At 47.2% G+C, this 144,179-nt stretch overlaps 1 long non-coding RNA gene and 1 gene segment (V, D, J or C); one reads left to right on the top strand and one right to left on the bottom strand.

The window, feature by feature from the left end:
* Positions 1-37,114: 37,114 nt before the first annotated feature.
* Positions 37,115-139,600, bottom strand: LOC137543845 (Ig mu chain C region-like). The segment is given in 6 exon segments: positions 37,115-37,583; positions 70,146-70,487; positions 116,066-116,356; positions 135,086-135,427; positions 137,830-138,135; positions 139,555-139,600. Coding segments are annotated over 6 exon segments (1,680 nt in total).
* On the top strand, positions 101,375-105,482 carry LOC137543846 (uncharacterized). Its single transcript, XR_011025648.1, has 2 exons — positions 101,375-102,303; positions 104,444-105,482. It is a non-coding gene; the product is annotated as an uncharacterized lncRNA (long non-coding RNA).
* Positions 139,601-144,179: the final 4,579 nt, after the last annotated feature.

The raw sequence follows: 144,179 nt of genomic DNA, 5'->3' as shown, positions 1-144,179 counted from the left end.
CAGTCAAGAACCTGGAAGGCTTCCCAACAACCACCCTTTGCATCAACTTAATCTTATCCTACAGGATGGTATAATAAGAGTAGGAGGAAGGTTGGAAAATGCATCTTTGCCTTTCAGAGTCAAGCATCCAGTGATTCTTCCAAAGGATTCTACTCTTACAAGCCTGATAATTGATCATCATCACACAAGGTCCTCACATCAAGGCTGAGGTCTAACATTGAGCTATTTGAGAGATGGTGGTTACTGGATTGTGAATGGCAGTAAAACTGTAGCTAAACACATAAAACAGTGTGTAGTGTGTCGGAAGACTCGAAGACCGACAGAAGACCAAAGAATGGCAAATTTACCCATTGATCGTGTGGAACCATCGCCACCCTTCTCTTATTGTGGCATGGATTGTTTTGGTCCCTTCTACACCAAGCAAGACCGTAAGGAGCACAAAAGATATGGTTTACTTTTCACGTGTCTAAGCTCCAGAGCAATCCACATAGAAATGTTAGAGAATATGTCAACTGATGTGTTCATCAACGCCCTTCGATGCTTCATAGCCATAAGAGGTGCCGTAAGAGAAATCAGATCTGACCAAGGTTCTAACTTCGTTGGAGCTAAGAATGAGTTGAGAAAAGCTTTAGAAGAAGTAGACGAAGAAAGGATAGCCATATTTCTGGCAGAGAGACAATGTGACTTTTGCATGAATGTTCCAGATGCAAGCCATACAGGAGGTGGTTGGGAGCGTCAGATAAGAACTGTAAGGAATGTTCTGAGTTCAGTACTGAAGCAGAGTGCTGGAAGAATTGATGATGCCTCTCTGAGGACTGTATTCTATGAGGCTATGTCAATCGTGAACAGTCGTCCACTGACAGTTGATAATATCAATGACCCAACAACTTTGGATCCCTTGACTCCAAATCATCTGCTTCACCTAAAGTCCACCCCCATACAGCCACCGCCTGGCAAGTTCCTGGAGGAAGATTTGTATGCCAGAAAGAGATGGAGACGTGTACAATATCTGACCGAACAGTTTTGGAACAGATGGAAAAAGGAGTACCTAGCTAATCTCACACTCAGACAAAAATGGCATACTCCTAGGAGAAATGTTCAAATAAATGACATAGTGATGATCAAAGAAGAGGACATACCCAGAAATCGATGGAGAATTGCTAAAATTCTTGAAGTCCAGAAAGACAAAGATGGAATGGTGAGAAGAGTGAAATTACAGATGGGAGATTCCAAATTAAGTAAGAGAGGAGAACGTCTCACCACTCCACTCATACTGGAACGTCCTATCCAAAAATTGGTTGTCCTTATCGAGAATAACAAAGGCCATTCTAAAATGCCAAGCAAGAAGGAAGAAGTAAAATTCCCTTAATTTATGCAACCCAACTCAACAATTGAAGCATAAATTAGAGGTAATTTGGTGGGAGTGTAGCTGCCCGCCCAAGCCAATCAAACATCTGAACAGCATAATTCATAGTCACTGCTAATAAGAGAGGTTTATAGCAATTTAGTGCTAGTTTTCTGTACAGAACAATATATATCTATATATATAAAATCGGATGTATGTATGTATGTATGTATGTATGTATGTATGTATGTGTGTGTGTATGTGCCGCGATCACTCGAAAATGGCTTGACCGATTTGAACGAAACTTGGTACACAGATCCCTCACTACCTGGGATGATACGTTCTGGGGGTCTCGCGGCCCCCCTGCACACCTGGGCGGAGCTACAAACAGCAAATCAGATTTCACCCATTCAAGTCAATGGAAAAAATGGAAAAGGCTGCCATTCTGCCAGTAATCAAGCCAGAGTCCCCACACTTGGCACAGTTGGTCACTTGGTGACCGAGGTTACGAATCCAGGAAAAATGGGAGGAGCATAACACAGCCAATCAAATTTCAGCCATTCATTTTAAATGGGAAAATGTAAACTGCAGCCATTAGACTCTTAATCGCAGGGTTCTCAAACTTGCCACAGTTGGTCACTGGGTGAATGCGATTAAGATTCAAGAAAATGGGTGGAGCCTACAGCAGCCAATCAAAATTCACCTATTGATTTTCAAGGGGAATATTTAAACTGCTGCCATTCTTACACTGTTAATGGCAGAGGCTTCAAACTTGCTACAGTTGGTCATTGGATGACTGGGGTCCAAATGCACTAAAGGGGCGGGGCCACCTACAGCCAATCAGATTTCCTTGGTGGATAAACTGCTTCCATTCACACATTTTTGATGCCAGGAACCTGAAAGCTCACAAACTTGGTCACTGGGTGATTGTGTGTCAAGGTTACAAAAAGTGGGCGGAGCTAAAAACAACTTTTACTGGAAAATATAAACTGCAGCCATTCTTACACCGTTAATGGCAGGGCTCTCAAACTTTGCACAGTTGGTCACTGGGTGACTGAGATTAAGATTTTGGAAGGTGGGTGGAGCCTACAACAGCCAATAAAAATTCACCTTTTGATTTTCAAAGGGAATATTATACTGTTAATAGCAAATGCCTCAAACCTGATACAGTCAGTCATTGGGTGATTAGGGTTCAAATTCAGAAAGGGGCGGAGCCACAAACAGCCATATTTGTTTATTTTTCAATGGGAATATACAAAGTATTGATACCAAGGACCCCAAAGCTGATAAACTTGATAACTGTGTGACTGTATGTCAAGGTTAGAAAAAGTGGCCGGTGCCAACAACTAAATTTTTAACATGGCAGGGTTCCCAAACTTTACACAATTAGCCACTGGGATGAATATTCAGAAATGTGGGTGGAGCCTACAACAGCCAATCAAAATTGGCCTATTGATTTTCAAGGGGAATATTTACATTGCTACCATTCTTACACTGTCAATGGCAGAGGCCTCAAACCTGATACAGTCAGTCATTGGGTGACTGGGGTCCAAATTCACTAAAGGGGTGGAGCCACAAACAGCCAATCATTTTTTTTTTTTTTGCAGGGGGGCCCAGGGATTTCTAGGTAGGCCCCTGCAAGGACCCCAAAGCTCATAAACTTGGTCATTGAGTGACTGTATGTTAAGGTTAGAAATAGTGGGCGGAGCCAAAAACAACTAACTTTTTACATTGGAAAATATAAACTGCAGCTTTTCTTACACTGTTAATGGCAGGGTTCTAAAACTTCACACAGTTGGTCACTGGGTGACTGGGATTAATATTTGGAAAAGTAGGTGGAGCCTACAAGAGCCAGTAAAAATTTGCCTATTGATTTTCAAGGGGAATATTGAAACTGCAGCCATTCTTACACTGTTAATGGCAGAGGCCTCAAACCTGCTACAGTCGGTCGTTAAGTGTCTGGGGTTCAAATTCAGTAAAGGGGTGGAGCCAAACACAGCCAATCAGATTTCTTTGCTGGATAAACTGCTTCCATTAGCAGAATTTTGATGCCAGGAACCCAAAAGCTCACAAACTTGATCATTGAGTGACTGTGTGCAGGGCCGGAGCTACCATAGGAAAAAATGGGCAATTGCCCCAGGGCCCCAGAGCCTGTAGGGGCCCCCAAGGTGTCCCTCCCCATCTTAACTGTTGCTCCCCAGGGACTCTGCAGAGTCTGTTAAGTTGGGAGGTGATTGGGGGAGGGTCAGCAGCCAGCTCAGGGGCCCAGGAGGGAAATTTGGCTGCAACAAAGGGCCTCTAATGACACTTTTTGGTCGGGGGGTGTCTGTTGGGAGGCCCCCAGGCTAATTTTGCCCTAGGGCCCCATTGTTACTTGAACCGGCCCTGACTGTGTGTCAAGGTTACAAAAACTGAGTGGATTCAAAAACAGATTTTTCTGGGAAATTGTAAACTGCAGCCTTTCTTCACTGTTAATGACAGGGTTCTCATACTTTGCACAGCTGGTTACTGGGTGACTGGGATTAATATTCAGAAAAGTGGGTGGAGCCTAAAAATGCCAATCAAAAATCACATATCGCTTTTCAAGGAGAATATTAAAATTGCTGCCATTCTTGCACGGTTAATGGCACAAGCCTCAAACCTGGTACAGTTGGTCATTGGGTCACTGGGGTTCAAATTCAGAAAAGGGGACAGAGCCACAAACAGTCAATGAGATTTGTTTCATTTCATGGGAAAGTACAAATTATCGATGCCAAGTACCCCAAAGCTCACAAACTTGGGCATTGAGTAGTGACTTTGTGTCCAGGTTACAAAAAGTGGGCGGAGCCAAAACCAAATTTCACTGGGAAAATATAAACTGCAGTCCTCCTTACACTGTTAATGGCAGGGTTCCCAAACTTTGCCCAGATGGTCACTGGGTGACTGAGATTCATATTCAGGGAAGTGGGTGGAGCCTATAATAGCCAATCAAAATTCACCTGTTGATTTTAAAGGGGAATATTTAAATTGCTGCCATTTTTACACTGCTAATAGCAGATGCTTCAAACCTGCTACAGTTGGTCATTGGGTGACTGGGGTTCAAATGCTGGAGAGGGGTGGAGCCACAAACAGCCAATCTGATTTGTTTCATTTTATGGGAATATACAAATTATTGATGCCAAGGACCCCAAAGCTCACAAACTTGGTCATTGAGTGTTTGTGCGTTTGGGTTAGAAAGTGGGCGGAGCCAACACCAGTCAAATACATACACAGGCAATGCCGGGTCATCAGTGGGTGGAGACAAATACAAATTTCCCTGGGAAAATGTAAACTGCAGCCATTCTTACACTGTTAATGGCAGGGTTCCCAAACTTTTCACAGTTGGTCACTGGATGACTGGGATTAATATTCAGAAAAGTGGTTGGAGCCTACAAACATGAATCAAACTTCACCTATTGCTTTTCAAGGGGAATATTTAATTGCTGCCATTCTTGCACTGTTAATGGCACAGGCCTCAAACCTGGTACAGTTGGCCATTGGGTGACTGGGGTTCAAATTCAGAAAAGGGGGTGGAGCCACAAACGGCCAATCAGATTTTTTAATTTTAATGCAAATTATTGATACCAAAAATCGCAAAGCTCACAAACTTGATCATTGAGTAATTGTGTGTTAGGGTTAGGAAAAATGGGCGGAGCCAACACCAGCCAAATACATAACCGGGCAACGCCGGGCAATCAGCTAGTATACCTATATAGGTCTGTTGTATGATAAGCAGAAAAGTTAGCCTGCTGTTAAAGTTTATTTGTGTGTAGAGTAACAGCCTGCAGCATCAGCTATAATATAGCTAGCTAAGCACAGGACATTACAGGGTTAATCTGAGTACTCCAGTCACCTGACACTCTAGTCCAATCAGAACCCAGCCTCACTCTGAGATCTTCTAGAATCTTCTATCCAGACATGCCAGCAGCCATCTTACAGACAGAATCTTCAGAGCTTATGAGAGAGACAGAGCAGAGAAACTGCCCTTAAGATCCTATGAGGCCAAAATAGGAGAGCTATCTTGGTTTATGTATACTGATTCATGCTGCTAATGACAATGTTAGTGGTTATATGTTAGAATCTATACTGAATACTGTTTTTGTATGTTTGCCCCTAGTTCTACCGCTTTCTATGCTTGAAATCGCTTTCTACCACTTGAAACTGCTAAGATCACATTCTACCATGTTCAGCCACCAATATTACTAAAACTGTGATCATCTTTATTCCTGATTCCCTACCCTGATGATGTTACCAATAAAGAAAGTTATTTTTGTACCAGCGGTATGTTCTTAAAGTCTTTCAAGGATCCGAGGACAGTTACAGTAGAACTATTGACCTCTGAGGAGGCGAGAAGACGCACCTCATCAGAGCTAGAGCAGAAGCCATACCAAGTGTGCCTCAGAGTGTCATTGCAAAGCCCTTAAAGTGACAGCGCAAATAAGGTCAAAAAGCACTTTAAAGCTAACCTGCCTTCGCTGTGGCCACAGAGTTCACAAAACACAAAACACCACAGTAGAAGCAGAAATAGAGCCAAGTATTGCACCCAAGTAGATGTATGCCTTTCCTGCGGCCTTCAGAGTCACAACATTGCCACAGTGAGAGTGCACATATCGACGGGCGCGCCACCACACAGAGTGAAACAACTACATGCTGCAATTCACCTCGAGCAACCGCACACAATCAGAGCAACAATCCTCACTGCTGCATCTCTGTAAGTAAAGACACAGACACTCACAGCTGCATCTCTGCAAGTAAAGACACAGACACTCACAGCTGCATCTCTGCAAGTGAAGACACAGACACTCACAGCTGCATCTCTGCAAGTGAAGACACAGACACTCACTGCTGCATCTCTGCAAGTAAAGACACAGACACTCACAGCTGCATCTATGCAAGTAAAGACACAGACACTCACAGCTGCATCTCTGCAAGTAAAGACACAGACACTCACAGCTGCATCTCTGCAAGTGAAGACACAGACACTCACAGCTGCATCTCTGCAAGTGAAGACACAGACACTCACTGCTGCATCTCTGCAAGTAAAGACACAGACACTCACAGCTGCATCTATGCAAGTAAAGACACAGACACTCACAGCTGCATCTCTGCAAGTAAAGACACAGACACTCACAGCTGCATCTCTGCAAGTAAAGACACAGACACTCACAGCTGCATCTCTGCAAGTAAAGACACAGACACTCACAGCTGCATCTCTGCAAGTAAAGACACAGACAGTCTGCATCCTGTAAGCAACTACAAGCAAGTCAAAGTCCCTCACCTTGCATCTACATCTGCAAAGACTGATCCTGAGTGATTCCTAACTTCTGTTTCAAAAGACACTAATATTAAATCAGCAGTCAAGTCACTGTATCCTGCTCTTCATAATAAGGTCAGAGTTTCCTGTTTATTCTTTATTGATGATTATTTGCTGAATTTGGCACATCAAGAGACATTTGCATTATAAGGACTTTATGTGTATTTGAACAAAGTTATTATTCCTTTGTGTTTAACTGCTATTTAACTATTTTAGGTCAAAATGTCTGTTTATAGTATTTCAATGCCATTGTTAGAGGGTGAAGAGTTAAATAGTGAGAGATATTCCTTACAGCAGAAGGTATTAGAGTTGAGGGAAACCTTAGAGGCAGAGACAGATCCTGAAGAGATAGAAAGGATAAATTGTGACCTAAAAGAGTACCTGTCTAAGATAGAGAATTTAGAAGTTGAGCTTAGGGAGTCTCAGGCAGTCTCAGAACAGATAGGCCAGTTGAGACAGTCATCTCGTGAGAGAAGACCTACCCCAAAAATGCTAGAATATATGCAACAAGAGGCTGCACAAAGAGAAAGGAAATTCAACCAAATGTACATAAAATGGAAGACGCACACCAATGAGGTTCGCATGAAGCTAAAAGAAGAGTGTGCAGAGGATGAATTATCCAACATGATGGATGCTGTACAGAAGCATGAGTTAGATATGAAGACAATATATGATGAGCTAAGGTCACACACAGCACCCTCCCAGGACATTAAGAGGAAGATCGACACCTGCACTGCAATAACAGCAGATTTATTAGAGCTTATGAGAATACGATCAATTGAAACCGACTTTGATGCAGAGACAGAGAGGACAAGGCTACTACAGCTTTATAAAAGGGATTATGCCAAGTCTGTATATGGATCAACAGTTTCAAGAGCAACCTCTTCTAGCAAACATTCTAGCCACTTATCTAAGTGCACAAGTACCTCAGCCAAAAGGGTAGAAGCATCTGCACAACTTGCCGCTAAAAAGGCTGAGATTGAGATGGAAGCTGCAATTGATGCACAACGTCTACAATTAAAAAAGTTGAAAAACCAAAGAGACATTGAGGTCATGGAAGCTAAACGTAGAGTATATGCTGAGGAGGAAATAAAGGAGAATTGTGATAGATCCAGAGCAGCACTACATGAGAGAACAGATCCCTGTCCTTCTGTCCTCACTGAGGAAAATAGAAAGACATCTAAATCCGTGTGCAGTGAGAGAACAGATTCCTGTCGTTCTATCCCCACAAGTCATCATAGTGACCAAGAAAATGTTGCAGCTATTGCTCAAGCAATACATGAGACAATGGTTCTTACAAGACTTCCAACTCCTGAACCTACTGTATTCTCAGGAGATCCATTGAAGTTCATAGAGTGGAGTACAAGCTTTGAAGCACTTATTGCACGTCGCTGCCCCAATTCAGCAGACAAGTTGTTCTACCTACAGAAGTATGTTAGTGGAGAAGTAAAGAGTGCTCTTGAAGGTAGCTTCTACAGGAAAGATGAAGAAGCCTACAAACAAGCATGGGAAAAACTGAATGCAAGGTATGGTCATCCCTCTGTAGTACAGCGAGCCTTCAGAGAAAGACTTAACAGTTGGCCAAAGATAGGCGCTAAAGAGTATGTTAAGCTTAGAGAGTATGGTGACTTCCTGCAAGCATGTAGCAACGCCATTCCACACGTAAAGGGTTTGCAAGTACTGAATGACTGTGAAGAAAATCAGAAAATGTTACTTAAGCTACCTGACTGGGTGACCTCAAGATGGAATCGTCATGTAACTAAACAGTTAGACCAAGGCAAGGAGTATCCCAGCTTTGAAGAGTTCTCTTCATTTATCAATACAGAAGCACGTATAGCATGCAATCCAGTGTCATCCCTCCACATTCTGAAACCTTTGGAAGGAAAGCCAACGAGAGGGGTAAAGCGTGCAAAGGCAACTTCATTTGCAGTCAATGCAGTGGATAAAGGCAATGATACCAATGAGAGTAAGCCTAAGGTCACTAATGTAAAGAACAGAGAGAAAATACTGACAGATAGTCACACACCTCTTCAATGCATGTTCTGTGGAGAGAACCACTCCATCTACAAATGTCAACAAATGAAGGAAAGGTCTGTAGAGGAGAAGAAAAGATTCATACTGAATAACCAGCTCTGTTTTGGGTGCCTACGAAAGGGACACAGTTCTAAGGACTGTAAGAGAAGAGCCACCTGTGGCATCTGTAAAGGACGTCACCCAACGCCATTACATGAGGAGCGCCCAAAGAAGGATAAAGCGTCAACACCCAGTGCTCTCATTGAGGGAGAAAGCGTATCCACACTATCCTGCTGCATGGTTGAAAGTGAGAGCAAGAATACTTCAATGATCATCCCAGTGTGTATCTCATCTCCAGGAACAGGAAGTAAGGAGGTACTTGCTTATGCACTACTAGACACACAAAGCAGTAACACTTTCATTGACCAAGAGGTCTGTCAGAAATTGCAAGTAGCCATGGAGCCAGTGAAGCTTAAGCTCTCAACAATTATGGGAAAAGACTCATTGGAAGATAGTCAAAGAGTCACAGGACTAAAAGTCAAGGGACTTTGCTCAGATGTCAGAATAGATATACCTCCGGTCTATACAAGAGACTTCATACCCCTTGATCGTGAACACATACCTACCTGTGAAACAGCTAAAAAGTGGAAGCACCTATCAGTAATCTCTCATAAAATACCCCCTCTGAAGGAGTATGGTGTTGGGCTCCTGATAGGTTATGACTGTTCTAAAGCACTGATGCCACGACAAATAATCGCAGGAGGGGATAATGAACCATATGCCATCAAAACTGATTTAGGATGGAGCATTGTTGGAGGGCCACAACTAGTGTTGGGCGAACACCTAGATGTTCGGGTTCAAAATTTTGGAGGACTTGGCAGAGGTCCAACATGTTGGCCCAATCGGATCCACAGAAGCTTGGCAGCTGTCCGGATGCGCCTCGGTACTGCGCCGTCATGTACTGGACCACTGCACTCTTCTGCTCGCAAAAGCGGGCTAGCATGTGCAGCGTAGACTTCCAGCACGTAGGGACATCACACAGCAAGCGATGGTGGGGGAGATTGAAGCGCTCCTGCATCTTGGCGAGTGCCCCCGAAGCAGTACTGGAATTTCTACAATGTTTGGCCACTCGACGCACCTTCAACAGAAGATCGGGCACGCCTGGGTACGTCCTCAGGAACCGCTGTACTACTAGGTTCATCACGTGCGCCAGGCAAGGGATGTGTGTCAGCTTAGCCAACCTTAAAGCGCGAATGAGATTACTCCCATTATCACACACAACCATGCCCGGTTTCAGGTCCAGCGGTGCCAGCCACAAATCCGTCTGTTCCTTTATTCCCCTCTAAATTTCCTCCCCTGTGTGCTGCTTATCCCCAAGGCAGATCAGCTTCAGCAACGCTTGCTGACGCATGCCAACAGCTGTGCTGCACTGCTTCCATGATCCTACTGCTGCTGTTGCTGGGTTAGCGTTTCCGGATGAGGTACAGCTTTGAGATGCGTTGGATCCTACTGCTGCTGTTGCTGGGTTAGCGTTTCCGGATGAGGTACAGCTTTGAGATGCGTTGGAGGAGAAGGAGTCAGAGAGGTAGGTGCTGCTGTTATCCAGTGGGAGGGACGGCGGTGCAGCTGTTTGCGGCGTGGGCAACACCCGCGCCGTAGCAGGTGAGGAATCGCTGCCAGGCTCCACAAGGTTCACCCAGTGCGCGGTAAGGGAGATGTATCGACCCTGGCCGAACGCACTCGTCCAGGTGTCAGTGGTGAGGTGAACCTTTCAGGCAACGGCATTCTTCAAGCTTCGGGTTATTTTGCTGACCACGTGCTCATGCAACTCAGGCACTGCAGAGCGCGCAAAGTGGTAGCGGCTGGGAACCACGTAACGTGGGATGGCCACTGACATCATGCCCTTGAAGCTGTTTGTCTCCACCACTCGATATGGCAGCATTTCGCAGGCCAGAAGCTTGGCTATGCTGGCTGTTACTGCCACGGCCCGGGGGTCATTTGCTGGCAATTTCCTCTTGCGCTCAAACATCTCCGACACAGACAACTGAACCGTAGGGCTGCACACTGAAGGGCTGTTGGTTGTTGTGTTTGATGAACACTGGGAGACCTCAAGAGCACTACTCCGGAAAGTGACAGTGTCAGCGTCATCTGATGTTTGCGAATGTTGTGAACCATGCAATGGCTGGGCTACTGCTGCTGCTGAGGCGGGTCTGGTGGTGAGACTGGTGAACCCAAGGGAGGCAGTGTTGCTGGTGGTACCCTGTCCTGTCGCGTTTGCCCACAGAGTGGGATGTTTGGATAGCATGTGGCGGCTCATGCTGGTGGTGGAGAGGTTGTCAATACTTTTCCCCCTGCTCAGGCGGGTCTTGCACACCTTGCAAATCGCCATGGTAACATCCTCAGTGCAGTCTTCAAAGAAAGCCCAGACTTTGGAGCACCTGCCTTGCTGGCGATTTCTGTTTGCGCCTCTTTTGCCTCTCACTTGAACTTCCACGCTTGTGGTGCCTGAAATTGCGCGCCGCCTACCTTGTGGCACAAGGCGATCTCGTGCAGCAGTGGGTTCTTCAGCAGACTCATCTGTGCTGCTGCTACGACGGCGATGTTCTCGTTCACAAACAAAATCTGGGTCTATGTCCACATTGTCCATACCCTCCTCTTCCATCTCCTCAAACTCGTCATATGTCATTGTGGGGGGCCGCCGCCGTGGAGTAGAGCTCCCCAGAACAACCTCTGCGCAGCTCACTCCAACGTCGTCTTCCAGAGCTTCTCGGCCGACCTCCTGCAATTGCAACCCCTCCTGCCCAACTTGCTCTGGGATTTGGGTTACAAAGTCCTCGGACTCGCCTTGTATTTCAGTGCCCGGTGCATTTGCCACAGTTAATGGTTGTGAATCCGGGCACAACATTTCTGGCTGTTCCTCCATTGACCTTTCAAAGGTGGAAGTTTGTTGGCCTGGGAATAGCTCCTGCGAATACCCCATTGTGTCCTGAGGTAATTCATCGGACTGGTTATCTGGCAGTTGTGTGCGTGGTGTCGCTGCCGGTTGTGTCAGCTTTGTGCCCACTGGCTCCTTGTAACTGGCTGAGGACTCGGACCTCGTGCGTGATGTGCTGGTGCTGCTTAACCCACTGCTGGACGCTTGAGAGGTCATCCAAGTAATTATCTGGTCCTGTTCTTTTGGATCTGTGAGGGTGGTTGTCCTGGACAACATGGGCGGTATTGAGTGGGTTTTCTTGGGTGCTCCCCTGTGGCCTGTACGTGAACCGTCAGGGGAAACACCTCTTCCCTTGCCCCTCCCTCTTTCAACGGATTTCTTCCTCATTTCACTTATCCTTAAAGTACACGCTGACTGGCAGCAGTACAGTGGCAGTACAGAAATGCTATACAGTGGTGGGTGAGCGGTGTACCACTATTGCCAGCAGCAACACAGAGCACAATGCTATACAGTGGCGGGTGAGCGGTGTACTACTGTTCCCAGGCCCAGCAGACACAGAGTGGAAGTAAACACAATGCTATATAGTCTGGCTGAGCCGTGTACACAGAGTGGCAGTACACACAATGCTATATAGTCTGGCTGAGCGGTGTACACAGAGTGGCAATACACACAATGCTATATAGTCTGGCTGAGCGGTGTACACAGAGTGGCAGTACACACAATGCTATATAGTCTGGCTGAGCGGTGTACACAGAGTGGCAGTACACACAATGCTATATAGTCTGGCTGAGCGGTGTACACAGAGTGGCAGTACACACAATGCTATATAGTCTGGCTGAGCGGTGTACACAGAGTGGCAGTACACACAATGCTATATAGTCTGGCTGAGCGGTGTACACAGAGTGGCAGTACACACAATGATATATAGTCTGGCTGAGCCGTGTACACAGAGTGGCAGTACACACAATGCTATATAGTCTGGCTGAGCCGTGTACACAGAGTGTCAGTAAACAATGCTATATATAGCGTGGCTGAGCGAGGTACACAGTGGCAGTACACACAATGCTATATAGTCTGGCTGAGCGGTGTACACAGAGTGGAAGTACACACAATGCTATATAGTCTGGCTGAGCCGTGTACACAGAGTGTCAGTAAACAATGCTATATATAGCGTGGCTGAGCGAGGTACACAGTGGCAGTACACACAATGCTATATAGTCTGGCTGAGCGGTGTACACAGAGTGGAAGTACACACAATGCTATATAGACTGGCTGAGCCGTATACACAGAGTGTCAGTAAACAATGCTATATATAGCGTGGCTGAGCGAGGTACACAGTGGCAGTACACACAATGCTATATAGTCAGGCTGAGCCGTGTACACAGAGTGTCAGTAAACAATGGTATATAGTCTGGCTGAGCGGTGTACACAGAGTGTCAGTAAACAATGGTATATAGTCTGGCTGAGCGGTGTACACAGAGTGGCAGTAAACACAATGCTATATATAGCGTGGCTGAGCGAGGTGCACAGTGGCAGTACACACAATGCTATATAGTCAGGCTAAGCCGTGTACACAGAGTGTCAGAAAACACAATGCTATATATAGCGTGGCTGAGCGAGGTGCACAGTGGCAGTACACACAATGCTATATAGTCAGGCTAAGCCGTGTACACAGAGTGTCAGAAAACACAATGCTATATATAGCGTGGCTGAGCGAGGTGCACAGTGGCAGTACACACAATGCTATATAGCCAGGCTAAGCCGTGTACACAGAGTGTCAGAAAACACAATGCTATATATAGCGTGGCTGAGCGAGGTGCACAGTGGCAGTAAACAATGCTATATATAGTGTGGCTGAGCGAGCGGTGTACTACTGTTCCCAGCAGCGACACACAATGACTGGGGGGGACCCTGGCTAGCGTGGCTGGAGAGCGAACTACCCTGCCTGCCTACCCAAAGCTAAACCCACAGAGAAATGGCGGAGATATGACGTGGTTCGGGTATTTATATACCCGAACCACGTGACCGTTCGGCCAATCAGAGCGCGTTCGGGCCCGAACCACGTGACCCGTTCGGCCAATCACAGCGCTAGCCGAACGTTCGAGGAACGTTCGGCCATGCGCTCTTAGTTCGGCCATGCGGCCGAACGGTTTGGCCGAGCACCGTCAGGTGTTCGGCCGAACTCGAACATCACCCGAACAGGGTGATGTTCTGCAGAACCCGAACAGTGGCGAACACTGTTCGCCCAACACTAGCCACAACAGGCAGCAAACTCAACACAAGTAACCGGGTTATGTCATCGCATATCTGTCAAGATGTCACTAACTCCAAGTCCTGCTACAGTAATCAAGATCCTTGAGTCTGACTTTGCAGACACCAGCTCAAAGGAAAAGAGCATATCTCAAGAAGATATAAAATTCCTACACATCTTGGAAGATGGCATTCGGCAAAATCAACCTGGCAATCTAGAGATGCCCTTACCTTTCAAAAAATGCCCTCATCTTCCAGACAATAGGAATCTTGCCTTAGTACGACTAAGACGTTTGGAGAGGAAGCTGGGAAGAGAGCCAAAATTCAAAAGCGACTATCTGAAGTTTATGGAAGGCATCATCCAAGACGGAGATGCAGAAAGAGCTGACAATCAACCAGACCTGGGAAAAGTTTGGTACATTCCACATCAAGGTGTCTATCACTCGAAGAAACCAGACAAGATCAGAGTGGTATTTGACTGCTCAGCAAGGTATGATGGTGTTGCATTGAACGATTATCTGCTAACGGGACCAGACCTCATGAATATGCTGTCTGGAGTTCTCTGTAGATTTCGGAAATATCCTATTGCTGTCATGTGTGACATTGAAAGGATGTTCCATAGGTTTCACGTGAAAGAAGAAGATAGAGATTTCCTGAGGTTCCTATGGTGGGAGAATGGAAATACTAATACAGAGCCTGTAGAATATCACATGAAAGTTAATCTGTTTGGAGCAGCATCATCCCCAGGTTGTGCCAATTATGGTATGAAACACCTTGCCAGTCAAAATGAAAGAAGTTATCCATCTGCAGCAAACTTCATTAAGAAAAACTTTTATGTCGATGATGGACTTATAAGCCTGGAATCTGCTGACTCAGCAATCAAATTAGTGAAAGAAACCCAAGAGTTGTGTGCAAAGGGAAATCTGCACCTTCACAAATTCATCTCAAACAACAGAGAAGTGTTGGAATCCATTTGCGAATCTGAACGTGCATCAGCAATGGAAAATGTAGACCTCAACTATGATGATCTTCCAGTCCAGAATGCACTTGGCCGGAGGTGGGATGTTGAAAAGGATGAGTTCTTCTTTAAGGTCTCAATTGAAGAGAAACCAGCAACAAGACGTAATATTCTCTCCATGGTAGCTTCTGTGTATGATCCATTGGGATTCTTAGCCCCAGTGATCCTCAGAGGAAAAGGAATACTCCAAGAGCTGTGCAGGCAGAAGCTAGGTTGGGATGACTCTATAACAGAAGAACTGAGGCCAAGGTGGGAGAGTTGGATTAAGGATTTGCAAGATCTTGAAGGTGTCAGAATACCGAGGTGCTTCGCACCCTACAACTTTGGAAAGTATGACAGAATTGAACTGCATCACTTCTCAGATGCTAGTACTTACGGTTATGGCCAATGTTCCTACATCAGGGTGATAAGAGATGAAAAGGTACATTGCTCCCTTGTCATGGCCAAGACCAGAGTTGCACCTACCAATGTTCTCACAATACCAAGACTGGAACTAGCAGCTGCTGTAGTTTCTGCTTCAATGAGCAAGTTCCTGAGAGATGAATTAGAGTTCAAGATAGATGAAGAGTACTTTTGGACAGACTCACAGGTGGTTCTAGGCTACATAAATAATGAAGCTCGAAGATTTCATGTCTTTGTGGCGAACAGAGTTCAAAGAATTAGAGAAATTACTAATCCAGACCAGTTGTACTACATTGAGTCAGAAAAGAACCCAGCTGATCATGCTTCAAGAGGTCTTAAAGGGGAACTGAAGAGAGAGGTATATGGAGGCTGTCATGTTTATTTCCTTTTAGACAATACCAGTTGCCTGGCAGCCCTGCTGATCCACTGCTTCTAATACTATTAGCCATAGCCCCTGAACAAGCATGCAGCAGATCAGGTGTTTCAGTGGTTCAGACTTATAAGTCTGATCTGACAAGACTAGCTGCATGCTTGTTTCTGGTTTTAATCAGATACTACTGCAGAGAAATAGACCAGCAGGGCTGCCAGGCAACTGGTATTGATTAAAAGGAAATAAACATGACAGCCTCCATATACCTCTCTCTTCAGTTCCCCTTTAAAGTTTCAGAAATGAAGGACTCAAACTGGTTCACAGGCCCAAAGTTCCTATGGGAAAGGAAAATAGTACCCAAGAAAGGTTTCCTAGAGCTATCAATGTGTGATCCTGAAGTGAAAGTCATTCAAGCCTTAAACACAACAGCCAAGTGCCAAGATGACATGCTCAAAAGACTATCCCGATTCTCTAAATGGACTACAGTAGTAAATGTAGTTGCACAAATTCAGCGTCTGGCAAGACGAACTAAGAAGGTCGAACCCTTGAACGTTGAAGAGAGAATGAGAGCTGAGGATACAGTGATAAAACTCATTCATAAGAGATTTTACAAGGAAGAATTGAAGATGCTCAGTCAAGAACCTGGAAGGCTTCCCAACAACCACCCTTTGCATCAACTTAATCTTATCCTACAGGATGGTATAATAAGAGTAGGAGGAAGGTTGGAAAATGCATCTTTGCCTTTCAGAGTCAAGCATCCAGTGATTCTTCCAAAGGATTCTACTCTTACAAGCCTGATAATTGATCATCATCACACAAGGTCCTCACATCAAGGCTGAGGTCTAACATTGAGCTATTTGAGAGATGGTGGTTACTGGATTGTGAATGGCAGTAAAACTGTAGCTAAACACATAAAACAGTGTGTAGTGTGTCGGAAGACTCGAAGACCGACAGAAGACCAAAGAATGGCAAATTTACCCATTGATCGTGTGGAACCATCGCCACCCTTCTCTTATTGTGGCATGGATTGTTTTGGTCCCTTCTACACCAAGCAAGACCGTAAGGAGCACAAAAGATATGGTTTACTTTTCACGTGTCTAAGCTCCAGAGCAATCCACATAGAAATGTTAGAGAATATGTCAACTGATGTGTTCATCAACGCCCTTCGATGCTTCATAGCCATAAGAGGTGCCGTAAGAGAAATCAGATCTGACCAAGGTTCTAACTTCGTTGGAGCTAAGAATGAGTTGAGAAAAGCTTTAGAAGAAGTAGACGAAGAAAGGATAGCCATATTTCTGGCAGAGAGACAATGTGACTTTTGCATGAATGTTCCAGATGCAAGCCATACAGGAGGTGTTTGGGAGCGTCAGATAAGAACTGTAAGGAATGTTCTGAGTTCAGTACTGAAGCAGAGTGCTGGAAGAATTGATGATGCCTCTCTGAGGACTGTATTCTATGAGGCTATGTCAATCGTGAACAGTCGTCCACTGACAGTTGATAATATCAATGACCCAACAACTTTGGATCCCTTGACTCCAAATCATCTGCTTCACCTAAAGTCCACCCCCATACAGCCACCGCCTGGCAAGTTCCTGGAGGAAGATTTGTATGCCAGAAAGAGATGGAGACGTGTACAATATCTGACCGAACAGTTTTGGAACAGATGGAAAAAGGAGTACCTAGCTAATCTCACACTCAGACAAAAATGGCATACTCCTAGGAGAAATGTTCAAATAAATGACATAGTGATGATCAAAGAAGAGGACATACCCAGAAATCGATGGAGAATTGCTAAAATTCTTGAAGTCCAGAAAGACAAAGATGGAATGGTGAGAAGAGTGAAATTACAGATGGGAGATTCCAAATTAAGTAAGAGAGGAGAACGTCTCACCACTCCACTCATACTGGAACGTCCTATCCAAAAATTGGTTGTCCTTATCGAGAATAACAAAGGCCATTCTAAAATGCCAAGCAAGAAGGAAGAAGTAAAATTCCCTTAATTTATGCAACCCAACTCAACAATTGAAGCATAAATTAGAGGTAATTTGGTGGGAGTGTAGCTGCCCGCCCAAGCCAATCAAACATCTGAACAGCATAATTCATAGTCACTGCTAATAAGAGAGGTTTATAGCAATTTAGTGCTAGTTTTCTGTACAGAACAATATATATCTATATATATAAAATCGGATGTATGTATGTATGTATGTATGTATGTATGTATGTATGTGTGTGTGTATGTGCCGCGATCACTCGAAAATGGCTTGACCGATTTGAACGAAACTTGGTACACAGATCCCTCACTACCTGGGATGATACGTTCTGGGGGTCTCGCGGCCCCCCTGCACACCTGGGCGGAGCTACAAACAGCAAATCAGATTTCACCCATTCAAGTCAATGGAAAAAATGGAAAAGGCTGCCATTCTGCCAGTAATCAAGCCAGAGTCCCCACACTTGGCACAGTTGGTCACTTGGTGACCGAGGTTACGAATCCAGGAAAAATGGGAGGAGCATAACACAGCCAATCAAATTTCAGCCATTCATTTTAAATGGGAAAATGTAAACTGCAGCCATTAGACTCTTAATCGCAGGGTTCTCAAACTTGCCACAGTTGGTCACTGGGTGAATGCGATTAAGATTCAAGAAAATGGGTGGAGCCTACAGCAGCCAATCAAAATTCACCTATTGATTTTCAAGGGGAATATTTAAACTGCTGCCATTCTTACACTGTTAATGGCAGAGGCTTCAAACTTGCTACAGTTGGTCATTGGATGACTGGGGTCCAAATGCACTAAAGGGGCGGGGCCACCTACAGCCAATCAGATTTCCTTGGTGGATAAACTGCTTCCATTCACACATTTTTGATGCCAGGAACCTGAAAGCTCACAAACTTGGTCACTGGGTGATTGTGTGTCAAGGTTACAAAAAGTGGGCGGAGCTAAAAACAACTTTTACTGGAAAATATAAACTGCAGCCATTCTTACACCGTTAATGGCAGGGCTCTCAAACTTTGCACAGTTGGTCACTGGGTGACTGAGATTAAGATTTTGGAAGGTGGGTGGAGCCTACAACAGCCAATAAAAATTCACCTTTTGATTTTCAAAGGGAATATTATACTGTTAATAGCAAATGCCTCAAACCTGATACAGTCAGTCATTGGGTGATTAGGGTTCAAATTCAGAAAGGGGCGGAGCCACAAACAGCCATATTTGTTTATTTTTCAATGGGAATATACAAAGTATTGATACCAAGGACCCCAAAGCTGATAAACTTGATAACTGTGTGACTGTATGTCAAGGTTAGAAAAAGTGGCCGGTGCCAACAACTAAATTTTTAACATGGCAGGGTTCCCAAACTTTACACAATTAGCCACTGGGATGAATATTCAGAAATGTGGGTGGAGCCTACAACAGCCAATCAAAATTGGCCTATTGATTTTCAAGGGGAATATTTACATTGCTACCATTCTTACACTGTCAATGGCAGAGGCCTCAAACCTGATACAGTCAGTCATTGGGTGACTGGGGTCCAAATTCACTAAAGGGGTGGAGCCACAAACAGCCAATCATTTTTTTTTTTTTGCAGGGGGGCCCAGGGATTTCTAGGTAGGCCCCTGCAAGGACCCCAAAGCTCATAAACTTGGTCATTGAGTGACTGTATGTTAAGGTTAGAAATAGTGGGCGGAGCCAAAAACAACTAACTTTTTACATTGGAAAATATAAACTGCAGCTTTTCTTACACTGTTAATGGCAGGGTTCTAAAACTTCACACAGTTGGTCACTGGGTGACTGGGATTAATATTTGGAAAAGTAGGTGGAGCCTACAAGAGCCAGTAAAAATTTGCCTATTGATTTTCAAGGGGAATATTGAAACTGCAGCCATTCTTACACTGTTAATGGCAGAGGCCTCAAACCTGCTACAGTCGGTCGTTAAGTGTCTGGGGTTCAAATTCAGTAAAGGGGTGGAGCCAAACACAGCCAATCAGATTTCTTTGCTGGATAAACTGCTTCCATTAGCAGAATTTTGATGCCAGGAACCCAAAAGCTCACAAACTTGATCATTGAGTGACTGTGTGCAGGGCCGGAGCTACCATAGGAAAAAATGGGCAATTGCCCCAGGGCCCCAGAGCCTGTAGGGGCCCCCAAGGTGTCCCTCCCCATCTTAACTGTTGCTCCCCAGGGACTCTGCAGAGTCTGTTAAGTTGGGAGGTGATTGGGGGAGGGTCAGCAGCCAGCTCAGGGGCCCAGGAGGGAAATTTGGCTGCAACAAAGGGCCTCTAATGACACTTTTTGGTCGGGGGGTGTCTGTTGGGAGGCCCCCAGGCTAATTTTGCCCTAGGGCCCCATTGTTACTTGAACCGGCCCTGACTGTGTGTCAAGGTTACAAAAACTGAGTGGATTCAAAAACAGATTTTTCTGGGAAATTGTAAACTGCAGCCTTTCTTCACTGTTAATGACAGGGTTCTCATACTTTGCACAGCTGGTTACTGGGTGACTGGGATTAATATTCAGAAAAGTGGGTGGAGCCTAAAAATGCCAATCAAAAATCACATATCGCTTTTCAAGGAGAATATTAAAATTGCTGCCATTCTTGCACGGTTAATGGCACAAGCCTCAAACCTGGTACAGTTGGTCATTGGGTCACTGGGGTTCAAATTCAGAAAAGGGGACAGAGCCACAAACAGTCAATGAGATTTGTTTCATTTCATGGGAAAGTACAAATTATCGATGCCAAGTACCCCAAAGCTCACAAACTTGGGCATTGAGTAGTGACTTTGTGTCCAGGTTACAAAAAGTGGGCGGAGCCAAAACCAAATTTCACTGGGAAAATATAAACTGCAGTCCTCCTTACACTGTTAATGGCAGGGTTCCCAAACTTTGCCCAGATGGTCACTGGGTGACTGAGATTCATATTCAGGGAAGTGGGTGGAGCCTATAATAGCCAATCAAAATTCACCTGTTGATTTTAAAGGGGAATATTTAAATTGCTGCCATTTTTACACTGCTAATAGCAGATGCTTCAAACCTGCTACAGTTGGTCATTGGGTGACTGGGGTTCAAATGCTGGAGAGGGGTGGAGCCACAAACAGCCAATCTGATTTGTTTCATTTTATGGGAATATACAAATTATTGATGCCAAGGACCCCAAAGCTCACAAACTTGGTCATTGAGTGTTTGTGCGTTTGGGTTAGAAAGTGGGCGGAGCCAACACCAGTCAAATACATACACAGGCAATGCCGGGTCATCAGTGGGTGGAGACAAATACAAATTTCCCTGGGAAAATGTAAACTGCAGCCATTCTTACACTGTTAATGGCAGGGTTCCCAAACTTTTCACAGTTGGTCACTGGATGACTGGGATTAATATTCAGAAAAGTGGTTGGAGCCTACAAACATGAATCAAACTTGACCTATTGCTTTTCAAGGGGAATATTTAATTGCTGCCATTCTTGCACTGTTAATGGCACAGGCCTCAAACCTGGTACAGTTGGCCATTGGGTGACTGGGGTTCAAATTCAGAAAAGGGGGTGGAGCCACAAACGGCCAATCAGATTTTTTAATTTTAATGCAAATTATTGATACCAAAAATCGCAAAGCTCACAAACTTGATCATTGAGTAATTGTGTGTTAGGGTTAGGAAAAATGGGCGGAGCCAACACCAGCCAAATACATAACCGGGCAACGCCGGGCAATCAGCTAGTATACCTATATAGGTCTGTTGTATGATAAGCAGAAAAGTTAGCCTGCTGTTAAAGTTTATTTGTGTGTAGAGTAACAGCCTGCAGCATCAGCTATAATATAGCTAGCTAAGCACAGGACATTACAGGGTTAATCTGAGTACTCCAGTCACCTGACACTCTAGTCCAATCAGAACCCAGCCTCACTCTGAGATCTTCTAGAATCTTCTATCCAGACATGCCAGCAGCCATCTTACAGACAGAATCTTCAGAGCTTATGAGAGAGACAGAGCAGAGAAACTGCCCTTAAGATCCTATGAGGCCAAAATAGGTGAGCTATCTTGGTTTATGTGTACGGATCAGTGGTGCTCAGCAGAGCTCGAATATTCGAGTAGCTCGAATATTCGAGCTCTTTTTCAGCTATTCGAGCTCGGTATTCGAGCTCCGAATAGCTGCGGCTATTCGAATGGGCTATTCGAGTAAACGCGAATAGCCCATTCACTATTCGAGCTATTCGAGCAAACGGCGCTATTCGAGCTCGAATACCGAGCTCGAATAGCGTCATAGCCCAGATTGATGTCCTTAGAGCCAATCAGAGGGCTCCCAGGCCCTCTGACGGCAGCCAATCACAGAGGGGGACCCTGGCCAGCCCCTACCCTATAAATAGCGGCCGCCATGTTCCGTTTCTCCGTCCTTGCCTGAGACTTGCATAGAGAGAGAGTTGCTCCTTTGTGCTTTGGCTTAGCAAGAGCTTTATTGTGGTCATTTACCTAGCGTTTTTGCTCACATACACCTCCTATACACACCTATATTGTTGTTAGTTAGATAGACATTGTATTTTAGTTAGTAGCTTTTGTGTTACATAGAGACAGGCCAGCTGCTGCAGGCTTACAGCCTTAGGCCTCAGGGCCTGCCTGTGTGGGTAGCTGTCCTCCTGTCCTCTGTTAGTTTATTTCTCATTAGTATTAGACAGTATTAGACAGTATTAGTATTAGATAGTATTAGACAGTATTTCTGCTGTCCCTTTACTACTTAGTGATTGTTATATACTACTGTAACTGTACTAGGACACTCACTGTCACTGTTCATACTAGGCTACTAGCTCGGACTCCTGCGTGTGTGTGTGCACTCACTGTCTGTGTACTGTACACACACTCTATTTCCTTCTGATTACTGATTGATTATTGTAAATTCTACTTCCTGACAGTTACTACTTACTTACTGTAGTAGGGACACTCACTCAGTCACTGTTCATAGGCCAGCTCCTGCGCGTGTTTGCGCGTGCGTGCTCTCACTGTCTGTAGTGTACACACACTCTATTTCCTTGTGATTACTACTGATTATTGTAACTGCTGCTAGTTGTACTTCCTGACTGTTACTACTTACTTACTGTACTAGGGACACTCACTCACTCTCTGTTCATAGGCCAGCTCCTGCGCGTGTTTGCGCGTGCGTGCACTCACTGTCTGTAGTGTACACACACTCTATTTCCTTGTGATTACTACTGATAGTGATTATTGTAACTGCTGCTAGTTGTACTTCCTGACTGTTAGTACTTACTTACTGTACTAGGGACACTCACTCACTCTCTGTTCATAGGCCAGCTCCTGCGCGTGTTTGCGCGTGCGTGCACTCACTGTCTGTAGTGTACACACACTCTATTTCCGTGTGATTACTACTGATAGTGATTATTGTAACTGCTGCTAGTTGTACTTCCTGACTGTTAGTACTTACTTACTGTACTAGGGACACTCACTCACTCTCTGTTCATACGCCAGCTCCTGCGCGTGTTTGCGCGTGCGTGCACTCACTGTCTGTAGTGTACACACACTCTATTTACTTGTGATTACTACTGATTATTGTAACTGCTGCTAGTTGTACTTCCTGACTGTTACTACTTACTTACTGTACTAGGGACACTCACTCACTCTCTGTTCATAGGCCAGCTCCTGCGCGTGTTTGCGCGGGTGTGCACTCACTGTCTGTAGTGTACACACACTCTATTTCCTTGTGATTACTACTGATTATTGTAACTGCTGCTAGTTGTACTTCCTGACTGTTACTACTTACTTACTGTACTAGCGAGTCGGGACACTCACTCAGTCACCTCACCCACCAACCCACTCCATTAAAGTACCCCACTTTTCTCCCGCCCTTTTCAAAAACTTTTGTCTTTACGCCCAAAACATCGAAGATGTCTGGAAGTGGCAGCCAGCGCGGTTTGGGCAAGGGGAGGGCAGCAAGGGAATCAGGAGGAGAGGGAGCAGCATTGTGGCAGGCCGCGGCCGCGCCACCATGCACAGTTCCGCAGCAGCAGCGTCAGTGGCTAACATTCCTCCCATAGCCACTGGCCGTGGACGCCTTGGGCGCCGCCCAGCAGGAGCATCTGCAACTCACGCTGCAGAGACACAGCAGCAGCAGTGTGTAGCACCTGCTCCTATTTTCCTCCAGCCGGGTCGGAAACGTCCCATTGAGGAAAAGGATGCATCCACTGTGGTGCAACTGATGACGGAGGATGAGCAGCCCGCCATCAGCTCTGCATCCGAGGCCTCCACCCTCACCACCACCACCACCACCACCCCTGTTCGCAGCAGCCGCCCAGCAGGGTCTGGGGAGGAGGCCAGTTCACCGTCACAAGTTGGCGACCTGTCACTCAGCAGTATTTTTACCCCAGGCACCATCAGGGTATTGTCTGCTGTTGTTGGCGATTTGGAGGAGGAGATGCTGATGGGCACTTTGGGGGATGAGGGATTGGACAGCAAGACTGTGGCGACAGTCAAGCAGCCCATCCATGCATCAGGAGAGGAGTTTAGGGGGTCATCATCCCAGCAGGACATGTTTCAGGAGGGGGAGGATGATGATGACCCGGTGACAGACAGAGACTGGGTGCCACCACCTCCAGGGGATGTCGTCCTCAGCAGCTCTGAGGAGGAGGAGGAGGATGCGCTTGTGGGCCTTGCAAGGAGGCGTATCATTGCAAGCATTGGCAGCAGTAGGCAGGTCCCACAGCCTGCTGGTGTCTCAGGCTCAGCAGCAGCAGCAGCAGCATCTGCCAGTACCACCACCAGCCGCACCCAAGCCCCCCCCCAACCACCACAGGGAGACAGGCAGCAGCGCTTCCATGCCGTAGGGGGATGTTTCTGTCACCAATCTGGCGATATTTCACCATGCCCACTGTGTACAGCAAGTACGCCACTTGCAACCACTGTCAGCGGAAGTTGAGCAGAGGTGCAGACCCCTTAAAGTTCAGCACCAGCTCGCTCATCAACCACCTTGCTGCGAAACATTTCCACCAGCATAAGGAGTTCCAGAGGCTGAAGGCATCTGGTGCTGGCAGTGGCACCACACCCATCACTGCACAGCCTTCAGCAGCAGCAGCAACAGCAGCCACCCGCCCTCCTGCTCCTCCAGCAGCACCAGCAGGAGTGCGGAAACGCACTGCTCCTCCCCCCTCTGCAACTCCTGCCGCCGACACTGAGGCCTGTTCTGGCAGCCAGTCCTCAGTGGCCTCCTCCGCTGTGTCTGCTGATTCCCGTGCCAGCAAAAGGCCACGCCAGAGCCTTTTGAGCGAGTCCTTCCAGGGGGTGGTTAGGGCTCTGCCTCCCAGCAGCCGTCGCGTGCGGCAGCTGAACGGCTTGCTGGCACGGGCCATGTGCTCCCAACTCCTGCCGTACACGCTCGTGCAGGAGGGGAGCGACATTCGTGCGCTGCTTGCTTGCGCAGCCCCAGACTGGCAGCTCCCCAGCAGACACTTCTTTGCCCGCAAGGCCATTCCTGCACTGCACCGCTTTGTGATGGCCAATGTGGAGCGAGGGCTGGAGCACGCGGTTGGTGAAAGGGTCCACGTCACCATGGACTCCTGGAGCAGCCGCTTCGGGACAGGCCGCAACCTGTCCTTCACTGTCCACTGGGTCAGCTTGGTGGAAGGGGGTGAGGATGGGAGAGCAGCAGCGGGCACAGCAGCAGCAGCAACACAGTGGGTGGTGCCACCCCGCAGGGTCAGGTGAACTGCAGCAGGTTCCTCCGATCCTCTGCCATCCTCCGGCACACCTGGCCAAACCCCCCGCCTCAGCAGCAGCGTGAAGGCCCGCCACTGCCAAGCGCTGCTGCACTTGGTCAGCCTTGGGAAGACCAAGCTGACGGCAACCCATGTGTTGGCCAAACTCCAGGAGCAGGAGAGGATTTGGCTGACCCCCAGAGGCCTCAGAGTCGGAGAGGTGGTGGCCGACAATGGGGCCAATCTGGTTGCCGCAATAGACAGGGGAAACCTGACCCACATCCCCTGTCTTGCCCACGTGCTGAACCTGGTGGTGCAGAAGTTCTTGCGCACCTACCAGGGGATGGGCGAACTGCTGGAAACGGCAAGAAACGTTGTGCGTCACTTCCGGCGCTCGGCTGCAGCCTGTGCGAGCCTGGAAGACGTGCAAAAGGAGCTGGATCTGCCACGCCATCGGCTGATCCTTGACGTTCCGACTCGCTGGAACTCCACCCTGGCGATGTTGGAGCGTCTGGTTGAACAGAAGCGCGCTGTCAAACAGTACCTTGCCCTGGCCACTGTTTCCGCCGCTCAGAGAAGGGACAAGACCAGCAACATCCCGTCCATCGTCCCCGATGATGACTGGAGGCACATGCAGCAGGTGTGCTTAGTGCTGGCTCCCTTTCTGCAGGCCACTAACATGGTGAGCAGGGACCATGCTATGGTCTGCGAGTGGGTGCCCCTGGTTTGTCTGCTGAACAGGGCCCTCGATGCTTTGCTGGAACAGGGAGCGGCAGCCTTGGACCAGCAGGAGCGGCAAGCAGCTGCACAGTCCACCTCTGAGGGGGAGGAGGAGGAGGACTTGGTGGAGGTCCCTGACCTTGCTGCTGATGAGGGGGAGCAGCACAGTGCAGCTGAGTTGGTGCGGGGGTGGAGAGAGGATGAGGCTGACGAGGCAGAGGAGGAGGATGAGGACAGCAGCACTGCCGTCGATGTGCCAGCAGACGTGGCCCGCCTCTTCCCAATGGCAGCGCACATGCTGACGTGCCTGCGCAGGGACCCCAGGGTGATCCAGATGAAGCAGAGGGAGGACATCTGGATCAGCATGATGTTGGACCCACGCCTCAAGGGGAAGTTGAGCCAGTTCCTGCTGCCTGCAGGAGGAGACCCAGCGCAACAAATAAGGAGCTTGCAGCAGGCCCTTGTTGAGCGCTTGGAGGAAGCCTTCCCCCAGCCTTCCACCCCCACTGTCCAGCAGCCAGCACAGAGGCAGCAGCAGGTGCCTGCATCCAGCAGCAAGCGCCCCACAGACCTGCTGTCTCTCAGCCACGAGCTCTACAGGACTGTAGAGGCTCCGGCAGCAGTGACTAGAGAGGAGGTTGCATGCAGCAGCATCCTCCACCGGTCACAGCCAGCGCCTGACCCGCATGGTGGCTGACTACATGGGGTCCTACAGCGGGCTTGACAGCGATGCCCCTGTTGATCCCATGGAGTATTGGGTCAAGCGCCTGGAGATCTGGAGCGAGCTGGCGCAGTACGCCCTGGAAGTGCTGTCCTGCCCCCCTTCCAGCGTGCTGTCCGAGCGCTGCTTCAGTGCAGCTGGTGGTGTGGTCACCGAGAAACGCTCACGTCTGTCTCACAAGTCTGTGGACAGACTGACGTTTCTCAAGATGAACCAGGCGTGGGTGGAAGGCGAGTTCCTGGCCCCTGTTGTCGGCGAGAGGGGGACATGAACTGGCTAAGAACCATCGTTAATGTGCCTTACCACCCTTTACCACCTCCTGGCTCCTGCTCACTAAGCCAGCCTGGTTCACTTTGACTATTACGTCGCCTGCAGCCACACATTTTACACCTACAGTGGGCTGCTGTGTACTGCCCTTCTGCTGTTTGTCTGTGTTTCCCACTGCCAGGGTACCTTCTGCTGCCACTCTGCCACCAGCTATTACGTCAAACAATAGCTATATATCTGTGTAATTTGTTTTACAAACAAAACCAAAAAACCATTAAAAAAAAAAAAAAGGTTTAATTTTTCTGAGGTGCCCGGGTTGAAAACTGTGTTGTCCCAGTTGTGTATTGGACACGATGTGGGCTGCACGACCGCTGTCTGGGACCTCCTGTTGTGTTCATTTACGGCCTGGTATCACCGCTAGGTACCAGGGCTATTATGTCACGCTGCCTGCCTGCTGCCACACTCACACTACTCCTCCATTCCTCCTGCTGCTGCTGTCTGTCTGTGTTTCCCACTGCCAGGGTACACAGAATTACCTTCTGCTGCCAGTCTGCCACCAGCTATTACGTCAAACAATAGCTGCACACATAATTACTCCTCCATTCCTCCTGCTGCTGCTGCTGTCTGTCTGTGTTTCCCAACGCCAGGGTACACAGATTTACCTTCTGCTGCCACTCTGCCACCAGCTATTACGTCAAAAAATAGCTATATCTGTGTAATTTGTTGTAAAAACAAAACAAAAAAAAAAGGTTTAATTTTTCTGAGGTGCCCGGGTTGAAAACTGTGTTGTCCCAGTTGTGTATTGGACACGATGTGGGCTGCACGACCGCTGTCTGGGACCTCCTGTTGTGTTTATTTACGGCCTGGTATCACCGCTAGGTACCAGGGCTATTATGTCACGCTGCCTACCTGCTGCCACACACTACTCCTCCATTCCTCCTGCTGATGCTGCTGTCTGTCTGTGTTTCCCACTGCCAGGGTACACAGAATTAGCTTCTGCTGCCACTCTGCCACCAGCTATTACGTCAAACAATAGCTGCTCACATAATTACTCCTCCATTCCTCCTGCTGCTGCTGCTGTTGCTGTCTGTCTGTGTTTCCCACTGCCAGGGTACACAGATTTACCTTCTGCTGCCACTCTGCCACCAGCTATTACGTCAAAAAATAGCTATATCTGTGTAATTTGTTGTAAAAACAAAACAAAAAAAACCAAAAAAAAAAAAAAGGTTTAATTTTTCTGAGGTGCCCGGGTTGAAAACTGTGTTGTCCCAGTTGTGTATTGGACACAATGTGGGCTGCACGACCGCTGTCTGGGACCTCCTGCCTGCTGTGTTTATTTACAGCCCTGGTATCACCGCTAGGTACCAGGGCTATTATGTCACGCTGCCTGCCTCATTGACTGCCTGCTGCCACACACTCATCCTCCTCCTCCTGCTGCTGAATTTACCTCCTGTCTGTGTGTTTCCACTGCCAGGGAGCACATACAATGGCGCTTCCAACATGCGTGCGCCACCAGCTATTTGTTACGCTCAAAAATAGCTGCATTTCTTTAAAAAAAAAAATTGAAAAGAGAAATAAGTGAAGAAGAAGACGATATAGAAGAAGATGAAGAAGATGAAGAAGAAGAAGAAGAAGAAGAAGAAGAAGAAGAAGAAGAAGAAGAAGAAGAAGGAGAAGAAGATGAAGAAGAAGAAGATGAAGAAGATGAAGATGAAGAAGATGATGAAGAAGAAGATGAAGAAGAAGAAGAAGATGAAGAAGAAGAAGAAGATGAAGAAGAAGAAGAAGATGAAGAAGAAGAAGAAGATGAAGAAGAAGAAGAAGATGAAGAAGAAGAAGATGAAGAAGAAGAAGATGAAGAAGAAGAAGATGAAGAAGAAGAAGATGAAGATGAAGAAGATGAAGAAGAAGAAGATGAAGATGAAGATGAAGAAGAAGAAGATGAAGAAGATGAAGAAGAAGATGAAGAAGATGAAGAAGATGAAGAAGATGAAGAAAAAGAAGATGAAGAAGAAGAAGATGATGATGAAGAAGATGATGAAGAAGAAGAAGACAATATAAAAGAAGAAGAAGATATAGAAGAAGATATAGAAGAAGAAGATATAGAAGAAGAAGATATAGAAGAAGAAGAAGATATAGAAGATAAAGAAGAAGAAGAAGTATATACAGTACTGAACAAAATTCTGGACACAACTTCTCTTTTCACCTTTTTTTTTTTTAAAGGAACATCCCCACATAATCACTTGCTGTTGTTACTTGGAAAAAAAGAGGTTTCTTGCATCATTCACCCTCAAAACAAGTGTTGGAAGCTATTTAAGGCCATTTCGAATAGTCAGCTCGAATAATGAGCTCGAATACCGACTCGAATAGTGAGCTCGAATTCCGAGGTCGAATCGAATAGTAAAAATTATTCGACTCGAATATTCGACTGACCTCGAATAATTTACTATTCGAATTCGACCAAACTCGAATTTTAAAAAGGGGTATTTGAGCACCACTAGTACGGATTCATGCTGCTAATAACAATGTCAGTGATGATATGTTAGAATCTATACTGAATACTGTTTTTGTATGTTTGCCCCTAGTTCTACCGCTTTCTATGCTTGAAATCGCTTTCTACCACTTGAAACTGCTAAGATCACATTCTACCATGTTCAGCCACCAATATTACTAAAACTGTGATCATCTTTATTCCTGATTCCCTATCCTGATGATGTTACCAATAAAGAAAGTTATTTTTGTACCAGCGGTATGTTCTTAAAGTCTTTCAAGGATCCGAGGACAGTTACAGGGGGGAAGAAAGAAGGGAGCTACAAGAAGGAAAGAAAAACATGGGGGAGAGGTTGGGAAATTGACAGGGAAAAGGAAAGGGGAGATGGAGAAGAGGTGAAGGGGGGTCGGGGGGGGGGGGGGGGGTAAAGGTGGCCATACATACACCATAAAAGGGTTTTACATTTCTATTAAATCCAAGAATTACAATCAATTTTTCGGATTGATTTTAACATTTAAAATATCTGACCAATGTACCACACATGTTCAATTTTTCCCAATTATGAAAAAAAATGATTGAAAACTGAAAAAAATGCTTGGATCTATACATTAAGAAATTGACAATCTATACTGGTCACTCTTTACGTCAAGTCTTTGTTACTATACAAATCTTTTCAGGTTTCTCTGAGTTGTGTATCAATTGGCAGAAATCAGTTATTCTCCCCCTTGACACCAATAATATACATGAACCCTCCCTGCAATCTCAGTCACAGGTAGTTACCCACTTTAAATACCTGGGTATCTACGTGGTCCCAGGGCGAGCTGAGTTTCTCAAACTGAATGTGGAACCCCTTATACAGGTTTCTTACATGGAGCCAGTTCCCTATTAACATTATTGGCAGAATTAAAGTAGTTAAAATCATTATACAACCTAAAATTCTATATACTCTAGAGCAGGCATGGGCAAACTTGGCTATCCAGCTGTTAAGGAACTACAAGTCCCACAATGCATTGCAGGAGTCTGAAAGCCACAGTCATGACTCATAAAGGCAAATGCATTGTGGGATTTGTAGTTCCGAAACAGCTGGAGGGTCGAGTTTGCCCATGCCTGCTCTAGAGCATGTGCACACGTTTGTCCCCAAGAGATTTTTTTTCTGAACTTAACTCCCTGGTCACTATGTTTCTCTGGTGGAAGGGTAGAGCTAGGGTAAAACTTAAAGGGAAGGTCCATGCTGTAAAAAAAAAAAAAAAAAACTCCACTTACCTGGGGCTTCCTCCAGTCCCTGCCAGTCGTTCTGTGCCCTCGCCGCAGCTGATCTCACTCCCGGTGTCCTGTGCTGAAGATGCCGACCTCGCCAGGTTGGCATCCAGGTCGGCTTCATGTGCGCTCCACGGCGCGGGTCACGTGGTGTATGCGACGTCATCGGGTCTCTACTGCGCAGTACAATGTACTGGATCAAGGCTTGTTCTCATCTTTTGATCAATTTAAACCCCGGTAACATTACTGAGTACTTTTATAAATAGCTTCAGCTCTGGCACTGCTGGCAGACACAGTTTGGGATCCAACCCTATGCAATTCTCTGACTTCCCTTTCATACGTATATAACCCACTCAAGTTATGGGGGTACTCATCACCACGTTATATCTGTCTCTTATAACAGTGTTAGCAACTAACAAACAAAAACACAAACAACAAACACAGAAAATTTATATCGTGCTTTTCTCCTGGCGGACTCAAAGCGCCAGAGCTGCAGCCACTAGGATGCACTCTATATGCAGTAGAAGTGTTAGGGAGACTTGCCTAACGTCTCCTACTGAATAGGTGCTGGCTTACTGAACAGGCAGAGCCAAGATTTGAACCCAGGTCTCCTGTGTCAGAGGCAGAGCCCTTAAAGGGAAGGTCCAAGCAAAAAAAAAAAATGAGTTTAACTTACCTGGGGCTTCTACCAGCCCCATGTAGCCATCCTGTGCCCTCATAGTCACTCACTGCTGCTCCAGTCCCCCGCTGGCAGCTTTCTGACCTCGGAGGTCAGGGCCGCATTGCGTACATTTTTACGCATTCCCGCTAGTGCAGGAACATTAACATATACATTTTTACGCGTTAGTGGTGCAACGCATACATTTTTGTTACTGCACTAGCTGGAATGCGTAAAAATGTATGCAATGCGGCCCTGACCTCCGAGGTCAGAAAGCTGCCAGCGGGGGACTGGAGCAGCAGTGAGTGACTACGAGGGCACAGGATGGCTACATGGGGCTGGTAGAAGCCCCAGGTAAGTGAAACTCATTTTTTTTTTTTTGCTTGGACCTTCCCTTTAACCATTACACTTTCCAGCCACCACTAAAGATTCTGAATGTCTGAAACTCAAATGGCTTTCTCATATCCCAGATATGGATTCTGAAGAGTGGGAGGACACCCTTGAGTGACATGTACATGCGTCAATCTCAGCCAACGACAAGCTTATTCAATTTATCTTACGCCATTTAAACTCTCTAGAATCATAGCGAATTACCCCAACCCCCCCCCCCCCCCCCCCCCCTGTCCAAAGTGTTCAGCCGAGATTGCAGACTTCTGGCACACGATGTGGAGTTGTAGCTATGTGCAGGGATACTGAAAACAAGTTGCTAAGTTGCTAGTAGATGTTATGGGTACACCACTGTCTTCATGCCCCAAGGTGTGGCTCCTTGGTATACTGTCAGAAAATCAATATTCTAAATGTGAAAGTACTTTGCTGAGGGAATCCCTATTGTATGCTCAAGGAGCCATTACAATGTGTTGTATTTACCCCAAGTGTCCCTATGGCGCCTGAGTGGTTGATACAGGTTAATAAGGTATACCGTTTATTAAGTTGGTCTACACTCAGTGGCGTAACTAGAAACCACTGGGCCCCCCTGCAAAACTTTGGATGCCCCCCCTTCTGACCCCCCCAACACACACACAACAGAAAACTTAAAAGGCATCCCCCCCACACTAAACAGAAATCAGACAGCTCCTCCCCCCCCCCAAAAAAAAAATATGCAGGCAATCATACACCATCCCCCCACAAAGTGAAAATCAAGCAGGCACTCCCACCATTCCCAGTACTAACACAAAATATATCAGGTAGGCACCAGACTCAGCTTCCTCCCCCCCCCCTCCCCCCCAAACAATAACCACCACCACCCCTTTCTCCTTAAAAAAAAAAAAAAGTCAGCCATGCAGCGCAGGTATATATATGTATTATATATATATATATATATATATATATATATATATATATATATATATATATATATACGTAAACCTCTGTCTCTGTCTCTGCTCCCCACCTGTCCTGTCCTCGAGTCTCTCTCAAGGTGCCCATACACGTTACAATAAAAACATTCAATTTTCCTGTTTATTTAACCAAAATAATCAAATCAAATAAAAGTTTAAAATAATCTTTTTTTTCGATCAAGAATCAGACATGCTGGAAAATTTTTTATATTATTATGATCTAACTGAATAATCAAACAAAATTATCCAATTGAGAAAAATGGAAAATTGTACCATGTATGGGCACCTTCAGACTGACACAGCCGCAGGGTAGGCTGTGTCACAACTTCACAAGCCAGAACACAGTGACGCTGGCTGCAGGCAGGCTGGGTCTAATGGCAGAAGCATCCAGCCAGCGTCATCCTCTTTTATTCTTCCCAGCCTACACTGCAACAATGCTTGGAGCTGCAGGAAGGACCACGTGGCGGACGTACATGCAACCGTCCTGGGTGATTAAGGCGGCAGAGATGGCGAGGATGGTCCTAGTGCCCGCTGCCGCACGCTATATTCAGCACACAGCATAATCGCAATGGTGGACAGCGGGCCATGTCTCAGGTGACAGGCTTCTCCTCCTCCGGGCCCCCTCTCAGGCTTCTCTTCCTCTGGGCCCCCCTACACCTGCTTCCCAAGCAGGCTCTATAGTTACGCCCCTGTCTATACTCATAGAGGCTGTCCCAGCAAATTTAATAAAGAATGGGGCAAGTGGGTACTTTCACCCCTAACGGAAACTACGTAATGGTTCACCTTGATTTCAGGTCGATGGCAATTGCTCAGGTATGATTGTACTACACTGTTATATTCATGTTTTCATATTCATCTTTTGATAGGTATGTATTTCTACAGTCTTCATTCCATGCACAGTTATTTGAATCAGCTGTTATTGCTTGTTGCAATAGTGTTTTTGAAAACGTATTTCAATTTTATATACTGCACTGAAACCTCTATGACTGGGATGCATGAAACATGCTATTCTGGACACTACTTTAATCAGACAATTGTGGCCCTTTTTGGCAAATTTTCAATAATTTTATGCCATATACAGTGGAATGCGAAAGTTTGAACAACCTTGTTAAGTTTCATGATTTACCTGCATAAAACGTTACGACAAAAAATGTCTGTTAAATATATCATACAGGAGACACACACAGTGATATTTGAGAAGTGAAATGAAGTTTATTGGATTTACAGAAAGTGTGCAATAATTGTTTAAACAAAATTAGGCAGGTGCATACATTTGGGCACCACAAAAAATAAATGAAATCAATATTCAGTAGATCCTCCTTTTGCAGAAAATACAGCCTCTAAACGCTTCCTGTAAGTTCCAATGAGAGTCTGGATTCTGGTTGAAGGTATGTTGGACCATTCCTCTTTACAAAACATCTCTGGCTCATTCAAGTTTGATGGCTTCCGAGCATGGACAGCTCTCTTTAACTACTAGCCGACCGCGTCATGCCGATGGGCGTGGCCGTGGCGGCAGCCCCAGGACCGCCTAACGCTGATTGAAATAAAGTCCTGGGGCTTCTGTTTGCAGGAGATCGCACGCAGGCTGCTTGCAGGAGATCGTCACTCAGAAACCGCCGTCTAATTAGGGTGTACAGCGCTGCGATCTACAGCAGTGCTGTACTGGGGGGGGGGGGGAAATCACTTGTGTGCTGTGTTGTGCTGCCCTGCAGCTTGGCCTTAAAGCTGCAGTGGCCTATTTTAGAAAACATGGCCTGGTCTTTAGGGGCGGTAAAGCCTGTGGTCCTTAAGTGGTTAACTCACACCACAGTTTTTCAATTGTATTCAGGTCTGGGGACTGAGATGGCCATTCCAGAACGTTGTTTTTGTTCCTCTGCATGAATGCCTTAGTGGATTTTGAGCAGTGTTTAGGGTCGTTGTCTTGTTGAAAGATCCAACCCTGGCGCAGCTTCAACTTTGTCACTGATTTCTGGATATTGGTCTCCAGATTCTGCTGATACTGAGTGGAATCCATGCATCCCTCAACTTTGACAAGATTCCCAGTCCCTGCAGTGGCCACACAGCATGATGGAACCACCACCATATTTTACTGTAGGTGGCAGCTGTTTTTCTTGAACTGCTGTGTTTTTCCTCCATGCATAACGCCCCTTGTTATGCCCAAATAACTACATTTTAGTTTCATCAGTCCACAGCACCTTATTCCAAAATGAAGCTGGGTTGTCCAAATGTGGTTTAGCATACCTCCAGCGGCTCTGTTTGTGCTTTGGGTGGAGAAAAGGCTTCCTCTGCATCACTCTCGCATACAGCATCTCCTTGTGTAAAGTGCGCCGAATGGTTGAACGATGCACAGTGACTCCATCTGCAGCAAGATGATGTTGTAGATCTTTGGTGCTGGTCTGTGGGTTGACTCTGACTGTTCTCACCATTCGTTGCGTCTGTTTATCCGGAATATTTCTTGGTCTGCCACTTCAAGCCTTAACTTGAACTGAGCCTGTGGTCTTACATTTCCTAAATATGTTCCTAACTGTGGAAACAGACAGCTGAAATCTCTGAGATAGCTTTCTGTATCCTTCCCCTAAACGAAGACGGTGAACAATCTTTGTCTTCAGGTCATTTGAGAGTTGTTTTGAGACCCCATGTTGCTACTCTTCAGAGAAAATTTAAAAGAGGAGGGAAACTTACAATTGACCCCCTTAAATACTCTCTCTTGTAATTGGATTCACCTGTGTACATAGGTCAGGGGTCACTGAGCTTACCAAGCCAATTTGAGTTCCCATAATTAGTTCTAAAGGTTTTGGAATCAATAACATGATAACAGTGCCCAAATTTATGCACCTGCCTAATTTTATTTAAACAATTATTGCTCACTTTCTGTAAATCCAATAAACTTCATTTCACTTCTCAAATATCACTGTGTGTGTCTCCTGTATGATATATTTATCTGACATTTTTTATCGTAACAACCAACAATTTATACAGAAAAATCATGACGATTAGCAAGGTTGCCCAAACTTTCGCATCCCACTGTAGATCACATTGATGGCAGACATGAATATTGTAGGACATTCGGTTACTGAGAAGTTTAATAACCCAGTTGGTGGGTATGCTAGCTTCATCAATTAAATTTGAGGATACTCAGCGGGACTGATCAAATGATATAATTGTCAAACCTATCATAAGTACAGCATCTCTTAAAAAGTCAAAAAAAAAAATACAATACAGTTAAGGTAGCCATACACTGGTCGATTTGCCATCAGATTCGACCAACAGATAGATCCCTCTCTGATCGAATCTGATCAGAGAGGGATCGTATGGCTGCATTTACTGCAAACAGATTGTGACTCGACTTCAGCATGAAACCGTTCACCATCTGTGGTGGTGGTGCTGCCGCCGCTAGCTAGCCCCCCCCCCCCCCCCGGGCCCCACCACCCCCCCGCATTACCTGCTCCGCCGGCGCGAATCCCCAGGTCTCTGCTGTCTACTCCGCTCTGGTCTGGTCTCCGGGTCTGGCATGCTGCACTTCTTCCTGTCTGGGGGAAGTTTAAACAGTAGAGCGCCGTCTACTGTTTAAACTTCCTGCCGGGCTAGAAGAAGTGAAGCCTGCCGGACCCGGAGACCAGACCAGAGCGGAGAAGAAGACAGCGGAGACCTGGGGAGTCGCGCCGGCGGAGCAGGTAATGTATTGCAGCTGTATTGGGTCGGTCGTCGGGCACTCGAACGCCGCTAGCGACGCGCTCCCTACCCGCTGGCGATCGACGGTAATTTCCCGCACTGAGTGATCGACGGGACCGATCTATTTCGGGACGAAATAGATCGAAATTTAGCGTTTAGCGTGAACGACGTGACAGCAGATTCGATCCCAATGATCGAATCTGCTGTCGATCGGCGGGGAATCGGCCTAGTGTATGGCCAGCTTTATTCTAAATATGCCTACAGTGGTGCCTCTCTGTCCAGCCTCCTGTTATGCTAGGCTTCCTCTGCCATGAAAGGGGACCATTTGGTCCTGTTTGCTGGCAGAGTTCACACTGCTAGTGATCTGCTCAGGGCAAGACTCTTTTGTTTTTGGTAATTAAAGAAAAACATTGTCCTCCCAGGATGACAGCTTGCAACCAAATGGTTTCCTGAACAGAATCTGTTATCTGCTGGAGTAGCCAGACTCCAGGGCCTTTGGGCCCCACACATGCAATATGAACTGAACATAAAACACAATCATAAAACCGATTGATTGTGTTTCATCATGGTTCGGCCATGAAAAGGATGATAACATTTATTTCCCACATTGGAAAGAAAAAAGCATTTTTTTAAAAACACTTCAGGTGTCATTGCAAAACCTCCCTTTGGAATCAATGGCTTTAGTCAGTTAATGGTCTCCCTCATGCTCCAATGTTTTAACTTTAACGCCTCAGAAATTCAGTCTAGTCTATCTAGCACTGTATCACAATAGTCACACACTCATCACTTTTAGAGGTCCTGTGCTCCTCTCTAGGGGGCGCTCCAGGCTGGGGTGCTGCACTCTGCAGATGAACTCTGACCCCTGGTCTGCCACTATTGGGGTAAATTGCAGGCTGGCTGTACAGCTGTATGTGTTATCCTTCTGTCTCCGGTGGGTGATCTGTGGCATCTTGTACTGGTCACCATTAGCAAGTTCCTCCTCTCTGCCTCCTCCCTGTTTCCTGTGCCAGCTCACAGTCAGCTCTTCAGAGATATAGCCGGAGATTTTACATTCTATGCTGGATTCATTTTCCAGGATAAAGCCAGATGAATCTAGTTGTTCAATGTGTGGCCTCCACGGAAGATCTGCAGATCAATCAGAGCTTATTAGTCTCAGTGGAAAATTGTACAACAGATAAGAGTGTGCAACTTTGTATATTACAAAATGCAGTATAATGTTAATTATGATTATGTATCAGCATTACAAACAGCAAATCAGTCCAGATCATGGTATGGCTACCCAAAGTACAAATAATACTGCACTGAAGATTGGAATAATAAAGGAAGCTTTGGAGGGAGGGCCACCTCAGTCAACTACAGTATGTACAATATACAGTATTACCTAACTTCATATATTGTAAAGAGTTGACTGAGGTTTATTATTATTATTATTATTAATATTATTTATTCCAATATTCAGTGCAGTAATACTAAAGGCCCATACACACCAGGTGATATTTGTGGCAATGTTACCCGATGCCGGGCAACATTGTTTAACAAAAGCATATTAAAGGTTACAAACCCCCCTCCGCCGCCATTGGCGATCGTGCGTTGTTAAGTGACTGACATGACAGATCGAATCTTTAAGTACCCCAATGACATTGCTGAAAAGTACTACAATCGCTTACTTCCCTTTTGCACTCGTTGGGTAACGTAAAGTGAGGTCGCGAGCAGGAAGAGGTGCAGTTAACGATCGTCGTCAAGGGGATGTCACTGGACCCGTCGGGTGGTGAGTACGCAGCTTAAGGCTTTGTGGGCAGATTTTATTCTGACTCCTCCAAGCAAAGATTTTCACCTTTTCAGTGTTTGTGTGGTTACACGCACAGCCTGTTCCAAATCTCTGTACAGTATCAACATGGAATTTAGATCTGGCCAGTGAACTAGTTATTCCAGAATCCTCCATGCCTTTAATTTTACTCATTACTAGATGAATTTGGTGGAATCTTCATAAACCTCTCAGCAACCCTGACTATGAACTTAAATGACTAAGGCCCATATGCAATTCACTTCTTCTCCTAAGTTTTCTCTTAACCTCCTGAGTGGTATGCACGACACTGTGTCGGGCAAGGAATTTTTTCTGAAAGCGGTATGCCCGACACAGTGTCAGGCATACCACTCAGGGGGTTTCCCTAGCTACAGGAGGCCCACAGTATAAGTTAACTAACTGCAGGAGCTCCTGTACACTATCTGCAGCATTAGTGATGTAGGGCATAGTGCCCCCTACCCCCTGACCCCCCCCCCCCTAATGCCCCCAATGCAGCCACTGCCTTGCTTGATACATACCGAGCCTCGTTTCAGTGAGTGCCCCATCTGTCTTCACAGCTCCACATAACTTCCGGTATGCGGAGGATGGGGACTGAAGTCATGTGACGTCTGACGTCTATCTTGGGGGGCACCTGCAGCTAACTAGCCTATCTTGGGGGACACTTCCACCTAACTAGCCTATCCTTTGGGACACCTGCACCTTCCTAGCCTATCCTGGGGACACCTGCACCTACCTAGCCTATACTGAGCGGCACTTGTACCTACCTAGCCTATACTGAGCGGCACCTGTACCTACCTAGCCAATACTAAGCAACACCTGTACCTACCTAGCCTATACTGAGCGACACCTGTACCTACCTAGCCTATACTGAGCGACACCTGTACCTACCTAGCCTATACTGAGCGACACCTGTACCTACCTAGCCGATACTAGGGGACACCTGTACCTACCTAGCCTATACTGAGCGGCACCTGTACCTACCTAGCCTATACTAGGGGACACCTGTACCTACCTAGCCTATACTGAGCGACACCTGTACCTACCTAGCCTATACTGAGTGACACCTGTACCTACCTAGCCAATACTGAGCGACACCTGTACCTACCTAGCCTATACTGAGCGGCACCTGTACCTACCTAGCCTATACTGAGCGACACCTGTACCTACCTAGCCTATACTGAGCGGCACCTGTACCTACAAAATATAGGTAAAAGGCTGCGCATCCCTGACCCAATACTGTACAATTGAATGGTTAATCGCTGTGGCGCACACCGCCCCCCCTGGACTAAAATGTACGCCCGCATCCAAACAATGCAATACTGGTCTATGGAGAAATTTTAGCTTCCATCATAGTTTTGCATGCAAAAATATAGATATACTGGACATCTGCACCAACGTTGAGGTAAATCTCCAGAGCAGATGTCCTAACACTAAACTGACCTAAGTTAAAAGCAAATGTCTTTACCCTGGCAGCAGCTACGCTAAAATGTGTAACTTACATTCAATACAGACAGCAGAAAACAAAGCAAGCGCTCACCAATATGGGCCGCAACTGAATGACTCATCACCTCATATGCACCGCATATATAGCTCAAATACACACTCAGCAATCAGATATGTTTTGCATCTGTCTGATTGCTGAGTGTGTATTTGAGCTATTTAAGCGGTGCATATGAGGTGATGAGTCATTCAGATGCGGCCCATGTTGGTGAGCGCTTGCTTTGTTTTCTGCTGGCACCTGTACCTACCTAGCCTATACTGAGCGACACCTGTACCTACCTAGCCTATACTAGGGGACACCTGTACCTACCTAGCCTATACTGAGCGACACCTGTACCTACCTAGCCTATACTAGGGGACACCTGTACCTACCTAGCCTATACTGAGCGGCACCTGTACCTACCTAGCCTATACTGAGCGACACCTGTACCTACCTAGCCTATACTAGGGGACACCTGTACCTACCTAGCCTATACTGGGGGACACCTGTACCTACCTAGCCTATACTGAGCGGCACCTGTACCTACCTAGCCTATACTGAGCGACACCTGTACCTACCTAGCCTATACTAGGGGACACCTGTACCTACCTAGCCTATACTGAGCGGCACCTGTACCTACCTAGCCTATACTGAGCGACACCTGTACCTACCTAGCCTATACTAGGGGACACCTGTACCTACCTAGCCTATACTGAGCGGCACCTGTACCTACCTAGCCTATACTGAGCGACACCTGTACCTACCTAGCCTATACTAGGGGACACCTGTACCTACCTAGCCTATACTGGGGGACACCTGTACCTACCTAGCCTATACTAGGGGCGACCTGTACCTACCTAGCCTATACTGAGCGACACCTGTACCTACCTAGCCTATACTAGGGGACACCTGTACCTACCTAGCCTATACTGGGGGACACCTGTACCTACCTAGCCTATACTAGGGGACACCTGTACCTACCTAGCCTATACTGAGCGACACCTGTACCTACCTAGCCTATCCTGGGGACACCTGCACCTACCTAGCCTATACTGAGCAACACCTATAACTACCTAGCCTATACTAGGGGACACCTGTACCTACCTAGCCTATACTGACCGACACCTGTACCTACCTAGCCTATACTGGGGGACACCTGTACCTACCTAGCCTATACTGGGGGACACCTGTACCTACCTAGCCTATACTAGGGGACACCTGTACCTACCTAGCCTATACTGAGCGACACCTGTACCTACCTAGCCTATACTAGGGGACACCTGTACCTACCTAGCCTATACTAGGGGACACCTGTACCTACCTAGCCTATACTGAGCAACACCTATAACTACCTAGCCTATACTAGGGGACACCTGTACCTACCTAGCCTATCCTGGGGACACCTGTACCTACCTAGCCAATACTGAGCGGCACCTGTACCTACCTAGCCAATACTGAGCGACACCTGTACCTACCTAGCCAATACTGAGCGACACCTGTACCTACCTAGCCTATACTGAGCGACACCTGTACCTACCTAGCCTATACTAGGGGACACCTGTACCTACCTAGCCTATACTGAGCGACACCTGTACCTAACTAGCCTATACTAGGGGACACCTGTACCTACCTAGTCTATACTGAGCAACACCTATAACTACCTAGCCTATACTAGGGGACACCTGTACCTACCTAGCCAATACCGAGCGACACCTGTACCTACCTAGCCTATACTGAGCGACACCTGTACCTACCTAGCCTATACTGGGGGACAACTGTACCTACCTAGCCTATACTGAGCGGCACCTGTACCTACCTAGCCTATACTAGGGGACACCTGTACCTACCTAGCCAATACTGAGCGACACCTGTACCTACCTAGCCTATACTGAGCGACACCTGTACCTACCTAGCCTATACTGGGGGACACCTTTACCTACCTAGCCTATACTAGGGGACACCTGTACCTACCTAGCCTATACTGGGGGACACCTGTACCTACCTAGCCTATACTGAGCGGCACCTGTACCTACCTAGCCAATACTGAGCGACACCTGTACCTACCTAGCCTATACTGAGCGGCACCTGTACCTACCTAGCCTATACTGAGCGACACCTGTACCTACCTAGCCTATACTAGGGGACACCTGTACCTACCTAGCCTATACTGAGCGACACCTGTACCTACCTAGCCTATACTAGGGGACACCTGTACCTACCTAGCCTATACTGGGGGACACCTGTACCTACCTAGCCTATACTAGGGGAGACCTGTACCTACCTAGCCTATACTGAGCGACACCTGTACCTACCTAGCCTATACTAGGGGACACCTGTACCTACCTAGCCTATACTGGGGGACACCTGTACCTACCTAGCCAATACTGAGTGACACCTGTACCTACCTAGCCTATACTGAGCGACACCTGTACCTACCTAGCCTATACTAGGGAACACCTTTACCTACCTAGCCAATACTGAGCGACACCTGTACCTACCTAGCCTATACTGAGCGGCACCTGTACCTACCTAGCCAATACTGAGTGACACCTGTACCTACCTAGCCAATACTGAGCGACACCTGTACCTACCTAGCCTATACTGAGCGACACCTGTACCTACCTAGCCTATACTAGGGGACACCTTTACCTACCTAGCCAATACTGAGCGACACCTGTACCTACCTAGCCTATACTAGGGGACACCTGTACCTACCTAGCCTATACTGAGCGGCACCTGTACCTACCTAGCCTATACTAGGGAACACCTTTACCTACCTAGCCAATACTGAGCGACACCTGTACCTACCTAGCCTATACTAGGGGACACCTTTACCTACCTAGCCAATACTGAGTGACACCTGTACCTACCTAGCCTATACTAGGGGACACCTTTACATACCTAGCCTATACTGGGGGCACCTAGACCTGGCTACCTACCTACAATAATCTGCAGGGGATTCCGAAGACAGATGGGCACCACGCGGTGGGCGACACAGGACAGGTAATGTATAAATGCACACACAGGAATACATTTTTACATTGGGAGGGGGGGGGGGCAGCGATGAGGCAATGGACACGGCCGATTCCTGAGCGATTTCCTGATGAAATTTATCGGGAATCAGCCTGTGGAGTATGGGCAGCCGACCGATCTCTCTCTAATCAAATTTGATTAGATAAAGATCTGTCTCTTGGTCGCATCTGCCCATCATCTCTAGCCACCTTTACATTTGTATTAGAACAGGCTGAGCAGCTGCAGCTTGGAAGTATAAATGACCAGAGATTTTGGGGAGTAATTTCAAAATTTAGTTTATTTTTGTGTTTCAAGCTTTTATTGGACTCAAAATGTACACTACACCCCTGCTTGACACACAGGAAAAAAGGTCATGAAACTGAATTGGATCACTTTTGGCACAGAAATCCAGCAGAAACTGAACGCCAGGGAGGTTAACCTGCTGAGCGGTCTGGACGAGCTCAGCTCGTCCAGTACCGCCGGAGCCTGCCGCTCAGGCCCTGCTGGGCCGATTTGGCTCAAATAAAAAGCAGCACACGCAGCCGGCACTTTGCCAGCCGCGTGTGCTACCTGATCACCGCTGCAGCGCGGCGATCCGCCGCGTGCAGCGGCGAAAGAGGGTCCCCCCAGCCGCCTGAGCCCAGCGTAGCCGGAACAAAAAGTTCCGGCCAGCGCTAAGGGCTGGATCGGAGGCGGCTGACGTCAGGACGTCGGCTGACGTCCATGACGTCACTCCGCTCGTCGCCATGGCGACGAGGTAAGCGAAACACGGAAGGCCGCTCATTGCGGCCTTCCGTGTTACTTCTGGCCGCCGGAGGCGATCGGATGAACGCCTCCGGAGCGCCCTCTAGTGGGCTTTCATGCAGCAAACTTTCAGTTGGCTGCATGAAATAGTTTTTTTTTTATTAAAAAAAAACCCTCCCTGGCGATCTCAATAGAACGCCAGGGAGGTTAAGTGATATTGTTACATCTTGTCATAAAATGCCTTTCAAGCCACCAGTATGCAAGAAAATACTCAAAATATATCTGATAGTACTTTTTCAATTGCAAAGTGCTGAAATATTAGTTTAAAGAGAAGATGAAAATTATCTCCTAGGAGTTAACTGGTGAAAAAGTTAATTGCATATTGGCCTAAGTGTCAAAAACTAGTGTAAGTTACAGGCCTCTGGAAGAAATATATCAATGTAATTGATGGGATTAAAGTTTAGAGTCAGATAAAGTACCTCTGTCGCAAAAGTAAATTTTAAAATATATGTATACACTTACAAATAAGAAGTACATTTCTTCCAGAGTAAAATGAGCCATAAATTACTTTTCTTCTATGTTGCTGTCGCTTACAGTAAGTAGTAGAAATCTGACATGACCAACAGGTTTTGGGCTAGTCCATCTCCTCATGGGGGGTTCTCAGCATGGCCTTTAGTCTTTATAAAGACACTCCCTGAAAAAGATTTATACAAAGATGCTGACCAGACTCCCTGTTCATCGTACATTTTTTTGGAAGTTGGATGGAGCAACTGCCATTCACTAAGTGCTTTTGAAGATAAAGAAAACCCTGAGAACCCCCAATGAGGAGATGGGCTGGTCAAAAACCTGTCAGCTCTGAAAGGGGGATGGTTGGGACCTATGCACACTGCATTAGGTCTCCTTTTCCTCTGGGCATTTGCATGCTGTATGCTGAGATTCTCTGGCTCCCGATGCAGGTTATGTCAATAGGAGCCTCAGGGGGGCAGCATACAGCACTCAGTCACCCAAAATAAAAAGAAAAGCTTATACTAGGTAAATAACAGAGCTTCCTGTGCTTTTATTACTTGGCACAAGGGGGGGGGGGGGGGGGGTGGGGAGCAGAAGAGTAGGGGGCCTCTGTCCATGATGGGGACCTGCCCCAATACTGGTGGGGGGCTGGCCCCTGGGGCCATATGCAATTCACTTTTTCTCCTAGGAGATCATTTTTCATCTTCAATTTAAATTAACTTTTTAGCACTTTGCAATGGAATAAGTACCATAAAGTAGGTGAAAAAGTACTGTCCAACTAATTTTGAGTATTTGTTTGCTTGCTGGTGGCATAAACAACATTTTATTTACAAGTTGAAAAACATCACCTAGGATAAAATTCAGGTGAAAAAAAGGAATTGCATATGGACCCTGGCGTGATACTTAGGAAAGACTATTATGCAATAAACATGCTTCATTACCTGCTATGGTGAGTACGGTATGCTGAGGCTGTGCCACGGGTTGGTGCTCCCAGGTCACATGCACTGGGAAGCAGAGAGGGCGGGGCAGTGTGAACACACTGGTGACATCACATGTTCCATCCTCATGCAGTGTTGGCTTGTTTTCAGGCTGTAGCTGAGTTTGGGGTTCTCCAGAGCTCCATGCAGGGGCCCCAACCATCCCGTTTTCGTCGGGACGGTCATGGGTTGGGGGAGGGGTCCCGCTGTCCCGGGATACCCCCCTTGTGTCCCGGCAGGCAGAGGAAGTGAAAAAAATGATCGAGGCCCCAGCCGGCGGATGCAGTGTGTGGGGCGATGTGTAAGATAATACTGTCCCTCCCTCCGAATGTGCCCCCCAGTGTCCCCCTGTATGTAGAGTATAAAAGCGCAGCATAGCGGGCAGTCTTACCATTCCTTGTCGTGTAGACGCGTACCGGGCTGGCTCTGGGCTTCCATCTACTTCCTGTGACTTCACAGGAAGCGAAGAGCCAGAGATGCCCGTACGCGACGAGGAATGGTAAGACTGCCCGCTATGCTGTGCTTTTATACTCTACATACAGGGGGACACTGACATTATCTTACACATCGCCCCACTCACCGCATCCGCCGGCTGGGGCTTTGATAATTTTTTCATATATATATATATATATATATATATATATATATATATATATATATATATATATATATTTTATTTAACTAGGGGTGTCAGGGGGTGTGGTTGGGGGTGTGGTTGGGGTGTGGCTTAAATGTCCGCATTCTCATCTCAAAAAGTTGGGAGGTATGTCCATGTGATGCTGATTTCTCTGGGGTAGAATCCCTGCAGAGTCAGGGCACACTGCACCTCTCCTGTGTCACTGATGGAGAATCTCACCGGCTCTATCACCCGTGGAGCCACTAGACACAAACACACATCACACTGTCAGTATAACAAACACACAGACCACTGTATCCTGAACTTTACTTGCCAGCAAACAGAGGAAAATCACAACCTTTATGTAACTATCGGTGTAACACAGAGAGGATCTGATTACCGGTGATCTGCAGTATCACCGAGAATGCAAATATATACCCGATTATTGATGATCTGCAGAATCACCGATAATCAGATATATCTCTAAGCTCTTGACACCTGAGTTATATGAGTGTTTGGTGCAACAGTAATACTTTGAGGAAAGCATCCGTAAGAAGGGTGCTAAGCAGTGAGAGATACTGCTAAAGATCAGATTCCTTTCACAGGTCTGTTGCTCCCCAAGGGGCGGAGCCAGGCTGAGAGTGGGAAGGACAGAACGTGAGTGACACCAAAGAGGGAGTGTCACTGACAGATCTGTGAACGATCTCTTAACAGGAGAGATAGTTCTCGAGGTCGGACAGGCCAGGTCGTTAACACACGGACAGATAAAGTACAAAGACAGGAAACAGATGCAGAGTCCTGAGACCAGCAGAGTTTGGCAACAGAGTATCAGAATGACAAAGGTACACAATCAGAGATCAGAAGAATGGTCAGGGAAGCAGAAGGTCATAACAGATAATCAACAATGCCTAGACTTGAGTGTGAGCTCCAAGATTCTCAACACTCCTGGAACTAGACTAGATAATATTAATAATACAGATGGTACAGAAATCCTAGACTAAGGTGTGAGTTCCTTGATCATCAACACCTTGGAAACTGGTCTAGATAATAACACAGATAATAACAGAATTCCTAGACAAGGGGTGACCTCAGTGATCATCAACACCTAAGAAACTGGTCTAATAAACACAGATACTGACAGGGTCTGAGTGCTACCACGTAGTGATCGCAACGCCAGACACCAGAGAAATGACCAGCACCCAGTATATATACACCAGCAATGTGGAGAGGAAAAGACTGGCACTAGATGTGGGCAGGGAACAAAAATTGGGTACACCGGATCCTGTACAATGTGCTAAGACGTGCTCTCAAGCGTACATTTGCATGAGGAGAAAAATAAAATTGAGACACTGTGATAGCAAATGAGGAACCTTTTAATCCACGGTGTGACAGACAGCAGGGTGAATAGTGGGGGTGAGGGGATGCCTGACAGCTGTTTCGCTAAGAAAGCTTCTTCAGAGGCAAATATAAGGAACAAGGAAACCCAAGTGATATCCGGCTTTAAATAATTTCACTCACCGCCATTTCGGCAAGGTACACCGCCCACAAATCGCCGCCGCGACGTTCCAGCGTATAGGCTCCGCCCACCGGAAGTGACATGTGTGCTTACTCTACCCAATAGGTGAGCAGCGGGTCTCCCCGCATATTGCGCGTTGTCACTAACCGGATCTGGCGTCACTGCCCGCCCGTCATTGGCTGCACCAGCGGGGGTTACCATGGTGATCATCCACTATATGCCGGTATACATAAGGGAACACAATCGTACATAATACAACATGGACATTGAGAGGTTATTACAAATTACAATCACATAGAGATAGCTAAGTTACCATTGATAAGTACAGAGAGACAAGTTACATTGGACTAGTATTTAGAGAGAAAACAGTGGAGCTCGTTTCTTTCATTCAATCCTAAGGGGCCACAAGCCCCTGTTTCAGAAATGATTCTAGCTTCCTGTTGAAGTAGGATCTGTTCATGATTTCCTCCCCTATGAGGTATGGGAATCTCCTTTAAGCCTAAAAATTGCAAGGAACCAGGATTTCCATTATGACATTCTCGCATATGTAGGATAAACCTCCCTGCACCCACCCCCGTCTTGATTGAGTTTACATGTTCCTGAAAGCGGGTGCAAATCATACGGGTGGTCTGTCCCACATAGAAACGGTTGCATGAGCAGATAATTGCATACACAGTATTTCTGGAGCGGCAATGCAAGAACTGTTTGAAATGGATAGTCTTTGCGCCAAGTTGTACGCTTTTTCCAGTTCTAAATTGAATACAGTGATTGCAATTTCCGCATCTGAAATTACCAATTGGAATGTGTTTTTGCAACCAATTCCGCTCATCCACCGATCTAAACTCACTATTGGTGATTTTATCTCCAATGGTTGGCGCTCTCCTGAAGGATACCATAGGTTTATGGTTAGCAACCTTACATGTACCAACATTGTTTTGAAATTCACACCAATGTTTCTGAACTATGGATTTAATTCTTCCTGCCATTGGAGAGTAATCAAATACACATGTAAAGGGTTGATTCCTGGATTCATGGCGATTTTTTGCTATCTTTCTATTAGTCATCATATTTTCTCTGCTCAGGGTATCTGCCCTTCGAAAGGCTCTATATCATGGAGGATTTAAATAGAGCCTTTCGAAGGGCAGATACCCTGAGCAGAGAAAATCTGATGACTAATAGAAAGATAGCAAAAAATCGCCTTGAATCCAGGAATCAACCCTTTACATGTGTATTTGATTACTCTCCAATGGCAGGAAGAATTAAATCCATAGTTCAGAAACATTGGTGTGAATTTCAAAACAATATAGTTGATGATCACCATGGTAACCCCCGCTGGTGCAGCCAATGACGGGCGGGCAGTGACGCCAGATCCGGTTAGTGACAACGCGCAATATGCGGGGAGACCCGCTGCTCACCTATTGGGTAGAGTAAGCGCACATGTCACTTCCGGTGGGCGGAGCCTATACGCCGGAACGTCGCGGCGGCGATTTGTGGGCGGTGTACCCTGCCGAAATGGCGGTGAGTGAAATTATTTAAAGGGACTCCGAGCTCAGCGAAAAAAGTAAAGTTGTACTCACCAGGGTCTTTCTCCAGCCCAGTGCTGGTCGGGAGGTCCCACGCCGGCGTCCTGGCTCCTCTCCTTCACCCCGCTCCGGTATGGCTGACAGGCCGCAGCCCGGGCGACACTCGGTGGAGTGTCGGGCTGCAGCTTCCGCGTATGACGCGGATTACGTCACACGCCGGCCGCCTCGCGTCATCACGGCGGCCGGCGTGAAAGTACTGCGCATGCGCGATTAAAGCGCGCATGCGCAGTACTTTCACGCCGGCCGCCGTGATGACGCGAGGCGGCCGGCGTGTGACGTAATCCGCGTCATACGCGGAAGCTGCAGCCCGACACTCCACCGAGTGTCGCCCGGGCTGCGGCCTGTCAGCCATACCGGAGCGGGGTGAAGGAGAGGAGCCAGGACGCCGGCGTGGGACCTCCCGACCAGCACTGGGCTGGAGAAAGACCCTGGTGAGTACAACTTTACTTTTTTCGCTGAGCTCGGAGTCCCTTTAAAGCCGGATATCACTTGGGTTTCCTTGTTCCTTATATTTGCCTCTGAAGAAGCTTTCTTAGCGAAACAGCTGTCAGGCATCCCCTCACCCCCACTGTGTACCCTGCTGTCTGTCACACCGTGGATTAAAAGGTACCTCATTTGCTATCACAGTGCCTCAATTTTCTTTTTCTCCCCATATATACACCAGCGCTCTCCAGCGCCTCCCCTAAGTGCTGGACCAATGGAAGCTGCAGAAATGGTCAGCTGACCCCCTTCTGACTGTCATAAAGGCCCTGCCTCTCTGCGCGCGCGCGTCCTCCTAAACCAGTGTGGACTATCAGTCCCAGCCACACCAGTCATGTGTTGTAATGTTTCTGCTGTGTTGGATGCGGTATCCGCCGCACTGCTGTCCGTGCGTGCAGCGTTTTCTCCGCATTCAGCATTACTGATAGAAGCAGGCCTATGCGTACAACCTGCCGCGTCGGACGCGGAAACCGCCGCCCCGTTTGTCTGAGCATGCAGCGGTTTCTCCGCGCTCCGACTGCGCGTCAGCTGCCATGTTGAACGTGGAATCAGCCGCCTTACTCTGAGTACTGGCGGCGGCTTTTCCGCGTTTCCTCACAGTACCCCCCTTCCCTGAGGAGTGGTCTCCGGACAACTCCTACCCGGTTTCTCAGGATATCGAGTGTGGAATTCTCTTCTTAATTTGTCCGCATGCATGCGACACTCAGGTACCCATGTTCTCTCCTCCATACCATACCCCTTCCAGTGCACTAGATACTGTAGTGAATTCTGCACTACTCGTGAGTAGAGTTGGGCCGAACCTCCAATTTTAGGTTCGCGAACCGGGTTCGTGAACTTCCGCGGAAGGTTCGGTTCGCGTTAAAGTTCGCAAACCGCAATAGACTTCAATGGGGATGCGAACTTTGAAAAAAAAAAATTATGCTGGCCACAAAAGTGATGGAAAAGATGTTTCAAGGGGTCTAACACCTGGAGGGGGGCATGGCGGAGTGGGATAAACGCCAAAAGTCCCCGGGAAAAATCTGGATTTGACGCAAAGCAGCGTTTTAAGGGCAGAAATCATATTGAATGCTAAATGACAGGCCTAAAGTGCTTTAAAACATCTTGCATGTGTATACATCAATCAGGTAGTGTAATTAAGGTACTGCTTCACACTGACACACCAAACTGTTCACTGAACAGAACAGGTATACAGTGGCGGGTTCACTGAACAGAACAGGTGTGCAGTGGCGGGTTCACTGAACAGAACAGGTATACAGTGGCGGGTTCACTGAACAGAACAGGTATGCAGTGGCGGGTTCACTGAACAGAACAGGTATACAGTGGCGGGTTCACTGAACAGAACAGGTATGCAGTGGCGGGTTCACTGAACAGAACAGGTATACAGTGGCGGATTCACTGAACAGAACAGGTATGCAGTGGTGGGTTCACTGAACAGAACAGGTATACAGTGGCGGGTTCACTGAACAGAACAGGTATGCAGTGGCGGGTTCACTGAACAGAACAGGTATACAGTGGCGAGTTCACTGAACAGAACAGGTATGCAGTGGCGGGTTCACTGAACAGAACAGGTATACAGTGGCGGGTTCACTGAACAGAACAGGTATGCAGTGGCGGGTTCACTGAACAGAACAGGTATACAGTGGCGGGTTCACTGAACAGAACAGGTATGCAGTGGCGGGTTCACTGAACAGAACAGGTATACAGTGGCGGGTTCACTGAACAGAACAGGTATGCAGTGGCGGGTTCACTGAACAGAACAGGTATACAGTGGCGGGTTCACTGAACAGAACAGGTGTGCAGTGGCGGGTTCACTGAACAGAACAGGTATACAGTGGCGGGTTCACTGAACAGAACAGGTATGCAGTGGCGGGTTCACTGAACAGAACAGGTATACAGTGGCGAGTTCACTGAACAGAACAGGTATGCAGTGGCGGGTTCACTGAACAGAACAGGTATACAGTGGCGGGTTCACTGAACAGAACAGGTATGCAGTGGCGGGTTCACTGAACAGAACAGGTATACAGTGGCGGGTTCACTGAACAGAACAGGTATGCAGTGGCGGGTTCACTGAACAGGTATGCAGTGGTGGGTTCACAGAACAGATATGCAGTGGTGGGTTCACAGAACAGGTATGCAGTGGTGGGTTCACTGAACAGGTATGCAGTGGTGGGTTCACAGAACAGGTATGCAGTGGTGGGTTCACAGAACAGGTATGCAGTGGTGGGTTCACAGTACAGGTATGCAGTGGTGGGTTCACAGTACAGGTATGCAGTGGTGGGTTCACTGAACAGGTATGCAGTGGTGGGTTCACTGAACAGGTATGCAGTGGTGGGTTCACAGTACAGGTATGCAGTGGTGGGTTCACGGAACAGGTATGCAGCCAGGGACAAGCTAAGCCTAACTAATCTTTCCCTATGAGAGAGTGTGCAGCAGCTCGCCCTACTCTCACTAATGCAGGCACACGAGTGACCGTAATGGTCGCCGCTGCCTGCCTTTTAGTAGGGGGGGGAGTGGCTCCAGGGGCTAGTGTAGCCTAATTGGCTACACTGGGCCTGCTGACTGTGATGTAGAGGGTCAAAGTTGACCCTCATGGTGCATTATGGGGCGAACCGAACTTCCGCAAAAGTTCGCCTGCGGGACGCGAACGCGAACCACGGAAGTTCGCATGGAACCGTTCGCAGGCGAACCGTTCGGCCCAACTCTACTCGTGAGTTTCTACTTCATACTCAGGTTGGTCGTCTACCATCACAGGAGGAGGAGGAGTGGCACCCACATGGACTGCTGGCTTAAGCAGGGACACATGAAAAGATCTTACACCACGCATGCTGGCGGGAAGATCAATGGCATAAGTAACATTGTTGATCTTCCTGGTCACAGGAAAAGGGCCCACAAACCTGGGACCTAACTTGGGCGAGGGCTGTTTCAGGGTTAAATGACGTGTGGACACCCAGACCAGGTCTCCTGGTCGGAACTTCCATTCTAAGAATAGTTTCTTGTCAGCTTGACCTTTCTGACTTTGAAAAGCCTTTTCCAAATTACTTTTCACGATTCCCCAAATGGTTTTGAACGACTTTTGCCAAGCCTCCAGAGCTGGAAACGGAGTGGAGGCTACTGGCAATGGGGAAAACTTGGGCAACTTTCCAGTTACCACCTGAAATGGAGAGAACCCAGAGGAAGAGCTTTTCAAATTATTGTGCGCAAATTCTGCATATGGCAAAAACTTGACCCAATCATCTTCTGCAAAATAGCACCTCAAAAACTGTTCCAATGACTGATTAACCCTCTCCGTCTGACCATTGGTCTGTGGGTGGTAGCCTGACGAAAATGACAGTTCCATGCCCATTTCATGGCAAAATGCCCTCCAAAATCTAGAAACAAATTGGACTCCCCGATCTGACACTATGTTTTCCGGAATGCCATGAAGTCGGAAAATGTGGATGATGAAAAGATCGGCCAACTCCTGGGCTGAGGGGAGTCCTTTCAAGGGCACAAAATGGGCCATTTTACTGAAACGGTCGACTACCACCCAAATGACCGACATGCCTTCAGACCTTGGAAGCTCACCTACAAAATCCATGGACAAATGGGTCCATGGTTCACTCGGAGTGGGCAAAGGCTGCAACGTTCCCACAGGTGCCAGACGGGAGGGTTTGCTTTTTGCACACACTGCACACTCTCTAACATACTCCTTGCAGTCCGTTGCCAGAGAAGGCCACCAAGCACATCTAGCAATCAAGTCTTGCGTTCTGGAGGCCCCTGGGTGCCCGGCATTCTTGTGCGAGTGGAACATCTGCAAAATCTGGAGACGAAATGGCAGTGGCACAAACATAACCCCTTCAGGCTTTCCCTCAGGGACATCCTGCTGGAAGGGACCTAAAGTCTCCGTCCAGTCTTTCCAAGTCTCTGTGGCTCCCAGCACTACCTTCTGTGGAACAATGGTTTCTGGCTCTGAGGGCTGTGCTGTCTCCGGCTCAAAACATCTGGATAAAGCATCCGCCTTAATGTTTTTACTACCTGGAGTGTACGTAATTACAAATCTAAATCTCGAGAAAAACAGTGACCACCGAGCCTGACGGGGACTCAATCTCTTAGCCCCCTCAATGTATTCCAAATTCTTGTGATCAATGTAGACTGTAATCGTATGTTCTGCTCCTTCTAGCAAATGACGCCATTCCTCAAAGGCCAACTTAATGGCTAGGAGCTCCCTGTTGCCTATGTCGTAGTTTTTCTCTGCTGGTGAAAACCTCAGAGAGAAATAGGCACACGGGTGTAATCTTCCCTGCAGCCCAGAGCGTTGAGACAGCACAGCCCCTACCCCAACTTCAGAGGCGTCCACCTCTACAATGAATGGATAAGAGGTGTCTACGTGTCTCAATATGGGTGCAGAGCAAAACAGTTCTTTCAAAGTGGAGAAAGCGGCCAAAGCTTCGGGGGACCAGTGGTTGGTATCTGCCCCTTTTTTAGTGAGACTGGTGAGGGGTGCTATGACTGTGGAGTACCCCTTTATGAACCTTCTATAGTAATTCGCAAACCCTAAAAATCTCTGAAGAGATTTGAGTCCTACTGGCTGGGGCCATTCTAGGACAGCAGAGACTTTGGCGGGATCCATAGAAAGGCCCGAGGTGGAAATTATGTATCCCAGAAAAGCGACGGATGTCACCTCAAAAATGCATTTCTCCAATTTGGCATAAAGCCTGTTTTGTCTAAGCTTGTGCAGCACGAATTTGACATGAGCCCTGTGCTCAGAGAGGTTGTCTGAGAAGATCAGTATATCGTCCAGGTATATTAGGACAAATTTACCCAACACCTCCCTGAAAACTTCATTAATGAGTTCCTGGAAGACGGCCGGGGCGTTACACAACCCGAAGGGCATCACCAGGTACTCGTAATGCCCGTCGGGTGTGTTAAAGGCCGTCTTCCATTCATCGCCATCTCTGATCCGCACCAGATTGTATGCACCCCGCAAATCCAATTTCGAAAAGATCTTAGCATTGGTGACTTGGGTGAATAAATCGTCTATCAAAGGTAATGGATAGCGATTTTTAACTGTGATCTTATTCAGTCCCCGGTAATCAATGCATGGCTGAAGGCCTCCGTCTTTTTTCTTTACAAAAAAGAACCCTGCTCCGGCAGGCGACCGGGAAGGACGAATGAATCCCTTAGCTAAGTTTTCACGCATATACTCTTGCATGGCCACCTTTTCTGGCCCAGACAAATTGTAAAGATGACCTCTAGGGGGCACACAACCGGATCGGAGATCAATCGGGCAATCGAAAGGGCGATGTGGAGGTAGTTTATCGGCAACTTTGGGGCAAAACACGTCCGAAAACTCAGCATATTGTTCTGAAACACCCTCCACATGAATCCTGGTCTGGCCTAAGGTCACCTTCACTAAACAATGACGAAAACAGTGGGCTGACCAGCTCGTTAGCTGACCGGTAGCCCAATTTATCTGAGGGGAGTGAAGGTGTAACCACGGCATGCCGAGGATGACTGTGGAGGTTGTCATGCGCAACACAAAAAACTGCAACTTCTCTTTATGCAGAACCCCTATGGTGACTTCCACCTCTGGTGTCTGGGACAGCGGATGATTACGCTGTAAGGGGGAATCATCTACTGCCGTAACCTGAAGGGGTGGTTTAACTGGTGTGAGCGGAACACCCAATTTCTTTGCAAATTCGTAATCCATAAAATTAGCCGCTGAGCCTGAATCAATGAAGGCCTCAGAGACTTCAGATTTATCTTCCCATGTAATCACACAAGGAAGAAGTAACCGTTTATCCTCTAGGGGTAAGAGCTGTACGCCTAGGGTATTACCCCCAACTACTCCTAGGCAGTGGCGTTTCCCGACTTCTTAGGGCAATTTCATACTCTATGACCCCCCTCTGCACAATAAAGACACAACTGCTCAGAAATCCTGCGTCTCCGCTCCACTTGAGACAGTTTTGACCGACCAATCTGCATTGGCTCGGGGGGGAGGTGAAACGGGAGGAGATGGAGTTACTGGAGGCGTAGCGTAGGACACCATTTTAACATTGTTTCTACCCCTGGTCTGCCTTTGATAACGTATTCTGCGATCAATTCTGATTGCTGATGAAATGGCCTCATCGACGGTTTTAGGTTCAGGTTGACTTAACATAAGATCAGAGACCTCATCTGATAACCCTGATAAGAAACAGTCTAAAAGAGCATAGGTGTCCCACCTGGCTGAAACTGACCACCTCCTAAATTCGGCAGCATACTCCTCGACCGGACTCTTGCCTTGACGCAATAACTTGAGCTTTCGCTCAGTGACGTAGCTAAGGAGTTGTGGGCCCCGATGCATGTTTTACAGTGGGGCCCCCCAAGCACTCTATACATAGCAATTGATACGGCTCACCAAAACCTGCCAATGGCAACTACAGTGTCTGAGTTGCAAGAAGGGGTTGGGGAACAGTTTGTTAATAATTACCACTATTCAAAGTATCTATAGAAGTGATTATTTTGAGCACAGGACCAATAGAGAGCTAATACTGTAGTTGAGGAAGGGCCCTTTTGGGCCCCTCTGGCCCAAGGGCCCCGATGCGGTCGCAACTTCTGCAACCCCTATTGCTACGCCCCTGCTTTCGCTCAGAAGTCGAGGCAATGTCTGGATCGTCGTAGATTACTGCCATGGCCTTAAAAAATTCATCTACGGAGATTAAGGCTAAATCCCCAGCAGGTAAACTGTATGCCCAGGTTTGGGAGTCGCCTGATAACGAAGTCTTAATAAACGTGACCCTTTGGGTCATGGTTCCTGAAGATCTAGATCTCAACTCAAAGTATGACAACACTCTACTCCTAAAATTTCGAAAGTCAGATCTGTGACCAGAAAATTTTTCAGGTACAGGCATGCGTATGTCTGTGCTAGGAGGGGATCGCACCTCGTCCACAGCCGTCTGGAGGGTTCTTAAAGAACCGGACAAACCGTCAATCATAGCTTTGTGATTACCCAGCACTTGGTTGATCGAGTCCACCGAAGTGGTAAGTGCGCCCCGACGGTCAGTGTGTGCGTCCATTTGCATTTTGGGTCTGGCGTTCTGTAACGATCGGTGTAACACAGAGAGGGTCTGATTACCGGTGATCTGCAGTATCACCTAGAATGCAGATATATACCCGATTATTGATGATCTGCAGTATGACCGATAATCAGATATATCTCTAACCTCTTGACACCTGAGTTATATGAGTGTTTGATGCAACAGTAATACTTTGAGGAAAGCACCCGTAAGAAGGGTGCTAAGCAGTGAGAGATACTGCTAGAGATCAGATTCCTTCCACAGGTCTGATGCTCCCCACGGGGTGGAGCCAGGCTGAGAGTGGAAAGGACAGAACGTGAGTGACACCAAAGAGGGAGTGTCACTGACAGATCTGTGAACTATCTCTTAACAGGAGAGATAGTTCTCGAGGTCGGACAGGCCAGGTCGTTAACACACGGACAGATAAATTACAAAGACAGGAAACAGATGCAGAGTCCTGAGACCAGCAGAGTTTGGCAACAGAGTATCAGAATGACAAAGGTACAAAATCAGAGATCAGAAGAATGGTCAGGGAAGCAGGAGGTCATAACAGATAATCAACAATGCCTAGACTTGAGTGTGAGCTCCAAGATTCTCAACACTCCTGGAACTAGACTAGATAATATTAATAATACAGATGGTACAGAAATCCTAGACTTAAGGGGCATACAGACATGCGACTAAAGTCGTTGGTAACGAACGACTAACGATCGTTTATAACGACGATCGTTACAAAATAACCGCTAACGACCGTTAAGGGTAACGATCAGCGACTGAAGTCGTTGCAAACTGGAAATCCGTCCTGGCGGATTTTTTGTAACGACGATCGTTAGCAAAAGTACGTGTGTATGCTGATCGTTACAAAAACGATCGTTCGTTAAGTACCGTACATGCGCAGACAGAGAGAGAGAGACAGAGAGATGTATATAGATATGTATATAGATATATATATATATATATGTATATATAGATGTAGATAGATGTATATAGATAGAGATATATCTATCTATATCTCTCTCTCTCTGTGTGTATATATATATATATATATATATATATATATATATATATATATATCTGTACGCAACTTCCTCTTTCCTACTGGCCATTAACAATGACGTTCGTTCCGGGTTCATTGATCTGAATAACGTTTAGCATAATAGATGCGCTGCATCATACGTTCGTCACTTCCGCATCGTTCGTTCGGAAACGATCTGATCGTTTGCCACTTTCAACACCTCTTTACTAACGACCTTTTCATTTCTCTCCTTAATTGATCGTTCGTCGTTGCTTACGAACGATCGTTATCGCATGTCTGTACGTAGCTTAAGGTGTGAGTTCCTTGATCATCAACACCTTGAAAACTGGTCTAGATTATAACACAGATATTAACAGAATTCCTAGACTAAGGTGTGAGCTCCTTGATCGTCAACACCTAAGAAACTGGTCTAATAAACACAGATACTGACAAGGTCTGAGTGCTACCACGTAGTGATCGCAACGCCAGACACCAGAGAAATGACCAGCACCCAGTATATATACACCAGCGCTCTCCAGCGCCTCCCCTAAGTGCTGGACCAATGGAAGCTGCAGAAATTGGCAGCTGACCGGCTTGGTCAGCTGACCCCCTTCTGACTGTCATAAAGGCCCTGCCTCTCTGCGCGCGCGCGCGTCCTCCTAAACCAGTGTGGACGATCAGTCCCAGCCACACCAGACATGTGTTGTAATGTTTCTGCTGTGTTGGATGCAGAATCCGCCGCACTGCTGTCCGTGCGTGCGGCGTTTTCTCCGCATTCAGCATTACTGATAGAAGCAGGCCTATGCGTACAACCTGCTGCGTCGGACGCGGAAACCGCCGCCCTGTTGTCTGAGCATGCGGCGGTTTCTCCGCGCTCCGACTGCGCGCCAGCTGCCATGTTGAACGCGGAATCAGCCGCTTTACTCTGAGTACTGGCGGCGGCTTTTCCGCGTTTCCTCACACTTTACTAACATTACTGTACATATATTCCTCAGCGCTGTTGTCACCCCAATTCTGTTACTACACTCTGCAGCCACCCAGTGCTCAAAAAGGGTACATAGTGTCCACCACCATGGGACAAACAATATGCCAGGCTTAGTAGGATTGCCACAAAAGTTTAAAAGTGTTTATTCCACAATAATTAAAGTTTAAAACAAAACAACTTACATTGTGGGTCCATGCACACTGGACCCAATGCATACAAATCACTTACAAGGTTTTTGCACTGAAACAAATCAAAGTGCACCTTATCACATATGTAGGTTGGTACATTCAGAGATAGCCCGTCTCTCCTTCCCTACCAGGTTTTGTCTCTATGCCGTCATCAGGGGATATGGAGAGCAGGCTGAGTCAGGGCTATTATATAACGAACAGTAAATTCAAATATAAACATTCAATTACCTTAATCAGTATGTAATCTACTATCACCAATATTTTATTTGGAAATAAAGGTGCATTGTTTCCGTGCTGCGTCCATCACTATTTACAAGCTTATAATTTAAAAAAGGTTTGTAGTATACCCCCTTCAAATGCATATTTAAAAAGTTCAGACCCTTAGGTAACTATTTGTCTTTTTTTTTTTTTTTTTTTTTTATTAAAAAATGTATTTGGGTAATATTTTGGAGTGTGACATAATCAGTTCATTTTTAATGTTGTTGAATGTGTCAATTGTAATGTAAAAAATGTGTAGATGTAGTTTTATTATTTGGCCACAAGATGGCCACCTTCATTTTTGTTTTCCCTCCTTGTACTTCTCGCAAAGCGGAAGTACAAGTGGGATGTGGAAATTTTTCCGGGCAGAAGAACTGAAGCCTCGTGTGAGCGCTTCGGTTTTTCTGCGGGGGACAGGGATCGGGAACCATGTTCCCATTCACTGATCCCAGGGCTAGCGGCGGACACCACGGGGACATGGGGGCGCGCCCGCGATCGCGCGCTGGAGCGCACCGAAGCGCAGGAGAGCAGCACAGCAGCCGCCCGGACATGAGCTTCACGTCTGGGCGGCGGAAATGGTTAAGGTAATTGAATGTTTATATTTGAATTTACTGTTCGTTATATAATAGCCCTGACTCAGCCTGCTCTCCATATCCCCTGATGACGGCATAGAGACAAAACCTGGTAGGGAAGGAGAGACGGGCTATCTCTGAATGTACCAACCTACGTATGTGATAAGGTGCACTTTGATTTGTTTCAGTGCAAAAACCTTATAAGCGATTTGTATGCATTGGGTCCAGTGTGCATGGACCCACAATGTAAGTTGTTTTGTTTTAAACTTTAATTATTGTGGAATAAACACTTTTAAACTTTTGTGGCAATCCTACTAAGCCTGGCATATTGTTTGTCCCATGGTGGTGGACACGGTGTACCCTTTTTGAGCACTGGGTGGCTGCAGAGTGTAGTAACAGAATTGGGGTGACAACAGCGCTGAGGAATATATGTACAGTTTTCGCAGTTCCATTTTGGATTGGAATCTACCTCTGGCAGCTAACTCTTTCTACTTGTGTGAAAAGCTTGATAAACCCTTTTTGCAACATTTACTAACATTACAGCTGAGGTTTCTGTCTTTACTAAAGGAAAAAAAGTTTCAAATTCTACATAATTTGTTTTTAAATAAGGGCCTATTTGTTCATTAGTGGTGAATATAAGGGGCAATGGTTGGTTCAGCAAATTATTTGGAAAATATAATTTACAATATACAATATGTTACATTATAGGATAGAATAGTCAACATGTTTACAGTTAGTTAACCATCTCACATCTCTGAATAACAGACGTGTACCTTGGGTCTGCAATATCTGTTGAACCTGGATTGGTATAAACAAGCACTTGGGAGCACCCTCCAAGCTCAGGGTATATAGTGTGTGCCAAGATCCTGGCCCCTATACCACAAGGGGCAAAAATGCAACACTTCCTGGAAGGATCGGCACCACACAAACAGTTGTATTTATAAGCTCTTCACATCTTTATTGCATTAAAAAATCGACAAGGCAGCTGCCTTGTCGATTTTTTAATGCAATAAAGATGTGAAGAGCTTATAAATACAACTTTTTGTGTGGTGCCGATCCTTCCAGGAAGTGTTGAACCTGGATTGGTACAAACAAGCACATTTTCTTTTTCATGCTCTGTATAAAGGGGGCCATACACTAGGCGACCACGCAATCAATCGACCATCCAATTTGATTATTATATTCCAATTGGATGAAAATTGGTGCTGCCAAATGCATGCCCAACCGACAAAGCGACCAATTTCGGGACAGAAATTGGCCGCAAAGTCGATCGCGCACGTTGGTAAATTTCGGGCCAAGGTTGGTTGGTCGGGTGCGCGGCGGTACGGTGGCCGATTTGCGAATGAGCGACGAAACCCCCGCCGCATTGTATCAATGTGTGTAGTGCATTTATACATTACCTGTCCGGTGGCAGCCTCGGCGCGGTTTCCGTCCATCTGGACGGGTTCCGCATGCACGCCGGTAGCGTCAGACGCTATCCGCCGCTAGCGTGTATGCAGTTGTTACCTGGCGAGATGGACGGACACCGTGTGGAAGCTGGTTCAGGACAGGTAATGTATAAATGCACTACACTACATACTTTTATACATTTGGGGGCAGCGGCGAGGGGGATGCGGCGGCTCAGCGGATTCTCTGATGATTTCATGCTGAAATCGGACGGGAATCGGCCTGTAGTTTATGGGCAGATTCGATTAGAGACATGTTTATCTCTAATCAGATTCGATTAGAGATAAATTTGTCTCTTGGTCCAATCTGCCCATATTCATTCTAATGTATGGGCACCTTAACTCAGGAGATGAACATAAGTGAAAGGAAAGTGTCGGTGGATCCTGGTTGCTGGAGGGATTTGTCTTTCTGAAAGGCGCATAGTCATCTATACTGGGTGCTAAGGACTGGGTGCCCAGAATTTATTTTACTACCTGATAGATACATTAGAACTGCGGTGGCTTTAGCTAACGCTAAGCACACACTTTAATTATAATTGGCCAATCACAGACCAATTTTACCACATCTGTGTGGTATGAGGACCAGAAGATTTTGAATACTAAAGCTTGGTCTTTGAAAAATGAAAGATCAAAGATAATCTGCAGATAACCTTGGTAAAAAAAAAATAAGACCTCCAAAGATGCAGAGGAAACATATTTATCTCTCAGTCTTTCAGATCCATCCCGGTGGATCTGATCTGCAGACGATTGTCCATTAAAAAAGGTGTGTATGAGATCTGCAGATATTTCTTAACTTTTGTGTGCACAGGCATGGGTGAAAAAGAAGGAAGTAAATCGACTATGAATGCATTTTGCAGGAACTGATCGTTTGCATGTTTACAGCATCTTTAGAGAGATCAGTCTTTCAAACCTCCCTGACAAACCTCTACGACAGATAAATTCCTCAGTTTGCAAAGATTTGTATCTGATGGGGTGATAAAGGACACATCTGGGGTAATAAAAAACCAAGATCTACTTACCTGGGGCTTCCTCGGGCCCCTGGCAGGCAATATGTCCCACACTGCAGCTCCGGTGTCCCGGGCTCCCTCCCTTGCAGATGTCTTCTGCAGCTGCGCAGGCCACATCAGCACGATCACAAGCGGCGCGGCCAGGCGCAGAAGATGTTGACCTGGTGAGGTCAGCATCTGCATCGGAGGAGACCCCGGGACACCGTCTGGGAGCAGAGCTGCGCTGAGGGACACATAAGCTGCCAGGGGGTGGAGGAAGGCCCAGGTAAGTAGACCTTGGCTTTTTTATCACCTCTGACCTGTCCTTCAAGAATAGACTGTTAAGGTAAGCTCTCATACTACATGGAGGTGGTAAAATTGGCCAATGATTGCCCAATCAAAATTGGATGTGTGTATGCACCCTAAAGCCTGACCAACATTTTCAATCATGATTGGGCAATCACTGACCGATTTTACCATCTCCATGAAGTATGAAAGATTACCTACACAATCTGTTCATAGTATTCAATATCTGTTTACCCTCATATTACGTACATGAAGGTCAGTGTTCTCCCCAGAAATTTTTTCCAGCCAGGTGGCATGAAAATGTAGCCGGGTGGGGTGCGACAGGGGAATTCAGGGCTGGTGCAACTCTGCTTACCGCACAGGATGAGGAGAAACGATGACACCCGGTGCTTACCAAAATTGGCTGGCTGAAGCACTCCTCTAAAAGAGCCTGATGATAACACTGAATATTGGTGTTCTAGTTGCATTTCATACTAGGGGTGATTATTGCATTTAATAGGTCGGTTAATTCAGGTATCATACAACTGTGTTTGTTGCATTTCATAAAGGAGGGGGGGGGGGTGATTTTTGCTTTTCATATGGATGTTATTTGCTGCTGGGGTCGAGGGGTATTGCAGATAGTGTACAGGGTCAGTCAGTATCATACTAAATTATCTGCAATACTGCTGGACCCCAGCAGCAAATAACATCCATATGAAATAACATGCATGTGAACTCTGCAAGAATTACTCCCCACCCACACACTGCCCTTTCAAGCCACCTGCACACACTTTCAACACAGGATCGTGTTCCATATTTACTTTTTTTGATCAGTGGGCAACTTTTACCAGACTTTTCCCAATTACCAGAGCCAGATTTGTACTTTTTACTGCTCTAGGCCAACTTTTTACAATTGTAAATCAAGTAAGGTATATGAGCACTTCTGACACAGACAGCATTCAGCACCATCCCCCATCTCCAGCAAGTCAGCTTACCTAAATTGCAGCTGACTTCAGTCATCGTTTGTTTGTCTTCCCAGGTCCCCTATAGCTTGAAAGCTCTGCAGACTAAAATATATCAGATAAAAAGTGCTCCTGCTCATTAGTGGACACACAGATCTCATACCAGTGGAAGAATGATCAGAGTTCCTGTGATGGGTCGTTCGCGAACGAGCCGGCTCTAATGGCCCATACTTACGGGCTACAATTGTCGTCGCAACACGCGGCGCGAGCGTGTTGCGGCGACAGGTCGCCCGTGAGTATGGGCCGTCGCACGGGCGCACACCCCGAACTGTCGCCCGTCGCTGATGTCGCCAGGCGATTGAAAGTTTCAATCGCCTGGCGACAGTCGCCGCAGCACCTCCGCCGCAACTGTCGCTAGTCCGCGTGAGTACGCGGACTAGCGACAGCAACCACCATTGAGGTATGCGGAGCTTCCGGCGGGGGGAGGAGGAACGTCGGCGACAGCTTCCGTCGCGCCGCTGGTCCCTCTTCCGCGTGTGTACGCGGAGGAACCTGGCGAGGAACTGTCGCTGGCCTGTCGCCCACACGCTCACGTGTGCTGGCGACACGCCACTTTTGCTGCCCGTGAGTATGGGCCATAAGAGCCGGCTCTTTGCTACGGACGACAAGAGCCGGTTCTCAGTTTCAAAAGATCCGATGCCTCAGCCGCCCCACACAGCCCTGCTTTGGTCTGTAATAAAGGGCGCTGAGGCATGCTGGGAGATGTAGTCCTCCTCTCGCCGCTTGTAGGAGTGTATGGGGCGGAGCAGAGCAGTAGCAGGAGGGATTGCACCAGTCAGAGAAGCAGTCTGGAGTTGTCATGGAGACGGGGGCGGGGCTTTTACTCCGATTCTGAGTGGTGTCTAGTGATATTTAATGAAGAGCCGATTGAGAGCCGTAAGAGCCGGCTCTTTAATGGGAGCCGATTCAGAAGAGCCGATTCTCCGAGAAGAGCCGGAATTCCCATCACTACTGCAGTGGGAGAGCTGCAGCTGTCAGCCTGTGTGCAATGGTAGTAGGCTGATAGCCACGGTCCCTGCCCACAACTCATACTTACAGAACAGCTTCAAGGCAGCCCTAGGCAACAGCAGTGCAAGACTCATCTTCTCTGGTGCGGAGGTCGGACTGCGCAGGTCGCCATAGCATGACATCACTTACTGAGCTAAGGCTCACTTCTGTACTGCGTAGCGGTACGCAGCTACTTCTTCCTGGCCAGCCCGGAACTACAGATTAATTGTCGGGTGACCAGGAAGTATTCATGCGCCGGCAGCAGGATGGTTGGAAAATAGTCCCCCCTCACCATCCTGCTGCTTGAAGTTGTGAGGGAGTCTGGGGGGTGGGGAGGTGGCAGATGCTTAAGGGGGGTGGGGGTGGGTGGATAGAATAATAAATTATATTTTATTTTAAAAAAAAGTAGTGACCTGACGCAGGGACTGGTGCCCCCCCCCCCTGGCTAGGGGCCCCATAGCAGCCGCTCTGGCGTTATTTCTACGCCACTGCTTAGGCGGCAGGCAGAGTAGTCAAAATCCAGGCAGAGGTTGGTGCAGGCGGCCGGCAGAGAGTAGTCAAAATCCAGGCAGAGGTCGGTGCAGGCGGCAGGCAGAGTAGTCAGGCAAAAATCGGTAACAGTAAAGCTATGTACCAACGTCGCAATTTTATTGACCGACAATTTTTGGAGCGTCGGTCGTTTCCGCGATATCGCGACATAGGTACAGGCGCACGACCACGCAAATGTTGCGCCGCAATAACAACCATCACGGTAGATCAGATTGCTAAGATTAGTGTGGGACTGGGAGCTGGAAAAACTAAGGAAATCCACGTGCTGGCCAAGCAGCAGTAACCCTGTGTTATCACTCCCAAAAGAAACCTGCAGCAAGTCTTCACTGTGAGCAGCAACACCTGATTACTGCTGCTTGGCCAGCTAGTGGATTTCCTCACCTTTTCCAGCTCCCAGTCTGACACTTGCTAAGATCCTTCACGACTCCCTCGCAAAGTACAGCGATCGCTTGAAGTTTTGTTTGCTCCCGACGTGTAATGTCGCGTGATGTTGTGCATACCCTCCGGCAGGAAGAGGAGTCACTGATGACTGTTAAGGGGACGTCGCAAAACCCGTCGGGTGGAGAGTACAGAGAGTAAGGCAGATCAGCAGAAGCACAAAGCTCAGAAGGTGCTGGGAACCAAATGGCTATATTGTTAACATCCTGTGCTTTCATATGAGCTTATCTGCCATCTCTGCCATGGCAGTCAGCTGACATGGGGAGAGCTCAAATTAGAACTTGTGGTTAGAGACAAATGAGCAGGAATTAGACAGGCTAAACTCTCTAAACACATACAGGTAGCATTTCTCTCTGTTTTCCTTCTGTCCTGTGCCAGAGTTGAGGTTCAGATGGGGAATTAGACAGCCTAAACCAGGGGTTGGGAACCTATGGCTCGGGAGCCAGATGTGGCTCTTTTGATGGCTACATCTGGCTCACAGTTAGGGGTTAATTCACTAAGCTACACTGCTCAAGCAGCGCGGCTTAGTGTGACAGCGCAATTAAAATTTTCAAAGTAGGCACGCTACTGCACTACTAATAAACTCGCGCTCCACCCAAAACTAACAGCTGCTCTAATTGTCCCACCCTAGATCCTGCCAGGTCCAGTGACTTTGTAGGACGAGATCCCTGCACTTTAATTGGCCCAACAGGCTGCCTGTCACTTGGGTAAATTGCTGATGTTGTTGAAGACGTGTCTGACACTTCTGCTGCCTGGAGGATCAACTGTATTCACATCACCATGGCAACAGGTTCATGAGCCCTCTGCTGCGCATGCACACTGTCCCAGTCTGAAACATGTTGTATGGCTCTCACAGAAATACATTTTAAAATATGTGGCGTTTATGGCTCTCTCAGCCAAAAAGGTTACTGACCCCTGGGCTAAACTCCCTATATGCATACCAGGCGCATTTCTCTGATTTCCTTCTGTCCTGTGCAATATTTCGGGTTTACGTAGATGTCGCCACACCGCACGCCGTACTGCCGCTGATTGGCCGCCGGCCTGCTGGGAACCAGGAGGAAGCAAAGAGAAGATGGGGATCCCGGTGAACGGCAGAAGTGTCCTGGAGTCCTGCACAGCAGCACCGTTCACCGCGCAGGACCCAGGTAAGCTGTCAGCATTGTTTTTTAGCTTCCAGCATGTAAGCCTTAGCTCGAGCTACGCTCGGGATTACCGCCAGGGAGGTTAAGAAGGAGATTAAAAATTAACTCTTGGGAGAAAACTCAGGAGGAAAGGTGAATTAAATAAGGGCATATATCTCTTATGTCTGATGATGTAAGAATACATGTTTCCTTTGTATGCTCTTCGAAACGCCTGGTACACACTTTCAATTTTGATTGGCCAAACACTGATCAATTTTACCACCTGTAGTATAAGGGTCAACTGATTTTTAAAACTATGAGCAGATTGTGTAGATAAACCCTCATACTACACGGAGGTGGTAAAATTGGTCTGTGATTGGACAATCATAATTGAAAGTGTGTGCCAGGCTTTAAGCTGTGCATACACACATCAATATTCTCCAATGTGGCAAAGCGATCGATCACTCTCTGATCAGAATCTGACTAGATTAGGTTGATTCATACCTCAACCACCACACTTATTTTCAACTGAGTTCAGCAGGAAATCTATTGAAAATGAATCGAGCCGCAGTGTTGCACTGGTGAATGCAGTACACCGCTATGGACCCATCGACTGACTGCCACTCTTGCTCCGCCCCCAGTCATTAATTCTCCATCCTGCCTGATGAATATTTCTGATTGATTTTAGGCCAAAATTGATCAAAATTCAATCAGACATGATGGTGGTGCAAACTCTCTGGCAGACTCGATCAGAGTAACCAAATCTGCCATTAATTGAATGAGAAAATTGATGCATATATGGCCTTCTGCAATTGTACTCAATAAATTCAGCTTTGGCTTTCTTTACATTGTTGTTCCTTTAAATTCCTTGGTAAACATTCTGTGTTGAGTTGAGTTGTAGTCATTGTCATTGTTTATCCTGGGATGTACATCCTGAGCAGGGCCGTGCAGAGGGTCCTTAAATGGGGGGTGCTCAAATTTCAAAAAGAGGCCTACCCCCATTCTTCCCCCACGCCCCCCCCCCCCCCCCCCCACACACACACACACAGACAGACACACACATTAAGTCACAGAAGAGCTGGCTGGATTTCAATAGTGTGGACCTGTCACTGGTGGCCACATGTTCCTGGCTAGGGGTATTTGTTGTCATGTGGGTGCTGAATGCAGATGCTGGGTGCCATGTGGGTTCTGGGTGCGGGTACAGAGTGACATGTGGGTTCTGGTTATGAGTGGGTATCAGGTGTCATGCAGGTGTTTATTGCAAGTACTTAGTGTCATGTAAGATCTGGGTGCATGTACTGGATGTCATGTGGGTGCTGGGTGCAGGTACTGGGTATGACATGGGTGTGAATACTTGGTGCCCTGTACTGGGTGTTGGCTATGGGTGTGTATTGGTTATCACAAGGGTTTTAAATGCAGATACTTTGGGTGCAGGTGCTGTTTAAAGAGACTCTGAAGCCTTAATAAAAATGGCTTTTATCCTTATATATAGCAGGGGCATGTGTGCCCCTGCTAAAACGCCGCTATCCCGCGGCTGAACTAGGGTCCTTTCCCCTCCAAATCCCCAGACCAACTTGGTCGTAGATTTTGCTACCCCTGTGCGCTTCCATGTGAGGCAGAGCTATGAGCTGCAGCCCTGCCTCACAGGCGTCTATCAGCGGCGGATCTCCGCCTCTCCCCGCCCCTCTCAGCGAAGGCAGACTGAGAGGGGAGAGGCGGAGATCAGGCATGGTCGGAAGAGCCAATTTCCGATTCCGCGGTAATTCCGCATACCGCCACTACCGAAATTCCGTTACCGTTTCATTCCGACGGTATACCGGAGCTGTTCCGCGGAATTCCGAGGTATACGGAATTCCGTCGGAAAAACTTTTAAAATCCCTCCTCCTCCTCCTCCTCCTCCATCCATCCATCCATCCATATCATCCAGTAGGAAATTGCAGATTTTGAAAACAGCTTATACTGTATACCATAGCTGGGATTTGAACCCAGGATGCAGTGTGTAGTAGGTATCTGTCTTACCCTCTAGACCATGAACCACACTACATGGTAAAGCTGGCCTAGTATAAACCATACTAGGAGGGAGAGGAGGAGGAGGAGGAAGAGGAAGAGGAAGAGGAAGAGGAAGAGGGAGGAGGAGGAGGAGGAGGAAGAGGAGAGGAGGAGGAGGAGAGGAGGAGGAGGAGGAGGAGGAGGAGGAGGAGGAAGGAGGAAGAGGAGGAGGAGGAAGAGTTTTGGTGTCGGAATTATAAAATTTCCGCGGAATTCCGTTTGAGATGTATAGAAATTCCGTTCCGACTAACGGAATCGGAATTATTAATTATTAATTCCGTCCAGAATCACGAAATTAAAAATTCCGCGGAATTTTCCGACCATCCCTAGCGGAGATCCGCCGCTGATAGACTCGTGTGAGGCAGGGCTGCAGCTCATAGCCCTGCCTCACACGGAAGCGCTCCCCGGGCAGCATAGGGGGGATTTGGAGGGGAAAGGACCCTAGTTCAGCCGCGGGATAGCGGCGTTTTAGCAGGGGCACACATGCCCCTGCTATATATAAGGAAAAAAGCCATTTTAATTATGGCTTCAGACTCTCTTTAAGTGGGTGCTTGCTGCAGATAGTGGGAGCCATTTGGAGGCTGTATGCAGGTATGAGTACTAGGTGCAATGTCAGGCCTAGGTGCAGGTACCTAGTGGTGAGTGTTAGTACTAAGTGCCAGGGAAGGGGTGTGGGTGGATCATGGGAGTAGTAGAGGTTAATGTGGGTGCTACAGGAAGGGAAGTCATTGGGAGTGCTGGGGGAGGGAGAGTTCAATTTAGGTGCTGGAAGAGGTCATTATGGGTGCTGCTGGGGACAGGTGCTGCTGGGGGAGGGAAAGGTCAATGTGGGTGCTGGGGGAGGGAGGGGTCAGTGTGGGTGCTGGGAGTCAGGCAGGATCACTGCAGTGCTAATGCTGAGGAGAGGTGGTCAGTATAGGTCCTATGGAGGAGAAGAGGTCAGTATGGGTCCTAGGTGGAAGGAGAGGTCTCTGCTGTCAGAGCGACACCATCTTACCTCCTCCCACAAAGCTGTCTGGATGAGTACACAAGGATTCCTGTATGGCACCTCTTAACTCCCAAAGTGTCCCAGATGGAGAGGAGCTTTCTGTGTGTGGGGCTACCTGTGGGAAGGGGCAGAGCTTATCATGGCTGGAGGTGGAGCTTCATTTTTGCAGCCAAAGGGGCCTTTTATGGGGATTTAAAAGGGTGGGTTTTTTTTGGCAGAGCATCTACCTGATCTTGACAATAAAAAAGAGGTTTTATTGCTAAGGATCCTTTCACACTTTGTTGTGCAATGGACAAAATCATTGCCTGGCAATGCAAACGCAATGATAGCCCTATGGGGCAGTCTCATTGATCGCAATACATATTGTGGCACAATACGACGGGTTCCGTTGGGATAACGCAGTGGATGCACTTGCATTTACAGGGTAACATGCACATTTACATTAGCGGTAAGGCATACTTTCATGGTGCTGCATGCCTCGCTGCATGGTCACACCAAACTGTTAATGCGCGGTGCGACTTTTTGTGAGATGCTGTGATGTGCAGGGACATACCTAGAAGGAGCAGCCCATAGAATAGCAGAGGGACCCAGAGCTGTGAGGGGCCCCAACTACTAAGGTTCCCTTCCTACAATACAGTAGAGTAACCAGGCAGTTTGGTATGACCCAAAAACACTAGGATTACAAAACAGGGGACTATACTGCAGATCAGGTGGTTTGTAGCTACACTTGTTATGGGTGTGAGGATCATAATGGCCACACTTGTTGTATGACCCCTGTGAGATGGGCCCCAAGGGCTGTGAAGGGCCCCAAGGGGAGGGGTATGAACATTGAGGGACCCCCAGGTTATGATGGGCACCAAGGGGAGGAAAGGGAAGGGGTGTGAACATTGGGGGCCCCATGAATTGTAGTTACGCCCCTGGCGATGGGATTGAAGAAAAGTCGCATTGCAATGTACTTTGCAAGTGGGAAAAAAAAACTTTAATTGTTGTGCAAACCACTCAGGAAGTTCAGTTGTAAATCACCATCAGAATAGCACACTCACCGATCACATGTAGAGGTCCTGTACTTCTCTCTAGGGGGCGCTCCAGGCTGGGGTGCTGCACTCTGCAGATGAACTCTGACCCCTGGTCTGCCAGTGTCGGGTTGATCAGCAGGCTGGCTGTACAGCTGTATGTGTTGTCCGGCTGTCTCTGGGGTGTGATGTCTGCCATATTGTACTTGTTATCAGTAACAGCAATAAAGTCACCTGTACCTTTCCTCCTATACCAGCTGACTGACAGATCAGAAGGGAAATATCCGGAGATTCTGCACTGTAATTTGGATATTTTGTTGAGAATTAGATTCAATGTATCTAGATCTTCAATTTTTGGAATCCATGGAAACTCTGTGGAATAATCATAATTTATCATGAACAATTGGTTCAATACATATTTTTAAAGGACACCTAAAGTGAGAGGATATGGAGGCTGCCATATTATTTCCTTTTAAACGATGCAGATTGCCCAGCAGCCCTGCTGATCCTGTGTCACCAACAGGGCCGGATTTGTACTCTTTACTGCCCTAGGCCGCTGTCACCAGCGCCCCCCTTCAGTATAGGTAGCGAGATGATCCTACCCCCCCCCCCCTTCCCTCTAGTATAGGTAGCCAGATGACCCCCAGTATTGGTAGGCAGATGACTCCTCCCCCTTTCCCTACATTATAGGTAGCCAGATGACCCCTTCCCCCTTCCCTTTAGTATATGTAGCCAGATGACTCCTCCCCCTTTCCCTCCAGTATAGGTAGCCAGATGACTCCCTTAATCCTTCCTTTTCCCACCCCCCCTTTCAGTATAGGTAGCCAGCTCGCCTTCACACCGCAGCAGCCATCAGTGTCACTCATTTCACCACTCGTCTCCAGTGTAGAAGCCTCCTCTTCCTTTCCATCTCCAATGCTGCCCCAGTCCATAGCCGACGGCCACAATGCAAACGTGCACAGAGAGCAAGGTGGCTGCTGCACAGGCAGCGAGCAGCAGAGTAACGCGGTCAGACGCTAGCCTGATCTCCCTGCATTGCAGCATTTGCAAGCTTACAAATGCTGCACCAGTTTAGCCTGCTGCATTGGTGCCCCTGCTCCTGTGGTGCCCTAGGCCATGACCTAGGGGCCTTGGCCTAAAGCCGGCCCTGGTCACCAATACATATCTTAGCCATAGACCCTAAACAAGCATGCAGTTCAGATGTTTGATGTTTGACTACATTTGCTGCATGCTTTTTCAGGGTCTGTGGCTAAAAGTATTAGAGGCGGATGGTCATCATGACTGCCAGGCAACTGGCATTGCTTAAAAGGAAATAAACATGGCAGCCTCCATCGTATTCCTCTTGTTTCAGGTCTCCTTTAAGTATCACATATAAATGTCTCACAGTATGTTCCAAAAAACTTTATAAACACTTTTCTACTTTTTTCCACTTTTGTACTCTTTATGTACTGTATATTTCAAGTAAAGCTAACACTCCCTAAAGCATACCTCCAAACCTCATGTTAAGAAAGAGCCTCCAATCACACCCTTGGAACACCCCAAGTCACACATGCCACAAAGAATTAATAAGCAGAAGACATAGTTTTATAATTGAAACCACACAGGTCCTCTTTATCATCACTGCTTCTTCTTCATGCTAACATTTAAAAATGTAGATCAATTAATAGGATGCTTATAAAGTAAACACATATTTCAGCGGAAAGAGGGACAGTTGGGAGCTATGCATCTAGGACTTGTGCACAGATGCTTGGGGAGATCTTTACAAATCTTGGTAGTATTTATTTTCTAAACATATCTGTAAAGAAAAGGTGCCTATTTAGATTCTTACCTCAGTAGAGGGAAGCTTTTTGGATAATCCAACTAAGCATACCAAGCCCTGAACCCTCTTAAAAATCCCTCCAGTGTCCCCTATTGTTCTATTGAAGCCTCATTGGTCCATTAAAAGACCAGTAGAGGGAACTGGAGGGGATTTTAAAGGGATACTGTAGGGGGGTCGGGGAAAATGAGCTGAACTTACCCGGGGCTTCTAATGGTCCCCCGCAGACATCCTGTGTTGGCGCAGCCACTCACCGATGCTCCGGCCCCGCCTCCAGTTCACTTCTGGAATTTCTGACTTTAAAGTCAGAAAACCACTGTGCCTGCGTTGCCGTGTCCTCGCTTCCCCTGATGTCACTAGAAGCGTACTGCGCAGGCACAGACCATACTGGGCCTGCGCTGTGCGCTCCTGGTGACATCAGCGGGATCGAAGACACGGCAACGCAAGCCCAGTGGTTTTCAGACTTTAAAGTCAGAAATTCCAGAAGTGAACCGGAGGCGGGGCCGGAGCATCGGTGAGTGGCTGCGCCAACACAGGATGTCTGCGGGGGACGGTTAGAAGCCCTGGGTAAGTTCAACTCATTTTCCCCCGACCCCCCCTACAGTATCCCTTTAAAGATACTCTGGGACTTGCTATACTAAGTATAGCATGCCCAGGGCTTGTAGCTGCGTGTGCTGCACTGTTCGCCGGTTGTCAGTCTGGTATCGAGAGGGTACGGCATGGGATTGGTTCAGAGGATACTGTCATGGAAGTAACTGAATATAAGTACTTATGGTTAATTAAGAACATTAAATTAAATTTTTCATGGCTAGATTTTTATTTACTGTATATTCCTGCTTATAAGACTACTTTTAGCCCTTGAAAATCTTCTGAAAAGTCAGGGGTCATCTTATGCGCCGAGTGTCATTGATGCTGGGTGATACGCCCTCTCTTGTTATCGCCTCTCAGATCTCGCTGATGAGGACTGTAGTGATGCGGCGCAGGCGCACATGTGCGAGATCTGAGAGGCAGAGAAGGAGGTAAATAGGATACAAGGGTGGGTCAGAAGGGTGAAAGAGGCGTGTTTTATGCGCACAGTGATCTATTCTTCCATACCGCTCTGATAAACAGGTAGACATGGAGAGCTGACCAATCTACTTAAGCTGAGTACACACGTACGATAACGATCGTTCGAAAACGAACGATAACGACAATCGAACCGATAATCGCGCGTTCCAAATTTTCCAACGATCGTTTTTTTGGACGATAACGACCGTTATCGTTCAATCCGACCGATCCAACCCGGCGGATTTTTTCGGAAGATAATCGTTCAATCCTTGCAGTGTGTACAAAAATCGTCCGATAATGATTATCTGCGGAGTAGTACGCATGTTCTTATTGCCTGTCATAACGTCACTTCCGTTTGCGCACGCATTTTTTTATCGTTCGTCGTTCAGTACTTTATACTTCTATCGTTCACGTGTGTACACAATAGTTCATTACGAACGATCTTTTCGGTCTAATTTGAATATCGTGTAAATGTCACGAATCGTTCGTAACGAACGATCTTTATCGGACGTGTATACGAACCTTTAGGGAGAGTTGGCCAATTGAGTCAATCGTCTATATACTGTTATATACTGGGTACCACATACAGCACAACATCAGTATCTGTTCATAAAAAGCACCAGCATATGATTTTTTTTTTAATTTTTATTTGGTGTGCCTTGGAAGAGGGGTAGTCTTATACGGCAAGTATATCCAAAACTCTATATTTTAACTGTAAAAGTTGGGAGTCGTCTTATACACCAGAATATATGGTAATTTTAACTCTTGGTGGAAATACTCATTTCACCTGGGGAGGGGACTCCCAGATGCAACCATGAACCCAGGCTTCAATATCCCCCACCTCCTCCTGGGCACTGGAGGTGGGGAAGAGCCCCTTGTCCCTGGATTGGACAAAGGCTTTGGGGGAGAAGAAGAGACTTGGCCACCCCTCTCTTCCAGAGCCCCCCTCTCCCCCCATACCATTGACCTTATGGTGCTGGTGTAGCTCAGGCTGTGGAGCCCCACACGGCCCGAGCTCCACAATCTGGCTATTCCAGCCTGCATGGGTGACAAGGGGTTAAGGAGGCTTAAGTGGGGTTACCCCACATCATTTTTGTTTTTAAATATATTTTTTATAGCCAAATCACAGGTAAATTTGCCAGTGATCATTATACAGAAATATTGTGGCTGTACAACGATCCCCAGCAATAGCATTGCAAGTTCCTTCAGATTTCCACATGGTCAGCACACCAACCCTGAAACCCTGGCATGATATTCATTGTTCTTTCTATTTATGTATGTAAATTTACACTAACGATAGGTTATCATCATTTAACCACCTTAGCGGTATGGACGAGCTCAGCTCGTCCATTACCGCCGGTGGCTGCCGCTCAGGCCCTGCTGGGCCGATTTGCTCGCTGTAAAAAGCATCACACGCAGCCGGCACTTTGCCAGCCGCGTGTGCTTCCTGATCGCCGCCGCAGCGCGGCGATCCGCCGCGTGCAGCGGCGAAAGAGGGTCCCCCCAGCCGCCCGAGCCCTGCGCAGCCGGAACAAACAGTTCCGGCCAGCGCTGAGGGCTGGATCAGAGGCGGCTGACGTCAGGACGTCGGCTGACGTCCATGACGTCACTCCGCTCGTCGCCATGGCGACGAGCAAAATGAAACAAGGAAGGCCGCTCATTGCGGCCTTCCTTGTTACTGCGGATCGCCGGAGGCGATCAGAAATATGGGTTAGGAGCGCCCTCTAGTGGGCTTTCATGCAGCCAACTTTCAGTTGGCTGCATGAAATCATTTTTTTTTTATAAAAAAAAAACCCTCCCGCAGCTGCCCTGGCGATAGAACGCTAGGGTGGTTAACTGCATTAAAAAAAAAAAAAAAAAAAAACTTTTCCTATTGTACTTTAAAATCGATTTTAAATGACGATAGGAAAAAGTACCTCAGTATCCGGCGAATTTGGATATCCGGATAGAAAACCGGAAGTGGCCTTTAAATTGCTTCTAAATCGTTTTTTAGGGTAAATGAGGCATGTAGCATCATTATTTTTTAAAGGGGAACACTAATTGATGATGTAGGGACTTAAAATCCCCCCCCCCCAAAAAAAAAATGGCTGTCAATTAACATCAGGACTAGGTTTCAGGAAGCGGTCATACTGCCGCAGTTGGGGCCTCCCCACAACTTGGACAGCACAGACACCTCCCAAAAAGTTACACAGCAATTGTGTTCAGAGAATAACCATGGCACTAACTTGGTAGTACCACGGCTGTAAAAAAAAATATAACCTGGCTTATGAATGAAGATGGAGTCAGGAGCTTGTGGTGGTAAAGGGTGGTGAAGCAGGCATAGTGATTCCCACTTAGCCACATCATTTCCCCCTCTTGCCAACAACAGGGGCCAGGAACTCACCAACTGCCAAAGCCTGGTTCATTTTTTTTAAAAAGTCAGTCTGTCCACAAACTGGGAGGACAGACAAGAGCGCTTCTCGGTGACCACGCCACCGGCCGCACTGAAGCACCTTTCTGACAGCACGCTGGAAGGTGGGCAGGGACAGCACTTCCAGGGCGTACTGCACCAGCTCGCTCCAGATATCCAGGTGCTTGGCCCAGTAATTCAAGGGGTCCACAGGGGTGTCGGTGTCAAGCCCGCTGTAGGACCCCATGTAGTCGGCCACCATTCGGGTCAGGTGCTGGTTCTGGCTTTGAGAGCCGGATGCTCTGTAGGCAGCGGGTACTGGCGTGGCGTAGAGCGCCTTTGTCAGAGACAGCAGGTTTGTTGGGCGCCTGCTGCTGCTGGATGCAGGCACCTGCTGCTGTGCTGGCTGGACTGTGACAGAAGGGGGGGTGGGAGTCTGGGGGAAGGCTTCCTTCAAGCGCCGAACCAGAATCCGCTGCAAATCCCTCATTTGGCGCACAGGGTCTCCTCCTACAGGCAGAAACTGAGCCAGCTTCCCCTTCAGTTGTGGGTCTAGCATCAGGGTGATCCAGATATCCTCCTGAGCACGCATCTGCTTCACCCTTGGGTCTTTGCGCAGGCACTGCAGCATGTGCGCTGCCATGGGGAAGAGGGCTGCCATCTCTGCTGACACATATTCGTCTTCGTCACCCCCAGTGGTGTCCTCTTCCTCTGATTCCTGATCCTCCTCCTGCTCTCTTCACCCCCACACCACTGCAGCTTCACTCGGCTGTGCCCCCTCCTCTTCAAGGTCAGGGACCTCAAACTCCTCCAAGTCCTCAACCGCCTCCTCCTGCTGCACAGAGGTGGACTGTGAAGTTTGCTGCTGCTGCTCCTGCTGGATCAAGGCTGCCTCTCCCACTTCCAGCAGAGCATCGAGGGCCTTGTCCAGCATGCACACCATGCTCACCCACTCACACAGCGACGCATGGTCCCGGCTGACCATGTTGGTGGCCTCCAGGAAGGGTGCCAGCACCAAGCACACCAGCTGCATTTTTCCCCACTCAGCAGGACGGATGATGTCCGGGAGGTGGGTGGTGCCGGCCCCGGACAAGTTGGCCCACCATGGTGGCTCTGGCCGGGTACTGGTTCACAGCCCGCTTCTGTTCAACCAGACGTTCCAACATTGCCAGGGTGGATTTCCATCGTGTTCTAACGTCTATGATAAGCCGGTGCCATGGGAGGTTCAGCTCCAGCTGCACGGCTTCCAGGGACGCTGTGGCACCACCCGAGCGGCGAAAATGCCTTGCCGCTCCCAAAAGAGTGTCCATCCCCTGGTAGGTGTGCAGGAATTTCTGCACCACCAGGTTCAGGACGTGGGCCATACAGGGGATGTGGGTGAGATTTCCCCGGTGAATGGCGGCAACCAGGTTTGCTCCATTGTCGGCTACCACCTCTCCGACTTTAAGGCCTCTGGGGGTCAGCCAACTCCTCTCCTGCTCTCGAAGCTTGGCCAGGACGTGGTCTGCCGACAGTCTATTCTTCCCCAGGGTGACCATCTGCAGCAGCGCTTGTCAGTGGCGGGTCTTCATGCTGCTGCTGAGGCGGGGGTGTCTGACGGCGGGTTTACCGGAGGGTGGAACCAGATCAGAAGTGGAACCTGCTGCACTTTCCCTGACCCTGCTGCTGCTGTCCCCTCCTCACCCCCTTCCACCAAACTGACCCAGTGCGCCGTGAAGGACAGATAGCGGCCTGTCCCGAACCTGCTGCTCCAGGAGTCCATGGTCACATGGACCCGCACACCCACTGCATGATCCAGCCCACACTCCACATTGGCCTTCACAAATTGGTGCAGTGCTGGGATGGCCGTGCATGCGAAGTAGTTCCGGCTGGGGATTGGCCAATCTGGCGCTGCACACTGCAGGAGCGCACGTATCTGGCTCCGCTCCTGCACAAACGAGTATGGGAGGAGCTGGGAGGACATGGCCCGTGCAAGCAAGCAGTTCAGCAGGCGTATGCGACGGCTGCCGGGAGGCTGAGCCCAGACCACGAACGACTCACTCAGCAGGGTCTGGTGGTGGTGGTTGCGTTTTTGGCTTGTATGGGAAGCCGAGGAGGGAGCAGAGGAGACCACTGAGGAGGACTTGTGATGCCAGGCGACGCCCAGTCGTCCAAAACGCACAAAAAACGCAGATCCAGCAGTCGTTTCTGATCACCGCAATCGATCGCACATCTATTGCAGGGCTCAGAATGACAAACTTTGGTTTTAAGATAGACAGTTCTGGGAAAGGTAGTTAATTGTGTTTAGCATGTAGCTGTAACAAGCTGGTTCCCTGGCCCCCTGGAGAGCTAATGGCCCCTCTCAGAGGATATGCCAGCTGTTTCACTCTGATAAGGAGGCCTAGATTCAGCCAGGCAGGCTACGAATCCCCGGGAGGTCTTGACACCTTGCTCCCTGGTAAGGATCAAAGGGAAGCCAGCTGCCAGCACACCCCCTGAATGACCTGAGGCTCATAGCATAATCCATAACTTCCCAGATCTGTCATATTTCTGGGGTTTCTGAGATGGTAGCTTCGCCAAACGTGGGGAAAGTGTAGCATGAGTCCCGGTGCTGGTTCTGTGAAATTCCCAGAACTCTGCCCCCTAAACTCTCATAGCAATATGGGTTTGAAGAGACGGGGGGTAAATTCTCATGATAGACCTGTCATATTTCATGTCCTAGGATTCGTAAAATCATGCTGCGTGTGAATATGCGGTATAGGTTTTAACTGCCCCCACTGGCACCCCAAGACGGGCCGAACTAGAATTCTGCCAGTCTGAGGGTCTGTAAGGATGGGACAACCCCTGCTCCATCCTCCCGAGGCTGGACTTGTGCCTGTCATAGCCACTCCCCGCAGCGATGGGTGATAAAACTATTGACAGGCTGAAACGCAAGTGTCCTCCACCTTGAAACACCATCTTGATCACATCTGTGCCAGCTTGAGGATATGCTGGCATCCTCCTGGTCTGAACTTTGAACTGAAGCAAAGGGAACTCTACAAGTTTTCCCACAAAAGGACATCTTTCCACAAATCTAAGTATTTTTTTTATCCCTTTTAGTTTATTTTATACTGTGTTATCATTTGTCTCTATAATTGTTGATTTTAACGATTTTATGTATATATTAATTATTTATATTGCACGTAAATAAAGACTTTATCAAAGTCATTTACTGTTCCGCTACACCTGCTATACAGCCATAGACAGAAACTGAACTCAGGTCTCTGAGGAGTCGCTACTATTGTTGATATCTAGACAGAATACAGCGTGTTTTAACCGTTTTATTTGCAGGATCAGTCAGTCAGTCGGTAGGGACCACTGGCCCATACCAGTGGTGGTGGCAGATATACCCTGAAATAGTGTGTAAAGTGTATTTCCGTAACCCACAGGCTCCCTTCTGGTCGGGCTGCTGCCCAAATTCTGTTGGTTTCTGGCCACTGATCGCGACCACAGCTTGCATGGTCTGTGTGCTGAAACCGATTGGAAGGCAATTTGCAGTCTGGCCACCAAGGGCTCCTGTGACAGGACTGGCTGCCTGAACAGGCCTCAGTGTTGGCAGGAGTTGCAAAATGGGTTATGGTGTTCTGACCTCTGCAAGGGCCAGCACCAGCTTCCTTCAGCCTCTTGAATTCCTCATGCTCAGGTTTGTGCTTATTGGCCAGATGGTTGATGAAGCTGGAGGTGCCATAGTTGGAGGGGTTAGACCCTCTGCTCATCTGCACATGGCACACATTACAAGTTACAAACTTGCTTTCAAGTGAGGGCAGATGAAAAAACTGCCATATTGGGGATTGCAATTTGCCCTGTCCTTTACGTCACCCAGAATGGGATGCTGCTGCAGATTTTTTTTTTCACAGTGGTGGTTGGTGGCGGGGCCTGGAGTTAAGTGGTGCGGCTGGTGGTAGTAGTGGCAGATGAAGCATCAGGCTGTGGGTCACGCATTCCATGCCCACTGCTGCTTCTCCCTGCAATGCTGATCCTCCGTGCCAGACCCACTGAATCATCCTCCTTCTCAGAGTCAGAGCTGACATGATCCCCCTCCAGTGGATGGTAGTTCTGGTCCTTCACCTCATCATCAACATTAAACTCCCCTTCCTCGAACAACTGCTAGGATGATGAGCCCGCCCCAAACTTCTCTTCTGCTGACACATCATTATGGACGATGGACTCCCCCCCCCCCACCCCCCCAACAATTACTGTCACCATCTCAGACTCTTCCACAAAGCCTATTGCCTCCAGAATGTGTTTTGTAGGGCTGGTTGTGGCCTGCTCGTCATCCACCATCAGCTGCATCAGAGGCGCGGCGTCTTTCTCCTCCAATTTGTGCCACTGACCCTGCTTGAAAATGGCCACTACACGCTGCTGCGTCTCTGCAGTGTGACTCCCCCTAACAGCTGGATGGCCAGTGGCTAGCGGCCGAATGGAGACTGATGCAGCAGAACTGCTGACGGAGGCCGCGATGTTGCTCCCTCTCCTTTTGGCCTTGCTGACCCTCCCCCCAGGGGCGTATCTATCGGCCCTGCAGGCCCTGCGAACGCAGTGGAGCCCCGGGGGACTCAGGGGCCTGGTGCCTGTCTGTATGTATCAATATGCCGGCGGGCCGACAAGCTACATTTAAATCCCCGTCAATTACTGTCTTGTGCCAAGATGGGCGCATAGGACGCACAGTAATAGACACGCAGAGGCAGAGCAGCATGCTTGATGCTGCTGCCTCTAATTACGTCAGACTTGCAGTCAAGTTTACTGCCCCGCCCCCTCACGTGGTCTCTGGAGAAGAGAGAAGATGCGGGCATATGTCCGCAGTGACAGCCTGCCTGAGCTGCCGAGACTCCAGGGAGACAGAGGGAAAGGGGGCTGCCCTGCAGTCCTGCCACAGATTGACTCCTGACTGAGTATGTTGGTTTTTATGTTTGTTTATGCAGCCTGCCACTGTGCCTTTTGTTTTTTTATGATGCTAATTGTAGTTGGGGACAGGGAGAAGGGAGGGGGAGAATAGGTGTGTAAAAGCAGGGGTTTCTCTCTCTTTTTAAAATAATGGGAGGGTCAGAGCAGTTGTGAGGCAGGGGTCTTAGCTAACAGAGCTGAGAATTGGAAAGGTATGTGCTGGTTGTTAGGATGACATATTAGACAGTGCAGGGTAAATGATAGCTTAGCGCTGTTAAAACAATTAAAAAGCGGGGAGCAGGTATGTATAGGAAGCTCTCCTCTTGCCCACCACTCCCCCATTCTCTTCAGTTAACATCTAAAGCCCCCCTGACGCTACTTCCGAGTTGGTGAGCAGTGCGCTAGCGCTGCATGGTAAAGTCATAGCTCCCAACTGTCCCTTTTTCGGAGGGACAGTCCCTCTTTGGGAGCTCTGTCCCTCTTTCTTCCTCATTTGTCCCTCTTTCAGGACTTTGTCCCTCTTTCTATGTAAATATATATATTTCTATACTGAAAAATGTGTTTGACTCTAAACTTTATTCCCATCCTTTAAATTGATATATTACTAATTGTAAAATGTTACTATGAAGGAAAATGAACCAGGATAGAAAGGACCAGTGTGGTTTGAATGATAAAACAACATATTTTTCTTATGAAATCTTTATGGTATGCGTGACTAGAGGCGTGGTGAGGGCGTTGCCAGGGGTGTGGCAGGGACGTGGCTTAAAGAGAACCTGTACTGAGTAAAAATATTTAAAATAAACACATGAGGTAACTTCAAATGAACATTACATAGTTACCTTGCCATCGGTTCCTCTCAGAAGCTCACCATTTTCTTCTGACAATAATCCCTTCCAGTTCTGACAATATTTTGTCAGATCTGAAATATATCAGTTGCTGTCAGTAAAATATCAGTTGCTGTCAGTTATAGCTGAGAGGAGAACTGATGTGCCCGGTAATATCCATGTTTCCCTATGGCTCAAGTGGGTGATATTACAGTATAACAGTGTGCTGACCAGGAAGCTGTTATGGGTAATGGCCATTTTCAAAATGGAGGCCGGAAAATTCCCTTGATCATAGTGGACAAACAGGACGCGGGACAGGAGAAAGACACTGAGGAGTAGACTACATGGAAGGTAAGTATGACTTGTGTATGCTTATTTTGAATTTTAGTTCAGGTTTTCTTTAAGTCCCTTTTTCTCATCTCAAAAAGTTGGGAGGTATGGGTAAAGTGTCTTTGATCGCACATTGTCACAACTGTGTAGTGTGCATGCACAAAGTGCTCCCGGCCACGGGCGCGTGATTAAGGATGCACGGGCAGCGCCTGCGCACTGCTCTGCGACCCAGCTGATCCTGAAGTAGCTTCAGGGGGGCCTTTAGAAGATAACAGAAGGGGACAGAGGAGAAGGGGGGAGCAGTGGACATGAGGAGAGCTTCCTACGCATGCCTGCTCCCCCCCATTTTTACCATCCCTAATGTATACATTCGGGGGTGGTGTGGGGGGAGTTTGCCCTCACAGTTAATCAGGTTTTTTTTACTGTAGTTTCAATTTCCTCCAGGGTGCTGCTGTCCACTCTGAAAGATCTGGCAACTGTGCATCTCCTTGTTCTCACTCCCGTGGCCTGGAGTGTTCAGCACATGCACAGTCTTTGTAAGCTGCGCAAGCGCAGAATACTCCCATTTGCAAGAATGCAATCAAGGAGTCTTGTGGACGGGCCCACACATGCGCAGTAGCCACAACCAAAATCTAGTCGGGATAATTTGGAGGGGACAGTGGTACTCTGGAGGGGATCGGAACCACAGCAAGGGACCTGATAGACTGGAAGATGCCCCAGGTAAGGACAAGAGCTTCTAGGATATGTTACTTGGCTATGCTCCTCTTCATACACGAGTGCGGCCATACTACACCTGTGTGAGTTTGGCCTGCATTAAGAGGAGCGCAGTGTGAAATTCAAGGGTCTCGGGCAGCGGTGGTGGTCTGGAGGAGAACACTTAAAGCCTCTGGAGGATTCAGAAGCTTTTCTCTTAGATTGTTTTTTTTAGGTCCCAATTTGCCTTGGGTTTGAGGTAAACATGTACTCAAAGTGGAGCTGAACTCTTGCACAGGAAAGAAGAAAAACATAGAAATGCTCCCTGTATGTATTTAGAGAGTTTAGCCTGTCTAATCCCCCTCATCTGTGACTAATCACAAGTTGTAATTTGATCTGTCCCCTGTGGCAGGTGACTGCCATGGCAGAGATGGCAGATAGGCTCATTTGAAAGCACAGGATGTTAACAATAGGTCTGCTTCCATGGAAGCAGGAAGTAGACATACTTTAGGTTTGTATCAGCTGTAACAAAGAAATGTTTTTTGTTTAAAGAGAACCCGAGGTGGGTTTGAAGAATATTATCTGCATACAGAGGCTGGATCTGCCTATACAGCCCAGCCTCTGTTGCTATCCCAAACCCCACTAAGGTCCCCCTGCACTCTGCAATCCTTCATAAATCACAGCCACGCTGCTGACAAACAGCTTGTCAGAGCTGGCTGTGTTTATCTCTATAGTGTCAGTCTGCTGCTCTCCCCGCCTCCTGCAGAACTCCAGTCCCCGCCTGCATCCCTTCCCTCCCTGCTGATTGGAGGGAAGGGACGGGGGCAGGGAACGGAGCTCTGCAGGAGGCGGGGGAGCAGCCGAGACTGACACTACAGATGTAAACACAGCCTCACAGCATAGCTGTGATTTATGAGGGATTGCAGAGTGCTGGGGGACCTTAGTGGGGTTTGGGATAGCAACAGAGGCTGGGCTGTATAGGCAGATCCAGCCTCTGTATGCAGATAACATTCTTTAAACACACCTCGGGTTCTCTTTAAAGGTTATTATGCTGTTGTGTATCTTTTCGAACAGAGAGGACGTTCTGAGTTCTGGTCCATTTTAAAGGACAACTGGAGAGAGAGGAATATGGAGGCTGCCATACTTATTTCCTTTTCATCAATACCAGTTGCCTGGCTATCAGGAGCAGATCAGGAGTTTCTGAAATATTTGTCAGATCTGACAAGATTAGCTGCATGCTTGTTTCTGGTGTTATTCAGACACTGCTGCAGCCAAATAGATCAGCAGGACAGCCGAGCAACTGGTATTGTTTAAAAGGAAATAAATATGGCAGCCTCCATATTCTTCTCACTTCAGTTGTCTTTTAAGGCTTAGGCTTGTTTCATGGGGTCAAGGTTGTTATGGATATTCTGTTGAAACAGAAGAAACCTGAGTATGTGTAGGGGTGCGGGCTGGAGTTGAAAGGGGGGCCCCATCCAAGGTTTCGCAGGGGGGCCCAGTGATCTCTAGTTACTCCCCTGCCTCCCCCGGTTGCCAGTGCAAGACATATTACAAGTTATATGTGATGTCACAGATGATGTGGGGTACTTGTACTTTATTAATATAGCGGGCTTGGACTGTGAATCAGCACAGAGTGACAGACAGCAGAGTAGAACAAGACACACTGACAGTGCTCACTGCTCAATCAGCAGCACTGCAATAATCTGTAGTAGCTATTAGCTAACACAGTACTACTGACTCTCTAACAACTAAAGCACTGCGCTAACTACACAATATAACACAGTAATCCTACCTACCTATACTGTAACTACTAGCTAGCTAAGGCTAATAGCAGGCCAGCCAGCAGCAGAAGGCCTGGACTGTGCACAGCACACACAGACACAGGACCTAGCAGCTGCTGCAGCTCAAAGTCTGACTGACTGACTTACACTAACAAATTATACACAGACTAGCTAACTACAACACAATATACAGTAGTGTAGTGAAGGGGTTTATGTGTAAAAAATGCTGGGTTTATCACTGGGATAACGCACTTGCTTTAGACAAACACACTGAAATTGTCTCTCAGTGGCAGTCACAAAGCAAGGACGAGATTCTCATCATGCCCCCCCTCCTTACATACAGGAGGGACTGGCCAAGGTTCCCCTCTGTGATTGGTTGCTTGGGCTTAGGCTGGGAGCCCTCTGATTGGCTCAATGACATCATGGAGTGGCTATATAGTGTAATGGTTAGGGGCTCTGCCTCTGATGCAGGAGACCTGGGTTCAAATCTTGGCTCTGCCTGTTCAGTAAACCTGCACCTATTCAGTAAGGAGTCCTTGGGCAAGTCCCCCTAACACTGCTACTGCCTACTAAGTGTGCTCTAGTGGCTGCCTCGCAAGCACTTTGAGTCCGACAGGAGAAAGGCGCTATACAAATGCTGCAATTATCTTCATGGTAACAGTACCCGGATTCGGATATCTGTCCGGTATCTGCGGATATCCAGGTATGCGACCAAATATCCGCGGTTTGCTATCTGGATTTTGGCCCAAGTATCCGGAATCCGAATCCGGTCGGATAGCTGAAAAAAAGTTTGGATATCCGGGTTACCCGGATATCCGGAATCCTGATGAGCAGCCCTGCTTGCCAATGGCCAGATAAAGCTGCACTTTACATGGGCTCCCGCTGACTCCTAAAACTTTTTAAGTCTTTTTTTACCTCCAAAGTACCATCACATGGGTGGCAGTAAGAAGAAGAAAAAATCTAGACCAAGCTCCTTGCAAAACGATCGCTTTCTCCGGGCACTCGAGCGAAGACTTCAGCAGCAGGAGGCAGAGAACATGGCGGACTGACCACGTGGCGCACAAGGCCGCAACTCCCCGCCAGCGAAATCCAGCTGAGGTAATGGCATTCACGCACAACAGACAACTAGTAAATCTTCGACTAATTCACAGAGTCCACAATTGCAGAACCCATTATCCCCTGCAGCTTCAGATGGTGTGGATTCGTATGTGGATGTAGATCTCCATGACTACATTTGTAAATTGCCTACTAAGCAAGACCTTGAAAACCTTGTCACAAGAAACATGAAGTCATACAAGAAGGAAAAGGCTGAATTTCAACAAGAATTTGAAGACGTTGAGAAATGACAAGATGAGGTGGAAAAAATTCTGGAGAATCACCAAAGCTCCATTAATACCCACAGCTACCATATAACTGCAATCTACATGAAAATCGATGATATTGAAAATCGCCATAGGCGCAACATCAGAGTAAGAGGTGTACCCAACCCATACTGACGGCCACACTCAACCTAATTTTCACTACTTGCTGTTCCCTATCCAAACTAATCAACTCTTCCCTCCCACTGTCACAACTTACTCAAATTCATCATCCTTCCATCCAGTCCCTACATATCCCCACGACACACTTCTGTACACAAGTTCCGCAACATTGACAATCTCAACCCCCAAACACTAGCAACCTCTCTGCATCCTCTACTTACTCTATCCTCTTTTACTGACCCTGAACTAGCAGCTGATCATTAACATTCTACTTCAGTTGGTTTTCTTTATCCCTTCTTCATTTATGAGCCACACGTTTGTAAGTACGTTTTTTCTATTTCTATCCCTATTGCCGAGGCGACCTGTAACGAGTTACCAACGAACATGCCTGGCATGGAGGGAACTTTTCATGTGTGTTTATTCGCATCATCACTGCTTCAATGCCCAGAGCCCACAGCACTTGTGTCCTAAATGAAACCTGTTATATTACTGTGGTCCACTCTCCATGTATTTATCGTTTTGTTAATAAAATCACACAAAAACCTATAGCTATGTGACCATTGTCTTAGAATTTTGATTGCTATAACGTGAATGGTTAATGCTTCCACTTACACGTGAACTCACACAGCTATGGCTATAACTGTGATGGAAGGGGAGCTTTCTCTACTCTATCGGTGGAGATACCCGGCCTCTTTTCCTTTCTATATTCACCTCAGTGCCTATTGATAGACCCTAAGTAGCACTTTGAGGATGAGGATAGCAGTACTTCATAAGACTCGCCAGGTTGAGGTCGGGGTTCTCCACTTACTCTGTCCTCCGCCTGCTCCTCAACATTGATATTTATGCTGACATACGCCTTTTTAAAGAGAAACTCCGACCAAGAATTGAACTTTATCCCAATCAGTAGCTGATACCCCCTTTTACATGAGAAATCTATTCCTTTTCACAAACAGACCATCAGAGGGTGCTGTATGACTGATATTGTGGTGAAACCCCTCCCACAAAAAGCTCTGAGGACCGTGGTACTCCTGGCAGTTTCCTGTCTGTGAACCTTGTTGCATTGTGGGAAATAGCTGTTTACAGTTGTCTCCAACTGCCAAAAAAGCATGCAGCAACTACATCACCTGCCAACAGTAAAAATGTCACCATGTAATAAATGTCACAATGTAAATCAGGGATTTAAAATATTTTACAATGGGCAAAGACTGACTAAATCATTTATACATAATTATTGTAAACATGAAGCACTTTTTTTATTACATTATTTTCACTGGAGTTCTTCTTTAACGGCCAGCCACACCCCTCACATACTAGACACATCACCCCTTCACATAGTCACCTAATCCCATAGTCTTTCATTATCAGACTCCCAATCTATTTTGAGCAACCTGTGCTTTATACACTCAGTCAACATCTTCCTACTCCCTGTTGTTAGGTAGTACGATACAGGCTTTCTACTTACTAAACCCACCCCTCAACCACTGCATTAATTTTAACAGTTACATATCCTGCACTATCTCCCAGTCCCCACAGGTTGTTTACTGGACTCCATCTATAATGACTATTATACCACTCATGTATAAACACTATGGTGAATGACAAGAGTTAATTAAACACCTCTGGTGTTACATCTATAATTTTGGACACACATTATATTTTCCCCTCACAGGTTACCCTCAGTGACACCTTGTCTCCATCTAATAGGGCCCAAGTTACGGATGTGGCTGATTTTCACTGTTTCTCATATAATAATTGTTATTTTTGTTTGATATTATTGTGATGTATTGGCTGTTCATAGATGTTATTGTTTAGTGTGGAGTCTACAGTCAGTGGGAGCTCGTATGTTTGGACTTGGTCTCCACCTCCCACTGACTCTCTCTCACTGCAGGCGCTTATTTAGTACCTGCTGTGAGCTCCGCTGTTTCGATGCAGTTGTTTGCCAGTATGTTTTTAGTATTACTGACAAAGATAAAAGAAGTAGTGTGGTTCCACCCCTATAAATTATGACCACAGTTCAATATATACACGCAAACAGGGTTTTATTCATGAACCAAAGTTCTTTTATTCTTCAATTTTCTCTTCAGAAAGCAGGTGATAAGTGTAGATACCACAACAGACCTTCACTTCACATAAAAATGCCTATGTATTTTAGTGCTGGCTTTTTATGTTTTTCTCATCTTCTCCTCTATTTTCATCTATTTTTATTTTCTTCCCTTACGCTTTCTACCTCCTTCTTGTAACTATATTCCTGGGTGTACCGAGGGCCGCCTTCAGAAATTTCTGGGCCCCATCTTGGGCAAACCAATTACCCCATTCCCCCCCCCCCCCCCCCAAGATCCCCCTCCCCTGAACACACTAACGCCCTTGTGTCTGCTTTTCATCATCTGTAACTTTACTGCACATGTGCTGACCTGTGGCGTGCCTTTATGATCACACTCCCATTGCCAGTAGCGCTCTGCACATATGCACTACATTAAGACTTAATGGTACCGTAAAAAAGAGTGTTATAAAGGAGGTGCCCCACCAGTCCAGCACATGTGCAGTAGTGTGCGGCTTAGCTAAGTTACACACTGTACTAGGCCAAAATGCAAATCAAGGAAGGGGACTGGGAGGACAGCGAGAGACCAGGAAGCCTACAGGGGCTGGAAGAGGCCCCAGGCAAGTAAAACAAAAAGAACACTATTTAGGTTTGACTGTCACTTGGGTATCATTTAAAAGGAATTCCAAGGTGACACACCTTAAAGTGAACCTCCAGACTAAAAATCTACTCAGCAGCACTGAAAAGGCTTGGTGTTTCTTTAACCTTTTCACAGGATCAGCACTTTCTTTTTCTTACCCAAATCTCATTTTTAGCTGCACAGAAGCTAAGCTCCGCCCCATGAAACAAATCTGCCTGGGCATTTTTCCCCTGATGCAGTGCAAAGCATTAAGTGATTTCTGATGTTTTTGTTCTCCTTGCCTAGCAACTGGGAGGGATGATTAGCACACAGGACAGTTGGAACTGTGTCTCATGCTCCCTGTCACCTCCTTTCAACCAAAAAGATGGCTGACCCCATGAAATCACAAACATTTGCTGTTCTTTTAAAACAGGGTGGGTAAGAGATTATATTACCTATTTTAATTAATATATAATTAACTATTATAATGAATATTATCTATTTTAATTAACATAACTAATGTAATGTAATGACAGTATGTTTGTTTAGGCTGAAGTTCCTCTTTAAAGGATATCCAAGATGAAACAAAAAAAGTTATGTTTTACTTACATGGGGCTTCTTCCAGGCCCTAGAAGCCTATCAGTTCCAACACTGCAGTTTGGCCGCCCTCCACGGTGCCGCTCTCCGGTCTCTAACATCGCTGACCTAAGCTGGGTTGCTGGCTTCTGCGCCCTATTGCATTCATGCTTCTATTGCTGGGAGCGTTCTGCGCTTGGGTCGGTGATGTGATGGACAGGACAGCGGGAGAGTGACTTCTAGGGGCTAGAAGAATCCCCAGGTAAGCCTCAGATATACTTTAAATAAGCAGTGTTCATACTTGTGTCTGTAATGCTGGACATGGACTGTGCCCCAGTGATGCTCGGATACCCCTTTTTATTATTCGAGTTTGGTCGAATTTGAATAGTAAATTATTCGAGTTCGGTCGAATATTCGAGTTGAATATTTTTTACTATTCGATTCGACCTCGGAATTCGAGCTCACTATTCGAGTCGGTATTCGAGCTCATTATTCGAGCTGACTATTCGAATTGGCCTTAAATAGCTTCCAACACTTGTTGTGGGGGTGAATGATGCAAGAAACATCTTTTTTTCCAAGTAACAACAGCAAGTGATTATGTGGGGATGTTCCTTTAAAAAAAAAAAAAAAAGGTGGAAAGAGAAGTTGTGTCCAAAATTCTGTTCAGTGCTGTATATATTTCTTCTTCTTCTTCTTTATCTTCTATATCTTCTTCTTATTATTATTCTATATCTTCTTCTTCTTCTTCTTCTATTATATCTTCTTCTTCTATATCTTCTTCTTCTTCTTCTTCTATTATATCTTTTTCTTCTATATCTTCTTCTTCTTCTATATCTTCTTCATCTTCTTCTTCTTCTTCTTCTTCTTCTTCATCATCTTCATCTTCATCTTCTTCTTCATCTTCTTCTTCTTCTTCTTCTTCTTCTTCATCTTCATCTTCATCTTCATCTTCTTTTTCTATATCTTCTTCTTCTTCTTCTTTTTCTATATCTTCTTCTTATTATTTTTCTATTTCTTCTTCTTCTTTTTCTATATCTTCTTCTTATTATTATTTTTCTATTTCTTCTTCTTCTTCTTTTTCTATATCTTCTTCTTCTTCTCCTTCTTCTTCTTCTTCGTTTTCTATATCTTCTTCTTCACTTATTTCTCTTCTATATATTTTTTTTTTAAAGAAATGCAGCTATTTTTGAGCGTAATAAATAGCTGGTGGCGCATGATGGAAGCGCCATTGTATGTGCTCCCTGGCAGTGGAAACACACAGACAGCAGGAGGTAAATTCAGCAGCAGCAGCAGGAGGAAGATGATTGTGTGGCAGCAGGCAGTCAATGAGGCAGGCAGCGAGACATAATAGGCTGTGGTACCTAGCGGTGGTACCAGGCCGTAAATACACAGCATGAGGTTCCAGACAGTGGTCGTGAAGCCCACATCATGTCCAATACACAACTGGGACAACACAGTTTTTAACCCGGACACCTCTAAAAATAATATCACAAAGTATTAAAAAGTATATATATTTTTTTCGTTTTTTTAAAGAAATGCAGCTATTTAAGAGCGTAATAAATAGCTGGTGGCGCATGGTGGAAGAGCCATTGTATGTGCTCCCTGGCAGTGGAAACACACAGACAGCAGGAGGTAAATTCAGCAGCAGCAGCAGGAGGAGGATGATTGTGTGGCAGCAGGCAGTCAATGAGGCAGGCAGCGAGACATAATAGGCTGTGGTACCTAGCGGTGGCACCAGCCCATAAATACACAACAGGAGGTCCCAGACAGCGGTCGTGCAGCCCACATCGTGTCCAATACACAACTGGGACAACACAGTTTTCAACCCGGGCACCTCAGAAAAATTAAAGGGGAACTGAAGAGAGAGGTATATGGAGGCTGTCATGTTTATTTCTTTTTAGACAATACCAGTTGCCTGGCAGCCCTGCTGATCCTCTGCCTCTAATACTATTAGCCATAGCCCTTGAACAAGCATGCAGCAGATCAGGTGTTTCAGTGGTTCAGACTTATAAGTCTGATCTGACAAGACTAGCTGCATGCTTGTTTCTGGTTTTAATCAGATACTACTGCAGAGAAATAGACCAGCAGGGCTGCCAGGCAACTGGTATTGATTAAAAGGAAATAAACATGACAGCCTCCATATACCTTTCTCTTCAGTTCCCCTTTAAACCTTTTTTTTTTAATGGTTTTTTTTTTTTTACAGCAAATTACACAGATATAGCTATTGTTGGACGTAATAGCTGGTGGCAGAGTGGCAGCAGAAGGTAAATCTGTGTACCCTGGCAGTGGGAAACACAGACCGACAGCAGCAGCAGCAGGAGGAATGGAGGAGTAGTGTGAGTGTGGCAGCAGGCAGGCAGCGTGACATAATAGCCCTGGTACCTAGCGGTGATACCAGGGCTGTAAATAAACACAACAGGAGGTCCCAGACAGCGGTCGTGCAGCCCACATCATGTCCAATACACAACTGGGACAACACAGTTTTCAACCCGGGCACCTCAGAAAAATTAAACCTTTTTTTTATTTATTTATTTTTTTAAGGCAAATTTAACAGATAGCTATTGTTGGACGTAATAGCTGGTGGCAGAGTGGCAGCAGAAGGTAAATCTGTGTACCCTGGCAGTGGGAAACACAGACAGACAGCAGAAGGGCAGTACACAGCAGCCCACTGTAGGTGTAAAATGTGTAGCTACAGGCGACGTAATAGTCAAACTGAACCAGGCTGGCTTAGTGAGTAGGAGCCAGGAGGTGGTAAAGGGTGGTAAGGCATATTAACGATGGTTCCGGCAGCCACTTCATGTCCCCCTCTCGCCGACAACAGGGGCCAGGAACTCGCCTTCCACCCACGCCTGGTTCATCTTGAGAAACGTCAGTCTGTCCACAGACTTGTGAGACAGACGTGAGCGTTTCTTGGTGACCACGCCACCAGCTGCACTGAAGCAGCGCTCGGACAGCACGCTGGAAGGGGGACAGGACAGCACTTCCAGGGCGTACTGCGCCAGCTCGCTCCAGATCTCCAGGCGCTTGACCCAATACTCCATGGAATCAACAGGGGCATCGCTGTCAAGCCCGCGGTAGGACCCCATGTAGTCAGCCACCATGCGGGTCAGGCGCTGGCTGTGACCGGAGGAGGATGCTGCTGCATGCACCTCCTCTCTAGTCACTGCTGGAGCCTCTACAGTCCTGTAGAGCTTGTTGCTGAGAGACAGCAGGTCTGTGGGCCGCTTGCTGCTGGATGCAGGCACCTGCTGTTGCCTCTGTGCTGGCTGGACAGTGGGGGTGGAAGGCTGGGGAAGGCTTCCTCCAAGCGCTCAACAAGGGCCTGCTGCAAGCTCCTTATTTGTTGCGCTGGGTCTCCTCCTGCAGGAGGCAGGAACGGCTCAACTTCCCCTTGAGGCGCGGGTCCAACCATCATGCTGATCCAGATGTCCTCCCTCTGCTTCATCTGGATCACCCTGGGGTCCCTGCGCAGGCACGTCAGCATGTGCGCTGCCATTGGGAAGAGGCGGGCCACGTGTGCTGGCACATCGACGGCAGTGCTGTCCTCATCCTCCTCCTCTGCCGCCTCATCCTCTCTCCACCCCCGCACCAACTCAGCTGCACTGTGCTGATCCCCCTCATCAGCAGCAAGGTCAGGGACCTCCACCAAGTCCTCCTCCTCCTCCCCCTCAGAGGTGGACTGTGCAGCTGCATGCCGCTCCTGCTGGGCCAAGGCTGCCGCTCCCTGTTCCAGCAAAGCATCGAGGGCCCTGTTCAGCAGACAAACCCACTCGCACACCATAGCATGGTCCCTGCTCACCATGTTGGTGGCCTGCAGAAAGGGAGCCAGCACTAAGCAAACCTGCTGCATGTGCCCCCAGTCGTCATCGGGGACGATGGACGGGATGTTGCTGGTCTTGTCCCTTTTCTGAGCGGCGGACACAGTGGCCAGGGCAAGGTACTGGTTGACAGCGTGCTTCTGTTCAACCAGACGCTCCAACATCGCCAGGGTGGAGTTCCAGCGAGTTGGAACGTCAAGGATCAGCCGATGGCGTGGCAGCTCCAGCTCCTTTTGCACGTCTTCCAGGTTCGCAGAGGCTGCAGGCGAGCGCCGGAAGTGACGCACAACATTCCTTGCCGTTTCCAGCAGTTCGCCCATCCCCTGGTAGGTGCGCAAGAACTTCTGCACCACCAGGTTCAGCACGTGGGCAAGACAGGGGATGTGGGTCAGGTTTCCCCTGTCGATTGCGGAAACCAGATTGGCCCCATTGTCGGCCACCACCTCTCCGACTCTGAGGCCTCTGGGGGTCAGCCAAATCCTCTCCTGCTCCTGGAGTTTGGCCAACACATGGGTTGCCGTCAGTTTGGTCTTCCCCAGGCTGACCAACTGCAGCAGCGCTTGGCAGTGGCATGGCTTCACGCTGCTGCTGAGGCGGGGGGTTTGGCCAGGTGTGCCGGAGGATGGCAGAGGATCGGAGGAACCTGCTGCAGTTCCCCTGACCCTGCGGGGTGGCACCACCCACTGTGTTGCTGCTGCTGCTGTGCCCGCTGCTGCTCTCCCATCCTCACCCCCTTTCACCAAGCTGACCCAGTGGACAGTGAAGGACAGGTAGCGGCCTGTCCCGAAGCGGCTGCTCCAGGAGTCCATGGTGACGTGGACCCTTTCACCAACCGTGTGCTCCAGCCCTCGCTCCACATTGGCCATCACAAAGCGGTGCAGTGCAGGCATGACCTGGCGGGCGAAGAAGTGTCTGCTGGGGAGCTGCCAGTCTGGGGCTGCACAAGCAAGCAGCGCACGCATGTCGCTCCCCTCCTGCACGAGCGTGTACTGCAGGAGTTGGGAGCACATGGCCCGTGCCAGCAAGCCGTTCAGCTGCCGCACGCGACGGCTGCTGGGAGGCAGAGCCCTAACCACCCCCTGGAAGGACTCGCTCAAAAGGCTCTGGCGTCGCCTTTTGCCAGCACGGGAATCAGCGGAGACAGCAGAGGAGGCCACTGAGGACTGGCTGCCAGAACAGGCCTCAGTGTCGGCGGCAGGAGTTGCAGAGGGGGGAGGAGCAGTGCGTTTCCGCACTCCTGCTGGTGGTGCTGGAGGAGCAGGAGGGCGGGTGGCTGCTGTTGCTGCTGCTGCTGCTGAAGGCTGTGCAGTGATGGGTGTGGTGCCACTGCCAGCACCAGATGCCTTCAGCCTCTGGAACTCCTCATGCTGGTGGTAATGTTTAGCAGCAAGATGGTTGATAAGAGAGCTGGTGCTGCACCTCTGCTCAACTTCCGCTGACAGTGGTTGCAAGTGGCGTACTTGCTGTAAACTGTGGGCATGGTGAAAAATTGCCAGATTGGTGACATGAAAAACCCCCTACGGCCTGGAGCCGCTGCTGCCTGTCTCCCTGTGGTGGGGGGGGGGGCTTGGGTGCGGCTGGTGGTGGTACTGGCCGATGCTGCTGCTGCTGCTGCTGAGCCTGAGACACCAGCAGGCTGTGGGACCTGCCTACTGCTGCCAATGCTTGCAATGATGCGCCTCCTTGCAAGGCCCACAAGCGCATCCTCCTCAGAGCTGCTGATGATGACATCCCCAGGAGCTGGTGGCACCCAGTCTTTGTCTGTCACCCTGTCATCATCATCATCATCATCCTCCCCCTCCTGAAACATGTCATGCTGGGATGATGACCCCCCAAACTCCTCTCCTGATGCATGGATGGGCTGCTTGACTGTCGCCACAGTCTTGCTGTCCAATCCCTCCTCCCCCAAAGTGCCCATCAGCATCTCCTCCTCAAAATTGCTAACAACAGCAGACAATTGACTCATGATGCCTGGGGTCAAAAGCCTGCTGAATGACAGGTCGCCAACAGACGGTGAACTGGCCTCCTCCCCAGGCCCTGCTGGGCGGCTGCTGCGAACAGGGGTGGTGGTGGTGGTGAGGGTGGAGGCCTCGGATGCAGAGCTGATGGCGGGCTGCTCATCCTCCGTCATCAGTTGCATCACAGTGGCTGCATCCTTTTCCTCAATGGGACGTTTCCGACCCTGCTGGAGGAAAATAGGAGCAGGTGCTACACGCTGCTGCTGCTGTGTCTCTGCAGCGTGAGTTGCTCCTGCTGGGCGGCGCCCAAGGCGTCCACAGCCAGTGGCTATAGGCGGAATGTTAGCCACTGACGCAGCTGCTGCTGCTGCGGAACTGTGCATGGTGGCGCAGCTTGCCACAATGCTGCTCCCTCTCCTCCTGATTCCCTTGCTGCCCTTCCCCTTGCCCAAACCGCGCTGGCTGCCACTTCCAGACATCTTAGATGTTTTGGGCGTAAACAAAAAAGTTTTTTAAAAGGGCGGGTGAAAAAGTACAAAAATACAATAATCAGTAATCAGTGAGTGTGAACAGTGAACAATGAGTGTGTCCCCTAGTACACTAGTACAACTAGAAAATACAATAATCAGTAGTAATCAGATTCAGTAGAAGGGAATAGAGTGTGTACTGTACACTACAGACAGTGCACACACACACACACACACGCAGGAGCTAGCCTATGAACAGTGACTGAGTGTCCCTAGTACAGTAAGTACAACTAGAAAATACAATAATCAGATTCAGTAGTAATCAGATGATTCAGTAGAAGGGAATAGAGTGTGTACTGTGTACACTACAGACACAGTGCACGCACACACACATGCAGGAGCTATGAACAGTGACAGTGAGTGTCCCTAGTACAGTATAACTACAAAATACAATAATCACTCAGTAGTAAAGGACAAGACAGGGTAGAATACACAGCAGAAACTGGTATAGATGAGAAATAAACTAACAGAGGACAGGAGGACAGCTGCCCACACAGGCAAGGCCCTGAGCCCTAAAGCTGTGTAAGCTTGCCTGCAGCAGCAGCTGTCTCTATGTAACACACAAGCTACTAACTAAAATACAATCTCTATCTAGCTAACAACAATATAGGTGTGTATAGCAGGTGTATGTGAGCAAAAACGCTAGGTGATTGACCACAATGGAGCACTTGCTAAGCCAAAGCACAAAGGAGCAGATCTCTCTCTGTACAAGTCAAGCAAGGACAGAAAAACCTAACATGGCGGCCGCTATTTATAGGGTAGGGGCTGGCCAGGGTCCCCCTCTGTGATTGGCTGCCGTCAGAGGGCCTGGGAGCCCTCTGATTGGCTCTAAGGACATCAATCTGGGCTATGACGCTATTCGAGCTCGGTATTCGAGCTCGAATAGCGCTGTTTGCTCGAATAGCGCGAATAGTGAGTGGGCTATTCGAGTTCACTCGAATAGCCCATTCGAATAGCTGCAGCTATTCGAGCTCGAATGCCGAGCTCGAATAGCTGAAAAAGAGCTCGAATATTCGAGCTACTCGAATATTCGAGCTCTGCTGAGCATCCCTGCTGTGCCCTCCTCTCGCCTACTCACGGCTCTGTTCAGCTACAATTTAGACCGGACTAGGCCCTAACCCAAGTAAGGAGTCTTTCCCTCTCATGCACTGCTGACAGCTGCTGGGAGTGAGTGCATACTTTTTAGGAGGCTGCAGAGAGCGCAGCCACTGCGTTCTGTACTGTCGGAGCTGGGAAAAAAGGGCGCAGGCAGCTAGTGGACAAAAAGGGCGCCGCCATTCACTCCCATAATAAATAACGTTTAATGGGCGCCGAGCAGGAAAAAAGGGCGCCGGAGCTAAATAAAGTTTACAAGCGGCGCCCGGAGCTAAATAAAGTTTACAAACGGTGCCCGGAGATGTTTAATGATTTATAACTGAGCTTGTGGTGATTTACGTTTATAAAATGCACCCGTGCCGAATAACGTTTATGAAAATACTAAATATATTTATCTTATTTAAATAATTAAAACATTATTTAAAGTTTTAGCCCTTACTGTTTTTAAAACATTATTCACAAAATAAAGCGATCAGTACGTAATGTAAATATAGTATTTATGTTTTGGAGTCACAATTTGTAAAACATTATTATCCACATAATAAAAAACATTATTATTCACAAAATAAAGCGATCAGTACGTTACGTAAATTGCAAAATATTTTTTGCATCCATAATTAGTAAAACATTATTATCCACATAATAAAGGGGGGTCCTAGGTTTAGGCACTAACAGGGGGGTCTTAGGTTTAGGCACCAACAGGGGGGTCTTAGGTTTAGGCACCAAAAGGGGGGTCTTAGGTTTAGGCACTAACAGGGGGGTCTTAGGTTTAGGCACCAACAGGGGGGTCTTAGGTTTAGGCACCAACAGGGGGGTCTTAGGTTTAGGCACCAACAGGGGGGTCTTAGGTTTAGGCACCAACAGGGGGGTCTTAGGTTTAGGCACCAACAGGGGGGTCTTAGGTTTAGGCACCAACAGGGGGGTCTTAGGTTTAGGCACCAACAGGGGGGTCTTAGGTTTAGGCACCAACAGGGGGGTCTTAGGTTTAGGCACCAACAGGGGGGTCTTAGGTTTAGGCACCACCAGGGGGGTCTTAGGTTTAGGCACCACCAGGGGGGTCTTAGGTTTAGGCACCACCAGGGGGGTCTTAGGTTTAGGCACCACCAGGGGGGTCTTAGGTTTAGGCACCAACAGGGGGGTCTTAGGTTTAGGCACCAACAGGGGGGTCTTAGGTTTAGGCACCAACAGGGGGGTCTTAGGTTTAGTCACCAACAGGGGGGTCTTAGGTTTAGTCACCAACAGGGGGGTCTTAGGTTTAGGCACCAACAGGGGGGTCTTAGGTTTAGGCACCAACAGGGGGGTCTTAGGTTTAGGCACCACCAGGGGGGTCTTAGGTTTAGGCACCAACAGGGGGGTCTAGGGGTTAGGGGTAGGTACAGGGAGGGTTACTTAGGCACCAACAGGGGGGGTCTTAGGTTTAGGCACCAACAGGGGGATCTTAGGTTTAGGCACCAACAGGGGGGTCTTAGGTTTAGGCACCAACAGGGGGGTCTAGGGGTTAGGGATAGGTACAGGGAGGGTTCTGTATAAGAGTAGGCTTAGGTATAGTTTTAGTAAAATTTTAGTAATAATTACTAATGTTTTACAACACTTATTACGAACGTACTTATATTTATATCATCGTTATAAAGAATATTTTCAGATTTTATAATAAGAACAAAACATAAATGAAGGTTATTCACAATAATATACAATTATAACAGTTAAACATATATTATTGTTTTTTAATAAACGTAATTATAAGTTTAACTTTACAAATAGGGAAGATTAACGTTTTCACAATTTCCGATTTTATAAACATTATTTAATGATTTATAATTTTGTTAAACTTTATTTGTAAACGAAATATAGCACACTATTTTTATAAACCCTATTAATGATTAATTATTATTTAGAGTTTACACCCCGCGCCCTTTTTGGCCAGGCGCCCTTTTTGTACGTACGCTAAACTGCTCATGTGCATTATGCAAACAGCCCAAACTGCGCATGCCCGGACCAAATTGCAGCTAAAAGGAGCCCAGGAGTTGGAGTGGGATGCCAGAAGATGCTGTCTTCGTCCAGAGAGCATTTTGGACAAAAGTATGGCTTAATTGCAGTTACTAAGGATTTACTTTAAGGATATCAGCTAGAAGGAGTGAATATTATAACAACATAAGAGCCATGTAATAGAGATACTTGAAGGGAGGCTCTGCTAGTACTGTTCTAGCAATCAAAGAACAGGCACTTGAAGAGGGGCTCTGGCATCAGAATGGGTCTGTGCAGGATCCTGAAGGGGGTCTGTGCTAGAGGTAGCTAGCTATCACAGTACAGGCTCTTGAAATATATGGTGGCTGAGGATAAGAGACATCAATTTATAATACAGCACAGGCTCTTGAAGGGTGACTGTGAAGTGGTAAAATAAGTACTGACCAGCAGAATCTCTGCTCTCTTTGGAAAGCATTCCAGATGTGACACACATAATCTCATATGTAGACAAACACAGGGGAAAGCAGAGCCAGCAAGTCACTCTGCTGTCTGTTCTCCGGGTGCTGTGCTGTTTAGAGCCTCAGTCTCTGAATGGAGCTGGGTATAAGGCTCTGTAGTGTACACAACACAAGACCCCAACACGTTTAGGGACTGCCTACAAACCTTTGTATGATTCCTTATCAGTGGCTAAGCAGACATAGTCATTAGAACAATTGTGGAGAGGGCAGAGAGCTTTTTCTCTTCCCACCCTTAGTTGTCAGGTTCACTGGACAGGGAACTTTTTTTTTCCTGGGCTGCCAGAAGATTTACAGCCTTTCTATACAGCTCTGTACTCCAGGGGGTGTCAGGAAGGTCTGCACGACGATGAAAGCTAGTGCTGCTATTGACAGTCAGGGCTTTATGCCCTCAAGCAATATGGCAGCGCAGTCCTTTAATAGTGACCGCACATGCGCTAGTACAATACAGCTGTGAGCATGCAAACTACACGTGCACACAGAGCAGGGACAAGGTCCTCCAGCACCCAAGGCTGAGACACCAAAGTGCGCCCCTCCATCCCTCCCACCCCAGCTGTCACACACTGATTGCTATTAGACTAAGAGGGCCACAGGGGCCAACAACCTCCCCAACACCTTAATATCTAGTTATCTGGCTTACAGTCACTGCTATGTATCCCCTTTTCTTATTTCTTTCTGCTTCATACACAAATAGGAATGACAACTGAATGAATTGTACGCCCCCTCCTACACTGCGTCCTGAGGCTGGAGCCTCTCCAGCCTATGCCTCGGCCCGGCACTGCGCGCACATTACGTCACTAGATGCAATCTAAGGGTCGCATTATTCCGGCAGGAGGAAGCAGCAATCCTCGCCTCCCCATTGGCTAATTGACAGCGCTATCTGCTATTTAACCCACCGATACACAGCACCATGGCATCCCTGACCTATAGCTAGTAAGAACTTTATTTATAGGCACTAGCTTCTTTCTCACATGGTTTCCTAAAGCTGGATAATTGTACCTAATTCTAAAAGCCTGTTCAACTTGGTTTAACTATGCATACTTCTGCAGAGAAAAGGAGACACCAGGAGCCCAATATAGTGTAGTATGTACTGGTAAAAGGAATAATGGATTAGTACAAACGTATTATACTCACAAACCAGGGTTACCTCCAAGGCAACCACTGTGTAGGCAGGTGAGGAGTATTCTAGCCTGTCCTCACTCAGGATTAAGAAGTCACACTCTGTAGACACAAAAAATGGGGGGATCCCCCTACACCAAGGGTGGATACAAACTAGTGAGATGAACAGAGGCGCCAGAAGAATAAAAGCAATCCTTAAAATTGTTGAAAAATGTTTGGAAGGCAGTGGTGGACTTACCTCTTATAAGCAAACACTAGAAACTGTCAATTATTTAAACATACGATTTATTGGCATACTCCAAAACAAGTTGCAATGCTGTGATACAAGTCTGAAGAGTCTGTGTGAATGACTGGCTGTTAGGTAAGAAACACATTAGCAAGCTAGTCTGTAGGCAGATAGGACATATTTTGATCTTTTAGTAGTGATGCACCATTCTCCATAGGAAAACCATTGACAGAAGAACAAAAGGTTACTGCAAGTTATAAAAACATACGGCTGTGCGCTGTGTTCACGCGGTTATCACGAGGGATGAATCATACTTCCACGTTGTGGATAGGCTGAAGGACGAACCCACCCAGTCACAACAAGTACTGAGCATGCGTGGCACGTGATATGGTTATATAACATTGTGTTGCAATAAGCGCGTAACCCTGAATTAACTGTTTCAGGGAATGCGCAACTTAACTAGAACTAGTTCTGTTTATGAAAATATTGACTATAAGTCATCCAACCGTAGTGAAGCTCATGCCTGTGCATCCCCAGGATGCAATAGGGAAAATGGGTGGAGCTATGAGTATAAGAAAGAGAGATTTCCCTTGCTCTGATGGGACTCTCCACTACTGACGAGTTGTGTGATGTTGTGTATGCGCTGCCTCCTGACGATCGCTGGTCCCCCGATACGGAGTGATGATGCAATATCCGGTAATGTATTGATTCTTTACTCTATTACTTATCCATGATTCACTGCTATACCTGTAAATAATGTAAATAATTGAATAAATATCCTAATACAGTGTGAAGTTGTAAGCTATGTATTTACCTAGTCTGTGTGCTAGTGTGAGTCGAGTGTGAGGCCTTAGCAACGCCAAAAACATAGCATTACATAAATGGCGACGAGGATGACTTTTGACCTCTGAAATATATTGCCTATGATTCTGTGGGTCTCTGGGTGTAATTTTGCAAAATTTGGCATTTTGCCAGTTAGTGGGGCAATTAATATAAATCTTTGTAAAATTGCCCCTGTATGGTATATTGACTTGATACTTGACATGTATATATCTTAGGACAGATTACAGGTGTGGGCAAAGTTTGGAGTCAGTAGCTCCTCCCACTTAGTTTCAAGTCAAGATATCTTTTGAACTAAGCAAAATTTACCTGTGGGAAGTTTGACCATTGGTGTCTAGAAGTTGAGGGGCACCTCTGGTCAAAGCCACGCCCAGTTGGCAGTGTGCCAAAAGTAAGGCAATATGTTTAAGAAAAAGGCCAAATGCCTAAAAGAACCTGCGGAGATCCCCGGCTGGACCGAGTCTCCGTATAATATTATAGCAGTGGAATTAGCTAGCCATGGGTTGGCAGAATCATGGGATAAGCAGTTAAAAGAATCAGAACCGGTTGATTTAGTTCAAGTACTTGAGAAACTCCCTGCCAAGGTAGGTGATGCAGTTACCCCAGCTAGAAGTAGCTGGGTGTTGGCCTCTGCATATCGTGGTGTGCACAAGCGATTGCAGAAGGCGTTCCAGGATCAAGAAAAGGCAGAACAGGCTCAACTTGAGGTTGAGGGACGCTGCCTGATGCTGGAATATGGTGGTTCCCCGTTAAAGCGGGTGATGTTGTTGCTCTCTCTAGATGTAGATAAGACTCTAGGGGGGGTTCCCCGTTGAAGCGGGTGATGTTGTTGCTCTCTCTAGATGTAGATAAGACTCTAGAGGGGGGCCCTGTTAAGGCGGGGCATGATGTCGCTCTCAGGCGGCATAGTGGGATGTTGTTGACAGCTTATAGAAAGCTTCAACAAAGATTGTGTAGGTTGAAAGAATCAGAATCCCTCAATGTTGTTACTTTACTTGAGGGTATTCCTGTTGGAAAAAGGCTAGTCCTGTTACGAAAAGGAACTAGAGTAGGATGACAGAGTGATAGTTGCACAAGTGTCATCACAGGCAGCTGCAGATAAATACCAACATGTAACAGAATCTGCAGCTGGTAAAATAAATGTACTGGAGGAAGTAGCTGGGGAAGAGGCTCCTGTGATGACACATTTTGGATTGTTATCAGTGGAGCAGGGAGCTTCTGTAAATAAAAGGAAGCCAAACTCTGCCACTGATCATTGCACAAGAAATAGGACAATGTGCATTGAACTGGAATTGGAAGTGTTTAGCACAAATGTATTTTGTTCCATTTGAAAAGATTAGGAATAGCTGGGAACTTTCTTTAGGTTGTTACTGCTGTTTTTGTCCCTCTTAAGGAAAACCCCATATTTTTAATGATAAAATATGGATGGGAAAAAGGGGCAGAGAGTAACCTGACAGTGAATCTCAGCTTTTACTACTACGGTTTTTAATACAGTCTGTGTCTTTGTTGGTAGATTTCGGAGTATAATCTTGGAGTGCTGTGTTTAAACTTGTAAAGCAAATTCCTTAAAGTGACAATATCTGACTGCACTGGCAGAATTGAAATGGTAATATAATCTGGACAAGACAGGTGGGTTAACATTGTTGTTTCTAGTGAATGTTTTATATGGTGAATCCGTTATAGCGAGTCCTGATTAATCGTGTATTCATATGTCTGGTTTTTGTTTAATTGAATGCATAGAGGAATGTTTTTTAAAAAAAAAAATGCATTTGTGCACGGGAGGTGAGTGCTCCTAGGGAATGTGTGTGAGCCAGTGAGTGTTTGAGATGCTGCTCTCCTCAACTGGGGGTGCTTGGCAAGCATTATTTTTTTTCATTCAGGAGTACATGCTGTAAAAAAAAAATATTGACCTTTAACTCTTACTTCATGGGATATGCGTCTTGTTTGATAAAATAAATGGTTAAAGAGGTGAGAAATAGTAAAGCAACTTTCTTGTGTGTGTGTGCGTTGTGTGTTTGGTGCAGCACTGTGCGTTGTGCTGGGTTTTGCTAGAACTTCCAAATCCCTGCAAATGCTCATTTTTTTTTTTTTTTATTTTTTTTTTTTTTTTTTGGGTTACAGGGTTAAATGTGATTATGATGTCACGGTGACATCTCTGCCAGCAATTTTTCCCCTGGTTTCTAGCTATAATTGTGCAGGAGTGAAATTGTTTACCTGTTGAGCTAAGAAAGCTAGATTAGATGAGACCGTGTGAAAGAAATAGAATTGTGAAGTCTATTATGGCAATGTAGAATGAAAATATTGCGTAATTAGACTGGAAAACCTTTTTATATAATATGCCAGTGTCTCTGCGTCTATTCAGAGTTTTGTTTTGTTTTTTTTAGCACTGCACATGTGCAGGGAGGGGCGCAGAAACACAGGGGAAAAGTTGAGGGAGGATAGGGCCAGAGGCGGCTAGCGTGTGCGCAACGGTGTATGAGGGCACGCGCGTGGCGGGTGCATGTGCACAGCGGGCACATGCATGCGCAGCGAAAGGCCTAGCTTGTTTTTTTTTTAAACGGGCTAAGGTCATTAGTTACTAAATGAGATTTGTTTGTCTTGCAGAGAAATGTCTGGTTTCTCTAGGGTTGAATGTTGTACTGATTAGCTGAATGGCGTGAAGTGGCAGAATGTGTTGATGATGAAGTGTGAATTGAGTTGTTTCTAATGAATTGTATGAAGTTTGCTTTGAGACCTTACTGATATAGTGTATTATATGTTTAAGAATACCTCTGTTAAAGATGCTAGAATGTATGCATATGCTAGTTTAGAATAATACAAACAAACTGTGAAGATGACAGATTTTTGTTTATACCAGAAACTAGCTGGTGGGGTGGTTAAAGTAGAAACGATTTCTTATTGAAAAATGCATAAGGATGCGGTAGCTCCATATAGGGGAAAACCTGTATCAGCTGGGTTGGATTTGCATGCTTTAGAAGTTGTTATCATTAACCCCTCACAGGTTACAACCATTCCCACAGGTATAGGATGTAAAATACCTGACTAACATTATGGGCAAATAGCTACCCAATTCAGTTTTGCTCAGAAAGGAGCTATAGTAATAGGAGGAGTAATTGACTCCGACTATCAAGAATAAATTAAAGTGATCATGATTAACCTGGGAAATAGTGAGTTAATTATTGGAAGAGGAGAGAGGATGGGTTAAAGTTTTTAGGGGAGGACACTGTGTATACACAGGCCAAAGAGTTGTATAGCCCAGGTTCTCCTGAGGGCCCTTTTACACTTAATGCGCTGGTATGCATTAGTAGTAGTACGCATACAATTTTGTTGTTGTTTGTTTTTTCTTGTTTTTTGTTGTTGTTGTTTTTTCCCCAATGGCAATGCACTGTGAAAAGATTTCAATGTTTTTTCAGTGTATGGTGTGAAAGAGGCCATAGGGGGACACGGACGCTGGACTGTACATCAGTTGTTATTTTTTGATTACAGTTAACAGCAGCTGATTAAGTGTAAAGGGACCCTAATTCCTTTATTTGTAGAGAGGGAAGCCCATCAGTAAAGGGTGATGAATATTTTGGTTCTACTAATACAGTAAAGGTTGGAGCTAAAATGTGGGTCAGAATCCCCAAGGACCGCCTCCTCCAGCAGATGTGATTGCAGTAGGCAAGGACCGAACTCTGCTGGAGGCCAGAACAGGAAAAGTGGGAATATATCCTACAGGAAAAAAATGTTATTTGCAAGAATAAGTCACACTTGTTTGGGTTTTTTGCAGATTGATCTCCATGTCTATGGCATTGTCCTTGGAATCCTTGGTATCGTGTGGTTGGAAAGCTGTTGCGTTAATGCAAGGACTTCAGGTATTCGAGTAACCGATACAGGGGATCCACGGTGACTTTCGTGTGGGGAAATAAAACCAAGAGTTGTCTACAGAGAAACTTTACCAGTAATGCTAGGCAAGCATGTGACGTTCTCAATGTTACTTTCAATGGAACATGTCTCGGTGGGGCCTACTTTGATATTTGTGGATATGATGGATGCTAAAGTGGACCCTGGGCATATAAAGAGACTACCTTCCACTTGTGTAAAGGTGGGGCAACATGCCTAAAAGACTGTGATTCATGCTAAAATCACGTTTCCAGCTGCCATAAACTGTTCTAAACCACACCAAATACGAAGAGAGTGGTATGACACTTTGTTAGGAGGATATGGGACATTGACTGGAACTCTTAATAGTTTTGATATTGAAACATTAGCAAATAGATTGCATAACGTTGGAAGTAAAATAAATGATGTCTTAATTTTACAAGCTAAATGGATGCCAACTATATGGGCGCCATTTAAGTTACAAGCTAAAATAGATGATGATTTGCTTGGCTTAATTAACGCAAGTGCCTCTGTTATGTATGAAACAGATGTTAATATAACTAGAATTGTAAACTGGACTATCTGTTCCATGCAAACCTTACAACAGCAACAACAGAGAGTTATTTCAAACTATGTTGTTGACTGGAAATGAGGAGGTTTGGAGGACCGTGTTCAGTTCCATGATAAGAACTGATCACTGGATAGATATCAAAGCACCTAAAGTGATGTGCAATGATACATTTTGCATGGGACAATTGACACTTTACAATGTTACTAAAAGTAGTATAATGTGTAAGAATGTTATTTTGCCATTATTAATTGGGCCAGAAGGTGATCAGCACTTCTGGGTACCTACGTTTTATGGACAGGTTATTGATGACAGCAACAGAACAGATGATTTGACTTTTTGTGATAATACTTTAAACAGTAAAATATGTAAGTTACAGTCTACTGCATATGAACCTTGTTTGTTACAGAACACTGTAAACAAATGTGAGTGGACCATATTGCCTATAACATACCGCTGGATGGTGGAAATAACACCTCAAGTGGTATGTGTAGTGACAGATCGTCAGGTGGTCCCTAAAATGAGGGTGCCTTTTGCAGGATGTATACACAATATCACTGTATTCCAATGGGAAAATGAAACTTTTATGTTGATGCCTGATATAGCGTTAACTACAAAGGTTTCCTGGCAAGGCCAAGGTTTGGAAGTTCCCAATTGGGATCTAAACCTGACTAAACTAAAGCGGATTGTTGAAAAATCTAACGGAAGTGAAAAAGTGCTATTAAAAAGTTGAATAGAAGTATAATCGTACACCAGCTCAGTACTGCCATGATTGCAAACAAAATTGTTAAAGTGGGCTCTGCCATAGCAGATGCCACCTCTCACCATTGGTGGGATGTATTTATGGGTTATTCGCCATCAGCAGAAACAATGATGAAGTGTATAGTTCATCCTATTTTTTGATTGTAATGATTGTTATAGTTATCCTATCCAGATGGAACTGGTATGTGGCATATGGGATCTGTTGTAAGAGGAAAAAAGTTGTCATGGTTTCATATGTTAATGGTCATCACTAAGGACCGAATGTGATACAAGTCTGAAGAGTCTGTGTGAATGACTGGCTGTTAGGTAAGAAACACATTAGCAAGCTAGTCTGTAGGCAGATAGGACATATTTTGATCTTTTAGTAGTGATGCACCATTCTCCATAGGAAAACCATTGACAGAAGAACAAAAGGTTACTGCAAGTTATAAAAACATACGGCTGTGCGCTGTGTTCACGCGGTTATCACGAGGGATGAATCATACTTCCACGTTGTGGATAGGCTGAAGGACGAACCCACCCAGTCACAACAAGTACTGAGCATGCGTGGCACGTGATATGGTTATATAACATTGTGTTGCAATAAGCGCGTAACCCTGAATTAACTGTTTCAGGGAATGCGCAACTTAACTAGAACTAGTTCTGTTTATGAAAATATTGACTATAAGTCATCCAACCATAGTGAAGCTCATGCCTGTGCATCCCCAGGATGCAATAGGGAAAATGGGTGGAGCTATGAGTATAAGAAAGAGAGATTTCCCTTGCTCTGATGGGACTCTCCACTACTGACGAGTTGTGTGATGTTGTGTATGCGCTGCCTCCTGACGATCGCTGGCCCCCCGATACGGAGTGATGATGCAATATCCGGTAATGTATTGATTCTTTACTCTATTACTTATCCATGATTCACTGCTATACCTGTAAATAATGTAAATAATTGAATAAATATCCTAATACAGTGTGAAGTCGTAAGCTATGTATTTACCTAGTCTGTGTGCTAGTGTGAGTCGAGTGTGAGGCCTTAGCAACGCCAAAAACATAGCATTACAAATGCATTTCGCAGGAGTAACCCTGCATCCTCAGGCAGTAACAATGGGGGAGCATACAACAGTAGTCAGGTCAGTACATGACAGGCGCCTCTGTGAGTCAGGGCGTGTACTGACCTGACTACTGTTGTATGCTCCCCCATTGTTACTGCCTGAGGAAGCAGGGTTACTCCTGCGAAATGCATTGCAACTTGTTTTGGAGTATGCCAATAAATCGTATGTTTAAATAATTGACAGTTTCTAGTGTTTGCTTATAGGAGGTAAGTCCACCACTGCCTTCCAAATATTTTTCAACCATATTAAGAATTGCTTTTATTCTTCTGGCGCCTCTGTTCATCTAGCTATGCTTACTCCTGCTTTCACTTCCTAATGTCTTACACATTTGTGTGATGCCCTTAGCCTGCCCTGAACACAGGCCTCCCCCCCCCCCCACCCCTTTATTACCTTCTGCACCAATAGAAAACACAAATCCTGAGTATCCTTGCCTGTTCTCCCCTATATCTGGCAATACTATCTCACACACTTTGCAATCCCATAATCTATACTACACATACATTCTTATATACAAAGTTTGCACGGTAAGTTAGCCAATTGCAGCCACACCATAAGCACTTAACACTACAAGGCTATATAAATTATTATCACTATATATTACAAGAATAATTTACAATCATGCAATATGTGAACAAAAAATTATGAACATGTACAGTGTTTTCAATTGTGTGCTCCCCTATTTTTATTGCCTGAAGAAGCAGGACTATACCTGTGAAATGTGTTGCAACACTTTGTGGAGTATACCAATACATTTATGTCTGTTGAAACCGACAGTTTTTGTGTCTGCTTATAGGAGGTAAACCCACCACTGCCTTCCAAGCATTTTTAACCATTTTAGCCTATTTTATAATTCTGGCGCATCTGCTTACAATGCAGTGCTGCTATTGAATTACATTCAGAATCTATATTATACCAGCAAGCATGCCCCTCAGAAATTGCAGCTCTATTCAATGTCTGATAAGTGCCTTCATGTGCTTCATAGTTGGACCCCCCCTGGCGGGGCCCCAGAATCCCCTTGACCCCATACACCAGTCTTCCCACTCTGTGTCTATCTGCGGCCCTGGGTGTACCGTCTCCCTGTGGCCTCCGGGGCTGTATCTGGTTTTCGTCGGTTGGCCTCTGTTCAAGGTAAGAGCCTTCATCCTCATCCTTAAATATGGATCGCTGTCAGATAGTACCGTTCAACGTTAAAGGTTTCAATGCTCCTAACAAAAAGTCCCAAATTCTCCACCACCTACATAAGCAAAAAGTCTCTATAGCTTTTCTGCAAGAGAACCATTTTAAAACTGATGCCAATTATGAAGTTCAGGTACTTTAATAGATGTTTTCACAGCTCTAATCCATTAAATAAATCTAAGGGATCCTTCTTTCTTATTTCATGGAAGGTATGAACATGGCATCACAGCACCCAGCATGCCCCCATAAAGGCACCTAGCATAACCCCCATTGATGCCACACAGCTACCTGCATGCCCGCCATTGAGCCACTACAGCTCCCAGCATGCCCCCATAGAGGCTCCACAGCTCTATGGGGGTATGCTGGGAGCTGTGGTGCCTCTATGGAAACATCCTGGGAGCTGTGCTGCCTTGATGGGGGCATGCTGGGTGCTATGGTGCCTCTATGGGGCATGCTGAGTGCTCTGGTGCCATGCTGGAAGCTGTGCCTGGAGCCTCCTATGCATCGTTGTGTGTCCTCACTGTTCCTGCCACAAGCCAACCCCCCCGCCTCCAAGGAGAGTAGCACAGTGGGTAGAACTCATCTCCTCCATCTGCTCTGTCTGGAGACATCTTCTGTAGCTGGCAATTCTCCCCTAGCATCTGAGAATCAGACACTAGGGGGAGAAGACCTGAAGAGAAGATGTCTGCGCAGAATCTGGAAACCTAGCAGCCAGAGGTGAGTACTGCCGCCCACTGCCTTACTCTGCCTGGGGGATATCCCCAGAATAGATCCGTGGAATATGCCACGGATCTTTGAGTCTAGCAACGCCCCTGTTTCTACCTCTCCTGTAGTCTACAGTCACTCAAGAAAACTCAGTACAGTGCCCATGTTGGGAACCTTGTCCTGCTTTTCCCCAATGATGACCTCTTCACTTCACTCTCCTCTCGCTTCTCCTCCTACTCTGCCTGCATGCTGTTAGTGTAAACACAGTACAAACATGCTGCCCCTGTAATCTCTCCCGCCTGATGCAAATGTTTCACCTTGCTTCATGAGAGAACCGGCCCTGTTTAATATCATAAAAATATATCTTTCTATTGTTTGCAGTGGACATCCATAGTTATAACTAAGGACAATGGGATGATTCTTGGTGGTTGAGACACTAACCGCCAAGGCTCTGCAATGAGAGAGACCAGGAGCCCAATGGTGCAGTATCGTTGGGTAAAATTGGTATGAGTAGTGTCACGGACGGTTGCGGGGCCGTAGACGCGTCCTGGAACCGCCCGTGAAGAAAAAACTATCGCACTCGATTCTCTGCATCGATTGCGCTTCAGATCAATAGAATCTGGATTGATTGTGTAGGAGCATCTGTCTTTTCTCAGCAGAGAGAAGACATCAGCTTAACTGCAGGATGGCTCTTTTGATATGGTAATGAGCAGGAACAAACCCTTGAGTTCAGGAAGCTAATCTCCACAGGGGGACCATAGAAAGCCAGCCGAAGCGGCTCCGACCAGGCCAAATCTGAATGCATGTGGGGTATGGTTTCTTGACGATTATATGGCAACCATACCTCGCACAGCTATAAAATTCATATCGTCTTGTTCGGTAAAATCTGGCCATAGTGCTGATATGAAATTCATTGTGATAGTCCGTCCGGTTATTGAGGTATGACCCTTCTCAAGAACTGGACCCACTGCCCTAGCCATGTCTGATGTCATATTAATCTGTATTTTCCGACAAGTATGAATCTGTTATCCCCCTAAATACAACGTGTATCGTTTGTGAGGTACGGCAGTTTGTAAGTTTAAAACCTAAAATCTCTCAGAGGGAATGAACTGTCATTGGTGGGTGACTCAGAGGGGGCCGGCATTGCCACACCCCCAAACCAGCTTCATCAAAAGCACATGGCTGGCAGGCGGGCCCTCATTCCTCCATTTTTCCACCTTCATGAACACACGGCCACCGTGAGGAACAAGTGGTGGCCATTTTGCTTGAACTTAGCTGAAACAAAGAACTTTGCGGAACTTGGAACCAAGGACTTGATGATTTTCCCACAAAAGGACATTTTCCATGAAACTAAGTATTTTTTCTCCCTTTCTTTTATTTTTCATACTGGCTATTACTGTTTTAATAATTGTTGATTTTAATAATTGTCTGTATATATTAATTATTTATATTGCCGTGAATAAACGACTTTATCCAAGTCATTCACTGTTCCGCTACCCTGCTTCGCAGCCGCACAAACTGAACCAGACTTCTGAAGAGACGCTACTATTGTATTGTTGCTAGCTAGACAGAATACAGCGTGTTTTAACCAGTTTTATTTGTAGATCTAGGTTCAGACAGTCAGCGGGCTCCTCTGTCCCATGGTAACAGAGGTGGTGGCAGTTATACCCTGAACTAGTGTGTAAAGTGTATTTCCGTAACCCACAGGCTCCCTTCTGGTCAGGCTGCTGCCCAAATTTCTGTCGGTTTCTGCACAAAGATCGCGACCAAAGCTTGCATGGTCTGTGTGCTGGAACCGATTGGAAGGCAATTTGCGGTCTCACCACTAGGGCTCCTGTGACAGTGTTTGGCAGCGGTTGGAACCTATGTTGTGCTGAAAGTATCTAAGATAGCGCTAGAGCTAGCAAGAAATGAACTAATTCGTTGGTGTAGCTGGAAGGCAATATATTTTTTATATATACAGAGAGACTGTGTAGCCAGTACCCCTCCCCAAAAGTTTTATTTTATTTGGCGTGGAAATGTCCGGGAACTACCAGCAAATGTGCGTGGCAGACCTGCCAACTCTTTGCCAAGCGAGAGGCATTGAAGTCAGCCGCAAGAAACATCAGGACCTGGTAACGGACTTGTTTCAATGGGATACCCAGCAACTGCGGGAGCCGGGAGTGGATACCAGCCCATCTAACTCAAATCGAGGGGAACCAGAGACTGAAGATCCGAGGCGTACAGAGGTTGAGCAACAGTTACGCAAGAGGCTGTCAGTGTGGTCCCCAATCCCAGAGTTTCTGAAAGTACTCGCCCGGAACTGGCCAGTACTGGACTGTCCACGGGTGCTGACCCGGTAATGCAGCAGGCATTACGAAAGCTGATGGAGACTGACCTGGACAAGTACCTGCAGTACATGCAAGCGCAGTTGGAGCGCCAATCTGCAGAGGCACGAGAGGAACGGGAACGGCAACGACAGCATGAGCTGAACCTGGCAAAAGTTCAACAGGCCAGCCGGAGTTCGCCGCCCAGCCTCCCGGCTGAAGGAGCTACACCACCCGTAAGTGCAAAATTTAAATTTGCTAATATTGAAAAAGACACTGACATTGACTTGTTTCTGCAGTCTTTTGAAAAAGCATGCCGTCAGTATCGTCTGTCCCAAGACCAGTGGGCTAGACATCTGACACCTTTGCTGCGCTACAAAGAGCTTGATGCTTTCACAGAGTTACCTGCGGAAAAGGATAATGATTATGCTGCTATAAAAGACGCTATCATTACCAAATACCAGCTGACGCCAGAAGCCTATCGCAAAAAGTTCAGGGCCTGGCAGAAAAAGTCTTCTGATTCGTACCAAGATGTGGTCAGCAGCTTGCTCACCACACTCCACCAGTGGACTCTAGGCCTCACCAAAGGGTCTTATGGTGTCCTGGAGGACTTGATAGTCCTGGAACAATTTCTGAACATTTGCCCTGCTGATGTACGACAGTTTGTGCTTGAGCGCAAGCCTGCGTCAGCACCTGTCGCTGCAGACCTCGCTGAAACTTTTGCAACTACCCGGGTGTCTGATACACGCAGAACTGTCCCATGCAGCTGGAGGGGAGGTCAGCCCAATACCCCAGCAGACTCTCCTGCCCCTGTGAGCCGTCAGCCACAGAGGCCACCCAGCGCAGCTGCTGCGCTCAGGCCTGCAGCCCCTGGAGAGGTCACCTGTCACTACTGCCACCAGTCTGGACACATGAAATTCGACTGTCCGGAGCGGAGACAGACACCACCAGCACCTGCAGCACCTCTATCACCTGTACCTCACCCACAGCAGAGGCAACCCGCCAGCGAACCACAACCTGGATCATCAGATTTTGTTCTGTTTGCCCGCGGATAGGAAATCCGCGAGCGAACCGACCAGCAGCAGCCTGTTAGAGTGAACAACAAAGTTGTCACCGGATTCCAAGACACCGGAGCTGACATCACGTTGGTTCACTCACACCTTGTGCCAAAGGAGAGCATCAGCTCCAGCCGATCCCTTGCCCTTACTGGAGTGGAGGGCACCCTTTTACACATAGCCCACGCGAGAGTGAAGCTTGACTGGGGGGTAGGGGTCCAAGAAAGGGTTGTTGGGGTGGTGAAGGATCTTCCAGTCCCTGTGTTGCTGGGGACTGATTTGGGCAAGCTTGTGTCCTACTACGAACCTGCCACGACCGCCTTGTCGCTCACGGAAGGAGACGGACTCTCCACCCACCACCAGGCACTTTATACACTTGGGGGAGTACCAGGGGGAGGTGGGTTGAATGTGCTCAGTTCAAGGGTACCAGGTTCAATAGTGCCTGCTTCAAAGGGACCTGAGTTTGATGCACAAACTGTCTGTTGTGATGATGTAACTGTACCTGTGGTTAATGTACCAACTGTCTGTAATGAAAATGTGTCTATGCCTGTCACTGTCATTAATGCATGCAACGATGATTTGAGTAATGCCAGTCTGTGCCATTCTGAAGGTATACCTGTGCTAGCAGTACCGCGCAGCTGTACTGCTCAGAACCTGAGCTCAGAACAGGTGGAGGGGGTTCCGGCCTCCTCCCCCTCCTCTGACCATAGGGATGCGACCTTTCAGCCGCTGGCCTCGTGTGACATGAGCCAGGTGGCTGAAACTGACAGCGTATTCACAGCAGCACTACAAAGGGACCCAAGCCTGGAGGTGCTCAGGCAGCAAGCCTCTGAGCCCCTCGCAGATGGGGCCGCTTTCAAGGTGTACTGGGAAGGTGGGAGACTGTACAGCAAGTCTGTACAGCCCCCTACCGGTAGATCACATGCGAATACCAAATGGCTTGTGGTCCCGAGTGCGTTCAGGGGACATGTGCTGAAATCCGCACATAATTCCCTGACAGGACACTCTGGTGTCCGCAAGACACTTGCCTGTATTCGGAGACAGTTTTATTGGCCCATGATGAACAGGGATGTAGCAAACTACTGCAAAGCATGTGCCGTCTGTCAGGAGCTGGGGAGGTCCAGGGATTCCCACGGGGTTCCCTTAGGTCCACAGCCACTTCGCAGGGAACCCCTGCGTGGGCTGGCTGTTGACCTACCCAAACCACTGCCCGTTGTCAGCAGTCCCGGCAGACACCACATCCGACCGCAGTGGCGCAAATGCCCTGTCCAGAACGGTCCATGTCGGGTCAAACCAGAGGGTAGCAGACCGCGATCTGTCCAGTGGAACCGAGCCGCAGGCGCCAATGGGTTTTCCCGCCGTGCCGGCAGCTCGAGACCCGTCAGCCAGGTTAGCGGCGCCGCCACACATCTTGCGGATATGTGTCTAAGCCGCAGACAAGAGGGGGGGCTGTCACGGACGGTTGCGGGGCCGCAGATGTGTCCTGGAACCGCCCGTGAAGAAATAACGATCGCACTCGATTCTCTGCATCGATTGCGCTTCAGATCAATAGAATCTGGATTGATTGTGTAGGAGCATCTGTCTTTTCTCAGCAGAGAGAAGACATCAGCTTAACTGCAGGATGGCTCTTTTGATATGCTAATGAGCAGGAACAAACCCTTGAGTTCAGGAAGCTAATCTCCACAGGGGGACCATAGAAAGCCAGCCGAAGCGGCTCCGACCAGGCCAAATCTGAATGCATGTGGGGTATGGTTTCTTGACGATTATATGGCAACCATACCTCGCACAGCTATAAAATTCATATCGTCTTGTTCGGTAAAATCTGGCCATCGTGCTGATATGAAATTCATTGTGATAATCCGTCCGGTTATTGAGGTATGACCCTTCTCAAAAACTGGACCCACTGCCCTAGCCATGTCTGATGTCATATTAATCTGTATTTTCCGACAAGTATGAATCTGTTATCCCCCTAAATATAACGTGTATCGTTTGTGAGGTACGGCAGTTTGTAAGTTTAAACCTAAAATCTCTCAGAGGGAATGAACTGTCATTGGTGGGTGACTCAGAGGGGGCCGGCATTGCCACACCCCCAAACCAGCTTCATCAAAAGCACATGGCTCTCATTCCTCCATTTTTCCACCTTCATGAACACACGGCCACCGTGAGGAACAAGTGGTGGCCATTTTGCTTGAACTTAGCTGAAACAAAGAACTTTGCGGAACTTGGAACCAAGGACTTGATGATTTTCCCACAAAAGGACATTTTCCATGAAACTAAGTATTTTTTCTCCCTTTCTTTTATTTTTCATACTGGCTATTACTGTTTTAATAATTGTTGATTTTAATAATTGTCTGTATATATTAATTATTTATATTGCCGTGAATAAACGACTTTATCCAAGTCATTCACTGTTCCGCTACCCTGCTTCGCAGCTGCACAAACTGAACCAGACTTCTGAAGAGACGCTACTATTGTATTGTTGCTAGCTAGACAGAATACAGCGTGTTTTAACCGTTTTTATATGTAGATCTAGGTTCAGACAGTCAGCGGGCTCCTCTGTCCCATGGTAACAGAGGTGGTGGCAGTTATTCCCTGAACTAGTGTGTAAAGTGTATTTCCGTAACCCACAGGCTCCCTTCTGGTCGGGCTGCTGCCCAAATTTCTGTCGGTTTCTGCGCAAAGATCGTGACCAAAGCTTGCATGGTCTGTGTGCTGGAACCGATTGGAAGGCAATTTGCGGTCTGACCACTAGGGCTCCTGTGACAAGTAGGATATTAAGATATACTCACAAGGGTAGGTTGCACTCCTGCAACCACCAACAGAGCCTACGGGAAAACAACCATTCCCGTTTGGTATCCCAGATCAGCTTGGCAGGTGCTGGTCGGTCGCTCTCCTTAGGTATTTGGACACATGGTGTACCATATACTACCCCAAATAGTTAGACTACAACTAAGAAAACTTGTTGGAGGCGCCCAGAATATAATTATCTTAAATCATAAAGTATAGGAGTAATTCGGTCTTACCTCCATAAACGGATGAACCATATAAGTAAAAGTGTTTAATGATGCACAAAAAAGACAACGCGTTTCACGGGTAGTGGCCCGCTTCCTCAGGTCAATAACAAAGTGCCTAAGTCTGTAGCAGTCACAGCTGTGGGCGCCTCCAACAAGTTTTCTTAGTTATGGTTCTAGCTAGGTAATTCCCAGGCTGCAGGCATTGTCTCTGACGGCCAGTCTGGAAGGAATTTATTTCTCCTTTAAAAATTAATTGGTGCAAGGCAAGCCTTGGAAGGGGTTTTTTTGCCTTCCCCTGAATCAACTGGGATATGTAAGGGTGCAGGAGAGAAAGGTACCTAATGCTTACTTATTTATTGATTAATTTTCTATTATCCTGCTTGGACTTAATGGATGGATTTTTTCAACCAAACTAAGTAATGTTATTATTATTATTATTATTTAGTATTTATATAGCGCCGACATATTACGCAGCGCTGTACAATGTATATATATATATATCTTGTCACGAACTGTCCCTCAAAGGAGCTCACAATCTATTCCCTACCATTGCCATATGTCTATATTATGTAGTGTAAGTACTGTAGTCTAGGGCCAATTTTTTAGGAGGAGCCAATTAACTTATCCGTATGTTTTTGGAATGTGGGAGGAAACCGGAGTGCCCAGAGGAAACCCACGCAGACACGGAGAGAACATACAAACTCTTTGCAGATAGTGCCCTGGCTGGGATACGAACCTGGGACCCAGCGCTGCAAGGCGAGAGAGCTAACCACTACACCACCGTGCTGCCCTAATGTTGTTATTCTATAGCACACACTGCATGGTGATGGCAATAAAACATTACCTGCTGTGGTCAGAGCTCTGGATCCCGCCTCCTGCAGGGAGACATGTGACCAGGTCACACGCAGGGAGGAGTGGATGTATCTCCAGGGAACTATACACTCACTGATAGCATCAAACACCCTCTCATCATCCACCTGAATAATCTTCTTCTTTGATGGTAACGTTTCCTTGTCTTCATATATCCATGTAATCTGGATGTCCTGAGGGTAAAACCTCATCAGGCTCAGAGAACACATCACACGGTCTGATCCATAAGGGGTTAAGGTCATCTCTGTCTTCTCCAGGGGGGCCACTGGGGGGGAAATAGGAGAGCAAAAATAATACAAAACAGGACAGTACTTTAGCATGAGATTTTGGAAGGTTTGACCCACAGCTGTCCATACACAGTACAATTTAACAATAGCAAACAAATTGTTTTAGAATAATCCAAAATTATATAATAATATATTGCCTCTGTACTCACAAAACAAACTGACTCCCATGGACAGTGCAATACTGTTGCAGATGTTAATAACACCTTCCCCCATCCCTTATCCCCCTACTCCCTCACAAGCACAACCTGCGTATTGCAGTAGCAACCCAAGAAGACCAGAGACCCGATGGTGGGTATTCCTCAACAAGCAACCAAATCCAGTTCGACTGAGCAACCACTAAATGTAAAAGTGTTATTCCACAAAGTCGTAATGTGCTGAAAATGTACCGACCCTAATAAATGTGAACTGTAATTTAAAGAGAAAATATAATAAAATGTTCTATTTTTCAGACAATAGTCATCATAAATAACTTACATATATAGTAATAGCTGTGCTTAGTCCACACAAATAAAATAAACCCATCAAAAAACAGTTACTTGTGCTGCTTCAATAAAGCAGGCGAGGTCGGCATCTTCAACGGAGGGGACCTGGGGACACTGGAGCTGTGGTGAGGGACAGATCGGCTGCAGAGGCGTAGATAGGCTTTTCAGCGCCCAGGGACAAAGACAGATTTTGCGCCACCCCTCCGGACAAATAAGAAATGGCTATGCATCAGAATGTGGGAGTGGTCATGGGTGGAGCCAAATGTAAAAATGCTGTTTAGATAGCCAAATGTGTCCCTCCTTTAGATAGCCAGATGTGCCTCCCTTCCCCATGTTTAGATAGCCAGATGTACCTCATATAGTTAGCCAGATGTGCCCCCCTTGTTCTGCTGCTGCTAACACTTCTGCACTCCTCTGCAGAGGGAGGGAGAGAAGCAGGGGCACTTCAAGCTGCCAGCAAGCTGCCTCTCACTCACTTGGGGGTGCGGTGGCCGTGCTCAGCGCCCCCTTACAGTGCTACGCCCGGGGGTACGTGTCCCCCCTTGCCCACCCATAGCTACGCCTCTGATCAGCTGCCAGGGGCTGGAGGAAGCCCCAGGTAAATAGATCTTGTTTTTTTTATTTCCTCGGATGTATCCTTTAAAAGTGTCCCAACACATTGTCTGTTTAACCACTTACCGACCGCCCACTGCACAGGGGCGGCCGGAAAGTGGATCCCGCAAGGACCGCCGCATGTACAATTGGCGGCGGTCCTTGTACGGGCATGGGCGGAGCAATCGCGTCATTCGTGACGCGATCAGCCACCGGCGACTGGCTCCGCCCCCCTCGCGCTGTAACCGGCCGGCCATTCGGAAGCGCCGGCGGGTTACTAGCACCCGGATCGCCGCATACAAAGTGTATAATACACTTTGTAATGTATACAAAGTGTATTATACAGGCTGCCTCCTGCCCTGGTGGTCCCAGTGTCCGAGGTACCACCAGGGCAGGCTGCAGCCACCTTAGTCTGCACCCAAGCACACTGATTTCCCCCCCCTGCCCCCTGATCACCCACAGCACCCCTCATACCCCCCCCCTGCCCACCCCCCAGACCACTGTTTGCACCCAATCACCCCCCTAATCACCCATCAATCACTCCCTGTCACTATCTGTAAACGCTATTTTTTTATGCCCTAAACTGCCCGCTGCTCCCTCCTGATCACCCCCCCCCACCCCTCAGATTCTCCCCAGACCCTCCCCCCCAGACCCCCCCCCCCCCCCGTGTACTGTATGCATCTATCCCCCTGATTACCTGTCAATCACCTGTCAATCACCCATCAATCACCCCCTGTCACTGCCACCCATCAATCAGCTCCTAACCTGTCCCTTGCGGGCAATCTGATCACCCACCCACACCAATAGATCGCCCGCAGATCCGACGTCAGATCACCTCCCAAGTGCATTGTTTACATCTGTTCCCTATCCTAAACACCCACTAATTACCCATCAATCACCCATCAATCACCCCCTATCACCACCTGTCACTGTTACCCATCAGATCAGACCCTAATCTGCCCCTTGCGGGCACCCAATCACCCGCCTACATGCTCAGATTGCCCTCAGACCCCCCCTTATCAATTCGCCAGTGCATTATTTACATCTGTTCTTCCCTGTAATAACCCACTGATCACCTGTCACTTCCACCCATCAATCACCCCCTGTCACTTCCACCCATCAATCACCCCCTTTCACTGCCACCCATCAATCAGCCCCTAACCTGCCCCTTGCGGGCAATCTGATCACCCACCCACACCAATAGATCGCCCGCAGATCCGACGTCAGATCACCTCCCAAGTGCATTGTTTACATCTGTTCTCTACCCTAAACACCCACTAATTACCCATCAATTACCCCCTGTCACTGCTACCCATCAGATTAGACCCCTATCTGCCCCTAGGGCACTCAATCACCCACCCACACCCTCAGAACGCCCTCAGACCCCAGCCCTGATCACCTCGCCAGTGCATTGCTTGCATCTATTCCCCCCTCTAATCACACCTTGAGACACCCATCAATCACCTCCTGTCACCCCCTAGCACACCTACCCATCAGACCAGGCCCTAATTTGCCACGTGTGGGCTCCTGATCACTCGGCCAAACCCTCAGATCCCCCTCAGACCCCCTTCCGATCACCTCCCCAGTGCATTGATTGCATCTATTTTCCCCTCTAACCACCCCCTGAGACACCCATCAATCACCTCCTGTCACCCCCCTAGCACTCCCATCCATCAGATCAGGCCCAATACAACCTGTCATCTAAAAGGCCACCCTGCTTATGACCGGTTCCACAAAATTCGCCCCCTCATAGACCACCTGTCATCAAAATTTGCAGATGCTTATACCCCTGAACAGTCATTTTGAGACATTTGGTTTCCAGACTACTCACGGTTTTGGGCCCGTAAAATGCCAGGGCGGTATAGGAACCCCACAAGTGACCCCATTTTAGAAAAAAAACACCCCAATGTATTCTGTTAGGTGTATGATGAGTTCATAGAAGATTTTATTTTTTTTCAAAAGTTAGCGGAAATTGATTTTTATTGTTTTTTTTCACAAAGTGTCATTTTTCACTAACTTGTGTCAAAAAATAAAATCGTCTATGAACTCGCCATACTCCTAACGGAATACCTTCGGGTGTCTTCTTTCTAAAATGGGGTCACTTGTGGGGTTCCTATACTGCCCTGGCATTTTAGGGGCCCTAAACCGTGAGGAGTAGTCTAGAAAACAAATGCCTCAAAGTGACCTGTGAATAGGACGTTGGGCCCCTTAGCGCACCTAGGCTGCAAAAAAGTGTCACATGTAGTATCGCCGTACTCAGGAGAAGTAGTATAATGTGTTTTGGGGTGTATTTTTACACATACCCATGCTGGGTGGGAGAAAGCTCTCTGTAAATGGACAATTATGTGTAAAAAAAAATCAAACAATTGTCATTTACAGAGATATTTCTCCCACCCAGCATGGGTATGTGTAAAAATACACCCCAAAACACATTATACTACTTTTCCTGAGTACGGCGGTACCACATGTGTGGCACTTTTTTACACCCTAAGTGCGCTAAGGGGCCCAAAGTCCAATGAGTGCCTTTAGGATTTCACAGGTCATTTTGCGACATTTGGTTTCAAGACTACTCCTCACGGTTTAGGGCCCCTAAAATGCCAGGGCAGTATAGGAACCCCACAAATGACCCCATTGTAGAAAGAAGACACCCAAAGGTATTCCGTTAGGAGTATGGTGAGTTCATAGAAGATTTTTTTTTTGTCACAAGTTAGCGGAAAATGACACTTTGTGAAAAAAAACAATTAAAATCAATTTCCGCTAACTTGTGACAAAAAATAAAATCTTCTATGAACTCACCATACTCCTAACTGAATACCTTGGGGTGTCTTCTTTCTAAAATGGGGTCACTTGTGGGGTTCCTATACTGCCCTGGCATTTTAGGGGCCCTAAACCGTGAGGAGTAGTCTTGAAACAAAAATGACCTGTGAAATCCTAAAGGATCTCATTGAACTTTGGGCCCCTTAGCGCAGTTAGGGTGCAAAAAAGTGCCACACATGTGGTATCGCCGTACTCAGGAGAAGTAGTATAATGTGTTTTGGGGTGTATTTTTACACATATCCATGCTGAGTGGGAGAAATATCTCTGTAAATGGACAATTGTGTGTAAAAAAAATCAAACAATTGTCATTTACAGAGATATTTCTCCCACCCAGCATGGGTATGTGTAAAAATACACCCCAAAACACATGATACTACTTCTCATGAGTACGGCAATACCACATGTGTGGCACTTTTTTGCAGCCTCACTGCGCTAAGGGGCCCAAAGTCCAATGAGCACCTTTAGGCTTTACAGGGGTGCTTACAAATTAGCACCCCCAAAATGCGAGGACAGTAAACACACCCCACAAATGACCCCATTTTGGAAAGTAAACACTTCAAGGTATTCAGAGAGGGGCATGGTGGGTCCGTGAAAGATTTCATTTTCTTTTTTGTCACAAGTTAGCAGAAATGGGAACTTTTTTTTTTTTTCTTGTCACAAACTGTCATTTTCCGCTAACTTGTGACAAAAAATAAAATCTTCTATGAACTCACCATGCCTCTCAGTGAATACTTTGGGATGTCTTATTTTCCAAAATGGGGTCATTTGGGGGGTATTTATACTATCCTGGAATTCTAGCCCCTCATGAAACATGACAGGTGGTCAGAAAAGTCATAGATGCTTCAAAATGGGAAAATTCACTTTTTGCACCATAGTTTGTAAACGCTATAACTTTTACCCAAACCAATCAATATAGGCTGAATGGGTTTTTTTTATTAAAAACATGTTTGTCCACATTTTTCATGCTGCATGTATACAGAAATTTTACTTTATTTGAAAAATGTCAGCACAGAAAGTTAAAAAAAATCATTTTTTTGACAAAATTCATGTCTTTTTTGATGAATATAATGAAAAGTAAAAATTGCAGCAGCAATCAAATAGCACCAAAAGAAAGCTTTATTAGTGACAAGAAAAGGAGCCAAAATTCATTTAGGTGGTAGGTTGTATGAGTGAGCAATAAACTGTGAAAGCTGCAGTGGTCTGAATGGAAAAAAAGGCTCTGGTCCTTAAGGGGGGTAAAGCCTACGGTCCTCAAGTGGTTAATATGATTCACTGGATCTGCGTATCAGCTGGGTTTCCGGTGCATAGATCTACCCCCTAGCAGTAAGTTGCCCTGGCCTTTTCTATATCAGATATAGAAAAGGTAGGGGCTTTTCTCTGCAATGCGGCAGGGCTACACACTGCAACCAAGCAGATATGGGGCTCCGGTGAATCTTATTATACAGACTACATACTGGGGCATTCACGTTGACAATGACAGGCCAGGATGGCTGACAAGGTCAAATGTCAGCTTACTGGCCAGGAGCTTTTTTTTCTCAAATACAATCTTAATACAGCTTTAAAATTCCTAAGCTTTGGCAGTGCAGGGGTGTAGCTTGGTGGGGGCAGGGTAGTACATGTGCCCCAGGGCGCTGGATCCCTAAGGGCGCCCAGTCGCAGCTGAGCAGTGTTTTTTTTTTTTTTTCTCTACTAACTAGCTTGCTCGCTGAGCCACCTGGGTCTCCCTGTGAGTTCAGTGACATCCAGGGCCGGATTTGGGGGCAAGCCACCATGGCCCAGGGCTAGGGTGACAGAATCTGCCACAATCCAAGGGGCAAGTGACATGGTTACCTGCACCTGGGACCCACCATAAGAGCTGGCACCACTCAACCTCTCCGTAACTGCCCAGCCGCCCCGCACTGACTGTCTCCCTTTGCCTGTGTGAGCAGAGCAGCTGGCTGGGGTGCCGCTGTTGCTGGCGGAGACGAGGGGAAAAAGGGTTACTTACCTAGGGCTTCTCGCATTCCCTCATAGCTTTACAGGTCCCTGGGTTTCCTCCTGGTCCATTATGTTGTGCTCCTCTAAAGGCTTGCCCATTAGACCAATCATGAGCCACTGCGCATGCACAGCCCTGGCTGTGTACATAGTCATGTCACTGACTGGATCCATATGAAAATGGCGTCTGCGAATAATGGCGCACGGTATTGCACTTATTGTTAACTAACGTTAACACTTAATCGTTACTTACAGTTAAAAGCGTCTTCTTAAAAGCGTTAACTAACGTTTTTATTGTTATGAATAACTCTAACACTCTTGATAGTAAACGTGTTTTATCGTTTTAAGCCCTGCTTTGCTGGCGTTTAAAAATATGTCTTCCCGCCAACTTTAATGTTTAATAGCAAAGCCCCCTTAAAAGCTAGAAACACCCAATTTTCAGGTTTTGTTAAGAAGAAAAGTGGAAACAAAAGGAAAAAGATTTTTTCAAAAAGACCTTGTACTTTTTGAGAAAATCGATTTGAAAGTTTCAAAGAAAAAAAAGTTACATTTAAATGCGGAAATGACAGTTCTTAGTGAAACAATTCCAGCTGACTTTAGCAGTTATTAGCAAAGGCCCCCCTTATATCCTTGCAACACCAAATTTGCAGGATATGTTAAAAAGATAGTGGAAAACAATATTTTAAATTTTTTTTTTGTGCTGATAGTGGGAAATTTCCCCCCAAAAATGATGTGGGGTCCCCCCTCCCGAGCATCTTTAACCCCTCATCCCCCATGCAGGCTGGGATAGCCAGAATGCGGATCCCCGGCTGACTGGGGCTCTGCACCCTGAGCTATACCAGCCCACATGGTCCATGGTATGGGGGGCTCTGGGGGGCGGAGGGGTGGCCAAGCCTTCCCCTCCCCCCGGAGCCCTTGTCCAATCCATGGACAAGGGGCTCTTCCCCATCTCCGGTGCCCCAGGAGAAGGTGGGGCGACGACACCCTGGGGGGGGGGTTATGGTGGCATCTGGGAGTCCCCTTTAAGAAGAGGACCCTAGATGCCTGCCCCCTCTCAGGAGAAATGAGTATAGGGGTACATAGTATCCCTTACCCATTTCCATAAAGGATTAAAAGAAATAAAAACATAACAAGAAACATTTTTATTAATCTTAATTAACCAGAAATACTTACCTGTACCTTTAAGAAAATGTTCCTACTCCAATATCCTCTGTAATGTCCCTTGACAACAGTATCCTCTATCTTGCGATCTTCAGAATTACTTACCTGTACCTTTAAGAAAATGTTCCCACGCCAATATCCTTGGGAAAAGGTCCCACGCCACTCTCCTCTAACTTACGATCTTCTGTTACATTGATTGAAGATCACCGTGCACCGCCGCCACACACGCCTCCCCCGCCAAACTGCCCTCAGCTATAGTATAGCTGAGAGCATACTATATAGTATAGCTAAGAGCATGAAGCATCTTTAAATTTTGGCTCCACGGCTCCCCATTGGTTCCTTATCGACCAATGGGGATACTCCTGATCCCCATTGGTCTGTTAAGGAACCAATGGGGAGCCTTGGAGCTAAAATTTAAAGATGCTTTTTGCTCTCAGCTCAGCTATACAGTATAGCTGAGAGCGCGTCCTATGCGGACGCTATACTGCTGCCAGGTCCCGCTACCCCCCCCCCCCCCCGCCTCTCACGCCTGTCACCCTCACCCATGCTAGCACCCAGTGTACCCACCTATGCAGTATAGCGTCCGCATAGGACGCACTCTCAGCTATACTGTATAGCTGAGAGCTGCGGTGGGGGCGGCTTTTGTGGCGGCAGACGGCGGAGATCTTCAATCAACTTGAAGATCGCAAAATTAGAGGATATTGGTGTGGGACCTTTTTTTTTAAAGGTACAGGTAAGAATTTCTGGTTAATTAAGACTAATAAAGGACTTTTTTCGTGGTTGTGGTTTCATTTAACCCTTTGTGGAAATGGGAAAGGGGTATTTTAACCCCTATACTCATTTCTCCTGGGAGGGGGGTGGACATCTGAGCAACTTTCACCTCCATTTATTTGCCAATAACTTTATCACTACTCATCACAATGAATTGATCTATATCTTGTTTTTTCCGCCACTAATTAGACCAATTAGGCTTTCTTTGGGTGATACATTTTGCTGAGAATTAATTTATTCTAAATCCATTTTAACAGGAATATTAAGAACGAAATGGAAAAAAATCATTATTTCTCAGCTTTTGGCCATTATAGTTTGAAATTAATACATGCTACCATAATTAAAACCCATGTATTGTATTTGCCCATTTGTCCTGCTTATTGCACCATTTAAATGATGTCCCTATCACAATGTATGGCGCCGATATTTTATTTGAAAATAAAGGTGCATTTTTTCAATTTGCGTCCATCACTATTTACAAGCCCATAATTTAAAAAATTATATTAATATACGTCTTTGACATGCATATTTAAAAAGTTCAGACCCTTAGGTAACTATTTATGTTTGAATGTTTTTTATTATTGTAGTTTTTTTTTTTTTTATTAAAAATTTTATTTGGGTATTTTTTAATGTGGGAAAGTAAACAGCTAATTTTAAATGTTAAAAATGTATTTATTTAATAAAAAGTGGTTGTGAGTGTAGTTTTGCTATTTGGCCACAAGATGGCCACAGTCAAAAAAGTCAAGATCGATCACGCTCCCGGGAAGAAAAATTAAGACGGGGAACTTTTTGAACTCTGAAGAGACGCTGTCAGCTTTTCTGCGGGGGGCTTCGATCAATGAAAGGGATCTACAATCCCTTTCGTTGATCGCTGGGCTAACGGACGGCGACGGGAGCAGCACGGGAGCCCCCGCGGGAGCGCGCGCGGCCCGCAGGAGTGCGTGCAGCCCAACTGGACGAGAATGTTCGTCCAGTTGGGCTTAAGTGGTTAAAGGGGACTCCCAGATGCCGCCATGAACCCCCCTGGGAGTCATCGCTCCACCTCCTCCTGAGGCACCGGAGGTAGGTAAAAGCCTTTTGTCCATGGATTGGACAAGGGCTCTGGGTTAGAGGGGAAGGCTTGGCCGCCCCTCCCCCCAGAGCCCCCCCATACCATGGACCATGCGGGCTGGTATAGCTCATCTAAACATTAAAAAAAGACGTGGGGTCCTCCTTCCCGAGCCTCTTTAACCCCTTGTCCCCCATGCAGGCTGGGATAGCCAGAATGCGGAGCCCCGACCTACTGGGGCTTCGCACCCTGAGCTATACCAGCCCGCATGGTCCATGGTATGGAGGGGCTCCGGGGGAGAGGGGCGGCCAACACTTCCCTTCTCCCCTGGAGCCCTTGTCCAATCCATGGACAAAGGGCTCTTCCCCATCTCCGGTGCCCCAGGAGGAGGTGGGGGCGACGACTCCCTGGGGGGGTTTCATGGCGGCATCTGGGAGTCCGCTTTAAGAAGGGGACCCCCAGATGCCCACCCCCCTTCCCAGGAGAAATGAGTGTAGGGGTACAAAGTACCCCTTACCCATCTCCACAAAGGGTTAAATGAAATAAAAACACAACCACGAACAAAGTCCTTTAATATTGTTAACTAGCTGATTGCCCGGCGTTGCCCGGGAATGTATTTGGCTAGTGTTGGCTCCACCCACTTTTTCTAACCCTAACAATTACTCAGTGACCACGTTTGTGAGCTTTGTGGTCTTTTGCATCAATAATTTGCATTGAAATGAAAAAATCTGATGGGTTGTTTGTGGCTCCACCCCCTTTTCTGAATTTGAACCCTAGTCACCCAATGACCAACTGTACCAGGTTTGAGGCCTGTGCCATTAACAGTGCAAGAATGGTAGCAATTCAATATTCCCTTGAAAAGCAATAGGTGAAGCTTTATACACTTTTGTAGGCTCCACCCACTTTTCTGAATATTAATCCCATTCATTGAGTGACCAACTGTGCAAAGTTTAAGAACTCTCCCATTAACAGTGTAAGAATGGCTGCAGTTTACATTTTCCCAGGGAAATTTGTATTTGTCTCCACCCACTGATGACCCGACATTGCCCGGGTATGTATTTGACTGGTATTGGTTCCGCCCACTTCTTTTAACCCTAACGCACAAACACTCAATGACCAAGTTTGGGAGCTTTGGGGTCTTTAGCATCAATAATTTGTATATTCCCATAGAAATTAAACAAATCAGATTGGCTGTTTGTGGCTTCACCCCCTCTCTCCAGCATTTGAACCCCAGTCACCCAATGACCAACTGTAGCAGGTTTGAGGCATCTGCTATTACCAGTGTAAAAATGGCAGCAATTTAAATATTCCCCTTGAAAATCAACAGGTAAATTTTGATTGGCTATTATAGGCTCCACCCACTTCCCTGAATATTAATCTCAGTCACCCAGTGACCAGCTGGGCAAAGTTTGGGAACCCTGCCATTAACAGTGTAAGAAGGCCTGCAGTCTACATGTGATGAATAGCGGAAAAGCCACAGCGTGTTCTGACAGTAAGGCGGCTGATTCCGCGTCTGATGCGGCGGTTTGTCCGCGTCAGCATGCGGCTGGAACTGATGGTACACATGGGAAGAATGGCATGGGGGCCGCCACGTGTTCTGGCAGCAAGGAGGCGGATTCCGCGTCTATTGCGGCGGTTTCCCCGCAGCAACATGCGTCTGGGTTGTCTGGACCTAGTAGTGCACACAGATGGAGAGCTACGCGCGCGCGCGCTGCAAGACAGGCTCTTTATACCAATAGGAGGAAGATCAGCTGATCAGGGTGGTCAGCTGATCCCTGCTCAGCTTGTGATTGGTTGATGGGAGCTGGGCAGCGCTGTGGGGCGCTTTACTATATATATCTCTTGCTGTTCAGTTGCTGGTTGTCTGGCGTTGCGAATACCTGTATGTTAGCACTCAGACCCTAGTCAGATCCTGCAGTGTGGTGGAACCAGGAGGCCCTGGGAATCCACACTTAGCCAGTTACTGTATATCATCTGTGTTATTCTCTTGTATAGTTCCAGGGTGTTGAGATCACGGCCCTCACACCCCAGACTAGGAATACTGTATATCATCTGTGTTATTCTCTAGTATAGTTCCAGGGTGTTGAGATCACGGCCCTCACACCCCAGACTAGGAATACTGTATATCTGTTATGACCTGTTACTTCCCTGACTACGCTACTGCTTTCTGATTCGGTACCTTTGCACATCTGATCTCCTGTTGCCAACCCCGCCTGTCCCTGGTTACCGAATCAGCCTATTGTCTCTGTACCTTATCTGCCTGTGTGTTACCGACCCGGCCTGTCCGACCTCCCTGGCTGTTGCTCACCCCTTGGGGTGTCCAGCCCTCTTGCAGGGTCCCCTGTCTCTCAGAAGGGGCCTCCCTGCACACCAGTCAGGTACTCACCCTCCTGGAGTCCTTGACTGCAGTAGAGTCTTCTCTACTTATTGGACCACCTGCTACCCCGGTGTCCAAAGATACTGTTGCACCAAAACACTTACACTCTCTCAGGTGTCTAGAGGTTAGACATATCTGATTATTGACGATTCCGCAGATCCTCAATAATCAGATATATCTGTATTCTTGGGGATACTGCGGATCGCCAAGGATCAGATTCTCTCTCTGGTTGCTGACACCGATCGTTACACTACATTTTCAGAGTGAAATTTGGTTTTGGCTCCGCCTACTTTTTGTAACCTGGACATACAGTCACTCAATGACCAAGTTTGTGAGCTTTGGGGTCCTTGGCATCAATAATTTGTATTTTCCCAAAAAATGAAACTGTTTGTGGCTCTGTCCCCTTTTCTAAATTTGAACCCCAATGACTAACTGTACCAGGTTTGAGGCTTGTGCCATTAACAGTGCAAGAATGGCAGCAATTTTAATATTCCCCTTGAAAATCAACAGGTAATTTTGATTGGCTTTTTTAGGCCCCACCCACTTTAATGAATATTAATCCCAGTCACCCAGTAATCAATTGTGCAAAGTTTGAGAACCCTGCCATTAACAGTGAAGAAGGGCTGCAGTTTACAATTTTCCAGAAAAATCTGTTTTTAACTCCACCCACTTTTTGTAACCTTGACACACAGTCACTACTCAATGACCAAGTTTGTGAGCTTTTGGGTTCCTGGCATCAAAATTGTGTAAATGGAAGCAGTTTATCCAAAAAAAGCAAATCTGATTGGATGTTTGTGGCTCCACCCCTTTAGTGAATTTAAACCACAGTCACTTGATGACCAACTGTAGCAGGTTTGAGGCCTCTGCCATTAAAGGGAACCAGAGAGGAAGCCATGTTAAAAATAGAGAAAGGTTTTATACATACCTGGGGCTTCCTCCAGCCCCATAAACCTGGATCGCTCCCACGCCGCCGTCCTCCGCTTCCTCTATCGGCGGTACCGGGTCCCGTCACTTCCAGCGGACGCGGCCAATTTTCCGCATGAACAGGGGCTCCCTCCATAGCCTTACGCATGGCACGCGTAAGGCTAAGGAGGGAGCCCCTGTGATGTGGAATATTGGTCGCGTCTGCCCGCCGACTGGCCGACTGGCGGAAGTAACGGTACCTAGTACCGGCGGACAGAGGAAGCGGAGGACGGCGGCGTGGGAGCGATCCAGTCTTATGGGGCTGGAGGAAGCCCCAGGTATGTATAAAACCTTTCCTCCCAACCTCTCTGGTTCCCTTTAACAGTGTAAGAATGACAGCAGTTTCAATATTCCCCTTGAAAATCAATAGGTGAATTTTGATTGGCTCTTGTAGGCTCCACCCACTTTTCCGTATATTAATCCTAGTCCCCCAGTGACCAACTGTGTCAAGTTTGAAAACCCTGCCATTAACAGTGTAAGAATAGCTGCAATTTATATTTTCCCATGTAAAAAGTTGTTTTTGGCTCTGCCCACTATTTCTAACCTTGACATTCAGTCACTCACTGACCAAGTTTATGAGCTTTGTGGTCTTTGGCATCAATAAGTTGCATTTTACCATTGAAATTAAACAAATCTGATTGGCTGTTTTTGGCCCACTCCCTTTTCAGAATTTAAACCCCAGTCTCCCAGTGACTGACTGTACCAGATTTGAGGCCTCTGCCATTAAGAGTGTATGAATGGCAGCAATGTAAATATTCCCCTTGAAAATCAAAAGGTGAATTTTGATTGGCTGCTGTAGGCTCCACCCACTTTCCTGAATATTAGTCCCAGTCAACCAGTGGCCAACTGTGTCAAGGTTGAGAACCCTGCCAATAACAGAATGGCTGAATCAATCTAAAAAATGTTTGTGGCTCCACCCACTTTAGTGAATTTGGACCCCAGTCACCCAATAACTGACTGTATCAGGTTTGAGACCTCTGCCATTAACAGAGTAAGAATGGTAGTAATGTAAATGTTCCCCCTTGAAAATCAATAGGTACATTTTGATTGGCTGTTTTTAGGCTCCACCCACATTTCTGAATATTAATATTAATATTAATATCCCAGTCACCCAGTGGCCAATTGTGTCAAGTTTGGGAACCCTGCCATGTAAAAAATTAAGTTGTTGGCGCCGCACACTTTTTCTAACCTTGACACACAGTCACTCCATCAAGTTTATCAGCTTTGGGGTCCTTGGTATCAATACTTTGTATATTCCCATTGAAAAATAAACACATCTGATTGGCTGTTTGTCGCTCCGCCCCCTTTCTGATTTTGAACCCTAATCACCCAGTGACCAACTGTACCAGGTTTGAGGCATCTGCTATTAACAGTATAAGAATGGTAGCAGTTTAAATATTCCCTTTGAAAATCGAAAGGTGAATTTTTATTGGCTGTTGTAGGCTCCACCTACCTTCCAAATTCTTAATCTCATTCACCCAGTGACCAACTGTGCAAAGTTTGAAAACCCTGCCATTAACGGTGTAAGAATGGCTACAGTTTATATTTTCCTAGTCAAATTTGTTTTTGGCTCCGCCCACTTTTTGTAACCTGGACACACAGTCACTCAATGACCAAGTTTGTGAGCTTTCAGGTTCCTGGCATCAAAAATGTGTGAATGGAAGCAGTTCATTAACCAAGGAAATCTGATTGGCTGTTTGTGGCCCCACCCCTTTAGTGAATTTGGACCCCAGTTACCCAAAGACAGACTGTAGCAAGTTTGAAGCCTCTGCCATTAACAGTGTAAGAATGGCAGCAGTTTAAATATTCCCCTTGAAAATCAATAGGTGAATTTTGATTGGCTGTTGTAGGCTCCACCCACTTTCTTGAATCTTAATCGGATTCACCCAGTGACCAACTGTGGCAAGTTTGAGAACCCTGCGATTAACAGTCTAAGAATGGCTGCAGTTTACATTTTCTTATTTAAAATGAATGGCTGAAATTTCATTGGCTGTTTTATGCTCCGCCCACTTTTCCTGGATTTGTAACCTCGGTCACCAAGTGACCAACTGTGCCAAACGTGGGGACTCTGGCTTGATTACAAGTGAGAATGGCAGTCTTTTAAATTTTTTCCATTGACTTGAATGGGTAAAATCTGATTGGCTGTTTGTAGCTCCGCCCACGTGTGCAGGGGGGCCACGAGACCCTAAGAACATATCATCCCAGGTAGCAAGGGATCTGTATACCAAGTTTTGTTCAAATCGGTCAAGCCGTTTTCGTGTGATCGCGGCACATGAATACATACACAAACACACACACACACACACACACACACACACACACACACACACACACACACACACACACACACACACACACACACATCCGATTTTATATATATAGACTAGCTGATTGCCCGGCGTTGCCGGGTATGTATTTGGCTGGTGTTGGCTCCGCCCACTTTTCCTAACCCTAACACACAATAACTCAATGACCTAGTTTGTGAGCTTTGCATTGTTTGGCATCAATAATTTGCTTTGAAATGAAACAAATCTGATTGGCTGTGGCTCCACCCTCTTTTCTGAATTTGAACCCCAGTCACCCAATGACCAACTGTAACTGGTTTTAAGCTTGTGTCCTTAACAGTGCAAGAATGACAGCAATTGAATATTCCCCTTGAAAGGCAATAAATGAATTTGGATTGGCTTTTTGTAGACTCCACCCTCTTTTATGAATATTAATCCCAGTCAACCAGTGACCAAGTGTGCAAAGTTTGAGAACCCTGCCATTAACAGTGTAAGAATGGGTGCAGTTTACATTTTCCCAGTGAAATTTGTATTTGTCTCTGCCCACTAATGACCCAGCATTGCCCGTGTATGTATTTGGCTGGTGTTGGCTATGCCCACTTTTTCTAACAGTAACAGACAATTACTTAATTACTCAATGACCAAATTTGTGAGCTTTACAGTCTTTGGCATTAATAATTTGCATTGAAATTAAACAAATTTGATGGGCTGTTTGTGTCTCCACCCCTTTTTTGAATTTGAACCCCAGTCACCCAATAAATAACTGTACCCAGTTTGGGGCTTGTGCCATTAACAGTGCAAGAATGGCAGTAATGAAATATTCCCCTTGAAAATCAATAAATTAATTTTGATTGGCTTTTGTAGGCTCCATCCACTTTTATGAATTATAGCTGATGAATCAGCGTTGCCCGGTTATGTATTTGGCTTGTATTAGCTCCGGCCATTTTATCTAACCCTAACACACAAATACTCAATGATCAAGTTTGTGAGCTGTGGGGTCTTTGTCATCAATAACTTGTATATTCCCATAGAAATTAAACAAATCAGATTGGCTGTTTGTGGCTCTGCCCCTCTCTGGCATTTGAACCCCAGTCACCCAATGGCCAACTGTAGCAGGTGAATTTTGATTGGCTATTATAGGCTCCATAGGCTTTGTTTTTTCGTTTGTGAGCTCTGGTGTCCTTGGCATCAATAATTTGTAATTTACCAGTGAAATGAAAAATCTGAATGGCTGTTTGGAGCTCCACCCCTTTTCTGAATTTGAACCCCAGTGACCCAATGACCAACTGTACCAGGTTTGAGGCTTGTGTCATTAACAGTGCAAGAATGGCAGCAATTTAAATATTCCCCTTGAAAATCAACAGGTGAATTTTGATTTTCTTTTTAGGCTCCACCCATTTTTCTGAATATTAATCCCAGTCACCCAGTGACCAAGTTTTAAGCTTTCGGGTTTCATCAAAATTGTGTGAATGGAAGCAGTTTATCCAGTAAAGTAATCTGATTGGATGTTTGTGGCTTCACCCCTTTACTGGATTTGAACCCCAGCCACTTCATGACCGACTGTAGCCGGTTTGAGACTTCTGCCATTATTAGTGTAAGAGTGGCAGCAGTTTCAATATTTCCCTTGAAACTCAATAGGTGAATTTTGATTGGCTGTTGTAGTTTTCACCCACTTTCCTGAATATTAATCCCAGTCATCCATTGACCAACTGTGTCACGTTTGAGAACCCTGCCAATAACAGAATGGCTGAAATCAATCTAACAAATCGGATTGGCTGTTTGTGGCTCCACCCCCTTTAGTGAATTTGGACCCCAGTCACCTATCAGGCAAGAGGCCTCTGCCATCAACAGTGTAAGAATGGTAGCAATGTAAATATTCCCCTTGAAAATCAATAGGTGAAATTTGATTGGCTGTTGTTGGCTCCACCCACATTTCTGAATATTAATCCCAGTCACCCAGTGGCCCACTGTGTCAAGTTTGGGAACCCTGCCATTAACAGTGTAAGAATGGCTGCAGTTTATATTTTCCCCTGGAAAAAAAATGTAGTTGTTGGCTCCGCCCACTTTTTCTAACCTTGACATACAGTCACTCAAAGTTTATGAGCTTTGGGCTTTTGGTATCAATTTGTATATTCCCATTGAAATAAAAAAAATCTGATTGGCTGTTTGTGGCTCCGCCCCTTTCCGAATTTAAACCCCAGTCACCCAGTGACTAACAGTACCAGGTTTGAAGCATCTGCTATTAACTGTGTAAGAATGGCAGCAATGTAAATATTCCCTTTGGAAATCAACAGGTGAATTTTAATTGGCTGTTGTAGGCTCCACCCACTCTCTTGAATAATTATCCCATTCACCCAGTGACCAACTGTGCAAAGTTTGAGAACCCTGCCAGTAACAGTGTAAAAATGGCTGCAGTTTATATTTTCCTAGTGAACTTTATTTTTGGCTCCGCCCACTTTTTGTAACCTTGACACACAGTCACTCAATGACCAAGTTTGTGAGCCTTCATTTTCCTGGCATCAAAAATGTGTGAATGGAAGCAGTTTATCCACCAAGAAAGTCTGATTGGCTGTTTGTGGCCCCGCCCCTTTAGTGAATTTGGACCCCAGTCACCCAATGACCGACTGTAGCAAGTTTGAAGCCTCTGCCATTAACAGTGTAAGAACGGCAGCAGTTTCAATATTCCCCTTGAAAATCAATAGGTCACTTTTGATTGGCTGTTGTACTCTCCACCCACTTTCCTAAATATTAATCTCATTAACCCAGCGACCAACTGTGCCAAGTTTGAAAACCCTGTGATTAACAGTGTAAGAATGGCTGCAGTTTAAATTTTTCGATTTGAAATGAATGTCTGAAATTTCATTGGCTGTTTTATGCTCCGCCCACTTTTCCTGGATTTGTAACCTCGGTCACCAAGTGACCAACTGTGCCAAGTGTGGGGACTCTGGCTCGATTACTGTGAGAATGGCAGCCTTTTCCATTTTTTCCATTCACTTTAATGGGTGGAATCTGATTTGCTGTTTGTAGCTCCGCCCAGGTAAGCAGGGGGACGCGAGACCCCCAGAACATATCATCCCAGGTAATAAGGGATCTGCATACCAAGTTTCGTTCAAATCGGTCAAGCCGTTTTAACGTGATCGCGGCACATACACACATCCTATTTTATATATATAGATTTATATAGCACTGACATCTTCTGCAGCACTTTACAGAGCACATAGTCATGTCACTGACTGTCCTCAGAGGAGCTTACACTCTAATCCTACCATAGTCATAGTCTACTGTCCTACCATATTATTATTGTGTATTTGTATTGCTCTGTACTCTTCAGCTGCACTGTACAGCACATAGTCATGTCACTGACTGTCCTCAGAGGAGCTCACAATCTAATCATTCCATTGCCATGGTGTTATGTCCTCCCATATTATTATGTATTTACATAGCAAACACCTGATCTTTCAGCAATAGTTGAGCATATTGGTCCCCTTTTCACCCCGCCTGCTGTAAGCCATCCCATATCGATTCAGTTCATTTCAGCGAGAGACAAAGCTGGGTGCAGCCATAGCATAGCTATGCTGCGTGGGGAACGTAAGAGTAATTTGGGCATCTGGCAATCGCCAGATCCAGAATTACATCTCCTTCTGAGCTGCTACAACTCGAGAGGTTAGGTGAGTGTAACAGCTCCTGCTGTGTTTGCTCCCCCCCCCCCCTGCTATCTGGATACAGAGGGACTCTCTGGCTACCCAAAGGGGGGACCTCTGTGGCTACCTAAAGGGGGAAACTATGTAGCTACATAAAGGGGGGAACTCTGTAGCTACCTAAAGGAGGTGGGAAGGCTAGTGTTGTACATTATTTTCTGGTTGAACTCAATGTCTTTTTTCAACCAACCCAAATAACTAACTCTCTGGCTACCTGAAGGGAGGGTGATCTCTGGCTACCTACAGTACATGGTGGCATCCATGACCACACCCATTTTCTTCCAGGGGTGGGGTGGGGGGGGGGGGGGCGGACGCAAAAACTGTCTTTGTCCCCGGGCGTTCCCACCAACCCTAGCTACACCTCTGTGGCAGTGAGAGATGCCTTTTATGTTACATACTTTCAATCAATACGATTTTAATATACAAGTTAGAGGAGTCGGAGTCAGTGGAATCCTAAACAAGAAGTCAGAGTCGGATGATTTGTGTACTGACTCCACAGCCCTGGCTTATCTAAAAATATCTTCATTTAATCAGACTCACCATTTACCCTGGGAGGTCCGGTGCTTCTTTCTATTGGCTGCTCCAGGCTGGGGTGTTCCACTTTGCAGATGATCTCCAGCTCCTCCTTGTCTGATGTTGGTGTGAAGGATAAGGACGGTGAGCAGGTGAATGAGTTATCAGCCATTCTCTCATGCTGTATGGGAAGCATAGTGTACCGCTTGTTATATGAACAGTCACTCACTCGCTCTCCCTTCTTCTCTATCCAAGACACCTTGAGGCCTTCTGGGAAGTAGCCAGAGATTTTACATGCCACGGTGGTCTCGCGGTGGACTTGTTGGATGAGGGGGGAGATTTCTTTAATTTTTGGATGCCATGGAAAATCTGTAGATTATGGACATAGAACTGTCAGTACCAGGACCATTCAGTTACAATATATTAATACAAATGTTGATTTGTGGCCAGAATAGGTGTTTTTGTGTCAAACTTGATGGAAATACTTTGCAGTTACAAAGTGGTAAATTGTGATTAGAATTTATTTTATTGGCAAAGTAATTTCTTAACCTGTCACAAACATTGCCCCTAAAACTGAATGTGATATAGTAATAAAACAAATAAATATGCAGTAAGGAAATGGTGGGTGGGTGTGGGGAAATGTAGGCATTGGGTTGTCATTATCTCAAAAGATCTCCACTTCTAAGTTTTGACCTGCTATAGTTGCATGCTGGGTCCTGGCTTGATGTCATCATCAAACTGGGACCTGGTACATGCAACAGAAGAGGCCATTCAAGCCATAGGAGCACTGCTATCGCCACAGGAATGGGGAGAGGTGAGAAGAATTGCTTTCTGCTGCTGATCTCTGCAACGGGGGTGGGGGTATTCTATCACTAGAATACTAGGAAGAGATATAAGAAGGAAGAACCATTAGACTTCCAGGAAAAGCTAAAATGCAAAGGAGAGAGGAAAGGCACTAGGCTACCAGGTGAAAACTATAAGGAGAAGGGTGGGAGGGGCGGGGTACTGGACTACCAGGGACAATTATATAAAGGGGAAGGAGACCATTAGACCCCAGGGGAAACTGAAATGGGGTAGGGGCACTAGACCACCCAGGAAAACTAAGTGTTACAAGGAACCACTATACCACCAGGGAAAATAACATGGCACAGCACAAGGGGGCTAAAATAAGGGATATATAGTACAGGCCATTGTAACAGAACTCAGTTTTTAGATTGGAGGAAGCACCTCAGGGCCCTATGCCTCTACTCTGTGACCTGAGTATCACTTGCAGTAGACTGTTGAAACTTGGTGACTAATTTTTAGACTGGAGTAGCCCCATTGGGGCCTCCTCTGCCTCTACTTGGCAGCCTGTATAAAATATGGCATGTTCCCTTGACCACCCCATAAAATGGCTTGCCAGAACCATAAAGAAGCCTTCCTGCTTTTTCTCCAGGCTTGTACAGTATTTTGCAGAGCTGTGGAAGTCTTGATATGCCTTTTTAATTGTATTTGGAGGCTGTACAAGTTCTACACAGTCCTGAAAACTAACCTGAATTTCCCATCTATTGAATTTAACGGTGTTTGAATCTGACGTTAGAGATGGCAGGAACTGTTCGCCGATGGACAGTTCTTGGTGAATTTCCGCTGTTTCCATTCACGGCAAACTGTGAAAATTTGGCGCGTTCGACCCACCCCTTATACATCATCATGGAGCCAAACTTTGACCCCTTACCTCACAGTAAGCAGACACATGGCAGTCAATCAACTAGCACTCCTTCATGGAACCCCCACCCCTATTAAAAAGCAATTGCGGTGGACATATTGGATTCATTCTATGCTGGTTGTTGTTAGTGACAGCAGGGTCAGACTTGCTGCAGATACGTAGGGAAAGCATTAGCTAGGCATGTGTTCTTGTTCCACACTGACTACTTGCTGAAAGCACCCCAAATAACCCTTTTGAGGGCTAGCACATCATTCTCCTTTTTTTATTTTGTGTGTGACACTCCACAGCCCACTGACACCCAGAGCTGTGTGCACCCTACTGCTATTGTAATTTTTGGTGGGACTTTTGGCATGGATACCCCACTGGCATGCCACAATCCAGGTGTTAGAACAATTGAAACAACTTTTCCACCACCTTTGTCACCAGAAACAGTCCCTGTAGGTTCTAAAATTCGCCTGCCTATTGAAGTCTATGGCGGTTCGCCGGGTTGCGGAAGTTCGCGTACGCTGTTTGCAAACCCAAAATTTGATGTTCGCGACATCTCTATTTGACTTTCTGTCAACCCAAACAATGTCAGCCTATTTGACCAAATGTCAACTGAGGGATATTTGAACCAACGCTACTTTTTCCTACCCTATTTGGTTCTTGTAAATAAGGTATCAAAAAAATACTTTGAATTATATTAGCAAAACATAATCTTAATGCTCATAAGACAAATGAGCAGTTCCACCACTCATGGAAAAGAGACCTTACGACCGCTGGCAGTGTAGCGCGCATTGAGTAAATAGCGCAACCCGAGTTACCCAAGTTATGCAAATGTTGCTAGGTTAACAAGCACTACAATCTGTGTTACCCCAGCAATGCTCACATTACATAGGTAACGCGGGCTTTGGTAATTACTCAATGCAAACAACACTGTCAGCAATAGTAACTGTAAAATGGGGCAGGCTGCCTGCACAGGGCAATCGCAATGCAGGTTAGTGAATCAAGGCCAATGTGACATAACATAGAGAAAATCCCAGTGCATTGTGGCCTACAGTACATGTCTAATAAGGTGTTTCCTTACCTGGATCTCGTACAGACATCTCTCTGTGTTCTGGATTTTCCATAGATACGTGATTCCAGCTCACTCTGGCTGTAAATTGTGGGTCCTCAAAGAGACGTCCAGGAATTGTACACTGAGAAGAAGCAGCAAATGTGCCATCTGGATTCTCCCTGACCTCCTCCACTGATGGCTTCTTCTCCTGGGTTGGACCACAGATCCATCTGATCTGTATATCTTCAGGGTAAAAGCTGGAAAGACGGAATGATGCCACCACATCTCCTGAGCTATTCATGATGAGTTCTATGGGCTGCTGGGCTGCGGGTATTACTGGAACACACAAGCATAAATAAGTGTAATGCATGGGCCTCAATTCACAAAGCATTAGCGCATTTGGTAATGCAGAAAACAGCAGGTTTTACCGACCAATTCACTAAACCTTTTACCGTACAGAAAAGTAAAATTACCGACTAGTTAGGTAAATTACTGACTTATGTGGTAAATGCCTCAAGAAGTGTCAAGAAATTACAATTCACAAATATTAACGCAATTGGTAAATTAAGCAAAAGTGTTCAGTATTTTTCTCCAGCTCTGACCAGCCGATAACGCACTCTCTCCATGCTCTCTCCATGCGGTAGATTTGACAGACAGCCAATAGGGAGAGCCAGGGAGCCACTAGGGAGAGCCACGCAGCCCTCCTAACTCTGATTTGGTCCGAAACCCTGGAAAGCGGGACTTAACCCTCCTGGCGGTCTATTAAAAACTGCCAGGGGGCGGCAGAGCAGTTTTTTTTTTATTTGTTTTTTTTTTAAATCATGTAGCGAGCACAGGGCTCGCTACATGATAGCCGCTGTGCAGCGGCATCCCCCGCCCTCTTCGATCAGAATGGGATTTCCTGTAGGGCTTCCCCCGTCGACATGGCGACGGGCGGCATGACGTCATCGGCGTCGTGATGTCTTTGGGAGTCCCGATCTACCCCTCAGCGCTGCTTGGCACTGATTGGCCAGGCAGCGCACGGGGTCTGGGGGGGGGGGGGGGGGGCGCGGCGAGCGGCGGCTAATCGGCGCGGAGCGGTGGCGATCAGAGTGCACACGCAGCTAGCAAAGTGCTACCTGCGTGTTGCAAAAAAAAAAAAGTATTCAAATCGGCCCAGCAGGGCATGAGAAATCCTCCTGCGCGGCATAGCCCGTGCTCAGCACGGGCTTGCCGCCAGGGAGGTTAAAGAGAACCCGAGGCAGGGTTCTTCCATCGCAATCCGCATACAGAGGCTGGATCTGTCTATAGAGCCCAGCTTCTGTTGCTAGTTAGTTTCCTCCAAAGACCCGCGTGCGCTCAGCCAGACCAGATAAAACACAGCCGCGCTACACGGCTGTGTTTACCTCACTAACGTCAGTCTCGGCTGCTCCTGAATAGCTCCGGTCCCCGCCCGAGTCCCTTCCCTCCAATCAGCGGGGAGGGAAGGGAAATGGGCGGGAACCGGAGCGATTCAGGAGGCGGGGAGCAGCCGAGACTGACATTAGTGAGATAAACACAGCCGGCTGCGACACGCTGCGTATTGCCAGCGCGGCTTTGTTTTATGGGGTCTGACAGCGCGCAGGGGGGGGGCTTTGGAGGAAATTAAATAGCAACAGAGGCTGGGCTCTATAGGCAGACCCAGCCTCTGTATGGGAATTGCGATGGAAGAACCCCGCCTCGTGTTCTCTTTAAAGCGGAACTGTAGATACTTTTTAAATACACTGTTTAACTTACCTGGGGCTTCTACAGCCCCCAGCAGCTGTCCTCCACGAGCCTTCATTTGCCCGCCGCCAGCTACTTTCGGTTTCACCGCCGGGCCACTGCGCCTGAGCGGCTCTGGCCACGCGTATCCTTTCTTCGCGATCCCCACTATTGCAGAGGGCAACATGAACAAAAGATACGCTTGGCAGGGCTGCACTGGCCTCGACTTACAAGTCGAGGTACAGAATAGTGATGCTCATCTGAGCTAGGATATCCGAGTTACTCGGATATCCTAGCTTTTTTTTCACTATTCGAGCTCGAATACCGAGCTCGAATAGTATTAACTATCCGGGCTGTGCTATCCGAGCGCACTCGGATAGCAAGCAGCTATCCGGAGATATCCTAGCTATCCGAGCTCGGATAGCGTCACGAGCTCGGATAGCGTCACGACAGACGTCACCTCGAGTCCTCACAAGCGACTCTGACTGTAGCCAATCACAGAGGGGGAGCCTGGCCAAGCCCCCCTCTATAAATAGCGGACGCCATCTTGCCTCACTCGTCCTGCTTGCGACTTACTGACTGATTGTACTGAGAGACTGCTCCAGTGCTTTTTGTCTGTGTGCAAGTGCATTGCTATTGTTCTAAACCTAGCGTTTTTACACTCCAACACTTGATCTTCAACTGTATTGCTTTGTATTGTAGATAGATTGTATTTTAGGCAGTTTAGGTTGTGTGATTAGGGACTAGGGAGGGAGAGTCTGTCACTGGTGCTGCTGCTGCAGGCCTGCAGCCAACAGCTAGGCCCTGTGCCTGCCCTGCTCTGTGCTCTTGCTCTAGTCTCTAGTTACCTCACCTAACCTGTGCTCTCACCTGTCCTTACTGTACTAATTCTGTGTTAGATAGATATTGTACTATTTTATAGTTAGCAAGGCCCAGCTTTACTGCTATACCTGTCCTGCTGTATCTGCTCTCTGTAATCTAGTCACACCTGTTGTATTATTTAGCTAGATTCTTCTATTGTTTAGTTAGTAGTACTGTAGTGTACTCTAGTCTGTGTATAGGTACCGTCCGTCACCGCGTTACCTAGGTTCTTTGTGTGCGCAGTGCACGTCTGCGCTGTCCGCACCCTCTCGTTAGTGCTACACCCGTCCTATTGTTTATATTACTTCTTTTGTGTATTCGCTGAATTGTACTGTAGTCTGTGTATAGGGACACTCAGTCAGCGTCAGCTAGGGTATTTGTGTGCGCAGTGCACGTCTGCGCTGTCCGCACCCTCTCGTTAGTGCTACACCCGTCCTATTGTTTATATATTACTTCTATTGTGTATTTGCTGACTTGTACTGTAGTCTGTGTATAGGGACACAGTCAGTCAGCGTCAGCTAGGGTATTTGTGTGCGCAGTGCGCACTCTCTCATTAGCGCTACACCGATCTCTGCTGTAGAGTACACCTGTCCGTCACCTCACACACCCACCACCACCAGTCCCACCCCATTAAAGTACCCCACTTGTCCCACCCGCCTTTACATACATAAGTTTTTTTTTCATTTGTATAATATTAAAAATATACAATGTCTGGCACTGGCAGCCGCGGTCTGGGCAAGGGCAGCAAGGGCATCGCCAAGAGAGGAGGTCGTGGGCGTGGCAGCCGCGCCACCAACACCATGCGCAGTTCTGCGTCTGCACCAGTGGCTATTCCGCCATTAGCCACTGGCCGTGGACGCCTTGGCCGCCCAACAGCTGGGAGTCATGCTGCAGAGACACAGCAGCAGCAGCGTGTGGCCCAGATGTTCCTCCCACCGCCAGGTCGTAGCCGTCCTATTGAGGAGAAGGATGCAGACGCTGTGGTGGAACTGATGGTGGATGAGCAGGCCACCATTAGCTCTGGAACCGAGTCCTCCACCCCCGCCACCACTCCTGTTCGCAAGAGCAGCAGCAGCCGCCCAGCACTGCCTGGGGAGCAGGAGGAGGAGTGCAGTTCTCCAGCCCCAGCGGGCGACACCAGCACCCTGTCACTCAGCACCTTCTTATCCCCAAGCACAGCGGGGCTATGGAGTGCTGTTGCAGCAGAATTGGCAATGGAGGAGGAAGAAATGCTGATGGGCACTTTGGGGGATGATGCTTTGGACAGTCAGACAGTGGTGACTGTCCATCCGCCCATGCATGCAGAAGGGGAGTTTGGGGGATCCCAGCAGGACATGTTTGTGGAGGGGGAGGATGATGATGACATTGTGAAGGACAAAGACTGGTTGCTAGGTCCTAGGAGTGGGGATGTCATCAGCTCTGAGGAGGAGGAGGATGCGTCTGCGGGCCTTGCTAGAAGGATCAGCATCGCAGGCATGGGCAGGATCACAAGTGGGTGTGGTATGCAGGCCACACAGCGTGCTGATCAGGAGACGAGTTCTGCCAGTGCCACCACCAGCCGCACCAAGAACCCCCCCCCCCCCCCCCCCCCCCAACCACCACAGGGAGACCAGCGGCAGCAGCACCTTCCAGCCGAAGGGGCAACTTCACCTCCCCAATATGGAATTTTTTCACCCTTTTATATTTGGAGTGCAAGTATGCCACCTGCAACCAGTGCCGCAAGCAGCTCAGCAGAGGGAAGGAGCCCTCTGCGTTTGGCACCACCTCTCTGGTCAACCACCTTGCAGGGAAACACTTTCACGAGCATGAGGAGTTCGTAAAGTTGAAGGAAGCTGGCAGTGGCAGTGGCAGACCCGCCACCACTGCGAAGCCGTCGGCAGCAGGAGTGCGTCAGCAACGCACTGCTCCTCCTCCCTCTGCAACTCCTGCCGCCGACACTGAGGCCTGTTCTGGCAGCCAGTCCTCAGTGGCCTCCTCTGCTCCCTCCACTGCTTCCCGTGCCAGCAAAAGACCTCGCCAGACCCTGCTCAGCGACACCTTCCAGGGGGTGGTCAGGGTTCTGCCTCCCAGCAGCCGTCGCGTGTGTCAGCTGAATGGCTTGCTGGCACTGGCCATGTGCTCCCAACTTCTGCCTTATTCCCTTGTGCAGGAGGGGAGCGACATGCGTGCGCTCCTGATGTGTGGCCAATCCCCAGCCGACATTATTTTGCATGCACGGCCATCCCTGCACTTCACCGCTCTGTGATGGCCAATGTCGGGAGAGGGCTGGAGCACGTGGTGGGTCAACGGGTCCACGTCACCATGGACTCGTGGAGCAGCCGGTTTGGGACAGGCCGCTATCTGTCCTTCACCGCGCATTGGGTCAGCTTGGTGGAAGGGGGTGAGGAGGGGGGAGCAGCATCGGGCACTGTCAGAGCAGCAGCAGCACCAACAACGCAGTGGGTGGTGCCACCATGCAGGGTCAGCGGAACAGCAGCAGGTTCCTCTGATCCGCTTCCATCCTCCGCCACACCAGCCCAAACCCCCCACCTCAGCAGCAGCGTGAAGCCCCGCCACTGCCAAGCGCTGCTGGAATTGGTCAGCCTGGGGAAGACCAAACTGACGGCGAACCACGTCCTGGCCAAACTCCGAGAGCAGGAGAGGAATTGGCTGACCCCCAGAGGCCTCAGAGTCGGAGAGGTGGTGTCCGACAATGGGGCAAACCTGGTTGCTGCCATCAGCAGGGGAGACCCGACCCACATCCCCTGCCTGGCGCACATCCTGAACCTGGTAGTCCAAAAGTTCCTGCGGACCTACCAGGGGATGGACCGACTCCTTGAGGTGGCAAGGAAGGTTGCGCGTCACTTCCGGCACTCGCCTGCAGCCGTGGTGAGCCTGGAAGAGGTGCAGAAGGAGCTGCACCTGCCACAGCACCGGCTCATGCTCGATGTTCCAACTCGCTGGAACTCCACCCTGGCGATGTTGGAGCGTCTGGTTGAACAGAGGCAGGCTGTCAGCCAGTACGTTGCACGAGCAACAGTTGCCTCCCTCACTGCAACTGGGCGTGCCGCCACCAACCTCCCGTCCATCATCTCCACGGGAGGACTGGGGGCACATGCAGCAGGTGTGCTCAGTCCTGGCACCCTTCCTGCAGGCCACCAACATGGTGAGCAGGGACCATGCAATGGTGTGCGAGTGGGTCCCCTTGGTGTGTGTGCTGGACAGGGCCCTGTATGCACTGGTGGAAGAGGGAGCGGTAGCCTTGGACCAGCAGGAGCTGCAGGCAGCTTCACAGGCCACCTCTGAGGAGGAGGGCTCAGAGTTGGTGGAGGTCCCTGACCTTGCTGCTGATGAGGGGGAGCAGCAGAGCACAGCTGGACTGGTGCGGGGGTGGAGAGAGGATGAGGTGGAGGAGGCAGAGGAGGACAGCAATGTCGGCTCTGGGGCTGCCGATGATGTGCCAACAGACATGGCCAGACTGTTCCCAATGGCAGCGCACATGCTGAGGTGCCTGCGCAAGGACCCAAGGGTGATCCAGATGAAGCAGAGGGAGGACATCTGGATCTGCATGATGCTGGACCCACGTCTGAAGGGGAAGCTCAGCCAGTTCCTGCCTGCAGGAGGAGACCGTGCACAACAAATGAGGGATTTGCAGCTGTCCCTTGTTGAGCGCTTGGAGGAAGCCTTCCCTCAGACATCCACCCCACTGTCCAGCCAGCACAGAGGCAGCAGCAGGTGCCTGCATCCACCAGCAGCAAGCGCTCGCGCACCACAGACCTGCTGTCTCTGACCCAAGAGCTCTACATGAGTGTAGATCT

The sequence above is a fragment of the Hyperolius riggenbachi genome, unplaced genomic scaffold, assembly GCF_040937935.1.
Source record: "Hyperolius riggenbachi isolate aHypRig1 unplaced genomic scaffold, aHypRig1.pri scaffold_237, whole genome shotgun sequence".
Classification (NCBI taxonomy): Eukaryota; Metazoa; Chordata; class Amphibia; order Anura; family Hyperoliidae; genus Hyperolius; species Hyperolius riggenbachi.
This window is presented reverse-complemented; position numbering and strand designations above follow the sequence as displayed.